General features: G+C 34.0%; 6 protein-coding genes and 1 non-coding gene across 9 annotated transcripts; 6 read left to right on the top strand and 1 right to left on the bottom strand.

The window, feature by feature from the left end:
• Positions 1-66,528: 66,528 nt before the first annotated feature.
• Positions 66,529-99,958, top strand: LOC106711191 (protein TIS11). Of its 2 annotated transcripts, XM_045681024.1 has the most exons (4): positions 66,529-67,250; positions 90,110-90,134; positions 94,212-94,222; positions 97,429-99,958. In XM_045681024.1, the coding sequence occupies exons 1-4, from the start codon at positions 67,191-67,193 to the stop codon at positions 98,128-98,130; spliced, it is 798 nt and encodes a 265-aa protein (XP_045536980.1). In that variant the 5' UTR covers positions 66,529-67,190; the 3' UTR covers positions 98,131-99,958. The 2 variants fall into 2 exon arrangements, with proteins under 2 accessions (XP_045536980.1, XP_014358941.1); XM_014503455.2 differs by lacking the exons at positions 90,110-90,134; positions 94,212-94,222 and having other exon boundaries at positions 97,429-99,957.
• A 15,343-nt stretch (positions 99,959-115,301) lies between these two features.
• Positions 115,302-129,445, top strand: LOC106710889 (probable methylmalonate-semialdehyde dehydrogenase [acylating], mitochondrial). 2 transcript variants are annotated; one of them, XM_045680852.1, is made up of 10 exons: positions 115,302-115,359; positions 122,618-122,754; positions 123,822-123,932; positions 124,158-124,264; positions 125,875-125,988; positions 126,072-126,238; positions 126,950-127,070; positions 127,637-127,786; positions 128,510-128,650; positions 128,888-129,445. In XM_045680852.1, the coding sequence occupies exons 1-10, from the start codon at positions 115,306-115,308 to the stop codon at positions 129,370-129,372; spliced, it is 1,587 nt and encodes a 528-aa protein (XP_045536808.1). In that variant the 5' UTR covers positions 115,302-115,305; the 3' UTR covers positions 129,373-129,445. The 2 variants fall into 2 exon arrangements, with proteins under 2 accessions (XP_045536808.1, XP_045536809.1); XM_045680853.1 differs by lacking the exon at positions 115,302-115,359 and adding an exon at positions 122,487-122,531.
• A 735-nt stretch (positions 129,446-130,180) lies between these two features.
• Positions 130,181-134,941, top strand: LOC106710810 (deoxyribonuclease-2-alpha). The gene is made up of 8 exons (XM_045680900.1): positions 130,181-130,548; positions 130,976-131,150; positions 131,607-131,712; positions 132,179-132,394; positions 132,793-133,018; positions 133,484-133,666; positions 133,911-134,073; positions 134,676-134,941. The coding sequence occupies exons 1-8, from the start codon at positions 130,448-130,450 to the stop codon at positions 134,775-134,777; spliced, it is 1,272 nt and encodes a 423-aa protein (XP_045536856.1). The 5' UTR covers positions 130,181-130,447; the 3' UTR covers positions 134,778-134,941.
• A 576-nt stretch (positions 134,942-135,517) lies between these two features.
• On the top strand, positions 135,518-136,711 carry LOC123721674 (deoxyribonuclease-2-alpha-like). Its single transcript, XM_045681086.1, has 3 exons — positions 135,518-135,678; positions 136,192-136,351; positions 136,571-136,711. Exons 1-3 carry the CDS (start codon positions 135,554-135,556, stop codon positions 136,709-136,711), a joined length of 426 nt encoding a protein of 141 aa, XP_045537042.1. The 5' UTR covers positions 135,518-135,553.
• Positions 136,712-137,351: 640 nt separating this feature from the next.
• LOC123721640 lies at positions 137,352-137,860 on the top strand. The gene is made up of 2 exons (XM_045680901.1): positions 137,352-137,521; positions 137,590-137,860. The coding sequence occupies exons 1-2, from the start codon at positions 137,391-137,393 to the stop codon at positions 137,849-137,851; spliced, it is 393 nt and encodes a 130-aa protein (XP_045536857.1). The 5' UTR covers positions 137,352-137,390; the 3' UTR covers positions 137,852-137,860.
• Positions 137,861-139,275: 1,415 nt separating this feature from the next.
• LOC106711353 lies at positions 139,276-142,942 on the bottom strand. Its single transcript, XM_014503660.2, has 5 exons — positions 142,747-142,942; positions 141,454-141,679; positions 140,355-140,525; positions 139,775-140,036; positions 139,276-139,610 (listed from the first exon to the last, which is right to left on the bottom strand). Exons 1-5 carry the CDS (start codon positions 142,915-142,917, stop codon positions 139,388-139,390), a joined length of 1,053 nt encoding a protein of 350 aa, XP_014359146.1. The 5' UTR covers positions 142,918-142,942; the 3' UTR covers positions 139,276-139,387.
• Positions 141,175-141,245, top strand: Trnag-ccc. Its single transcript has one exon. It is a non-coding gene; the product is annotated as a tRNA-Gly (tRNA).
• Positions 142,943-144,179: the final 1,237 nt, after the last annotated feature.

The following is a 144,179-nucleotide window of genomic DNA, read 5'->3' as shown; positions in this document are numbered from 1 at the left end:
TATTATCCAATTGAGTTGTTAAGAAGGAAATGAAATTATGTACATTTAATAACCACCACGATCAACCTATGATGAACCTATGAAATGTACTTATTTACTTTCAATTTCATAGATTTGTTATTTTTTTCTTAAATGCGATTTTTTTGCCTTACTACCGCATGATCTTACCTTTAAAGTCTAAAGTCTCTTTTTACGTAACCATTCGAATTAATCTGACTTTTCGGGAGATGCAATGTTTCCTTGATGGTGCTAAATGTATTAACAATTTACTAAGTCAACATAAATATTATAATTTTAGTTGTGTATAACTTATTTAATTTTTTCTGTTATAAGGCAAACGTTATCTTAATTAATATTACAATTACAATTACAACAAGTTAACAATAATGACAGGTAAAATAAATCATAATTTATTACGTAGCCCATCACTAAACTTTTTTGTTTCAAGTGAGTAGGGTCTTCGGGGCAGGCAAAAAAAAGGTAGCTTTTGTGACAAGGAAAAAATTTCGAATCCCCTTAAAACTGATTTGAAGTATTTTTGTCTTATTTAATTTCTCGCCCTTTTGAGGACTTTCTAATGGCCCATAAACATCCTCGGCTGCCTTCAATAATTAACTACTTGACTGTTATTTTTTCTTTTTAATTTTATGTCATATGGCTTTTAGGACCTTGAGAAATTGTATAAACAAATCCCATCTTGTAATTAGATATGCGCTGTAGATTTGGTAATATGATTCTAATGTAAAAGAACTTACTTGTACAAAAAAAGCATAAATACTTATGCCGTTTTTAAAATGGACTTTAAAATATGTACGTTATAGCTTACTTTACTAAACGAAAACGTAAAAAAACTATTTCAAGAAGCTAAGTTATACGATAACGCTTGAGATCTTTAAAAACTCGATTACTTAAATTTATACAAATATTACGTATATTCTACAAGTCAGTAACAAGTAAAATCGTTTTATTAGTAACTCGATCACGTAGGTATTAAATTTACAAGCGGATCTCTTTGATGATATTCGTACGTGTTTGGCTAAGGTACAAAACCTCAGGGCGCTGCACTGGCTGTACTTTGGCAACTACTAGGAAGCTGCGTTGATGTATGGGTGAAAAGGTTTTGTATGGCGCAATGAAGTACTGTTCGGCTAAGTACTCCAAGAAACATATGCTACCATTCTCTGGTTTATCTCATGCATTTTAGGTGTTTTTAATAACACATTTTTAGTTCGTCACATCTGTATCTTTGAACCTTTGAAAGACCAGAAAAAAGAATCAATAACATTTGTCGTATTTATGGCGTAAATAGATAACATTATTATTGCATTAATCGCCTTCTATTCATAATCGTATTCAAAACAATATGTGTTAGAAAAATAGAAATTGAAGTAAAGAATTACATTCAGGGCTTTCCCTGCCACCTCTTTTACTCTTTCTCAGCGTTATGTAGTGCCAAAGGCTATAGTTATTTCACGTTATATAGCACTATCTTTTGTCCGCTACTTCGTCCACGCGGAATTTAAAAAAAACGGGATGCATAGTATGTGCTATTTGAGACTATGTTCTATGCCTAACCTATATTTAATGCCAAACATTTAATTATCTGAATCATCTAGTCTATCTGAGCCAAATTTTAATAAAATATGTCAAACCGTTGCAGAGTTATCGAGTAAATATGTAAATGAAACGTATCTCACATTTCTGGGGCCATAGGTAACCTATGTGTTCTTTCAGACTTTGTTCAACTTCAATACCAAATTTCGTCGTGATCCGTTTCGCCGTTCTGGTACCTAGTAGGGACCTAGTAACAAACATCCATCTAAACGTTCTCATTTATAATATTATAACAAGAAGTAAGATTATCTTGGTATCTCAGTTGTTATGGGTAGTAAGTATATGATCTACGATATCCTCGATTAAACAGAGCGTCAACCGGCTGCGAGCGAGGTCGTCACGTACCCGCAGTATTTTCATAAAACAAACTTCCTTTTAAAGTAATTCATGACTGAAATATTTAAGTTGTACTAGATTATAAACTTAATCTTGAGAAAAATATCTAAAAACCTTGAGTTATATATGTATAAGAGAATTATTTCTTGCAATCCTTGTACAGAAATATGTATTTGTGGTTCCTCATTTCATTAACATTTACAAATCTTTACAACTTCATTATAGATTTACAATAAATAAAAAGTTTAATTCAATGCGCTGTAATGTGCATGTCTTTCTAGATTCTAATCAAAAATTACCTGTTCAACAATCGCGCCATGACAATTTATATTCCTTTAAATTGATTAAGCCTTCTTTTGCGCTGTGATTACACTGCACATAAATAATTTTTTGTACAATGCCGCTAAAAAAGGTTTGAAAACTTAAGGTCTTACGGTATAGTATAAATAACTAACTACATTGTATACTATTAAATTACTTCAAACGAAGTCGTTGAATGTGGTTCTCATATGACATGGTTCTAGAAATTATACTTTATCTACGGTAAATAATTGTGCTTTATCATTGAAATACAATAAGAAACATTAGATATATGTAATATTAGCTTTAAAAGTGAAAGAACGTGTGTTGTGAACTTCAACATGGAGGAGGTAATAGGTGGTATTCGACGTATTCATGTCGTATGTAATTATATATTATGTATATTAAGTCCGTAACTTTCAGATGCATAACTCTCTGATTTAAAGCTCTTAACGATAATTTTATTAAGTAATAAGTAATGACGTTAAATACCTTCCTTGTACAAAGATAAAAGCAAACAATTTAAGGCTGTATACGAGTCGTATTCACGTAGCGATTTTATCAATTCCCGTTTGTTATATGAGTTGTAAAAATATATTTGTCGTCTACCGGTATATACGAAATATTCCTTTGTTTTATTTCGAAGAAGCATAGGTCGAGAGAGGCATGTAAAGCGGCAGCTAACAACTTTTTGTCATAACGAACCTCTTTGAAAACAAATATGTGCTCTCCATTGTTTTCAAATCTTTGTTGGAATTTTTTAACTGCTGTTATTCTTGTAAACGTAATTTAAATACGTATATGTACATATGATATAGTATATAAGCTTTAGTACATATGATGTATATTTTTATCCTAATGTGTGTAAAGATATGTCGTATATATCAATGTCTTGGCAATGACTTGAGTTGAAGAGTGTTACAGAGATCCTAAGACACTAACCGCTTTTTTATTGGATGGCTTAAAGTTGTATTTAATACTACTATATCATGGGAATGAGTTTTTAGCGGTAATAATATAATAATTTAATCTAGCTTATTTGGTTGAAATTATATTTTGTTATTAAACAGAGAGGCGAAGACTTTAAATTAAATGTTTATTTACCTTGTATCCTTATATAAATAAATTTATAGTTTTATATTATTTATCAACTACGCATGCGATGTTAATTTTATATCTGTTAATTGACTTAATGTTGTAACAACGACAACACGGAGCTTCCTTGTTCGTTATAAATATTAATAATCGATGCGAGATACGTCAGTCTCACGATGTGGACCGCATCGTGCATATAAATGTCACACGGCGTGACGTAGGCCTTCCAGGACGTATACAATGCACTTTCATAGTTCGCCAGACCGAACACGCTGTAGTGATGTGCCTTCAATGTGAACTTTACAGTTCAACTGAAGCATCTGTTCGAAATAAACAAATTGTTATTCTTTTTGATCTTTGAAAGAAGTTAGATAACAATATATCATATTATTATTGCTATGATTAGTAGAGTCGAAAAAACATTTCCGAATAATTTAAATTATGAGGCAAAGATTATTCTTTCTTCGAATTTCGCTATCGTATCTTATAAGAGTTTTTAGTTTTTATCCTTGTCAAATGTGACTTCAATAAGCAAAATTGGCTTGATTTTATTATTTTAAAAAATGTAGCGAAGAAAATTAAGAAATATTTGAGGAGGGCTTTGGTTAAGGTTGTACAGGAAAACTTTACAACGCTTTCCCGCTCAATCATGCAAAGCTTAACATATTCCGAGTGATTGAACTTTATTAACATTATCGATATTATCGACATGGCGTACATTAGCATACGGCGCGTCCCTGTCGGCGCGCGAGTTACGATGCAGGTCACGCACTTCCCTAAACGCGTTTCTTCGCATTGTCCCAGCTCTGGGCTCTCAGGAATAGGATCCTTTGTACTTTCTGTCAGTTCGTCTGTGCGGATGACTCCGTCTTGCTGAAATTGGTATGCGTACTGCCCTGTCTTTTTGTTAGCTCCTTTGTTTCTGAAGGTTTGATGTACAATGTACTCGTGGTTTCAAGTATTTTTAAGAACTTTACTGTGTATACTCGTAGTTTATTTACTGGAAGAAGCTGACTTACTATTCATACTTGACTGCATAAATACTAATAGTTCGTCTTATAAATAACTATGGTCGTCAATAAAATCACCAACGTCTGAATTATTACTTCATCAAGACGCCTTGTTTCGTATTTTCTCGCATATGTAAATAAAACGAAAAAAACGACTGAAACATGTTTAACTGCTTGGGCAATTGTGATGTTATTTCTTATAGCAATATGTAAATATCTTTGAAGTTTTTGTAATAACTGTAAATTGAATTCCACCATAGAATGCGCGCAAAATTCAGAAAGGTGTCAAAAAACTTGTACACTACGTATTTGTTTGTTTTGATGTGTATTGTGTATTGTACTGTACATTTAACGGGAAAACAATAATGTCAACTTCAATAATTTAAACATTTTTAATTTGGTTTACGTGACGTCTCTACGACCATAAATTTATTTCGTAAACGTCGACGATTGTGCGTCGCGAAAACGTTATGTGAACGAGGCTTTATTTTATCTGTGGTATTTAAGACAATATTTACGAGTGCTAAATGGAAACTGTACATTATTATGTGTATTCATAACAAAGAAACAAAGGACTTTGTTTGATAAATTGTGCAAGCTACTTACATTTGGACGTGTTTATAACAAGAAAAAATAAAAATTGTTACCATCTTCGATTTTTACAATCGAGGGATCTATCTTGGATTTATTAAATTATAGTGGTTAGGACGTAACTTTTACTCTTGAAGAAATCATTAATTTGTGTGGGAATTAAGAAAAAACGTCAATAAGGATAAAGTTGATGACATAAGCTTTAGAAAAAAGGGTACGATTTCAACATTTTATTTAATTTTTTTACTTAGATAAATGTAATCGAAGCATCTTTGAGAGCATTTTTTACATCGTTGTCCTATTCCCTGTCGTACACGAGTTGAAATAGATAATAAACATTATTTTAAAAACCATAATAAAATAAATCTTGAAAATGTGGTAAGAACAATATATCGTAGTGTACTCATATAACTTTGTAATAATAATACGAAGCGGGTTTGCGTCATCTTCCTCATCCGGATTTTTTATCGATTACAAAGACAAAGGTCACATGACAGTTCCGGAACGTAATAAACGATTGACTTAATTTAATTGTCCGGAATACAAATGCGGATATATTCTGTAATAATAAAGTAACGTCATACGATAGTTCCTTCCTTGCTCAAGCGAACGATATTCGAAAGTAAAGGTCATCTTCAGATTATGCTAACAGACTTTTTAAATCAAAGTGAACAATCCCACACCAATTATTATGTGAATGTTTATTGAAGATATGAAGGAAGCACGAAATCATTTCATTTTTTACGACTTCGAATCCTGGACCTAAACGTAACTGACTTAATCACTAAGCTATATATCCTAGTTCTAGAAATTTTGTAATAATAACGATGAACTTAAAGCGACGAAGATGAAAATAGATATTTATGTGTTGTGAGCCTTAGTTTCAAAACTTTTAAGAACTTAAAAGGCGGCTAAGTTTCATTTCCAAGTTTAAGTGCTTTTGTCCGTAGAAAGCTTTTATTGTGAGCAAAGTTGGAAACTTTTTTTATTTTATGTTTAAGTATTGATTTCAAGTAATAAGTTAAGTTAAGCATTTTATGAAAATTTTAATGAAGTAATCATTGAAAATAATTTGTATATTTTTAAGGTTTTTAAAACAAATTATGAGTAAAATTTTAACTGATCTGAAGTCCTGAAGTTAGACTAGATCGTTAGTTAATATTGGATGGAACATATTATGCGCATACTTAACAACCGTGTAATTCTTTATGTGAAGGCCACTGTGAATTATACCAATATTCTCTATTTTCTTTACCGAAAAACATTTTGTCGTCAATTTCATTATCAAAAAAGATATAACAAATATGTTTCGTATAGATGTATCGGCAGTGGTAACTCATGACTTCAACTAACAACAGAAGACTTGATAACTTGTATTACAAACTTTTTCACACGTTTTTTGCATCTATTTCACACAAAAACGGATTGAACTTTTAACATAGATAGGGCAGCGGCATGGCGCGGCGCGGCGGTGCGAACGGGCAGATAAGAAACGTTTGCCACATCCTTATTCCAAGGACACACGACTCGCCGACGGCGAATCAACATCGAAATGCTAATTCGTGCGCTACGGTGAATACCTTATACGAACTTAAAAAACTACCATGTCATACATTTATATGAATATATTTGGCCGCGAAGGAAATCGCCAAGGAGGCTGTAAATAGGACGTCCGAAAAGGCCCCGTCAATATTTGCTCAACCAATATTGTTACATCAAACCTTTTGACAGTTACATGCGAATAATTTTTATAAAGATAATATAAACATCTAAGTTAATGTTACTGGCCGAAAAGGTTTCATGAATGAATTAAAAAGTAAAATTGTTAAGACGTATTTACCATTTACTACGGTAGGTAATTGCACGCGAGTTTGTTTGAGGCGCGAGATAAAGCGGTGTTGGCAACGAAACTGGGAGGTGTTCGCCAAAAATAAAATCCTTGACCTCTTTGCTTCGGGTTTATCTCTCTCAAAAATAAAAGTAGCCATGAACTTGTGTAAGTATGTCCGCGAGTACATTAACAACTACACAAGTAACTTGTTGTCACTCGTCGACCTTCGATGGTTCACGAACAAGGTTTCTTTTGTATTCGTTCGTACTCTTTAGTTTGTTCTAATATTCAACGCTATTAAGGTTATAGTAATTGTTACATTCTATAAAATTTATGCCGTAACTAAACAAATATAAAAAGCTAATCGTATTGCGATACCACACAAAAGTAATATATAACGCCTCGGGTCACTCTCTGAAAAAAGCTTCATACTAATTTCACAAAATTGTTATAATTTTTTAAAACCATTTTTTAACACTAGTGTAGATAAATGAAGGGTAATTATAGTTTTATAAAAATAAATAACAAAACAGACGTTTCAGACAGTCTTATTTACATAATAAAATATGGTATCTTTCAGACGGATGGACAGCAACGATCATTTGGCATGGACTTATTAGTATCCATTGAATGAACGCCTCAACATCCTTGAAGCTGACTCTTTCTCTCCTATACTAATTTTGTGAAACAAAGCAACAATACGAATACATATCCATTGTTAAAAGTGAAAATATTTTTTGCTACTTCCACTTTTAACTCGGCGGATGTTGAATTAATTATTGAAGGCAGGCGAGGAAAATGAATTTTATGTTTTTCTAAATAAGTATGACATATATTTGTGATCTATCTAAAGAACACATTTTAAATATTATTTTCAGGTCAAAAGACAAAAAAATATCCGATGATAGCAGTTTTCACTCACATCGTATCTAAAGCTAGGGTTAATTTTCATGGATAAAGTAAAGTAGTAAAGTTAATTATAGTAAATGTTTTTACATTTTTAAGTTCACTTCGTCAGTGATAAGCTACATCTTATGGATTTCAAACTGTTCAAAGTTCACATTAATAAGCTACACTTACTTCTTAGGCGATATATAGAAAGGTTCATAAGAAAAAAGAGCAAAGTGAGATCATGAGTGAACCCAAGTAGGGTTACAATTTTTTTGTTATATTTACGTGATCGGATTTAAACTTTAATTCGTTCCTTAAACTTATTTCATTAGGACGCGTGAAAGCCACAAAAAGCTATCTGTTAAGACGGTAGGAGCGGGTATGCGGGAGGCACGCACGCATTGCAACCCTCTACACTTGGTCGAGCTTATCAAAGCCTGCCGCCGCGCACCGACCAGTTTTTAGCCTGTCTTTAATTTAAATAATACCGACTAAGATTGTGCGCCATAAAAACACGACCATAACTAGACACGATCTCTTGAACTTTACGCGCAAACTCGGCTCTTTTACAAAGTTTTAAATGAGGCAAATTATTCTTAATAAGATTTAAAAAATTACAAGATTTTTCTCACATCATGGACGTAGAATAGAATAAGAGGTTTCAATAGAAATTACACTCTCAGAATTGAGAAAATTAATCGATCTGAAACGATCTGTCGATACGACACTAAGCAATGAACACATAGTATTTATATTTTATAGGAATGTCCTCGTACGTGATTGCTGTAAAAGCTAGAAACATTCCAAAGGGAAATCGTATCGTAAACCGTAACCTCTATTTATCCAAGGCTATATCAGTGAGGGCTAATATTGCAATAATTATGACCCTACAGATGGCAATTACAATGTTTAATGGTGGATATTTAGCTCGATTTCTCGTCAATTGTTTTTTTTTAGCTATAATCTGAATGAATAATAGAGTTCTATATATAAGTTGCATGACGTGTAATAAATCTTCAAATTTCGTGATTCCTATTCTAGTATTTCGGTGAGCCGAGTCATTTATAGCGGACTATCAGATCATTTGGTGCAGCGCAGACGTGCCAAATTGTACTAACAGAGGCTCGCTGTTCGACGCTCACTTCACAACATAATTAGTGCCGTCATTCCAAGAAATATTATTAACGAACTCATTTAGTTAACTTTTTTGTTTAGTATTTTTTGACTTGAATGAATCCAAATCAAACTTGTTAATAATTATATTGAAATATTCTGATGCTATTCGGTAAACTAAGTGATCGTAATACTTCATGACTCTCTAACAAAATTAATATTGTAAATGCTTAGTATGTTGCCAACCTTATGATTTTCGATTGTAAACAGAAATAAATTATTAACATGTTATTTATGTTTAACCAAGACAATAAAGTGTACTGCGCAGTAAAAACTTAATGTTGATATTGCAAAAACATATCACGATTTTGATTGCGTGACGAACAATTCAATATCAATAGTGTTTAAACATATTTTGAAATGTAAAGTTCAATAAACTCTAGTTTTAGCCTTTTTAATTGGTGTTGGTGGTACAGGATTCAGCAAAATTTTATTAAATTCGATGTCCATTGCTATTGACAAATGTGATCAGCATTTTGTTAACATTTTACTGCTAAATAAATTGGTGGAATTGTACCTTAAAGAAATAACAAAAATGTTAATGCTACCGTAATAAGATCGCCGTGAACATTGTATGAAAGTTGTCTTTGTTATGTCAATAGGGAATTTGAAGGATGTCAGGTGAAGTGAAGAGCCAAGGTGAAGTTCTAAGGTTATGATTACTTCTGAGCACCGATGAGCATGACTATATGTTAACGATGGAAACTCCAGTATTCAGTCTATATCAAAGACCTATAATACCTATAAAACTATAGATAATTTGAACCATTGAGTTGTTGTCATCTTACATAAGTTATGAGCGAATGTTGAACTTAATCAGATAGGTAAGGTAATGTAGGCGGACACAATTTACCTATAAATATTATACTTAGGCACACCACAACATTTATAGATATACATTGTGTATTGTTATTGAGTGGGATGACGATGAAATGGCAAACATGAGTCTTAGAGGGTTGAATTAAAAATTAAATTAAAAACGGGTGTTTCCGATAAATCGGCAAAATGGAAAAAAATCAATTGTTCCATTGATCGATACGCCAACGGGAAACATAAAAAAAAGAAATTACCAAAAACTCATAAGTAAAGTTTTAACGAACGATGACTTGATAAACTTAGAGTATAATAAGGTCAATAAATGAATGGTCGTTGAATAGCATTAAATATTTGAATATATGAAAGGTTGCGTCACCTTAACGACATCCACAGATTCAAATAGTAATTCTTTGGAATATGTTACGTGTAGCCGACAGTGTCGGTGATTCAGATGTAAGTGTCGACACCAAACGACATAGATATTATAAGATCGTTAGAAACCATCTCGCCCGTTGTCGAAACTTAATGGGCGGTTTATGAAATTGCTGACAACGTAACTTTGAATACTAAATCTTTGTAATTGAAATGAACATTTTAGAACTTTAAATGTATATTTATTCAGTCTCCGGTTTCACTTATTTTGGAATAATGTTAGTTAAGGTGCGGAGAACACAAGCCTTTATTATAATAGATAAAAATTGAACATGATATTTAAATTATCTCTACTTCATTTTTATGTTAAATGTAGACAGAAAATTCCTGTAGCCTGTGTGCTTTTTTCGGTTTAATTTTATCGATCATAGATGTCGCTAGTAGTACAAATCTGAATGAAAAACTTGAATTATTTTAAGTTTTCACTTGCGTCAGAAGACAATAAGATCATAGTTTTTAACTTTCAATAGTCTTCTACATTTTCACTAGAATTTTTTCACCGAACGTGAGAGGTGTCATTATCAGTGTAAGTTCATTGTCATTTTAAAGTTAACAACTTTTTTATGAAATTATCTATAAAGATTATTACGCGGACCGAGATTTTATCCATCGTTGTTTAACGGCTACCCAACCAATTGATTAAATTTTAACTTAATTTAGAATAATTAAAATAATTCTTTTTTAATTTAAAATAATTCTTTACTTTTGTATTCTATATTTCGTTATGAAAGCTATCTATCTTTTTTAGGTATTTGGATAACATGTTACCTTCCATTTGTAGATTATCTAGAAAATTGTCCCGCGATCCAACGGATTAACCATGTAAAAAGGATTCGAGATATTTTTATAGTTATAATTAAATATATCTGTATATAATATGCACTTAACTAATTGCACGTTATGGAACTAAACGTGTATGGCCGGTTTAATGAAGTGAACTCAATGTACGGAAGTGAAGCAGCCGAATTATTAAAGCCGGAACGCCGACGACCTCGCGCGGTCGTCTCAGGAAGCTGCGCCTTCCAACCGGAAGTTACTCTTGGAGACGGAAACTGTTACTTCCTATAGACCTCAGACTGGTGATACATGTCATATAAGTAGTGCGTAAAAAGGGGAAGGGAATAATTAATGAAAAAGTTTACATACTAATGATATTAGTGTTAGATATATCTGACACTTGGACCAGAAAAACCTTGGCGCCATGTCTGGTTTGAATGTCTAATTATTTCTGGTATCAATACAGTTTAAATTTTTCTTGGAAGTGATTGAACATTGTACAATTACAGAATACAAAATAGATATCATTAATGTTTTAAAGCCTTCAGCTTAGACATAGATCTATTTGAATAAAACAACGCTTTATAATTCTAAAACGAGAAATTATTGGTATATACATTCCGGCTAAGAATTCAGTCAGACATAAATTAATTTTAAAGAGTTTGAGAATATAAATCGATTCCGTTTTGATGTGATATTGTTTTTCTTAAAGCCGTTTAGAAAATCTTCTATTAAGATAAATTAAATTATTGTTTTTTTTCTACGGTTCTGTCATATTTAACCCAGTATATCATTAACCTTTTTAAAAGTTAAATGAGTCCAATGAAATGCACTGAACATCATCAAAACAAAATGTTCGCGCGTCTCAGACGTATTGGCTACGAATACCGCGGCATCACAAACGCCTCAATTGCCGCGAACATAAAATTTGCATACGAGATTGTTCGTAATGCACTTTCGTATGTAAAACATGCTCAATATTCATTACAATGAAGCTATCAACGAAACGAATAAAGACTTAAATATATTGTAATACTTGACTTTTCTTGGAAAAATACTGTCTTAAGATGCAAATAGTATAGAATAAGGCGGAACCTCGCTTAGAGCTTTAATAAATTAGCAATTATGTTTTTATAGTTTTTTTACAATGTAGTCCATTGCTATTTTTGTATGAACGGCAAAATAGATTTTGTTTGCGCAGAGTTCAATGGTAAGCAATCTAAGCAAAAGTATTGTTTTAACGATAGTTGTAAGTGTGAAGTGTCATAGTAGCGGGAGACAGGCGTTGCGTGGGCCTGCAGAACGAGTGGGACCGGTCCCCAGGTGCCCGCGCGCAATTTACAGGGCCGCACTCTGTAGCCCTACATTTAATTTTATTTTAATATTTAAAATAATTATCACAATTACGACAACAACATATATGTACGTATTCGTAGTTATGGTAATAAAAATAAATCTACTAATCAAATGTAGCTTTTAAGCAATAAAGTATACGATATAAATATTTAAAATAAAACAATTTCAATGCGTTCTTTTTTCGCAGTACAATTTTTTACATTTCTTACCTATTATAATTTAATTGAAATTATTCAATGCCAATAGTTTATACAGATCACTACCTAAGGTCTCAAACGTAACAGATTGTCACATGTCAAACACTCCATATTGTCTATTGCAAAATATATATTTTACATAGTATTTTGTTTTAATTTTTAAAAGGTTATTAAAAGTAGTAGCGTACCTAATAATAATTAATTTCTTCTTGTAAGCGAATTTCTTATGTATGTATGACAAGTTTATGGTCTAGGTTTACCAGTACCTATTTCATATATGTACATATGTTTAATATTTTCTCTTACGAAATACAACCCGGTAAAGCTTCGGGTAATAAGGAACAAATAAATTAACTATTTAAATAAAGTACCGAGTGCGACCCAGGGCAACAATATAAGCGGCTTTGCTAAGCAGGAAAGTCAATACGGTTGTTTGCGTAAACACGGGTCAGCTGGTCGAATGCAACAACGATTTACCTAGCATCCGCGTGTGATCTAGGATACCTAAATCAATTAATATCGCACGACGTGCTTAATGGAGCGTAACAACGCTTATATAAGCGATAATTACATTGAGTAACGTAGGCAAAGGATCATTAAAAGTTTAAGGCGATAAAAACTTATTGCTTGTGGTTATTTAAAATTAATAAATTATAATTTTCATCGATTTCTTTTTCTTTTTCAAGAAAAAAACAAACATCTTTTATAATGAAAAAGTCTGTGATAACCGATACTAGACTATATCATACTTCATACTAATATTATAAATGCGAATGTTTAGATGTTTAGATGTTTGAAGGTATCTCCGAAACGGCTCAACGGATCTTGACGAAATTTGGCACAGATGTGGAACATAGTCTGGAAGAACATATAGGCTATGTTTTTTTTTAAATCCGCGCGGACCTTGTCGCAGGCGATAGCTAGTATTAGATAAATTGAATAGAGAACGGAAAGAAAGGGAAAAGTGTCACTCTTCAGACAAATCAAATGTACTCGTATAAATCCGATCCTATACCTCTTACCTCTACTTTCCCTATCGCTTCTATTAAATTTAGATATAATATTTAACATACCATACAACATTATAAATTATATCTTATAAAAACATACATATAATTAATTAGCTATCGATGATAAATATGGACATAATTTTTTTATGTAATCGCTTTTGTTGTTGAATTCTATAGATATATTTGTATGTTATCCATTTTATAATTATTTAAGACAGAACATAAAATTTTTTTAATTATTTAAGACAGAACATAAAAATTTTATAATTATTTCTATACAATATTAGATGTAAAGTCATAGTATATGGTAGCTGTTCCATTATACATATATATATATATATATATATATATATATATATATATATATATATATATATATATTCATTTATTTATATCAGCATTTTAAAATGTTTAAATCAATATAGAATTTCTATTAATAATGAAATATATAGTTTTACGAGTATTATTGTATAGAACTATTTGCATTTGTCACATAAAACTATTTTAACGAAAAGGGCAAGTTCTTAAATATATTAACTTTTGATTTAGTGTCTATCAACTAGTAAATTTAATGGTTTTCCCAAATCAATAGTTATCTAGCCTAGTAACAGATAACGTAGGTTAGCCGACATAGATAAAACTATTTCTAACAGGTGAATAGATTCGTGTCTTATCGGTTAATGGTTAAAATTACGTGAATCTTACAAACTTATTACACAATTTAGTTAATTGTAATTTGCAATACTGACTGTAATGCCCCTTATACCTAACAGCTATAGCATTTTACTTCCCAAAGGTAATCTCTCTAATATTCTATTGCATAAGACAGTCTATGAGATCCTAGTACTTTTCTGGTGGAAGAACAGAAAACTCCTTACTTCCTAGTATATTCAGCTGAAATCTTACGACTTTGTTGTAGTGAATTTATATGAGAACCTACAATATTTTTACTCCATATATATGTAGGTCAATAATAAGTAATTCTGTTTGATTGCTCTATGAGATAAAAACGATTTTATGAATGTTTTTTTAAAGTGTGCACAAAAAATGTATGTACATTATCATTGTATGCGGTTGTCATTTAGTTCACCTTTGTTGTTATTTAATTTGCAATTCATAGTTAATATATTTAACCACTTAAAACTTGAGGTGTGGCTTGATATATTTGTTTATATACGAGTAATACTAAAATTAAATTAAATAAATTATTTTGGCTAAAAATACCAATGCTTTGGGATGAACATAAAAGTCAATTCATTTCCAAATAAAGACGAATCAGGCGGTGCTAATGCAAGGAAATAGTGCTAATCTGCATAATGGGTATATTTCCCCCGTGTTCTTCGCTTTTATGTTACACAATCAATGATTGTCATCAATTTAACAACGTAAGTGATACTCGGACCGGTCGCGCAATGTATTTGTTAGTAGGCGATGAATTGCGTTAGATAAAGTGAGTATTTCGACTTCTGAGCACGTAACTGGCCGTATGTCACCAGGAGCTACGGCCACAGTTTTGTAAGGTTACACGACGTGTCTTGTGCCGAGTTACAACACTGACGTAATGTGTTACCTGTAGAAAGGAGGGCAAAGTCAAGGTCTGATGGATTTCACCTGTCAAGTAGGACGTTACTCATTCCTGTTAGAATCGATAATTATTGTCGTTTTATGTTGAAATAAGAAGTTTCTAGATTACACTAAGTTTAAGTATAGCTATGTAGGTGTAAATTTGGAAGTTATAGGTAAATAACTTAATCCACAAAGATTTATATTTACCTGAAACATAATGACTAAGATTTAATTTGAAACAAAAAAAAGTTGAAGGAAAAGTAATACAGCGCTAGAGAACACATTATTTAACCCGTGTAATGACGCCTCGAATGTGATAATAAAAACGCAGCTGCCCACTAAATCAATATTGAGCGAATAAAACAGAAAAAACACAAGGAACAAGGTACGCACACAGCATACTTGTGCGGTGACGTCTAAATAAGGTGATGAAGAATGTGTGCTCACTTACAAAAACTTATGTCGATCATAATCAAGGCACCCCAACGAGGGTTCAGTACAATTAATACGATGACAAGTTCTTAATTTAGAACATGTTGTTTCTATCTTAAAAGACGTTTAAGAAAGTTATCCGCAGACAGTTACAATCTAGATAATACAATTTAGATTAAAGGTAGAATAGCTTACTTTAACCATGAGATTGCCTACGAAACATTAAGCAATGATCAATTGCTAGTTTAATAATTAAAAAAAATTGCTTAAGAAATAACAAGGATCCCTAACGTGAGCACCACTGGCCATACCAGTTTCCTCTAGGCCCGCTCCGTCCGTAGTTAGAGTCAATGTCAACAAACTGTATCAACAATAAAATTAATTATCGCATTTTATTTCTGTCGAGATGCAACTTCTTGTCATTCGGTTGACGTTTACTGTCGATGCGATTGGGATGCGCATTTTGATAGTTTGCGAGTGTTCCCAGTACTTACCTTCGCGATATGTTTAATACATCGCAGCTCTCGCGATACCATCGTCGACACGTCCCCGTGTTTTATGAATGCCATTTTAGTTGATTATTACCTAAATTATGCGAGCAATTTGTAAGCTTAACACGTGGCGATTTAGTTCATGTACCACTTCTTATTTTTATTACATCAAAGTTTAAGGATTCGAGTATAATGAAAATTCAACAGCAAAATCAACAACAGAATCATATTCTCACTTAACAGTATTATGATTAAGTTAAAAAAGCAAAATCCATAAACTTAGAGTAATCGATAATTGAAAATATACGTCTCTGAGTATCTATAAACATATTTGAGTACTCGCTTAATATCACGACGTATTTAATTTATGCGTTAGTGTTTTATTTGGGAAACGAATTAAAATCAGTCGTTATGACGTCCGATATGGAAGAACCCTTGCTTAAATCAGTGTTATTTCCGTTTTTGTTGAATATTGGATTTTCTTGTATACTCGTATGCTAATTAATTCTAAGGAATTTCCCAATTTAAGATTATCGTCATACGAAACTACTCGCTAGGTTACGAGTGTTTCGACTTTTTTTTTTACACGTTTTAAAATCTTTAAGTAATAGTAATTGACAAGGTCATCATCACACCTTTAGAACAACTGGAATTATCAGTGTTTTATACAAGTTTTTATTATTGCTCTTTGAGTGTTTTTTAGTATACACGATCAATAATGATTCAATACCACTTCGAGTATGATTATTTTTTGTTGGTGGCCTGGGTGAGGCAGACTCGCGGGCGTTACGAACCATAAACCAGTTTTGTAAAGAGCCGAGTGTTACCACTTGCATACATACACATAATAAGCAGTTAAGTATCGTCTGTACAACTATTTTTAGCTTATATTTAAACATTTCTGTGATAATCAAAGATATATAAGTATATTTTACTATTTATATAGGTAAGTTAAATAAAGGAACGAATTTGAAATTATATATGTTTCTAAATGATAAGAATCTCAGATATGTTAACATGTCAATTTTATTACAGATGATTGGAGTTACTCAGAAGTCATAGTGGTGAAGTTCAGAAAATAACAATAGGAAAATTACATGTCAATAGAAAAAATATCCACCACTTCCACACTTCAAATTAAATAAAGATAAATATATGGAAAAGAACTTTATAACGATGGCAGGACGGTAATAAAAGAGTTAAAATTATACGTTTATATATTTATGATAAAAATCTCAGATGTGTTAATAATATAACTTTATTGTTTATCATTGAAAATACTCAAAAGTCATTGCGTGTTCAGGAAAAACAATGATAAAATAATGTTCTCAAATATCGTTAAATAATTAATCATTTCTGTTAAACTCTTGTAACTAATCATGATATTAGTAACAAAATAACTTTTTATAATGTTCTTGTTAATTATTGACTAAAAATACTGAACTTTTAAAAAAGACAAAGAACTTGTCAAGACCATTCAAATGAGCCCAAACTCGATGAATTGACTATATCATCATATATTGCATTGTTACGCGATTTCCTCTCAATCGGTAACCAGGAAATGGATCAAATTCAATTTGCAAAATTTTATGACAAACATCGGGAGAGGTGAAACTAAATAGAAGCTTGTCAATCAATACTATTAACTTCATCTTATGCCTTCTAAACTTTAACTGAATCATTTCGCTTTACAACTTCAAGCGGTAATTGTTAATGAACTTTTTCGATTAATTATTTTGCCGATTGACAAAAAAAACGTGTCCTTTAAATGGCGAGTAATACTTATCAGAAAGAGAAGCTCTTAAATTAACTCCGTATTCTTGAGTTCTCATTAAAAAAGCAATTTTATGTGGCCTATTAGCATGGGAGTTCTGATAAATATTTTAATCATTTAAGTAGTTTTGTCCTTAAATGTACTCAATTAAAATATTTTCATATGTGACTTTCTCAATAAATAATCGTGGAGTTTTTTTATTTACATATTATTGTATTGTACATATTGTATTCTTCTACAATGCAAGGTGTATGGAAGGGTCGTTATGTCTGTTCGTGGTAATATATATTGAAGTCACTTCCGTAAATAATACTTACATTTTAGTATTTACGTACGTACGTGCGACGACTACGTACGTACGTACGACTGCTCTGACAGAACTACGTAGTTCTGTCAGAGCAGTCGTCATAACATACGAGTACTACGAGCGGTTCCCCACACATCGATTATGATTATTCTAGCTCTTAATTAAGTGGAAGTTATTTAAAAAAGGTTAGTCATTATTACGTGGCTAACATCACGGGTGGAATTTTCCTTTCGACGTCATCATCATCCTACGTAGCCTGACATTTAAAGTTGAACGCTCTTATTATTAAATTACGAAATACGTATATTCTGTTTTAATTATCATTAAAACAGTGAGTCAAATATGTTTGTAGGTTTTTTATTAATATGCACACGAACCACGAAGCGTTGCAAATATATATATTTTTATTTAATTTTATGGAAGGAAAAGCAAATGAGTAAAAAATTCATCTGAATTTTATTAAGCACTACATCCAATAACGAAACGAGCGATTGAAAGAAGTTTTATTTTTTCAAAGAAAGTCTTTGATATATTAAAGTTGTTTCACTTTTTCTGACATATAGGCGTGGAACTATAAATGAACTTGTGATCTACATAGTGTTGCGTGCCTACATATCATAACTTTATATATTTTTGCGTGCGATATATTACATTGATTTTCAATGTACGTTTGTTATGCAAAGCGTTACGATCGAATTGCATGATCGTAAATAATTCCGATAAAACACATAAGTATGACGATGATCGATATAATTTTTGTACACTATAATATTACAATACAATAAAATATTACTCGTCTACAATCACATGTAACCTTAGTGTTGCTAAGATGGTAAATTTTTATTTTTATATTAGCTAACATGTTGCAGGCCGTTTACACCATGGTTTTGTCGTAAAAGTACGAAACTTAGTAATCATTTATTTTACAATTATCTTGAATTTGAAATCAATGCATATTACACACTCTGTGGCATTTTAGCGAAGCTATACAAGGAAATAACATTCTTTTATGCATTACTTATGCAAAGAATTCTTATAAACATATTACAAATGTTAATTGATGCGTACATATTACCGGACGGTTGAGTTTAGCTTCACGGATAACGAGCTGGTTATCTTTGCGATCATTTTGTTGAAGATATTTGAACGTCACTGGCGATCGAGCCGGTTTGGCGACAAAGTTACCGCGGGTTTACACTGTCGAAACACTCTTATAAAAATATATTCCCATCCCCCTCATCCCTTCACGTTACGTAGAGATAAAACGATATTGTTGTATAGGTTTTTGAGTGGTGAAATCCCATGGTTAGTTTGGATACAGAAAAATTCGGAAATGAATGCCTTGTGATTTTTGTACATACTAAAACAAATATAAAATATAATTATGATATGTATGTAGTAAACAATCAGGAGAAAAAGGATAACCAATAATAATATATAAATAATTTGTATAAACAAATACAGTCAGATACAATCTACAAGTAACTTTTACTTTCCGTCAGTAAGTACTTATTCAGAATATTTTTTATTACGACGCGAAACATATTAATCTCTTTCAGATTAAAATAAGTTTTTCTGTAGTCTAGACATATACGAGTAGCTTTTAGCAAAATAAAAATAAATATCTTTTGTTACGTAACAGTTATATAACATATATTTAAATAAAAAATATCGCCAGGTCACGTTTTTGTGTATAATCTAAAAAGTTCTGTCAAAACGAATCTTTAAGATCATTACACGTAAGTGTCCATATTCATTTATATACAACTTACCGTGGATTTCTGAGGCCAAAATATCTGTTTAAAAAATATTGTCATCTCTATCATTATCTTTGACAACACAGAGATATATTTTAAACGGAGATTTTGGTCTCAGAAACCCACGGTTAAGAGTTATGCGTATTTAAAACTGTTTTTATTGTATTGAGTCCCGGATATTGAATTGTTTATCGTAGAGATTCTCTTTTTGCTTACTTATTATATGAAAAAATAAGGAAGCGTAGTATGATGCAGCAAGCTTTGGTTCGAGTACGTTGGTATTATAGACCGATGAAATAATCCGACCCTATGAGTATAAGTAAAATAGCAATATCGCCTTGTCAAGGTGGTACATGATTCTTGTTGGACTGTCCGACAAAGATCATGTCGTTCCTCGTCTTGTGCGTCATTTTCTATTCCTAAGTAGGTTCTAGATGTTTTCTAAAACTAACTGCGTGAACAGCAGCGCCTCTCTCACCGGACCAGATAAGTTTGTAGCACTATATTTTAGTTTATAGCATGCGCATGCCGGCAGCTTTCAATGTCTGCAGGTTGTCGCTCCCTACGCGGTCTGTCAAGGTTGTAAACAAACGATTATATTGAGTTGCTTGTGCATAATTACCCGGTTGAATATGCAATGTATCGGAGCCATCTTTACAATATGAGAATACGTACTATAGTTAAAAAGCATTTAGTCAAGTAACCCTTTTGTGTTTAAAAAGTATGGGTTTTCCAAAGAGGGATTTTCACTGGGTAAAGTCCTGTCAAAACAATATAATCCTATATAAATAGTACAATATGTTTGAATCTAACCAGGAAAGATGTTTCTTAAAATAAATTTAACGAATTTGTTTTAACTTGTTATTCATTACTAAGAGTCGCCATTTGTCTAATACACGGGCTGCGATCGATAAAAAAACACATTACGATGCACTGAGGTTATTTTGTAATTTTATTTATATGCTATTACAAATAATGTGAACAAAAAATTTTAAATCGACAAAATTTATTATGCAAGCTAATTTTAGATTTTATTTAACTTAATATTTTTTCGGCCAATGGCATTGAGGACTGACGATGAAAGGAATTAATTTTGTCAATTTTCATTGTTGTTGCCAACGCGAATTGTGAACACGAGTACGAAAAATTCACCTAAGACCGACAACGTATCTGCAGGTCCTCTGGTATTGCAGATGATCAGCTCGGTGTTCCCGCCGCTCATTTACCCCTTCCCTCATTAAAAAATATAGAGAAAAAAATACGTTTACTATCAGCAGTGATTCTGCAAATAAACTAAACAATTTAATTACTACTGTTCAATACAGTATAAAATTAGGATTTATGCGCAGTAAAACATATAATCTTTTTACTTCGGCGTAGTTAAAACGGGCCAAAACAATGGACAACGCAATAACCGGTCACTTTATACTTACAATAATAACTATACGAAAGTTAACCGATGAGTAAAACAAATGAATGCAACGCACAATTACAGATAAAAGCATGGCATGCGTATGTCACCGACATAATTCGAAATTCGACAATCTTCAGGGGGACTGGATTCAATGCAACCTTAAAGTATGACAGTAATTAAACTAAACATTTTAGAGATATTTATATTACAATTCGCTAGCATTTAAAGTCCGAATACAAATTGAGGTATTTCACAAATTATCAGTAACACGTAAACTGCGTTACTTGTATACTAATTTAGAACGAATGAGAATGATTTTTTCCCTTACAATATTTTAATCAAGTGCCATTTAAAGCGCAAGGAGTCGTACCGGTCGAGTCACCTGTCACATCGTATCAACCGGTTAAAAGTCGAACGATCGTGGAATGTTCAGCGTTCACTACTCGCTTTGCTAAGGGCACTAAGATAGTACCCACTTCCTGCAAGTCATTGTGATGTTGTAAGATTCAAACTTTATAGCGGCTCGCGATTAGCTGCTTGCCAATGCGGATAGGGAAAAGTGCAAGGGTTGCTCCGCCCTCGTATCTCTTTACATCCCGCTGCTTTACACGAGCGAAATTGTTAACCGCCATAAAGTTTGGATGGCACAATACTTGAAGACTGGCGCACACTCAAACAATATCAAAGGATTTTTGATTTGGTCATTAAAGGTTTTTTTTATAAAAAGGATACCTTTGTTAATCGTAATAATCTATATAAACAATTTAATAAATGACTAAAAGCCAACATTTCTTGCTGAAAAAAAGAGATTTTATTAAAATATCCTAATTAGGTACAACCGGAATAATGTTCATTATGACTTTATTGCTTTTTTTTATTTTTATTAACAAACATTATAATAAGCTCGTCATGGTATGAAATTATTATAGTCGAAGTGTACAGCTTCGTATTTAACATGAATCTTAAACGCAAAAAAACAGGTCTTTCAAAAAAACACCTTAGTGGAACATTCGATGGCGTTTCAAGGCAATATTGCTATGTTAACAAACATTCATTGCGTTGTAGGTATGGGATCCTTGAGCAGTTAAAATCGATTACAGTCTAGTAGTTGAAGATAGTTATAAGACTGCCTCTATTCTCTACCAAAACTTTAGTTGCCAACTAATTTTCAAACCATTTAAAAAACTCTAAAAAGATTTTGCCATCGCAAAGATCAATTTCATGTGATCCTGGCACACCTCAATAACATGCGTGTAGTTTACGAGTATTCCTATTGAGTTTATTGATCAATACATTTTTTAGAAATGACTGTACATTAGATCGGAACAAAAGCAGTTACTACAGGAATCAATTAACTACAGATCGCACTGAATAATTACATAAAATTATTGAGAAATAACTACATTATATGTAATTCGAAATATTTTTGAGGTTATTTGTTAATTAGCAGCAGGTGTATCTACAGGTGCAGATTGTCACCCTTTATGAAATAAAAAATGCTAAATACATTAAACGATATGTTGAAAGTTGTGATATTCGTCGGGTCAGTGGGTTAATATGATGCTGAATGACATAGGGAGGTTTCGCAACTGACGGACATTTGAATACATTGGTTCGAGTTCTTGACGCATCACTATCAATATTATAATGTCGTGTTTTAAGTGGACAGTGAGCAGTTAAATGACTATTTATTAGGGTCGTGTTTTAATTTTAAAGATATATAATGTCATGGACCAAATTGAGGCCAGCGAAGCATTTCTTACTACTGTATTATCTTACTATATACTATACTAGCGGTTACCCGCAACTCCGTACACGCGGAATTAATAAAAACATAATAGCCAATGTATTCTTCAAGAACCATTGAGCCGTTCCGGAGATACCTTCAAACAAACATCCATCCATCTAAACAATCGCATTTATTGTTAGTAAGATTAAATTGATATAGGTGTATAATAATGCGTTCATTTTAAGTTGTAAATTCACATTTCTCTAGACTGGCACAAAGTGATACGATTGTAAAATAGAAGGCTTCTAAAAAAAATAATAATTCATAAAATTCTATTACTACTTTTTTAAGTATTATTTAAAAGTTTTATTTACACGCTTTTCCATCCATTCATTTTCACTTATTAATCACGATATCTAGCAGACCGTGCGGTTGTAAAAATTTTGATATTCCTTTTGTTTTGAACGCTTAATTATAAAATTCACAAAAAACGGACATTAACATTTTAGATACGCTATTGCGTTAAGTTGCACGTCTTGATAATCTTTTTGTTAAATTATATGTTCCCAAAAATCGGTATATTACACTTTTTTATATAGCTCTCATATATTTAGCTTTATAGTCTGTTTAATACAAAAGCGCAACATTTACATTATTCCAAAACAACGAAAGAGATCTCAAACAAAGACCATTCGAACTGGGACCAAATCCAAAGTTATTTCGGATTGCGCGTTCCGTACAAACATCCGGCACCCTCCTTGTTTTATAAATCGCTGAATACGTTTAAAGTGTTAAAATCTTTTGTTTGAACGACATTGAGTTTATAATCGTTACCATAATTTATTTACGCGCCTCTTGAGCGGCGTGGCGTCGCAACTCGCAACCGACTTTAGTCAATGCCGTTTTGAATAATTCCGATTAATTGGCGCACATTTAAATTTGGAACAACGAACACGAATGAAGACAAAGACATTATATTGCATTAAACATTCGAGCTTGTAAAAGTTACTAGTATACTTGCTGTTGCCCGCGACTACGTCCGCGCAGAATTAAAAAAAAAACCTTTATTTCCTTTGTGTTCTTCTAGACTATGCTCTACATCTATGCCAAATTTCATCAGGAAATTTGAGACCTTCCGGAGATACCTTCAAATAAACATCTATCCATCCAAACATTCGCATTTACCATCAGATCAAATTGTACAGCCTCCTTGTAACATAAAGGTAATTTTATACATACATCTAATTTTTTCTTTACATTTATTACTAAAAAACCGTTTAAATATGCTGCTGCATGATATTTGAATATGAAACTTTGAAATAGAATTTAAACAGGAACCAGAGGAAACTTACCTTATTATATGTATGTCGCGGTGTTTGGTGTGTAGGTTGGTATAGCTCAATTATTCCTTTCGCCAGACAGGTTATGTAAAATACACTGGAAAAAAATAGAGCTTTTATATTTACCTACGTAAGATACTACTGTCAGCTGTATGAATAGAATGTTGTAATGATATTGGAATTAGAACAAAGACAATTGAGTGTTTCAACGTCCTTGATTGAAAACGACATACCTAATGTTAAACATTAAACCGAGTTAACAGCTACTGTTGAATTTCTACATAAATATTCATTCCAACTTATCTATACACAATTAACTTTGGTATAAAGGTAACAGATAATTGGTTTATTCCTAAACTATTTCTATGTAATGGATAGTGATCCGTCGAGTGCGACGCCCATTTCGAGCCTTGAAAGTTGAATTGCAATGCGGTGTAGACTATTGATAACTAAACCGCTCAAACCCCTCGCTTTATTTATGTTAATTTATTTTATTGAACGATTAACATACTAAATTCTGTTAATTCAGTTACGTTTTATCAATTCCTATTGTACACGTTTTTCTTTTGTTCCAATTCTTTTCCTTGTGCACTTGCTTAAAAGAGGAGAGGTAGCTATTTTCATAACACATCGTTTAAAACCACTACATACATATTCATCCTTTTATACTCAAATGTTGCGTCTCTTGTAAAAAATAAATAACAGCATTAAAAAAAATCTGTAGTCTTTTTTTACCTCGCGTCATTTTCGATTTATCGGTAGTAAATATAATAAATTACCGTAAAGGTTCAATGTACATTGTTTTCCTTGAAATTAATCCTACGATAAATTTCCTGCAACTAGCAAAGATCTGTTTATTATCCTTTCAATAAGGAAATATCGACACATACTCAATATTAACACTCATTGTGTACAATGTAAGACGCAATTAATGCATTGTTATTAGTTCACTTGCATATACGACGACTTGTAATCTTGGTAGTTGCAACATTCAAGTGACAATAGATTTAAGTCCATTGTCGTTTAAACGCGAGAATGCAGCCGGCATTGTAATTGATAGAGTTGACTGGACATTTTAGCCAATTTACAAGTTGTTGATAATAATTGTATTGCCGTTTTATTGTAGATTTTGCAGATTATAAATTGCATTCGAGTTTAGAAGCTGGAAATTTAGTAATTACCGTATAAAGTAACTCGACAAAAACATTTGGTGGATGTTGTCCTTTAAATCTTGAAAACTCTGATTAGATCCGCGGCAGCACGTTTTGGTAAGATGAATTGTCTTTAACAATAGTTCATAGATAGATGGCAAAGTAGAAAAGACTGCATGAGCTAAAAGCTCTTGATAAAAATGTGTTTCTCTTAGAAATTGTTTTAACTACTGCAATTTCCACTTTAGTCGGATCAGTTAAGTTGCATGGTAACGTAAAACTTAATAAGAAGAGTTGTGAGTGCTTGTAGCCGGTCGATATGTGACGTGTCGCAAGCGGGTGCCTAATTCTGGTGAGAGGCGGTTGCCCAAGCTGGCCGCCGCGCCAGTTGCCAACGAGGAAGTGATGGTGCGTTGCGTACGACGACTGACCTTCAGCGAATGCTGTCCGCTTACAGAGTGTCCGCACCGACGGCGACGAACCCATTCTGTTCACTGCCATCCGTATTTATAACTTTAATAAATATTTACATCAAAAACATTGCTCTGGTGCTACTTTTTTAGTATATGTTCAACACAAGGTTAGTTTGAGAATTAAATAATTTGCTAAAGTTATTTTCAGTGACACGAGCTTGAGTAAGGTTGGCAGTGGGTAAGGCAACAGCTATTAGGAGTTACAGAACCGCTAGCATAGTGTATGTTTAGCAACGATGACAGAAATACGAATTATTTTTGACCTTTTTGAATACAATAGATTAATTTTCTACGATTATCCTTGAAATATAAATTGGGAATTGAGTAAGAACCATTACGTTTTTAAGGTTATCCGATAATTTCGGTATCGATATAGAATTTGCATATAATACGATATTGATAGTAATCAAAGCCTTAATATGCAAAGTACATTTTTATATTATTTAATAATGAAACTTGTGTTAAACACACTGCGTCAGTTTTAGATTTAGTTTTGGAACCTAAGATGTATACATCATCATCCCCTACCCTAAGTTAGGGGTGAAATAAGGTATAAATAAAAGCACACTAAACTACCTATACAATTATTATAGGTAAGTGTATGTGATTCTTATAAATCTTACAAATGTAATAATTTCTAAGACAGTCATATATCGTACGCTTTAAGAATACCATCAACAGAAGTAGAAAAAAAAACATTATCTAGTTTTATTAAGACAAATTTATCTTTAGTAGATTTACAATGGCTGTAGATACGGAGATTAGATCCATCATTGATTTCACCTGAATATCGGAACAATATAATAATTTTAATTTAGACTTTCTTGAATTTAAAACTTTTTAATGTATCTTAATGCATTGTACCTCTACAATTACATATTATTCGCCTCATTCAAACTTTTCTAATTCATTGATTACGCTCAATAACTCTACTCAAGAGGAAACATTAATTTTTGTATTAATAAATCGGATAAAATGATATCATTTCAGCATCTAATGTATTGAACAAATAGCTTATGAAATAATTACAGTTGAATGGGTTTAAATTATAACTTTTTTAACATGCCGGCTGAAAGAAATGATGAGAACGTAGTTATTACCAAGCTTTTTTTTTTTTTTTTTAATTCAAACCGTCATACATTTTTTAACAACAACTTTTGCTTTTGATTTCATAAACTGTATTACAACTGTATAATAGAAAATTTTCACAAAAAAAAAAATGTCATGTTTTTTTTTAATTCCATACTTTCCAGCCAATATCAGTCATTGACGCGGACATACTCATTTGAACGACCAATAGTAGCAAGGGTTGAAAGTAGAAGAATGTTGGTATCCAAGCCAAGCTTTTCCTTACGGTGTGTTTCTGAGACCAAAATCTCTAAATAAAACATCGTCATCCCTTATCTTTGACAAAAGAGAGATAACAATATGTTTTAAATGGAGATTTGGCCTCAGAAAAAAACGGTTATCGTTTTATCAACACTGCTCTATGAATCCTAAACCAATGTATAAATTAAATTGTTTAAACTTTCGTGAGACATCATAATTAATTAATTAAGAAACGGCTTAACTCACGTTTTGATCGTCCGGTGGCGGCACCGACTAGTTTCGGACCCCCGATGGGTCCGAAAATGTATAAATATTAATCCAAAGCAATTCGTATTAAGTCTATAAAATATTATATATTGACACGTGGTACACTTTCGCAACGACCACAATGATTACAACGAAATTAATGTAACACGGCTGTTGCCGATTTGAAATTTAGAACAGAGCTAGGATTGCGTCGACGTTGAATAATATAATAATACACTAACCGCCATTTGTAAGCGTCCAATGATTTTCATATTCAGTGTTACTATGTTTGATACACAGGTTAGTTTGCTTGGTGATATTTTATTTTACATTTTGTTATGTTAAATATCCATCCGCCAACAAAAGGTGAAGGCTAATGGAATTATTTTATGTTTTTGAAATTCATTATATATTAATTTTTATTTAGATTATCAATATCTGTCATATGAACATAATTAATGTTGGGATATCAATTTAAAATAAACAGAAGTTACAGGTTCCATTTGTTCAATTTTTTATTTTTTATTTATGCACCGTCGTGAAGGTTTGTTTAAAAATTGTCTAATCAGAAATACCAGCCCATTCATTATGTTAACAAATAATCTTTAGATTACAGTACTATTTCGATTGTATACAGTGTCGATGTTAAGATAAAATGTTTTTAATATTTGTAGGTATATATATGGTATGATTGTAGCCCTAGTTCTAGTCCTGAGCGCAAACTGTCCGCAGACTATATGTCTTTGTCCGGCTGAATGTGGAATAAATGCAGCATACCAAACGATCGCATTTCTAACATATTTTAATCTGTGTCGAGGACATATCAAAAATTAATTTGATTTAATGAACATTTTTGACCTCGTTGTGATGTTACTTATTTCCTAGTGAAGGGACGATAACTTTTACTTCCAGTATTGTTTGTTGATTAGAGAGATTAAAAAAAGTCAAGTATTATTAAGTGTGAACAAGTTTTTTTTATAAAACGTAAGTTACATGTGAGAAACACAGTTAAAAATAGAAATACTTATATAAACTTCAGCTACGTAACAAGGAAATATAAAATTATACTTGTTAAAAACGAAAGTATTCATGTTCTGTAATAATGTCAATGTAAAACAAAAATTTTATTATATTAAAATCACTTAATAACAGAAAGAAGTTATTTTATTAGGAAGATACATTAAAAAATGCAAAGATTCGTCGTAACCCAAAAAATTCGAACATATTCTGACAACTATTATTTCTTCTTTTGTCACATGTACATTTTGAAAATATGATCCACTTTCAAGTATATTAAAAAAATGTCATTGCGTGCTAAAGAAAAAGGTTGCATTTGTTCATTATCTACTGATACTTAGTTGACTTTCTTAACCTTATAATAATAACAATTTTAAGATATACGTCATACGCACTGTGACTCATTTTGCAATCATATATTGCGTCAGTCGACGTTTTGTATTGTGAAATTGTTTGCATCATTTTTGTGTTGGAACCAGTATAAAATTATTTCAAAGTTATAACTTTAAATGCAAATTTATAACAAAGTTGTATCGGTGATTGTTAAATTTACCTTAACCCCGTTTAGGTTCTCTCCTTCACGTTTAAATTATGAGCTTTGGCTTACAGCATCGAATAGTTAAATGTTTCCTTCTAACTTTGATAATAAATTTTCCCTTAGTTAGCATAACTTTACTGTACTTATTTCAAAGTAGTGATTAGGTACTTTATTGTAATTACTTTCGTGAAATGGAAATAATTCTGCGTATCGTCTGATGAGTGTGGGTCCCGAAGGCCTAATGTTAGTCCTCTTTTCCTTCGCATCCTCTTCTTTTAAGGAAAGGATGGGAAGGGGATGTGGGTTTGATGAAGAAGGCACGCACAGGAAGGTTTAATATTCTCTTTCTGTGCGTCTTCCCCTCCATCGATTAAAGTTAGACAACGCATTAGCAATTGCGGAAGTCTGTGTCAGAATTAAGTTTCGCGCATGCTCGGATGCCACCTTAACATATAAAAAAGTAGTTTTATTGCTCTTAATTGTCGATTCAAATATTCTGTTTAGAATCATATACGTTTAATTTTTTAGTTTAGTTTTGTTTTATTTTTCTTATGAAAATCCATAAATATTTTAAAAATACAAATATTTTAAAAATACATCAACTTATACTAGTGATCGCTTACTTTTATTTGATGCAGTCTTTTTGCATCAAAATCTATAGTACTGTCATTTATTACAGTCATTCGGGAAACATGTAACTACGGACAATCCTAATCAGCGTAAACTTGTCTGAAGTTACAAGTAATTATGCTCCTGCGATAAATAATTTGTCTGTAAATTTGCTGGAGGTACAAACTCAAGACGCATTTGGTACAAGAGTTAATTTAGGATAGTACGGTTAAAAAAGGTAAAGAACCAAAGAAATTAAAAAGCATAATATGCCATTCAACGATTTGGTACCGATCGATTTGAGTCTCGCACCGATCAAATAGTTTTCACGTTTCAAGAAAAAAAAAACAATTTTTCATTTATTTATATAGATACCAGAAACGCATGAAGTTTGTAGTAGATAGGCGCTAAGTAAATTGAGTTGCGTTACCAAACCAGTATTATCAGCGCCAGCATCGAGACTCGCTATTTGCTCAGTGAATTGATAAACATGCGGGCGCAAGCAATCGATACACACAAGTATCTGTTTAACCAAACTTTAATATCATTCTACGAATTAAAATTTAAAATTAATATTAAATTGCTTATTGGAGTTACAATATTTATGAACAAAATACCTAGTTAACTCCAGGTTTTCCTGATACTGAATGGCGTGGGCAAAAGGTAGTATATTAAAGTCCTCCTATTCACTCATCTCTTAATTTTATACGTAACTCTATGTTCCTCTTAGAAGTCAAATTTATAATTTATGGATTCGCAATACTCTAGCCTAAGTTATAATTTCAAAATTAAAATACTACCTATAACTAAGAGCTCATTAATCTTTCAAAATATTAAAATTATACATGACATATCAAGGCAAACAACAAACAACTTATACAATTTAAAAACACTTTAGCTAATTTAACTCTTGACTTATAATTAAATTAAAAATAGAGTTAAATTTAACAATCAAAAATCTCATAAATTATGATAATGAATGACTGTTGCTAAACAACATGTTAATGAGTGGTCTTCGATGCGTTGACTATCACGTTTGCCATTTAACCTCGCCCGTTACAGATGCCATTTAAAATTACTACTCATGATTATTGCTCTTAAAATACACTTAAAGATATGCATAAATGAGTTTTTATATGATAAGGTGGCAAACGAACAAGCGGCCATTTAAATTCGAGGAAATAGCTAAACAACCGCTGCCCATAGTTATTCGGAATTGCAGATGCGTCGTTTAATCGACGAAGAAGGGCGACGCATAGAAAGTATTTCCCCTTCCTATGCGCCCACTCCTCTGTCGAATCCCCTTTCTATCCTCTTCTTGTAAGAAATGGTGGGAAAACTGATATTTTGTTGCTGGCGTCTACCACTGTTGTTGCTGGTGTACTTAATAAGAATATAATTATTACTTTGTCTAGTTAACTGTTAAACATCTGTATGTGATTAATTTACGGGATCCAAGATTCAACTTAGTCATAAAAAGATCACATTTCACTTAAAAGCTTTAAGAGTTTTTATAACTGCCACTATTACGAAAAGTTTGCACGTGTATATTATAAAGCTTTATTCGAAATTACCAAATTTAAACATCACCCATGTTATATATAATTTATCATCTTTTCTTGTTTAAAATGCCAGTATATTTTTTCCAATCTTAAAATTTAGGTCCCGGATGCGGAAGACCCGAATGAAGTGCTTCAAGTCTGTACAAAATGGTAATCTGTGATCCCTGCCTACTCGGTCACGGACTGACTTCATTAAACTTAATATCATTTCACAATAACACTAATAAGTAATTATTTCAACAATATATCAAAATTCAAAATGCGCAATCGTGTCATCAACAAAGTTTAGTATCATAATTGAACATGAAATAAATCGTAAGTAACTTTATAAAACATTTGCCTTTAATCAGAATTAAATTCTGTTTATCTACGTAATTTGTATTAATATATTGAGAACTTCAAAAAATATAAAGCTAGTAAATCACTACGACATTTGAAACGGCCATAGCTGACCCGAGATGACTAAGCGCAAACAAGAACTGGTACAAGTAAAGATGATCTTAAAGACATTTAAGAATAAGATGGCAGCATCTGTGTTACCATTTACACGAAAGAGGCAGCTGCTACACCGTTCCCTCTCAATGTAAGTTGGAAGTGAGGACTGAGCGGTTGTAATGAAAGTAAAAGTGAACGAGTTAGAACTCTATAATATAGTATGCCTTGGTTGTCTATGTTGAATACATTGATATGATAATCTTAGTAATATATTTATTAAAGTTGTATCGTTCTATTGTAAGCATTAAAAATATTAGATAATTAAGTAAATCTTTATAAAATGGCAAACCAATTTGTTTTGGTCAAATAATAATTGGTGTTTGTTTGTATGTATAAAACATATGAATTGCGTTTTCATTTTTTGGAGCAAAGAAGATAGTACTCCTATCTTATTTATTACCTATTAAGGGTAACGAATAAGTATTTTAAAAAAGAATGCAGCATCTAACATTTGAAACGAGGTATTGAGATATATCATAAAGTTTTTAGTGTTAAACATTAAGGATGTTGCATTTTTCTCGAAGCTAGTGTACGAGGCATTTAAAGTTATTGCTTCCCTAGTAATTAAATGTGGTGGTACTCTAAAAATGTACGTAGTAAATGACCACATCCATTTATAGCCTTTGTTGTAATATAATAGTCCTTAACAACGTATATTAACCGTTTTGTTAAATGTCAATGAAATCCACCATGAAATGGGGGCCCGAGTTGTCGACGTTAGTGCGTGTACGTTTTATTGACATTAAGTGTACGCAGATACGAATGGCATTTAAACTGTCCCGTCTTAAATTAATGACGCTTCGGGACCAAATATGTCCACAGTTGTTTGTTATAAAGAACACTCGATGTTATGCGACCCAAATCTGTTGCACACATGATATTTTGTTTATCTATTCACATGTAAAATGTCATTCTGTTTAATGTGATATTGAACCTTTTTGCGACTTTGAGAAAAAAATTCTGGTAGGTCATTATCTTAATAGATATAATCAGTTGAAGATACCTAAACTCAACGCAATAAGATTACAATATAGATCATCAAAAGTAGATCTACTTTAATCTTAGCTACGATAGAACGTCAGCTATAATGACGTTAGCAGACATAACTAATGTGTTTTATATCTAAGTGATCTCGTCACGTAGTTATATAGGTCACAGTGTAGTGCAACAGAGGAACCACTTCACATAAATACATAACTACAAAGCTTCTTTAATATCATATAAACATAAGTTTGTCGTAACGGCTCAGTCAACCCGGCGTCGGACCGACTCTTATCAATTGATAGCCCCGACCTTTTCCCCTGTCGATATAACCAAGTGCACGCTAATTTAGACTTTATAGCGATTGCATTATATGCAAGTCGAAGCTAGATTGCCTTTTACGCAGTTGTATACCCTTATATTGTGTACGATATCGTCTGCACACATTGTATGACGTGGATGTAGGAATTATGGATGTGATAAATTCACACGTGAGTCTTACATAAAGTCTTACAAAAGCTCAGTACAATCGTGGCGGTACTATTTTTATATATTATTATTATCTTATATAACTTGTTATCAAGTTACGAGAAGTTCATATTGTATAATTAGCTAAAAAATAATACTAGTAATATATGCCATAGATCATTAAATAATTTCAAATACTATTCGATAAAATATTATTTTTAGGTAATTATAATAAAACTTTCCATCCCATACCTAGAATATAAACATAAAACTGTTAAGTGTAGGTTCAATTTTAAACAACATAGAAACAAAAAAAAAATTTGAAAGCTTCACTATTGTTGTCTTATTCTAAGAAAGCTTATTTAGCTTTTAACATTCAAAACTGTGATGAATTTCTATAGCTTTATGGACGTTTTATTACGCCAAGTAAGTTTATTGGGCAAAACAAAGGCGGTTAATGTTTACAAAAAGAGATATTTAACTACAATTGGCAATAATTTATGAAAAAGGTAACTTTCCCCAACAGTTTTCCACAAATCGACGTTATTTTTGTTCATTTATAAAGAAAAACATTTTATTCAACACCAAAACTATAATATTTGCCGCATCCATTGGTAGTTAGTGGCTTCATGTCAATATATTGTATGACGAAGTTATCGCTTCTCAACATAAATACACGTCGTACAGCTGGGAATACTTTGTTACCACGACCAATAGTGTAAAACTACCTCTATTAGAATAAAAAACCCTTTATTGAACATGAAAAACTCCCTTAATAAGATTATCAAATATTAGCGACCCGGTCCGACTTCGCACCGCTGCTAATAAGTAAACATTTTTTTTAACTTTTCGCCGTACCCTTTTATTCATATATACAATTTAGTATGGATATTTACTTTATACTTGTATTAATCTTTCAGTACACAAAACAAACAAGTTATTAGAAAACTCGTAACGAGTTTTGTTTAAGATCTCAAAGCAACCTTCAAGCCTAGTATAATTTAACATGTGAAGTCCGTCAATGCGATACGAGCCTCTTGGCAAACTGGGATCGAACCCTTTCATTATGGGAGGGGGCCGTGGCCTGCAGTACATATAGGATGGAGCAACAAAAAGTAAAAAGCTAACGTTGTTTACGCTAGGAAACGCGTCCGTAAATGCACTGGGAGATTATTTTCGCTCAGAGGGACGGCTTAAATACAGTTCGAGTGTGTTGTGTTCCGAGAACGCACCGCGGTGGTCGCTCGAACTCGCAACTCGCTAGCGTTTTGTTTTTAAACGTGACTCTCTGTTTAGGTACACGCAAATTAACTAAATTTGGAACACTTTTGCTGCATGTACACTGCATGAATAACAAAAAAGTACTTTTGGGGCTGCTATTGTAATCACAACTCATTTGTGCGCAAAACTCGTGGGTCTTTTGCTCATGTTCATACAGATTAAAAAGCAAGACTCACTTTACATAGAAAATATACCACTATGAAATATTTAAGCAGACAAATATAATTAAACACTTGGTTCATATGCTATTAGTTTCAAGAAATAAGCTATCGAACTTTCACAACTTATTCCTTTTTGGTCCTTCAAACCGGACTATTAGCGATTTAATCTAATAATTAATTGCAACATCCTAATAAGACTACGCAAGCTTTCTAGTGATTTGTTTATTAGCTTGATTGTATTCAAGTCCTCCTACGACATTAACACCGTACCGGTGACTAATGGTGTAGCGTTCAAATATAACTTTTAGAATATTTCCTAGAACTCCGATATAAAGAAATACAGTTCATTTATCTGTTCTAATCTTAGGATAGAAGGTACCACTTATCATTTTGTTACCCTCAGGACAGTGGGCCTGCTATCAATTACCCAAAGCACGTATTAAGTATGTTTAAAATATTAAAAATCTGATGAGGATTAGTTTATTACTTTTTAAATATCTAACGAATATTATAAATTCGAAAGCTTAGAAGGATGGATGAATAGATGGATGAATGTATGGATGGATGTTTGTTACAAGGTATCTCCAGAACGGCTCAACGGGTCTTGATTTTGCACAGATGTACCAAATGTGATGTAAGACAGTCTGGAAGAGACTACTTTTTAATTTTTTAATTCCGCGCGGACGGAGTCGCGGGTGACAGCTAATAATTTCATATTACAGAATCGTATTTTTCAGGAGATTTACGGTTAAGGAGAACTACCGATCTATTTAAACATCGAAGAAAAAATAATATCATTTACTTTATGGTAAAATGTGTACTCAGTAATAAGATTAAAAATTCATGCTCCCTTTATTAACAGTGTAATGTATAAATAGACAAATTAACGGATGGCTTACCTTATTTCTGCCCCTCCGATTAAACAGCCCGCTTGCAGGGGAAATATAACTAGATTGGCGCACCACTATAACTTTTATGCGGGTAGTTCATTTTCATATAGTGTACAGTGTCCACGAATAATATTTTAAAATTGAATATATTAGTATTTTTTATGTTAGGAAGTTACAAATTAAAAAAAAGAAACAGTCACTCATTTCGCATCGGTTGATCAACACATCAAACTTTTTAATCGTAAGTTAGATCTGTGGAATTAAATGTGACATAGTAATGTATTTTAAATTAAGTACTAGCTAGTGAAGACATTTGTGTTTCATTTTCATAATTTTCAACCCTCATCTTTTGTTAAGATAAGTAACACATCAGTATCCTTTTTATTAAATGCTAAAAGAAGGTTATTTTACGTTATTTGAAGGGGGGGGGGGGGTTGTGAAGAAGAAATCGTTTTGTGTATTTGCTGAAAAGTTCACTTTTTGTAGTTTTTGTCCTAGAATTTTATCAAGAAGTATAGTCACAATAACCCTGCCTCCCCGCGCGAGCTCGAGCATGTTTTTGCCCGGTGACGGTTGGCTCCCTCGTTCACAATTACCATTTCGATGCGAAGATAAGCGACGAGCGCGTTTAATATTCTAAAACAATTGCTCGGTTTTAATTACCCTATTTTAAACTTGTTTTATTAACTTGACCGGACTGAGCAGTTTTTAACACAAATTCTCATGTACTTACGTTTTTTTTATTATTTATATAAATCTACTTAGACTTATGGTTTGTCTATAATTTATTAGTAAAAACTAAGGAAACGTTCCGCAAAACAATAGAATGTTTTTCGCAAATATAAAATGCAGTAGAAAAATTATTGTATTTAACTTAGTACAGTATCCATACAACCTGCATACAGCTATGAAATATGTTTTTAAACAGCAATGTTTCGCAAGGATATAGACAATATTTTGGATAATTTAAGAAAAATATTTTGTGGATACACTGGTAGGTTTTATGGATATGAAGTACTTTAGTGGAACCTGGATAAGCGAGAGTAGGTACAAGGCACCGTGATAAGTATTTCTTTCATTTATGTAGTTTTCTCTGTAACCCGAGTTTCATGACTATGACTAAATGGATAATGACTGTTCGATTTATTAAAATTGTTATTTTTTTATCATAAAAGATCGTTAATAAAATTTGTCATATGCTAGTACTTGTAGCTTAAGCTATTAGGGGTGAGCCGCCCTCTAATATTTGTAATCTGTATGGGGTAAAATATGCGGGCTTCCCGCGCTCGAGTGCTCAACGGATTTTTAATCAGCCCTTTTAAACGCATAATCAATAATAGCTTGTAACACAAATGAATAAGGTACATTTTGTAATGTTTTTATAGAAGCCAAAATTCAAAAGCATCAACAATCTGCCATTAGTGGTGAAATCAAAACATGAAGATTGATATCCTGGGAACGGAACGTGAGATTTAGAATAATATTTTTTTATTTATATTTTGATGATCATAATTATTTTTATCGTTCATAAATTAATGATTATTAAAAAAAATATGTTAGGAAATATTAAAACAATTTTAATAAGCTTACAGAACTATTAGTAAATACCAGATTTCTTTTGTTTCCTTTTATAAATAAAAAAAATATGATAAATATAATTTTAATTTAAATTTACAAGTGTAGTAACAATGCATATCATAGAATATACTCCACTCTACAATCAAATTGACTGACGTTTTTCAAAGGTTGGGTTCATTAGGCAATCGGTTACTCTGTTTCAACGGTCGTCGGTTAGGTAACCACCCCTTGGTAAAGGTTAACCATATTCCTTATCGTAGCTTGGGAACGCACTGTATGAGCTGCTATGAACTACAAGCTATCGCGATATTGACATCCCTTTGAACTTTATGTTTAAGTTTGACATGACACGATGTGCTTTAGTGCTTACGCGGGAATGATCTGAGAGCTCTCTGTTACTACGTATAAATAGAAATCTAGTAGTTGCCCGTGACTTCATCCTTTGATATCACCCGGGGATAGTGTACCTTCCCAACAGTCAAAGAATTTTTCAAATCAGTTCAGTAGTTTCGGAGCCTATTCAATCCAAACAATCAAATCTTTCCTCTTTATGATATTAGTTTAGATAACATGACGTTACAAAAATTAATAAAGGTTAGCATAAAAAAACAAAGATAGAAAAAATTGTATTAAAACAAACATTAACACAAGTACGAAGTACACCTAACTATTAAATCCAATTATGTTTTTTTTTTATTCAAAATCAATACAAATTAATAATGCTATATGAAGTTATAGAATCCGGTTTGGAAATGTCAACCGGTATGCTCTTCGTAATAGATACCTACTTTATTACGTAAATGTCGCGCTTTGACATATTACATTTCGCACCTTCCCTTCAAGCACACCCCTAATTTGATACTGCATCGTTAAATAACATTCATAGATTCATCACGCTATTTAATAGTGTGTTTCGAGTGTCCGTTGAAGCTTTTTATTGTGTGAATTCTCATATGTGGGACACGCGATCGACACGCGACCCGCATTTTGTCGCTAGGGTTGATTCTTTTTGTTACAAAAATATTCGCAAGCCGACTGGTATTAAATTTGAACAGCAATAAAAAGGCACGACCGATCGAAAGTTATAGTTTGCGGTCGCAAAGTTCGGTCTCGTATTAAATGAACAATGCAGAAAGTTTATTGTCCATCGCATACGATGTAAGATTGCGGTCGTCGTGACATCTGTTAGGATTTTTTAGAAATAAATACAAGTAATAAAATCTTTAACAATACTGATTTATTACAAAACAGGTCGTAGTTCAGATCAAGTAAAATAATGTAAAGGTTAAAACTATTTGAATAGTTTTAAGACAAAGTGTATAAGTAACATTGACTAAATTTTTTAAATATCTTTTAGTTTTGTTATCTCTTTATAAAAAGAAATGTGAGTATTAGGTCTTAACGCCATTCCATGAATGTATCGATTGCGTAACTTAAGAAGATGTTCCAATTAACAAAATAATTAAGTAATTTAAAAAAAAGTTACCAATTTTCAAACAAAACTTAAGATTTGTAGAGTCTCCAAATGTAATTTTAAGTACTGAGGACTGAGATCTGTGACACAAGAGAAAGCGATACACTCGTATAAAATCTTCCATAAAACGTAACGCAATCGAATCTACATTCAAATGTTATTTTCAATGTTTAAATCTAATCAGATAGCGTAGATATCACAATAATCTATATCTACGTAATCTTATTAAAGTATAATTTGAAGTTTAAAGATAATCAAACTCATTGCTCTGTCAATAAAGTTGATAAGAGTGCAACTAGTGAACAATCTTTACAGAGTACACTTTGTGACTTATTAACAGGTTGGTAGCGTACCGTCGGTGATAAAGTACCAAACGTTTTTTTATCGTGCGACGACCCTGGATTACGCGGTCCCTTGTCAATCTCTGTCTCTTTGTTACATACAAAATGAGGCATAAATGAATGTGAAAACGATGTTGGTATGTAAATGTCAATTTATATTCATAAGCTATTTAACACATCGATACCTTGATTCGTTGTTATTGTTGTCCAAGAACTGTTAAATATTAATCCGTTTAGTAAAAACGTCCTATACATTCAACGGGATCACTCGCTTTTTCTACGTCTTTACGATGGAAAACTTTTACGTCGCGAAGTCAAATGAGCCGTATTTAAATTGGCCACATCGATCACTAGATGTTTACTTGCTTCGCTAGAGAAAACGCGTCCAGGATTCGCAATTTCAACACTCGATCACGAATTGGAGCACGCTAAAATGTCCAATTCACTTTCTCTCATCTCGTGCTTACAGCCCACCGATTAGCCTCTATTTAGTTATATGTATACTTCCGTTTATATTTTTTTAATAAATAGATAAGAGTCAAGACGTAGAAGAAAGTATTTTACTTAATCCAAAGGCTGTTTTAATTTGAAATAATTTTAAAATAGTAAACCAGCAAATTGCCAAAAATGCTACGTAATCCCCATAATTGAATTATAATTGCTAATCTCAAATAACTAATCTTATAAAAAACTTAGTTTAACAAGGGCTTTGTCATTCCTTACAACGTACGTTCTTTGTATCGCTAAGGATTGTTATATAAAGACGAAATTATTTCGACAACAAAGATCAAGGTCACAATTCGGAGATAAAGTTTTTGCCTCCGTTCGTGACCAGTCTTAAACTTTAACGAAAAAAAAAATGCGTGAAATATCTTAAATGGACGCCAAAAGGCGCGGCTAGCTGTGCCTAACGACGCAACTTATTTCTTTGAAAATCATTTATCGTATTTTGCGTGGCCAAGTTTAAGCAAAAGGTGGAAACAAAATTTACATAAAACAATAATAATTTTTACGTAATAACTATAATCTGAAAATATTATTGCTATGTTAATAATGACAATGTGTTTTGGTTACCGAAACGGTTCTAGTTTTTACGAGTTTTATTTAATTCAAATCAAATTGCGACAGAAAACTAGTAGCGGTAAGAAATATAATTTTAATGACTGGCAGGTTGTGTTATTTTATCCCAGTAATATATTAAATTTGGACAACCATCTAAGCATCACCCTAGCAAAATCTGGCATCAAATAAGACACTATTCACATCCTTTCTCATAAACAGATGCAAACATTAACTAAAATAGTATGTATACAATGTACCTATACAAATTACATGGTTCTCTCAATACATGTGATGTATAATGCATTATGGAGTTTGAATAAATCCCCAATTTGTGAGATACCAACAAAGACTTTGGTTAGTTTATATTCTACAATGGTTACTAACGAGCTTTGTAAGCATTCCATTACCGTCATCTTGATACGGAAAGAATTAAGTTAGTGAACGAGCAAGAAGCCAAGGTCAAACGCTAGTCTCTACATACGGATATGCCAAACTTAAAATTCATTGTTGCCAACCCGCGGCTCGTACCCGTACATTGCTGTAGACACGGTCAATGGCTCCGTATATAAGAAATAATAAAGCTTATGATATTTATCAAAACTCGCTCTGTATGCAGCGGGAAAAACTAACAAGTGGCTAGTGTTAAGTGATAACGAACAAATTACATTATTTGCAAAAATACAATGCATATTGTAAAAGTATTCTAAAATTAGCCTTTACAAAAAATAATAATATTAATTTATATCGGTATATCAATTCGAATATAAATCGATTGTTCCTATCGACCAACCGTTGCTAATCGAATAATCGTTTTTCATACACTTAAGTAACAGCACCGCTGGCAATTTACGTATTATTACATAAAATGTTTGTATAAAAGCTAACATTTACATCAATTGTTGCGGGCTCCGCCACACGAATGGAGTCGCAAGCAAAAGTCAAATGCAAAACGCTGGGATGATTACAACGATTGTTTGTATGTGTGTGTAAGTGTGTAAGTAAGGCAGTGGCGTTATTATCTAACAGTGAAAGTGTGAGTGTGTGCGCGGTGACGTAACCTAACTTGCGCGGGCGCAGCGGCTCGGTACACTCTCACTCGCCCAGGGCTGTCAGTCTATATTTTAAAGACATATGCAGTGTAAGCTTTGTCATTCGGTCTTCACAGTTGACATAAATCTTGGCCTCAATAAAATACGAAGTATAATAAATTATAATACGTATGTTTGTAGCATGTGTATTAAATGAAAATTTAATATAGGATCGATTTAACTGACGTCACTTCGATTTATATGTATAATCAATGTGAAAGTTATCATAATATTATGATCTATTTTTGGTAAACTCACGACTTTTATTAAATGTTTTATTAATATTATATTAATAGAAGAAATCTACATATTATATTTGATCAATGTTTTTAAACGTCTTGTTGCTACAGTAATAAATAACATAATATTTATTTTTATGCCAATTTAAATCGATCAAATGTCGGTCCAATCACGTGTCCGTGATCTTTATTAAGCCCGGAATTCAAATTTTGACAACCCTAGCCACGGCATATGCTTATTTTCAAGTTAACTACTAGGAAGTTCCCGATGTACTAGATACTTATTCCGTACTGTTTTATTTACTTAATAAGGAAGTTAACTTTATGCGTCTTTATCTTCTATATTATGTTAATATATTACTTTATATACAATTCTATTTAACGTCAATGTAAGATTATATAGCGGTGATAGCTTAGTAGTTGAGTATTCTAGGTATGTTTTAATGGTGGAATGTTCGATTTCAGATTGTCTAATTTCCATAATTTTGAAGCACACTCTTTTTGAGTTACATTTGCATCTATTATGAAATAATATAATTATCGTGATATTTTTGGACTGGATTAACGTGAAGTACATATTCAGTAGATAATTAGAAGTCTTTTTTCTACATCCATGTAATCATTTTTATAAACTTGAATGACGTTAAGCTTGATAAATATGTATGATCTTATTAAAATACTCATATGCTATTAGAATATTATAATGAAACCTTCATCTCGAATAAAAAATGATCGTTAAGTAATTTAACACACTTTATATTTATTGAACCTCTTATGAATTCGCAATATTATTAAATACAAATCCTCTCAATAGTGGAGTGCTTATAGGCTTTTTGCGAATTCGAAGTCTCGAAATGAACAATTTGTTGTGCTCTTAAATGCCCAGATTACGTTAGATTTAAACTTTAATTGACCATAGTCGTAACAGGCAACTACGACAAATAACCTAGCCACTAAGAAACATGTATTTCAGTATTTTTTATCCCGTTTCTGGGTGCGCGGTAGAGCACCCGCCAAGGCGTGCACGGCAGAACACTCTTTTTTTGCAGAAAGGCTTCAAGGCATTTTTCACAACCTTCTAACTTCAACATTCAAGATAGAGTTAGAAGGTGAAAATTTTAAACTTAAATATTATAGTTTTTTTTACAATAATTTATTTAGTTGATAATGTCTCACGAAAGTTTTAAAATGAAGCATCTTTTCCTGTACAGATTAATACATCTAGATACTGACCGTGTAAAAAAGAACTTGAGACAATAAAAACTATCAATTGTTTAGTATCGGTCTGTATAATAGAAAGGGTTTTAGGTGCGGTGCGGTCAGGGTGAGGGATGACTGCGCACATCTCCTGAGCACTGAAGTGGACCGATCGCTACGCTCCGCTGAACAAAGTCATTTTACGCACTTTTTGCTTAAAGGACAACGGACCCTTAATTGCTAATTCACTCCGGATTCGATTAAAAAAGTTTAGAGGTGTTCTTGACGTTAATAGTTTTCTTACAAATAAAACTAAATATAAATAAACTTTGATAAAAACAAATCAAACTGAAATTAAAAGTACATATTTTCTGTAAATTTTAAATGAATTAGAACGTAACACGCTTTGGTAATTAAATGGTATTTCCAAACCGCTACGACTTAGGGTCCTTCAAGAAGCGAGCGTATCACCTTCTCAAAGGCCGGCAACGCATCTGCGATTCCTCTGGTATTGCAGATGTCTATGGGCGACGATGAACACCTTGGTGTTCCCGCTGCTCGTTTGCCCCCTTCTCTTATAAAAAAATGAATTCCTATTTTTCATTTAATTTCAGAAAATTATTCTTTAAATTTATGTCATTATTACATCAATTTTCATTACATTAGCTCTCTGTTATGCAGTCGGTTCGGGTAGCAGCGGTATCTGTCACTTTCAAATGCATTCGCGACGAGATCTATGTCACGTTACGTCACCATTGCCTCGCCGCCCAGAGAACGTCTCTATTTGAACCATCATAGACTCAACCTTTTAGCTTATTGCAGTTCCAATTTACAATTGCGGATTTAAATTACAACTTTATAGTTATTTATATAACTGCTCTGTAAATGTGATGCGAAATTTGAATCCAATTCCTCATAAAATACTACATTAAGAACACATTCAAGGGAAGGGACATAAAGTAATATTTATATTTATTTATATGTTATATGGTGGCAAACGAGCATCCGCAATTACAGATGCGTAGCAACTATAATCGACGGAGTAGAGGACGCACAGAAAGAGAATATCTCCCTTTCCTATGCGTCCCCTCCTCCGGCAATTCACTTACACTTTCCATATCTTTCTTATAAGAGGACCATTAGGCCTCCGGCACTCACACTCACCAGACGTAACGTGGAATTGCTTCCACTTCACGCCTCCTCCTATTGCACCGGTCGAGCCGACCCATTGAAGCAATTGATGCCGTTTTTGCAGGCGTCAACCACTGTTTAACATCAAAATTCGTTAAACATTTCGTTGAGTGTTACACTTTTGAATTTACTGAGATAAAATACCTACGTTGTTATGTTTGTGCCGTTTATCACCCTCGTCCATTTCGGTCAGTATACATTCTGTCCACAGCACAATTTTAAAAAGACTAGCAATTTATGCAAATCCGTAAAACTGACCACAAAAGCATATTCCTGTGCAACGAGTAAACTTATTTAACTTGCAAATGCAAAGACTCGTTTACAAGTTTCAAGCCAATTTTGTTTTTATTTGTCAGTTTTAAAGTTGACTTTTCTGAAACGACCACCCATGAATATTTCAGCATATTTCTATATACTATTTCACACGTTCAACATTTGTATATAATGGTTAGATAAAAATAAACTCGAAAATATGACTCTATTTTTAGAGAACAGTAATTATCCGAAATACGACATTATTTTACCAGAAGAAAAGAAGAAGTGCCGAGACATGCAAAGAGAAATTATTAACCAATCCTACGGTTACAAAGCTTAGGACAACTCTGACAATAAACATTTTACAGTCGACTATACAGTTTTAAAACTTATAAAGTTGATACTTTCTGATTATATTTACAACTAGCTATACCCGAGACTACGTCCGCGTGGAATAGCGTCTTCTAGCTCCAATATAGATAATACTTCCATACAACTTTTCATCCCCTCTTTAACACGTTACATCTTTTTTTCGCATTAAAAAGTTGCCTATTTTCTTTCTCAGGCTTTAGACTATCTGTGTACCAAATTACATTTAAATCGATCCAGTTTTTTCGTGAAAGCGCGACAGACAATGAGGATGAAGAAATAAAACATATTCAAAATACTTACATAAAACATATAAAAATATATAAACATTTCCAAATATAATTCGATATTATACGAAACCAGGTCTCCTATTACGACAGTTAACCTTGTCACTATTGAATCTATCATCATAAATACAATGCTTGGAACATAGCTAATATGCATGTATAATACAGCGATGATAACATCCAAAAGTCCAAATAAGTTATGCAAGATGTTGTTAATAGTTGCGTCAGAGTTGTTTTGGTGGGTCGTGTTAAGTGTGCCGGCGTATGGCATTACGGTCAGCGGTTGGCCCACTGCGGCTGTGACATAATCGAGCTTCCGCCCGTTCCCTCGCCGAGCTGGTGAAAGGTGCGCTTTATGTCACAGCCTACATTCGCGGCGCCATGTTCTTACAATGATCGAGTTTGTTTTAGCTTATATTTGTCTTCTGGTGTTTGCTGCCCAAATATCCAAAGCCTTCATTAACAATATTTGTGTACTTACACTAGAGTTAATGTTAACACCTTCAAATCTTTCAACCATAATAGTGGTAAACAGAGATAACAAATGTTTTCAGTTTTGAAAGGAAACTATTTATTATTGTTACTGTTGCGGTCATACAATGGATTGTGTATTATTGTCGAATGTTAATTTGGAATCAAAGCTTAATTAAGTAAAAACTAGTTGCTTACTTGAAAACTAGAATCCAATTAAAGACCATCTTAATACTTAGTTCACACTGTATTTAATAGTTTGTAAGATGACGTGTAGGATAATTTATCAATGTCTAATTTTCCGCAGTACTTGATACAAAACAAGCAGTTACGTTGTACTTACGTATTAAAAACAAATTAATCTTATATCGAAGGCTTACACAAAACGTAATAAATATTATCTAAGTACTTTAATACGTAAGCGCTGATAGAGAGTTAAATTCGACTGCAAAAAGCAAGCTAGACTATAACGCTAACTATCTAGAAATCTGAGCGGGAAGTATCAATAGGGTTGTCAACTCTAATAAAATAATCCTGGATCGAAAATTAAATGTGATTAAAATAAAGACACCTACAAAATTATAGTCATTAGAAAGTTCGTTGTGGTTATTTGAATAACATGCACCTTCTCAAGAAAGAGCATAGGAGGCTTAGCGAGAAGTGTACCTATATCAAACGGCACACATTTTGAGAGAAAGAGCACCAGTGGATACATTGATAGTCTTACCACCTACTGTGTAAACTTTCTAGCATGTGGTATTTTCCTGTACTCCATAAAATCACCGATCGATCGAATTGAATGAAAAATAATCTGCCACTTATCATACATCGTAATAACAATTCAAATTTGAAAATCTTAACAAATATTTTTTAAAACCATCTATTTTGATCGCAGCCCTGAACAGTTGGGAGACAAAGTTGTAAGCGACAAATAGCAAGATAGTAGATCAGTTGAGCACGTAACGAGAGACCGTCAAGTATCCGCACGGAAGTTGCGCGCTGGCCAACCGTGACGACACTCCATCGTGCCATTTGACAGTATCTACTGGAGTATGTACTGAGCTCTTAAACATTGCCATGACAGGCAAGGCGGAAGCCGAAACAACCGTTGACATCAAGTATAATTTAATAGGAAACAAATCTAACATCGACAATAGCAAGAAGGTACGTTGAAAGCTGTGTCTTCCTTTGAGGCACAGTTCTTAAGGAATAGAGGTCCATAGTAAATCTGTACTATCCAACAAACAATGCTGATTTAATTTTGTAAATGTGTAGTACTGTAAAGGAAATACAGAAGAAAAGAAACGTATGTGCTACGCGGTACAAATTCAGAAATCTTAAAATAATATCAGTTCAAGAAAACAAATCACCACACTACACGCGTCCAACAAAATTGCACCTAAAATTGAAACAGACAAATAAATGAATGTCACTTAAAGCATTGTAATAGGTAAATGTTGTAACAATAAATAACCGGTCCCCTGGCACTTTTACTGGCAACACCGGCCACTTATTGGAGCATACCAATTTGTTACTGTTTTTGTAGTGCTAGCTTGAGTTATTGTTTCGTAAGTCTCGTTTCAGAATTCAATTTATATATGCCTGTTTACGTGTTTTGGCCTAGTTGCACTTATTATATACCCACTGCTTTTAAGTAACGGTCGAAATTGGGACAATCATTTTAAACTTTAACCCGTTATTCACCACAGCTTCATTAAACAGTTCTAGTCTTAATGGTAACACGTCAAAATGTTTCAAAATGTTGTGCTCACTACGTATAAATTTAAGTTAACATATAGCATGAATCTATTATTATGATTAAAATGTGTACTCATAAATTATTTTAGGAATTTCCAAATCTTCACAGTATGACGTCATAATTACCACAAAAAAAAAGATAAAATCGGAGACATCAACCTCGATCTATGTATCATTTTGGATGGTAATGAGTTATATTTTCTTAGAGGCAGAACGGCTTGTAATTTCGCATTTCCGCATACGTAACAAAAATCTGTGCGCGCGATTTCGTCATAATTCAACAGGTCATTTTTTTTCTGAGCTCAATAGACGCGACGTAACACCGGCGCCTTAATGTCAGCCAGTTTTAACAGTGACGATTATAATTTGATATTTAATATGTCTTATAAATCATCTAACGTTAATATTTTACACACATCTTCCGTAGTTCGAATAAATTAAAATTTATAGAATTATTAAATCTTAAAAGTAATGGCATATTATTTTTCCTAAGAATCGCTAGAAAGGTTAATCTTACTTCATGCATGGATAGTTCAGTATTTCTGTAAGTGACTTCTAAACTTTAACATTCTGCACTATGAGGTTTCCATTCTCGTGCCACATAGAGACATCGAAGTTTTGGATTAAAATCGCATTCATCATCATTAGCACACTATACATTTACATCGAGGGGCTCGGAGACGCCTTAAGTTAGTGGTGCTATGCTTTGGTCAACCACGCTGGCCCAGTGCGGGTTGGTTGACTTCTTTGAATTTCTTCGCATTGTCTATATGTACTAAAGCTAGGATTTGACTAGACTTTTCATTTAATATACCACCAGATACCAAAAGAGATGTTTCAAAGGATACTTTCTACAGTGACACATCAACAATAAAAGTTACAAGATATCACGACATGCAGCTGTGACCAGTTGAAGGCCATTCCCCAGCACGTGACAGTGTAGTGACCACTGATGGCGCCTCCAATCCCGGCCCCGGGTCAATTGACGTCTAATTGCGGACTCCCGTTCGTTGCGAAGCTGCAGTGTCGATGGCCCGCAATAGTATTTTTAGTCTATGCCTAAAATAAAGTGCTTTGATAAATTGTTTTCAAATAATGCAAATGCGCACTCGTCCGCGATGCGCTACGTTTGTTTAGCTGTTGAATATTTTAATAGCGGCTATGAAATTGAATGCAAACTTGTGGTTACATATGTGTAAAATGTAATATATTCTTTTATTTATAACAAACTCAATTTTAATTACTTCTAGCTAGCTAGCTAAAAGTTATTCGGATGAGGTTTAAAATTCCGTAGAGTCCTCTGTCATCTCTTGATATCAACCCTTTGACTATTGTTTAAAGTAACTTACTTAGTTTTTAGCTTTATAATAGAGGCGATACCGAAAAAAAATTTCGCGCAACATAACGACTTACAAACCACGTGTACATCAAAGCGATGAGCGACGCTTCACTGCCGCCTCGCCGCCTGTGTGGCATATCTCTTACATGGAAAAGGTTTGGTATCTACGACTTTCGAATTGCTGGCAACTGGCTCAAAAAGGTAATGTTTTTCGCGCGTAATAACCAAAGTGTGTGGGTGTATTGCAAAGACTTCTTGCTGTATAATAAGTAACTCGAAATTCTAAATCGGATATTGAATTAAGCGAGAGTCGAATCACAATAGGGTGTGGAATGACGCACGCTATCTACAGCGGCCGGGGTCAGCAGATAACCGTTATCGACTACCGGCCTTCGAACTGCACAGTTCCTATTATTCGCAATATTGTGCAAACTCGCCAAACTTTTTAAGATATTTTTTGTGCGTCGATTTACAATTTAATTTTGTTTAAAAAAAACTGAAATGTATCGATCTCAAGATCTAAAAAATTTTAGAGTACAATTTTTGAAAAAAGAAATTTTCTGAGTTTCTGCGCACTAAAAGATTGACTGTTTAACAATTCTACCTCCAAGTTACAAATTCATCAAAACATAATATAAACTAATCCATTGTATGAACATTGCAAATAATATCAATTAAGCATTGGATAAATATCAAAATACTAAACAAAAATTAGCAAACAGTACGAATGTCAAATTAACAACATTATGTATGTATTAAAGCGGTCCTATTATCCGTATAGGTCATTAGTTCCTACAGCAAACCAGTTTTGCTATTTTAAAGCATGTTATTTAAATATATCCTGTCGTACTAAGTTTAATACTTGTCATATTTTTTTAGTATGACAATATAAATGTCACGAAAGCAGAAGATTTACCCCCTTAACCATGTTCACCGATGTCCGATAAAAAATTCGTATGTTCGATTCAGCGCAGCTTAGTTGGAATGGTTCCAAGAAATATTAGTAAATTTAAAAAAAAATGTTGCTAGTATATTTAAAAAAATACATGTTCCATTTAGTTTGATTCAAGGTGGAAGTTTTACATACATATTAGTGACCATCCACATAGTGACAACTACCTTAAAAATTGAGCCGCTAACCGTGGGTTTTTGAGATCAAAATCTCTGCATTTATAAATAAATAATTATCCTGAATTCAAATAATAATATTATATTGTGCCATCAATAATTCATTTCCGGAAACTATTTATTTGTTGCTTTAAAAATATTTCAGTAACTAAGCGCATCTCGTAAGCTAATTAAAACCTAAAAATTGTTTTAGTAGTCCGGAAGTATAACCTAGTTTGAGTTGATAAAACTTAATTAATGTTGGCGACGATAAGCTTCGCTTGTATCCCGTGTTATTTCGCCGCATGAAAGCGAAAACATAACAACGACAGACTGGTTTCTAGTTCATAAAAAGTCATGCAAAATTACTGGAATTCAACATTAAAAACACTAATTATAATTGAAAAAAAAAACAAGACTTTTTGTGATTTCCGGCCAGTGCGCATTGGCGGCTTTTGGATAATATAATATCTTGACCGGTGTTCATCACTTGTAAGTGGAATTAATAAGTAATATAAAATGAATAATAGAATAAAGTTATTTTAAATTAAAAGTAAAAACATGCAGATTAATTTCCAAGGACCCAAATCCAAAGACGTCATAGTAGTGGCTGGGTTGTTTTTAACTTTAAAGGAACCTAAAAACAACCATTATCTACTTAAAATTACTAAACGTATACATATACTTAAGATTTTATGTATTCTTTTTAAGAGTCTATGTATAATGACTTGAGATACTATATTTTATTTTATATTAAAAATTAAAACTTCCTTTTTTAACATATTTACAGATTATAAAAAAGTATTTTAAAACGTAATAAAACAAGATGAAGTTCTAGATGATGATTTAAGATTTAATTATCAAGGTATGACATTCAGAAGTAGGTATATTTATAGAAGTTTTAGGACGAATACGCAACCGACGTAAGTATTTTTTTACGGACCAGTTGACATATAAATGAACTTCAACGAAACGTAGTCCGTCCTAACGAGCCACGATCTTGTTAATTTTAGACTTGTTTTCTGTCGCGGTAAATGAAATAAAACCTCTTTACATGATTATTTATTGGCCGCTTCATAAAATAAAAATCCAGTTCTTTTAATTAATATAAGGCAAATTTCCAAGTTATTTTTTTTTCCCAATAGTTTATTGTGACCTACGAACGGTAATGTAATAGAAGTTCCATTTTTAGGTTCTTGCTGGCGATTAGGGAGCAACATTAAGGGTAAACCAATTCTAAATGCATTTTGTAGACCTCTCCACGCTGAGCACAAAATGCATATACGGAGATGCCAAAATCAATCAGGCCATTCACAAAATAAATGAAACAAAGACCATAGCATACTCATTCGACGTACTCTGACCGCATTTTCTTGGATTTTTTTTGCTAAAATTATTATACATAATATAAACATTTATAATGAATCCACAACGTTCACCTAAATTCGTAACCAAAAATCATAAACAAAAATTCGTTCATTGTTTCCGCTCGAGGATTCGATTTATGTGACATCTAACAACCGAACCTATTATAACATAGCTTGGCAAAATGCTTTGTTCTCATCCCAAGGCGGCCCTAAGTTTTTTTTTTGTCGTGACCCTTTTGTTTTTAAATTATGTAACTTGGCATTCAGGATGACTTGACAAAAACTGGTTTGGTGATGATGTATTGTTATATAACTGATGAGATACGGTCTGCGCATGGTATATTTATTAATAGGAATTTGATTTGGATACTTCGTAGCTTTATAAGTTAAAATGTTTTTACTGAAAAAATAAAATCCTTACATATTGCTTACACACAGGCTACGTGTATAATAACTTGTGAGAAAACGCTAAAATCTCCCGTCCTAAATTATTTATGTGCCGTTCAATGTCAGAATAGACTACCTACCTAGTACGTAGACATATTACGTAATTTTGTTTTGGTATCATTGTTGTAACAATTCCCTAAAGAACAAATAGATGCGGTCGCGCGTTTCGATCATAGGTTCGGTCAACGCGTAATGAGTGACAGCCCAAGCCGAGGTCCCCTCTCGGGGCCCCTTGAGCCCAGTCACTCCATGGAGCGTCCACGGAAGCGATCTAAGAGCTCGGTGACCTTCCAATCCGGTAATAATAACGAAGTAACAGTCCTAGCCGAGGCTCCTGTTGGAGCCCTCGAGCCAAGTTACTCTTAAACGAGGTTTAGGCTAAGCGCCATCTGCGCCCGGCCACCTCAAGCCCGGTGAAACTGTAAATGTCTCTTTAAGGCAAGCAGCAACTACTGAGTCACAAAAAAAAGTTTCAATCATTTGAAATATCTTTCTTCAAAGAGTTTACTTTTAGTAATCGAAATGAAAGTAGATTTAATTGTTTTGCCGCCTGACTTAAACGAAAACAGAGAAAAGTGATGCTTCACCAGTAAGTACTTTGATTCACCACAACAGGATAACAATGAGTGTGCGTTCGTTTTTTTCTCAGACGCTTCGTGTGTCGGAATGGCGAGAGTTTTATGGCGCACATTTATGGGCCAGCGCTAGGGTCACCATTGGATACTGGGAACGCCAATGTTGATAAACATCCGGCGACTGTCGACTGCACAAAACTCAAGATTATACTCACGACGATTTTTTTTATTTCTTACGTCACGGACAACGCTTGTATATATATTTTACCGAGAAATCAATTTATCTTAATAACCTTGTAACCGAGCGTCGAACTTAGAATCTATTAATCTGTTGTTCAATGTTCATTGTTAGAATTTTATACAAGTAAGATATTAATAACCAGTCACAATGACCAGTTACATTAGATGATCTGTTTACAACGAATATAAAGTAACTACTACTTAGTCACAAGTATTGGCAACATTTGAAATTTAATAATGTGTTACTTGCCTTTTGCCAATGAGAGAGAACTTAATAAGACAAGAAAACATGTTTTAAAAGACCATTGATTAATTGTCTTGACCAGAAATTATTATCATGAGGTCTACATATGCTTCTTCTTCTTGAAAGATTTCCAAAATATTTAGTTGTTGTCCTGGCACAAACAAGGAGATGGCAACAAGAGCTAGCATCCCCGGTCGTAAAGCGGGCCAGGTCAGACGCTGCGGTCGCGTGATCCGAACGCTCGCACAATAACAATGTTCATTATTCAAATTGCCTGTTATGATTCGCCTTCCCAACTCCCATTAGCCCTTCTCACGACTTGGGAGTTAGATTTAAAGTTTGGAGTACCTTCTTTTTTAATGAATTTAACTTTTACTTCATTAACGCTACGTTAATTTTTGTTTTCTATTTAGGTCACCTTATTAGTTCTCAAAGCTAAAAGAAGGCGACTGTAAGCGATAACCTTAGTAGATGAGCGGCAATTCCAAATAAAGATTCAATAATATGTAAACCCTGAGTTTTTACATGTGTATACTCGCTTGTATCGTTTAATGATCAATATATTTGTAGGTTATTTACTCCTGATGAATTGGATTAGAATAAAAATATAAATATTGATTAGCTAAACCATTGTATGATTTTCTTGTTGCTGCAATATGCCGGAACACATTTTTTATGCAAAACTTAATTACACTGTTCATCATAATCATATTGCTGCTATATTTGGTAACAACTCAACGAATTCTCACGACTTCCTGGTTCTAAGTCTCATCCTTTGCATTTTGCAATTGATATTTAATGATTACGTCACAAGAACGTGGGCAGAGCCGGCTGTCAGCTGTAAGGTGGAGGGTATTATTATAAATGGCATGTATGAGGCAACGGCGACACCGAGACGCTCGAGGGGCATAGTCTCTCGATGGGGCAGAACCGGTTCGTCAGACTTCCTCGTGTCGAGACCGATCCGCGTTATTGGAACTATTAGCTGATCTGGCACCGCCTCTGACTGACAAAGGAGTATTCGGTTTCAATACCTGTATGCATTATATATTGAAACCGGCTCAATATGAAATAGGAAACAATAGATAACACCATTTCAACAAAATTATAACAACACTTCAAGATCTTGACACGCCTTTCACTCAAACAGCCAACGACAAATGTAACAGCGAATTAAAAATGCATTATTATAAAGATGAATATGATCTCCCAACTGATAAAAAATGAAAGTAAATACGTATAATCAACAGTCAAAACGCCTTACAAAAGCAATGAATAAGTGTGTCACATCATAATCCGTCCTCGTGTCGTAACAAACTGAAAATAAAACCGTGTAACAATGAACGCCGCGAAATATGCAATTCTTTTAAAAGGCATTCGCGTAATTATTTAGAAACTTTTGTTTGCGAGACTTCTTTACATATTTGGTTCTACAACGACGACTATGATAAGTAATGGCTGTCGTACAAAGCTAAACAATTTAAAGACTGCAAATGACACATTACTCTTATGGGATTGTGACATAAGCTGTAGCAAGTAACTAAAAAATTTTCTAGCAAATAAACATAAGCCCAGCCCATAAAACACAAGCACGAGTTTCAACAGCTTGGATTAAAAACAAACTTCTGGATAAAAGCCTTTATTTTTGCTTAGATGTTAATAATCTTTTGGCAGATAGTGGAACAAACGTCTTCAAAGAATAACCACGGATTAGAGGCTAATGTTAGTAGAATAATAGTCCCTTATCGAATGAAAGGATGTCATTTAGACAATTTAGAGTGAGAATTATTTAAAGAGGTCTATAACAGATTTTTAAAGCTTCTAAATTACTACCTTTCTACCTTAATTTGACTATCTGATTATTTTTGCACGTGCTTATTTATAGTGTTGTTTTTCTCGGAAACTAAGATACATTTAACTCCATAACTCTCATACATATCATATTGCTCTACAAGGAAACAAGCGTAAAGCGTTTCTAGTACTGTAATGGAAAAAAACCACTGTAGTAGATGTAACAAATCTTCAGTTGCTATCTGCACTACTTTAAATGAAACAAGAACGTTTCCGCATAACTGAATTCCTTATCAATGAATACATAAATTATATGCAAGATATTATTTTTAATACAGTTATTAATTTTTATGTCAATTGTAACCAGATTTTAGATACGTCGTAGGCGTTACGCCTTGCGATACATTTCAGATATATTTTTTAGCATATAAAATAACCTTAAAAGTACGTTTTGAGCTAATGGATTAAATAATGTCTGAGAACTGTATTAAAAGCAAGTTAACATAGAAACTAATAACTATATAAAACTTAAAAATGATACATAGTACATTTTAAGTACAGACTTTCTTTTATAAGTAAAATATATTAATTAATCGTGCCTCTTAAAATTTAATTATGTGTTCTTTAAATTAAAATAAGAGTCTCTTAACAAATGAACCAACAGGATTCTAAATGTTTTTAAAAGTAAATAATAAATAAGATAACAAAAGATTAACATATTGAGTAGAAGCTGTTATCGTATGATATATGTATAAACGAAACCGTAATATTAATAAATTACGTTCTCTTGAACTTGATAACCTAAAAAACCGGCCGTTCAGTATTGTGTGATAACTACAAATACGTGGCGGTTTTAATGTAATGTTAACTTTAATATTACAGATGAAATATTTTAAAATGTTCTGAGAAGTGCAATTATACAGCTGGTTTTTACCACGTGTTATTAACAAACATTGTGTACAGATATAAAAAAAATACATATTATCACTTCAAAATAAATAGATTTAATTCGACTGAGGATGATAATTTCATCCATTACTAAGGGATAATTTGATAAAATTTTAATCATTGTTGTAAAATGATAAACTCAACAGTATATTAAAAATGATAATGAACAAATAACGAAATTAAGTTTGAATTCAACGTATTTACGAATTAGCTTTAAATATTGCTCTATTGTTTTGTTGCGGTCTATTTGATTTAATCGCAGGCAACAAAAATCAAGACAGTATTTAAAAAAAAAATATTAGTTTGTTTAATCTGTGACGAAGTGATTGACCACAGATTATTAGTAACACAAGTAACACGTATGCGTGCATATAAAATCTCATTTAGTGCAATTTATGCCAGTGATATTGTTTTATATGACGTGACGGTAAAATGAATATTACTGAAAGTTTTCTAAAAGAAACAGTATATCCAGAAATAAAATTTACCGACGCTGAATAAAAATGAAACGAAGAATTTTCTTGTATACGATGTTTAAAATATTATAGATAGAATAGTTAATTAAATTATTAATTTTCTAAATTGTAACTCTTTATTATAACTCTTCTCAAAGCATATCCATGGATTGTGACTTTATCGGAATGACCCTTTTGTCCCTTGTTATCATGGAAGAGTAGTTGTTACTTATGTTTGCTTTCTAGTTAAGGGTAGCTACAGTTATCTCCAGCATGCCATACAAGTGTATTAAATGACATAATGAATAATCTACATTGATATATCTAAGAATAGCTTGCATGTTATATTACAACTGATTGTGTACACGTTGTAAGTTAAGTTGATTCGTTAAAGATTCATTCTTGCCACGAATTTACGTTTCTACGAACTTCTAATCACGTGCGTTATTCACCGCTGGCCGGAGGATGGAGACAATTAACTGTTAGACTGGATGTCGCGACTTCAATTAATTTAATATTGTAGCTTTTACTCTCCTTATACAAGTACAATGGGAGTATTGAAAATATTTTTTTGTGTTGTTCGCTTGGTGTATACATGGGTATACATGGTGATGTTATGGATGGAAATCCATAACATCACCATGTATACTAAAAGCTATGTTATCTGAACAAATAGCTTGAAGCTTGTTTAGTAGTCGTAATGTATTAATATTTTACCATAATTTGAATTGCTTTTAAAAAGTTTGTCTTTCAAACCGGACTCTATAAGATACAGTACAGACCTTCCCACAAACCGTATATCGTGTACTCTATACACTTATAATACCTACACAGTTCATTGCTATTTGCCTGTCCTTTAAGATAAATCATTGTATGTATTTTTGTATAAAAATAATCTCCTAACGACCACAAAGATAACTTCAGAAAAACAAACATTTTAGTTACACAAACGACCCAGTTTTATGTTATCTTAATTTTTTTTAAATAATGAAGAGGAAATAATACTATTGGAGATAAGAGAGGTTATTGAATAAAACTGAATTTATTATCTTTGCGGTTTATAGAGGTCTACACAAACATGCGAAAATATTATGATAAACATAAAAAAAATCTATGAACTTATTACTGATATCAATTTTAAGATTCTAGAAAAAAGATTCCTTCCATATTTAGATTAGTGATAATATGTAACAATAAGACAATTTTAAAGTTAACGGTGATTGTTTTATTGAATATATTAACTATGAAAAAACCAAAAATCAGTTCCAAACAAAATTTGATGAACTACAGACAATACGTTAATTAAGGAAGTTTTAAATCACACTAAAAGAATATGTAAATATATAAAATTCTTCAAAACTGATACATTAGACTGTTTAAACAAAAAAATAGCTATGACTCGTGTTTTACACTTTTTAATACTTCTTACAATGATAAAAAGCAATGCTTTGGTAAAAGCGTACAATTAAAAAAATATTCTATCAAGTACAATATTTCTAATTGAATAGAAAAAGGTTATCGTGTAATATCCGAGCCCGGTAGCGACAATTAGTTCGGCATCGGATCTCTGCCCTTGTTTAGACACGTTAACCACGTTAGAAAGTAAAAGAACCGCTAGTACGAGCTGCTGTGTTGCTTCCTGAAATGCCTTATTCGAGAGTCGCACTTGGCCTTTGTTTTCGTTGTTAATGTTAATCCGTTCACGTGTGCTCGAACAACCCGGCAGTAAGAGAGGTCGAGTCTCGAGGTGATCGACGCTTGCCCTTTTCAAATTACCGTCCTCAAAAGGGAGTGTGAATACATGTGACATTGTTTTAAGAAAAACTGGGATAATTTCAGGACTATATTTTTACACGACAGTACCATGCCCTCAGACACCTTTTACTGTTGTTAGCGGATTAAACAGATGGAAAGGTAAAAAGCAGGTAGTTTTCTCTGTAAAAGTCGTTATTATTATTAATGTATCTAACGTTAATTTCAGTTATATTATTTAATTTTATGTGAAAAATAGATAATATTAAGTTAAAATCAAATAATTATTTAGACGTAATGTAAGGTATGAGATAAGGGGAATTATTATATTTGTCACTTCAGCACTGACATTTGCATGTTGTCAAAAGTGTTGGTAGAACAGCTTTAATGTATTTTTTGCTAATGATTGTATAACACTTTCATCCTTAATAATATTGCTGTGTTCAGTTTCTAAATTACTTTACAAACTATTTCGCACTATTTTTGAAATTATATATCGGCAATAAAGTACCGTTTCTTTATACGCAACATTGTAAGGTAACAGTTAGAACAGTCCTGTCGACATCTATTCGTATGGTAATCATAATGGCGATACACGCAATGCTAGTACATTCTCGAGGATAAGTTAAATTTATATTACATAGATATTTACGATTCTGAATGTTTGTTCATGTTGTGTGCGACTGTACAATTCATAAGCATGTTTTCTTTCACTTTGCCGCATGCCCTTTGAACAGCATATTTAGTTGAAGCTGAAGGCTTCACTTAATTACTTTGGCTGTCCAATTTCGGTGTAACAAATTATTTACTGAATATTACGTTTGCCGTATTGGGCTGTCTAAGGAATTTTATGAAGATAAATTAAAGAAAAAAAAATACGTTGAGTTTTATTCATAATTTATCTATATGTTTTATTTTATCTGTCATGGTTCCTAGACAAGAAGTAAACAATTCGATTCATTTTATTTCTTAACCTTTTCCATCACATTTACTAAAGTATTAAAGTAGTATTTTTATTTGGAAAGATAGCAATATTGTTTTCGAGTTTCTATAGTACTAGCATGCCACCAATCTAGTCCATATAAGTTTGTTTTGTGGTTTTATTACTGAAAGAGCAACAAAGAACAACAATTACATTTACAAGCATGTACATGTACAGCAATCTAGGTTTTATAAATAAGTAAACATTTCCACATCTCTTTAACTTAATGATCTCACGAGATAATTGTATGATGTGTGTGTTATCGTATTTTTATTGGTACTGGTGTTGATGTACGATTTCGAAAATATTTTGATCAACCTTACGTTTTGCATTTTAAATAGCTTACTTTTAATAACTGCAAAATAAGACGGTAATTCGATTTGCATTCTTCCCAAAAGAACAGACGCAAAATAAATATTTGTTGTTCAAATATTTATATTTTAATATGATAAAAAATTAAAAAACGATAAATTAAATAATTAATTAATTCAGCTTTTTATTCATTTAAATAATTAATTGAATATTTATTTAGGTATAATGCTATTTTACTCGTTTATGTTTAATATAGGAAGAAACAACTTTAACATTTATTATTGCAATCCATTAAACAATTCAATTGCCATTAAATTACCATTCTCTTTAGATATATTTAAAGTATACATAAACATTTAAGTAATTCTAATTTATCAAGTTGTGCTGTCATGTGTTTACAAGAGTTGGTCGCAATCTATACCTTTTCCTCGGTTTTATGTACAATCGGGCAATCTGGTGTTGGTCTACCTCAAAAGCTACAGTCGTGTGAACATATTATATAATACATTGAGACGACGACGCGGAACAATAACCCACAGGACGCAGCTTTTAAATATGTCTGTACGAAACAATATCGGTCGGTGGTACACGACTAATTGCTTTTTACTATGATTCCGTCGTTTGCGTTACTCATTACTATCTAATAAGTATTTTTTAAAGAAGGCATAGATTTTTTCTCGTAGCAAGAAACAATGCAACTTTTCTTGAAGTGGAACACCGCGAAGGGCTCTGACTGTACAGTACTTCGTTTTCTAAAGTTAATACTTAGACATATATTGTAATATCTTCATTGCTATAGTAAGACTGAGTAGACTTAACAACAGTGCTTAACAGCTATTTTCTTTAATTTTCGAGACTCATTGATATTCACAAACTGGGATTTCAAGTTTAAAGAATAAACATAATATCTGACTTTACTGAGTTTTTTTTTGTATTATGAATTATAATGTTTTAGTAAAAGAAATAAAAAAGTCGTATCTTATTTTTCTCATTTTACATCACTACCGCGAAATGCAAAATTAGCTGCTATCGAGTTGCATATTATAATTTTCCTGTTTTTATAAAAGATAATAAATGCAGATCCTAATTAAGATAACATCGTATTAAATTTGTTCATTAAGATATGATTTTAGCGTTTATAAAATAAGGACAATAAAGATGATTGTATGTTTGACCGTGAGTTTTCATTCCCGGAACACATATTATACAAAAATATTTTATCTCTGGTTTTTTTTTTCAAAAAGAATGGGAAGGATACGTACATTTACCCGACTAGTGGGTTGTCATTCGATTCGTCTACAAATCTCACTCGTTGTAACTGTTTTACGTCGATAAATCAATTGTTAGATTTTATTCTATATTATATATTTAAATTAAACGTTTTTAAAATCTTTGTTTTAAAAGCGCCCAATAGATGGCGCTATATATTAGAGCCTCAGACAATCAGGATTTTCGTTTTTTTTAAGGACATTATTTTCGTGCTGCACCAATGTGTGTAACCGAACATGTTTTATTAAAATATTCCAGAGTCTTGTTTCACAGTATTTACTGATAAGAAATTGAAGTTAGGCTAATGACGTTGAAGATTCGTACGATTATAATAATTAAATCTAGTCTTACCTTATTTAAGTAACAGTATTTTAAAAAGCAAATTTAGATTAACATCGCAAACCTTCATTGGTGGAAATAGACAAAATACCACGGAACCAAGAGATGATTGTTATATACATTTAATTATTATGTTTATTACTCTCAAGTAGGATTGGCAACCAGCAGGCAGCCGGCTGTAAAAAATTAAGCCAAAACTTTAAGTTTTACAAAACCTTGTGCGCCGCCCCACGTGATTGGGATATGACCAGAGAGAAGGTGATAATGATTGAGTACACATTATAACTCTAGAATTATACATTTCTATATTCTAAAGTCACGTGTTTGTGGGAAATATTTCGCAATTGTGCAAATCTGCCACGTGCTTTATTCATTATTTACATTGGACGGAACCAACGAGCCCGCGTTACACATTCGGTAATTACAATAGTGCAGATGTTAACCACTATTTGAGCAAGTGAAACAAATGCACCTGTGTCGAACAAATTTATTTAAACTCAAGGAAACAGTATAAAGGTAAAAGTGTCAAAAATATTTTGCGATTAATAATGTTGTAGACGTCTATGTCGTCAGTATGTCTAATAAGTTAACTTTTTATTATTTTGGGTATTGCAAATCGATTGATATTTATTACTGAATAGTGCACAAACGTTTGGTAACTATTTTTTTATAACGTGTTTATTACTTTACAAATATCATATATCATATTCACCTATTGACGTAGATAGGAGTATCAAATTATACAATTTGAAACCTCTATAGAGAGACCAGCGGAAATGAAACGATAGCTAACGTTTACAGAATATGATTTTTTCCATTGCAAAACATAACACTGCAAAAATGTAATACAACACTGTAGCTAGACTTTGGAACAGCACTTTATTTTAACTGATTTAAGATATTGTGAATATGAGAGTATGAACGAAATGTGAGACAGACTGTTGGATAGTTGAATGTATGGACGAAATTAAAATGAAATGAATAAAGAGTGGTGACGCAAAAATTTCAATGTTGAGATGGATGTGTTTTGTAACTCGAATATAATTCAAGTAAGCCTCAAGTAAATTAAACCAAGCTTCAAAGATGCCCTTCTGAAATTAAATTATGGACTATTTTAAATACGTAACTAACGTATACGTTAACTGAATTAAAATTAATACAAGTTGAATAAAAACCAATTGTCGTATTTTTATTAGACAGTCTTTTAATTTCCTTGAAAAGTAACACAATATTTCGTAAATGTATACAAACTGAAATAGTTACTTTTAATATGAATTACTTAAGCATACTTGAGCGCAACAAAATAAACGAAATATATGTCGAAAATGCACACGAAACGCGGAGATAACGCGCTAACATAGTTCGTGATTTAGTTGCGTCGGGGCGCGTTACGACTTCGTACTGCTGGTGTTGTTACATAAGTATTTAGAGCAGTAAAAATCAGTTATCGTATAACATACTGAGTTATATATTCTGTAATATGTTCATGATAAGCGACGTCCGCGCCCGCATCGACGCAGCCGTATTTCAACGCAATATAAGTATATGCGCACCAAATTATTACCCGCTTTGCCATTTTATGCAATTTTCTTAGTGTTTTTCACCACATACAATATGGGTCTGAAATGCAACCTGCATTATTTTCTACTTTCCAATTCCGCATGTATTATAAGAAAATAATTACAATAGGTCTTAAAATACGCAGTTATTATGATTATGTACTTACCAAGCTTTTAGAAAACCAGCTATTTTTGGTTTGAAATCCAATCATTACGGTAGACTATAAAAGTTTCTTCCTATTCGACCCTAGCTTTATACTTGTATTGAAGACCTTTTTTTGATTAGACGGTGGACTGATTGATGGTGGTGTTTGTTGTTGAACTATGATACCTACTTTAACGCAAATCGCAAAAACGACGTTAAGCATTAAATTGAAGACAATAAGTTATGAATTGTATAATATCTTTAGGATTGTGTAGGTCGTGCACATTCACATAAATTAACGGACACTAGATGTTTTTATAGTGTTGTTTTGATATTCACAAAGTGCTATTCACTTAAATACAATAAATAAATAAATGATTAAATAAAATAAACAAATAAATAATTAAATAAAATAAATAAAACATAAATATTATATTTATTTACAGACCGACTTTATGATAGCTCACTAGTGCCCCCCTGTCAATGTCGAAAACATTTCACAAAATCATTGTCATACTGTAGCTTTTTTGTAATTTTTTTCTTTTATGTCATTTCCTATGCCTATGTTGGTTTTACATATTTTTTGACAGAATTAACCACTACAGCAGCGCCTCTCTTACCGGTCCAGATATGGTTGTTGGACGCTTGGTCGGACTATACGACTCATTTGTAATCAGTTCGACTTCTTTGGTGTAAGTATGTTATTCTAAGAAAATCGAATCTACGTAATATTTTTCAACAAATAAATTCAATCCAATAATTTTCGAACTGAGTATAACAATAGACTTTTAGAAGTAGAAAATATTGTGTTTACAATCACTCGAGTATGTTATTACGATATAAAATAGACAACGGTCGATAACAACAAAGGTGACTTTGTTATACACGATCTCTGATATAAGACCTACGGTAATACGATGCAATTCAATTGATAGCGTTACTGTTTGCAAGTCGTCAACATTTCCTTACATTCGTATTTGTTTAGCTTTTCAACTATTGAAGTGGATCTACGCGCTCTGCACTGTTTATATCTTGTGAATCAAGTTTCAATGAAGTTTCGGTTTGTTTGTTAAAACTAGCCATCGTCCCCGATTTCGTTCAGGTGGCATTATAAAAGAACTTAGTCTGATCGCTATTTCAGACAGTAATAAGTTTATTTTACGTTATAAACAACACTAAAACAAACAATAATCTACTAATAAAACTACTACAATTTTCGTGAAGTGTAATGAAAATCTTTCTTACGTACTAATCAGCAGGGTTTACATTATTGTTTGATACCAAGAAGTCGTGGATCCCGCATTGGTCGTTTCATTGTTTAAAATTCTAGATGACTAAGAGTAAAGCACCACATTATCAAAGACTTCTTGGAATTAGGTCTAAGCCAATTCTTGCAATGTTTTGTTCCTTTAAATTCATTTGAGACTCCTAACCTGTTTACTTAATTTCGAGTAGTAAAGATTCTAAAAGAATTCTTGGAAATACGTACGTTTGAAATTGACCTTTTTAAGTATATGGTGTAAATGTTTTCATTTTTGCTGTGCTATTTAATTTTTAGTCATATTTGGTTTATAACTAATTATAATTTTGTAATTTAAATAAACATTTTATTAATTAATAGTCAATAATAACAATTACTGTAAATGTAAATTATTTATTCTTTGATTAACTAATTACATAATTATCATAATCTCATTAATTATTAATAGGATTGTAAAAGAGAATTCATTCAGTACAAATTGGTAAGTGCTCCTGCACTAAGACTAAATCTAAAATGGAAAGTCAAATTAATTGACTAGCAGACTAACCGACTCAATGTTTCGGGTTACAAAGCAATCTGAATTAATCAAGGACTTATTTAGTCTCCGAATGCAATCATCGAATTTTGATTGTATCTAAACTTCTATTCAAATTAAACCTTTAATTAGAATATATGTATTTTTACATTGCTTAACAAGTACAGACAATTTACCGTACTCAAAATCCTTAATTGTTCACAAACAAAGTCCGCTAATGTTGATTTTTATAACTAAATCTACACTTTGTAAGCACATTTTAGGGTTAGAGCATATACTACGTAATATATTTTTCATCTTGCGGAAAATATATGTTTTAATTGTATAATTTTTCACAAATAAACTATGATATGGTGATATGTTAATTATAAAGTTCGTGTACAGGTACGGACAGTAATACAAAGCGTGTTTGCATACAATGTATTAGGTTTCCAAGCGCCATAACTTTAGGAGTAAGCACTAAGCACTACGTGCTCGTCACACGACACCAACACATTATATAAAACAGTCATGTATAGTCATTGTTCACTGCCCCGGTGGTTCCGTATAAATATTTATTTGTAAATACGTTTACAATGGATTTTTTAATGTCATTTCATATTCAAAACATCGCCTATGAAGGACAATAAGGATGTTATTAAAGTTATGTTTTATACAGCTGTTTTTTCTTATTAAAATTATCTTACATAATAATGACGTGTGAAACCATATGCTTTTTTGTGGTTAACTAATGGTAAGGATTAAATCAACTTCGTTCGATCTAAAATTTTGAAAAAAATATTTCTATTCGATTCTGATATAAATCAAGGTTATAATGCTTGTTGAATTGAACTTGCCGTAGTTAATTAAATGGTTAAAAAGTTAACTATTATAAAATATTCACATTGCATCACAATGGACATTGGCGATTATTTCATATAGTATTAATTAAATAATTAAACTAGTAACGCCAAGTCAATGGCAAATAATTTTCCCGAAATATGTTGGATAAAATAGCAAATATCTTTATCAGTTTTATGTCTATTCAAATCGATCGATACAATTCATCAATAATTTAATTCAACAAGTAATTAGAATAAATTGAAAGAGTATTGAAGTAGTACTATCAAATTTTAAATTGTATTCCGTATCAACGACCCCCCGGATAGAACAAATGTTAAAATTAACTTGAGTTTAAAAAGATCTTAAGTAACAAACAATAGGTGGCCGAAAATAAATGAGGATGAAATGCGTTGTAATTCTTCTTTATTCTAAATGAAATGAATTTTAAATATTTCCTTCTTAATTTAGTAATTTATATAATGATATATGTTGGGCTTGGTAGGGGTACAGCCGCGCCTTCACATACAGCAGCCTCTTTAATAAAGCAACAAAAGTACGATAATGACCAAATAAAACGAAAACAACCATAAATAATACGCCAAAGACTAGATAACGTTTTTATATTTGAAACTGACGTCTGAAACCCTAACACAAGTTACATATTTCAACTCGAATTACAAAATATTTCCCATGAGAGTAAAGAACTGCGTCACAACTTATTTTTATAGAAGTTAATGTGATCTTAATATATTACAAAACGGCGTATTTTATAGTCCAGTAACAAGAAACGTGTGTTTTTTCTAAGTTCAGATTTTAATGTAAGTAACGGCTATAGATACAGATTTATTGACTAACTAAAAGCTAATCAGAGATCCAACATTATACTGTAGGTTTACACTAACGAAATACCCTTAAAATATATTGCCATTACTTATTCAATTTGGAAAACGTGAACGTTCGTGAAAACCCACGGTTTGATAAAATTTGTTTATGTTTATACAGCATGAAACTCTGCCGTCCTTTTACCAGTGAGTGTTGGAGTACTTGGTACCATCGATTCCCGTATGGTTGGTGCAACATAGCGCATAACACTAAACCGACAAACGGGTTTGCAACGAATGCCATAATAAAAAGTTGCTCGAGGGACGCGGCGGACATTCTACTAACAACATAATGACGAGCGGAGCGTCAGCGTATTGAAAGTAATTAAAAATCAATTATTCACTGTATGTATAACTAACAAACAAATTAACCGCCTGGTATATTTATTTTATTGACATACAATCTAAACAAAATGGTCTTAATATAATCTATCTAATTGCTCTGACTTGTCGCATTGACATAAATATTCTTCATATTAACCATATATTAAAATTAAAACTATTTATATTTTATACATCCTATCTAATAATATTTATATTAATATATAATTAAATCAATCAATAAGTTTAAATATGAAATTTTAGTACATACTATGGAGATTTTAGTCTTATTCTCTATAATAAATAAGTTATATGTCAAACCGCTACTATGGTTAAAATAACAGGAGCCTTAAAACGGACGCGGGCAGCGGTTACCGCCATTGGTCGAACCAGCTCTAAAATTACAACTTTTTGCGTTTGTTCACCGTTCTGGCCACTTATTTTTTAGCACTTCCTCGCCGAATTCTATATAGTTGACGGGTATTCACTAGGCTCAAGAGCAAATTCTTCAAGTACCAATACAGGCATCATTATGTCTTCCAGAATGGCAGCATGGTATTATTTAAAAATGACTGTGTATTGATACATTAATTGTAATTCAATGTATGGCATTGCACATTGAATGTAAAACCAAGTTAAAATGTTCAAGTAATTTTATGAAAACTGAAGTGTAATTTGAATTGTATGTTATAATTTGTTTCACATACAGTGATTTTGTTAATTCTTAGAGAAATAAAGATCTTAAACCACAAAATTGTAGTATAGTTAATGGTTATTAATAATACGTAAATAGTTGTTTCATTACTTACTGTAGTAGGTAAGTTATTATAAACAGCATGAAGCAAATGTCGTCCTAATTAATGTTTATAAGTTCTTGTTGTTGCGTAGTCTAAAAAGTATCCCGTAATAAACGTAATATAAAAAGCAAGAGCGGGCTGCCATGGGAGAGTTTTGTCACTTTTGTTGTGGCTGTCGGAGCAACAACAAACCGTCGAAAACAGCCGATGGAAGCCGAGAGCGGCCGAGCGGAAAACGAATCTCGCTCCAAAACGTGATCGCGCTGTTTGATTTGAAAACAAAATCCACCCGCCTGCCGCGGGCTCACAAGTCACGGGCGAACCGAATCGCAGGCTCAGTGCGCGAGCGAGCGTGATACGGAATGAACGTGTGGTGCGTTTTGCGCGGACGTTGACACTGCGATTTATTTTTTTAATCTTGCGATTTATACAGCCAGTATAAAGACATTTTGGTGTATAAAGTCGGGAACTAAAAAGTATTTATTGTCTAAAGTATATAGATACAGTTCGCGCAGAGTTTTGACCGATATTTGTGTTTTTTCCGTATAGACGCGAAAAATAAAAGTGAACAAGACTTTTCGAAACAAAGGACTGTTTTGTCCATTTTCGCAACTAATGCGAAATTGTGTTCAAAAAAAAATTGTTCTGGCTTAATCGTGGAGGGCACAGGAAAAAAAAATCACCGCCCTCGGCCAACTAGTTCGGACTCAATCTGTGGTCACCGAACGAAAAACAAAAACGCAACGAATTCTCGTACTCTTACAACATTCAATAAACTTTATGCAGAGATTCTTTTAAATTCTTGTCGAAACATCGTGGACTAATTATTTTACTCCAACAAAATTGCAGTGAGTTCCTTGAACGTATCGTGATTTAGTGGATCAGTTTGTCAACTACGCAAAACAAGCTCTAAAATCCTGGATCAAAATTAGTGTCGAGTTGGTTTAACATAATGTCTACAGCCATAATGCATCAGTCTGCTCTGTATGATTTTGGGGATCTGTTCTTGAAGGTAAGACTTCTTTAATTATTATTTTTTCGTTGCAGATTTTTGATTATAATAGTAATTGGTATAAAAATGGCGTTTAGTACAAATATTGCATTTAGTTAACAATAGACCACGTTTTTAACTTATGGAACTTTTTGTCACCAAACTTTTACTACAACTTTATAATAGTTTTTAAATGTATGAAAGATATTTAAGAACGTGTTATAAATTGCAAACTGCCTTCGCTATATCAAACTAAACTAAATAATGTTGAAAATCTTAACCTTTTATGTATGTATTTTATAACCTTAAATGTCACTCAAATTTCTTAGTAAATGTAATTGCCATTTTTCGGTCAAATTAAAAACTTAAAAAAAATTAAATTCTTTCTATTTAAGTAAAATCATACCAGAATTGTAACCATTTATTAGTTTATATAATAATAACAGTTTTTGAAACGATTTTCAAAATGATTGTACTACCCAGTAATAGCGTGAATTTAAAAAATGCAACGACTTTCATAAGACTAAAAATTTTTACAAATGAAGTAGTAGTAGTAGTTCTCCTAGTAGTGTAAGAGTAAAATAGTTCACAAAAATAATGCATACAACATACCTACATACCGATATAATTCTTACTGTCGTATGTTTTGTCCATGTGGCTGCAGAATACGAACAAGTTAATTTTCATAACTAATGCAATGTAAAGTTTGTTTTTTATTCATAGTTTTACTGTTTATGGTTATTTTAATGATAATTATGAAATATTATTCGTAATTAATTAGTTGCTGTAAATAGTAATTCTATATTAAAATAAATTTATGTCGATCAACAATAACAATTGTTAACTAATATTATTTAATATTAACTTTTGCTTGTGTTGATCAAAGGCAAAAGTACATTTTTTATATGGTTTTTCATATTGTTTGTTGTTGTTTTTATTGTTTTTTTGTAGAAACAGCACTTTTTTAAGAATAAATAATGTAATTTCTACTACTTTTTAAAAAATAATTTAAAGGTAATAAACTACATTTTAAAATTCTATATCGTCATCGTTAAGTTAGTTGTAGTCCGTAACTACCCAACTGTACACCTGCGCTAAACAAGGTAAGTTGAATTTCCCCTTTCCTTGTACTGCCTAAGTCAATGGTTCCTAACTCCATAATTACATTATACGGAAAATAAGTTAAACCAGTTGCTAGTATTGCGTGCGATTGCGCCGGTGGGACCAGTCCGTTCACGAAGTGTTGTGGAATTGAATACGATCTGGCGAGACGCATAGCCAGTTTCCTTGGAAAAGTAAAAGTAAGGTGATACTTTGAAATCGTATACACAAGAAAACTTGTCAATAGGAATTCTTGTTTTTAAAGTTTTTAAAATAAAGAACGCACAATCTGACATGGCTACTTCAAACTTGAGCTTAAAATTTTTGAATTCACTATTTCTAATTTTGATGAATTTGTTACTATCTTATTTGTTCAGTGTAGAAATAAAATTAATTTACAACTATTTCTTCCGTTACTAATGTAAAAAGAGCAGAAATTCTCTATTTACATATTTTATTTGAATTAATCTCTCACACTCCAACAGCTTGAAATTTTCTAACAACTACATAACGATTATAAAAGTTATGGTTTAATATTATTTAAAAAGAATTTATTTTTGTACTAAATAGCTCATCCTTGGCTGAATAGAATATAATGTAAGTTTTTTTACATAAGCGATCGTCAGTAATATAGCTTGACAAATCCTTTTCAAATCTCAGCAGGGGTGAAGAACAGACTCGGTTAAGTGGTGTGACTGGTACGGCTCATATTATTATACTTCGTGCAATACAAAAGTGAACTTGAGCGGTTGTCATAAGTCACACAATTGCTTGTATATACGTTACGAAGCTCAAGTGTTGTGGTGGGGCAAAACCGGTTCTATTAGCTAATTCACATAGTTATAAATCGTTCGCTCGTCTTTTACGCTACCTGCTATCCGTTTTTGTGGTGTTTTACATTGCATATGAACCACTTGTTGCTCAGCGCCATTTTACATTCGGTTATTTAGGGTAGGGGATAGTAGGGGTCTTTGTATACACAGAAGTGTAATATTATATGAGGATTGTCAATAAAGCAAGAAATACTTTAAGCTGTAAATTAATAACTATGTCATATTATTTTCACAATTTTCTAAAACCTTTACACATTCAAATCCATGTATTTGTCAAAATTTTTTACTTATTGCAGATTTAATTACCCGAGCAACGAATAACAAACAATGACTTATTATAAACTAGCTAGATATCTCAAAATGGTGATGAACGTTACTAAAATAATATTGAAAACATTTACATAATTTCATTTGCTAAACTCAGGTGATCTTTGGCCACGATTATACAATAGATCGCATTGAATTCTGGCAGTGGGAAATTCGAAAGGTGCACTGGTGTTTTTTTTTGTGTTTCGGCCTTTCGTAAATAAAAAAAATCTCAAAACCGTTGAGGCCGTAAATACACCTACAACCGTCTACCTGCCTATTTACAAATACAACCGCTCCGTGTATTATTATTATATTGAAAAGTTTTTTTTCTACCTGCACAGAGACCTTTGTATACCACGCTTAGTATTGTTCAGAAAATTGGGTAGGTACCTTCACAGGTTACACAGGCTTTCTATAGATAATGCTGAATTGCAGGTAGTTTATAAAAAAATAACGATTTGAACAAAAAGCTTTTATGAAGCTTAAAAAGATGTTTAAAAATGTATTAACAATTATCATATCAAAACTGACAGGTAATCAAAGTTTCAAAGTCAAAAATCTAATTTTTGGCGAACCAACTAAATTAAATACTATAAAAATGACCATCTTGGAATAATTTATTCGATCAGTAAAGTATAAAGTAAACATGACGTTACTTGTATATCGCAACGCAATAATATTTAGCCGCTACTACCTACCCAATCGTCGATCGTGTTTTTTTACATTATTTACGCGTTATACATTGCTTATCGTTTGCAAAATAATGAGAGGAAACGCCTCAACAAAGGCAAAGATAACAACTTTACACAATGCGTTACAGAGTATTATTTTGTAGTCGTTACAATAATTAACTCGAGATTAATTAACGTATACCCGACGTTCAATCAATGAGGAAAATGAAAACTCGTCTAGTGCGATCGGAAATAAACGTTATAATATGTTGAATCGAAGTGTTTAATAATTTTTTATATAAAACCCCAATAGCACATATTTATCCGCACACGTTAAAAATCACTTACATATAGTATGCTAATGTAACATTTTAGAACTGACCTTGGTGAAAAGGGGAGCGTCTTATTCTTGAAACATAGTCAACAATGAGGACCCACTCGATATAGTTCATTGATCTTCTGTCTACACCGTGTGTTGTGTAAGGCGTAACATTTTCTGTGTGCTAACACGCTGCCGGTTAGCGACGGAGGTCACGCGACGTGATTAGCTCTCCACGTGTTCAGATAAAGGCATTGTAATTGCCCTCCCGTTCTCCGCCCACCACCTTTTGAATATCACACGCGTCACCTGTAAACTTCCGTTAATCAACTTTACGAGCTCATTCATAAAATTAATAAAACGGTGGAAATAAACTAGGTTATCGAAGCTATCCCAAAATTTATCGTTCTATTTAGACCGTTGTTAGGTAGACGAACATAGATGCGAGCTACTATGTATTCAGTCGCCATCTATCATAATATTTGATTTTTAAATTGAAATAAGAAAATAAAGGTCGTTATTTTTCTCATAAACAGTAGCCAATAGCTAATTTATGTTTAAGATTTCAACGCGAACAAGCTTTCCAACAATTTTCGCAATTTAAAGCGGTAAGGTTTCTCAAATGGCCGGGTCTGGCCTCTAAGCCGCCACCTCCGCTGTTTCTCAACGGCCAGGCGTTGCAGAAACCTTCGAGTGCAGTGAACAATAAGTTTCGATCGTGGGAGTCGCCACCAGCCTAGCGTTCAGTGGAGACAATCAGCTATTTTAGATTATTTCCTATAATGTTGTCGCTTTGCGCGGCAATGTGACACGATTAGTTTCATATACCGACAGAATTCGTTGCCTTGCGGTGACCGTGGAATTTATTCGATTATCGCGCTATTTGCATTTACATTAATTTACAAAACGAGCGAGCGCAGTGGGAAAACGCGTTCATAAATGCCGATTGCAACCGGTTCGTCTCACTCAATCGTTGCTCGTATGCAAGGAACGTGTTTAGAGATTTTACTTATCAATAAACACGTCGCGTATGCGAGTAGCCGGTAAGATATTTCCAGACCAAATGAATATAACGACTAAGCTTAAATCTGTTCATGTGTAACTCCGCACGACTGTGCAGCTCGATTTGTCGAACGAGCGTAGGCCAGGTCCACCGGTCATTATTCTATTTCGAGAACTGTTCCTTTCTCCGGCCATCGCAGCCCGGACGTGAGTCACGGCCCTTTGTTCCCCCCGACCAGCCGCACGACCTCGCCACGACCGGGGACGGATCTGCGAGATGGACGCTCAAACACACCTCAAGGTGCTGAAGCTTTCCAAATAATGTTTAGATTTTTAATATCCAGCTCGCCTTGAACCATTCTTACACAATGCGACGATCTATTCTTACTTTACTCATATAGTCACAAGATTCTAATTCGTGGTAGGCGCGGCCCTGTCGCTCATTGCGCCAAACCACTCGACGCCCACGTTAAGTTCATTAAAATTTAAGAAAAAAAATATCTCGAATTAGCATTATTAAGCGGTGGGTAAACAATTGCGCTATTGACCTAAACTACCAATTTTGGTAGTTAAGAAAATTAGTTTAAATTATAATACAGATCTCGAAACCCTAGAAGCTAAATTCTAATATTAAAAACGTATTGACATTTTTGTATTAATAATTATCGTTTATATTCTTTATAAAATGCTATTATACAAAAACAAATGTCAAATTTAGCTATGTATAATACGTAGATAAAGGAACGCGTCGCTGTGTATGTGGTTGTGAAGCTCTGCTAATTGTTTCGGCAAAGCAAATGTGAGGGTTCATTGCCGGCCGGGCGGCATTGTCGTCGTGCAGGCTACGCCCACGGCCGCGTACGTGAATATGTTAAAGGTACGGACACATCTTGAAATTTACAACACAGTTTTTAAATTTGTAATACTAAGCATAGTAAGTTCAAATTATTGTTGTTAGTGGAAACCGATTTGTTTTATTTTTTTAAACTTGCTCTGTTTCCGTCGTTGACTGCATATGCCTGTCATATATTGTGATCAAATGTAAGTACAGTAAATTCGCGTAACCTTCATAAATTTCTAATGTCTATCTACCACAAAATTAAAAGTCATATACAACTATTATTTATAGAGTTAATTATGAACCTTAATGAACTGATTACTTTAAAGCCTAAAATAAATAATAAAATACTTACTAAACGATAAATAATTAGCTAAGTATGAAGTAATGATATAAATATTTACGATTCATTAAATAATATCTCAGAAATAACATTTTATATGTACTTTTGTAGTTATGTAAACAAAACACGTATACTAAAAGATATTTCTGTCTCCTATTTACTTTGTAGACAAATAATAGGCGATTGAAGTGAGTAAGCAAATAGATGGTTATAGAAGAAGTACTTATGCGGGTGATAATGCATATCTGAGACCTTATTGGAGTGTAGTGCATAAACAAAGGGGTACTGTATATACGTCGTGCATCTTATCTCTCCGCCTGATAAACTATGGTACGTAATAACTTTTAAAAACAATATAATTATTTTAACTTATTTTTAATCCCTTTACAAAACCAGTGGAGACACTTTCTTGTTTTAACGAAATAAAAATATTGAGCAATACATGTAAATATCGTTGTAAATATTGATAAACATGCAATGTGATAAATTATACAGATTGTTTTATCATTTTTTAAGGTTTTTTTTATTTTTAAATTTAAATTACAGTAAAAACAATCTTTATTTGTGTCGTAAGCATTACAGTAGCAAAATGTGGTATTGATATGAACATTATAATTATTACCCGATATTATCGGTGTCTCAAGCCCTAAGCCGATAGAGACTTGTCCGATAACGTCAAAGTTGAGATGTTTAAGTAGACAAGAGTTGCACTAAAGTTGTTGAGTTTTGCCAAAACGTTTTTTGATTAAGTCACAACCTTGAATTTAGTTACATTGGACTTATATTAGAGTGTTCGATCCCTCAATCTGTTTCCTATTTATAAATGCGAACACGTTTAAACTTAGTTTCTAGAATTTATAGCAACTACTTTATTAAATTAGGATTTATCAACATAATTCGTTATCATTAGGAAGTTGTACTGTGTTTTAGATATTGCGAAAACAAGCTTCAGTGCAGCGCTTGTAAATGACGATCTAGTTTCACTTTCGTTCCGTAAGACGTGGCTTGCAGCCGTGTAACACTTGCGGCCCGCTCGGCGTCCGCGGCTGAGGTTCGAGTGCAGTTTTGGCACACATTTGCAGCGTTGCGTCACAACTCTGAGCTATCGAGCACGCGGCGTAACACTTTTACCATAAGCAACTCGTAACATGCTCCGCGCCTCTACCCACTTCTCGACACAACTTTACATAATTGCCCGTAAACTTATAATCTTACGCAACAACTCCGAGACTATTTGATATTCTTGACTTGCTCGAAACACGGTCAGTTTCTTGATTGCTCCAATTTCATAGTTTTCGTGTGTATTACTAACAAACTTATCTTGATATTCATCTCTTGTTTTTTTTTTCTTGAATCAGTCACGGCCTTACACAAATGTTCGCAGATTTACTAATTAGCGTGCAATTATATTCGTTATGCGATTTTTGTTCAAATTATAAAGTCGATATAACATTCAAAATGTTTGTAAATAAATATGAGCATAAATGTTAGAACACAATGAGCTGTTCTTTAATTTCGCCATTGTTACGTCTTCTCAAATGTCTAGACGAACTTTAGCATGGTTTTGATCAATCAATAATTTAATTAGAACTGTATATAAATGCATGTCCGATTTAAAGGAGGGGTTACATTACTACCGGAGCTGGATATAGGGCTGATGGTGTTACAATTGCAAGTCGGCAGTGCAACGTTAGCATAGCGGCATTCTCTCGCCCGGAACGATCTTAAACTTTCTTTTCTTGTTTCGTAATGACACGGCCGGCCGGAGAGGAGCCAGACGCCGTGCTACACCGGACATATTTCACAATCGATACTTATATCGATACTTTAAATATCTTTTCTTGATTTGTCTAAAATTGGTGCAGTCTATTCCCAACACTAGTCTTTGGTCGGCTACCAAAAAGACCGAAATGAGAATGTCATTTAATTGTATTAAGTACGGAAAAGCGATTGGATTTTTTTCATCACAGGTTTATTTCAAGTGTAAAATCCTTCTTTTTTCTGAAGCATGCCTAATATTTTGATAACACGATTTGTTACAAATCTTACATTACGTTCCGTACGATTAAAATGCATTCGCTATTGAACTATATTTACTCAACAATATATTTATACATTCATGACACAAATACTAGTGTTTTCATAGATTATTGATTTTAAGATATAGGAATTTGAAGCCTATTTTACCAAGCTTCATCTTCGATATATCTAGGCCATCGTGATGTCGCTGATTTCATATTGTTTTGCGAACTCAAAGGAATGAAGAGTGGCGGGTAGTGGGGGGTAATAGGTGGCAGAATCGGCCCACGTCGAGCGAGATCCGCACGATTGCGTTTTGCATAACTGTTGCACAAAGCCCTGTCTGTTACATCGCGATTATAATCCGTGCATGCGCCATATCTTACGCTCGTGATGTAGGAAGCGAACTTTCGAACTCTTTCACTTTTAATGCTTTGCTAAATTCCAGAATGCATTGCTATTCTTTGTGCATCGCTCTTGTACCTCCGCTGCGGTTAAACTTTTTATGAGTGCATAAAATACGATATGCTTCTGTTCGATTACCACGCCAAAAATTCGCAAGCAATGTTTGATACGCCAATGTACGCGGCATAATAATATATTATATCGTTTGGTTATCGGACGGTCAGTACGTTCACCTGATGATACGTGACTCTACGATATTACTGATGTACATTTTATCCTTAATATTTAAATATTAAAAACGTGCTGTCCGGTAAGTTTTTCAACACGTTTGCACATCACCTTCAGACAAATAGCACGTGTCAAATAATTCCAAGAGCTCACCACACCTTAAATGAGAAACTCAAACATTAGCGACAGTAAAGGACCATATGATGTTACCTATCTAAACTGTCAGTCATAGCTCACCACCTTTCATCGTCTATTGTTTTAAAAATAATTTATGGAATTTTGCATGGATATAGGGTGAGCGGAACTAAACGTGTCCTATTAGCATTGTTACCGATGTACCTGTTTTAATTTTTTACATTGCGCCGTATAATGTAAGCGATGCGATGTGTCACTCGACCCCGGGTTTACATTGTATTTTAATTTACGAGGTACCTGTAATTATGCGAGTCCCGATGTCCTAACCTCGCTATTTGTTTAGTCATTGAAACGTTCAAGATTTAATATTCATTGCTCATTTGTGTAATAATGATTTGGTAATCGTACAGTGATTCTGTTGCCCGATTGTTCGAACATGAAAATCAATAAATGTTCGCTTTTAATTGCTTTTCTGATAGAATATCTTGTTTATGTCGTCGCGTCGGTGAATATGTGCGGGCACAGTCTGACCAATAGCGACAAATTTTTGTCTAATAATAACAAACGGATGTACCAAGTTTAAAAGCGATTACAAGTAATGAGCTGGGCGTGTCGGAATTAATAACTTGGTTTAATAAGTTAACACACAGAGACTCCGCCTCCTACATAAAGGCGATGAAGGCATCCAAAAAGAATAACTTCTTGGTGCAATTGTATCATTCGCCTAAGATTTGAACCTTGAAATAAGTAGAAAACTACGGTGATCAATAATCAATGCATTACGGCAGTCTAACAAGTGGTCAGTTTATGAGGATGGGTGTCAAGGATAGCACTCATCACTGTGGTCCTAGTTATACAGCAAGTCACGTGTACTTAATAACTGGTTAATGTCGCAACGCTAAGCCGGTAGTTATACGGCGTGTTATGAAAATGCTTTCACAATTACTGACAAGTAGGTATTGATGCACCACTGAATACACGTCTGAGAAATGAATGAAAATCTACAATGTTTATGTAATACACGTCTGTATGCTTTCTGGATTTGATATAACGACCTATTCAATTCTCGATATGTTTTTCGCGTAGTTGATACTTGAATGTTAAGACTCAATGAATTATTTCTTAAACACGACGTGTGCTATTGAAACAGCAAGATGAATTCCAAGTAATGGCGGAATCATAACTACTCTTTCATAATCAACTTTTATCTCACAACGAAGTAATATATATATATATATAACTTTTCTAACTTGTTATTGTTAACTCGCTTCAAATATTTTAAAAACGTGTTAAGAACCAAATTCAAGTTTAACCTCAAAATAATTTAACACGAAAAGGAGCAATCACAAAAGAATATTATATCGCGTACAAAGGTAAATACCAATATAGCTATGTCTAAAAAGCAATGTTGCCGTATGTATGAAAGTATTTTGTTGAATGCTAGTTTAATATTGTAATAATTACGCACACAAACATGGTGCAGACTGCGCGTTAAATGTTTCTTTATGAGTTTCTTGTCATTGAAGAAATTAAATTAAAAACCACAAACATTTGTAGTACAGAGACGAATCGGAGCAGAACATTCAAAGTTACGACTTTGACACATTTTACATCTTTATTACGTATGTATCGAGATTATTGTCTAAATCGGCTTTGTTTACACCACATCGCTTGTACAGATCACAGTGATAGTAATTTTCCATTTATGTATAGTGTCAATAAAGAAAGGAAAGTGGCACGTGACCGGCCAACGGTGGGTCAGTGTCGCGCCTTACGTAACATATTAGGAATGGAAGCGTCGTGATCATAATCGATTTATGCACGATCTGCATCGATTAATTATTACGAAATCGACATTAGCTTAAAAATAAGGTAGATTGATCTCATTTTTTAATCCAGTTGGCGATGCATTATTCTGCCAGTCTCAAAGTGCTTATGAAATGTTATTTTGTAGATATTAAACCTTTGTAGTCGTTTTAATACAATCAATAAAAAAAGAAAAGAACGTCAATTGTTCACAAATGAAGCACAACTGTCATTGCAATACTCCGTCGGACGCTTTATTTGCATACTGCGTAATTTATAACATACGCTTAAAATAATATAACTCGAGTTTCACTGTTAAAATAATTGATTAGTTTTTCGATCGGTTTTCTCTCGAACGCGGAAATATAGTTTCAAATAGTGTGGGCAGGAAGAAACGCGGGGCTCGTCGGCGGCGATGAACTTCACAAGGCCTCGCAATTATTTCCTGCTTCTACACAAAGGTAATGCTTTTTTTCCATGAACTACAGACATCGATAATCATCCATTGTTACCGAACGCAGTGACATTACATGCTATCTCATATTAATAACATCAAAGCTCAGATGTATACAGATTATACCGCACCTGTTATAATAGCTTCATAAACAATGAACGCTTTGGAAGGTCAAGGGTTTTAAAGGCTTCCGGATTAGAGCGGCCCGGCTGTGTCCTCGCCGCTTTTCGTGCCTAGTAGTAAAACGTGATTAAGGGAATAGATGATCGTAATTATATAGCCCTTGTAATGTGATTTACGTCGTGGAAATGACTCATCGCACCTCGGACAATATCTTATACTATTCCTTGCAAACGTCGTTTACAGTCAACCTTCTAATCGGATACACTACAGCGATCTTCAGTTATAACAAGTAATCAAAGGTAAATGTACCATCATTACATTATTACTAGACCATTAATAGTGGTTTTAAATTAAGGTTAAACTTATTACAGCGCCTTGGAACGATTACGTCCAACTATAGTACGTGGATTGTTCCCTCGTTCAGTTCGCAATCCGTAGGCAAAAAAGTAAATGTATGTATAATACGATGTTAATCGTAATGATTTAAGCTACTTATAGCGGGTTATCTAACAGCTAATGCAACTATGAAAGTAAACGTAGAAATAATTTGTAATGCTTTGTGAATGGACTAGACATTAATTAGAAACGAAACTCTATAAGACGTTAATTTATTTCGTCGTTTAACATACAAAAAACTGCGGAAAGTGACAGAGTTTTTCGCAAAACTACTGAAACCTATTTGAATCTTCTGTTTAATGCCGTTCTACGCCTATTACCCAAAACATATGATAATTAGTTAGAAACGTTAGCAATTAGCATTAAAATTCCTTAAAGTCGCATTCGTTCACAAGCAGTGAATAGGTAGGTGTCATACATACGGTGACGAGATTTTAGATTCGAACCCGGGACCCAATTTTCGCAGGCCGTATTCTAAACCAGTAGGCTATTGGTCGCCATTGCAATCAATTGCATGATATAATGCATTTCACAAGGTGAAGTGGCCTAGCTGCGTTACACATAGCGATAACCAAGTAGTGCGCGTTATCAAATCGCGGCTCACGCGCCGATGCGCTCGGGCGGACCCCACCTACACGCTTAAGGGCCCATGAAATGTAACCAGCTATTCTCATACGATGCACGCTATGCACTCCCAATAAGAGTGGTGTTCATAGCCCCTCGCAACATACCGCAAACGAATAATTTTAAAACATCTTCCTTCGTTTCGTCTTGAGGTTCCTCTTCTTCAAACAGTCTATGTTATTAATAAACAAGATTGAAAATAAATTACGCATTACCCTTAGTTCAAGTAAAAAAATAAATTGTAACTTATCGAGTTCACCAGAATGACCTCGGCAGATGGCAACATTTTGCGTCTTAACTTTTTTGATTTAGCATAAAGATATACTATATAAAGTATATATAGATAACTTATTTATAACAGCGTCATTTTTTTGTTTCAATATATTAGTCCTTAATACACTGTATTCATATGTCTCACACATCCTGAGAAGTCGTTAGCGTAACAAGTGGGGTGGTCTATGACACGGTGAGGCTATGCTTCGTTGCTTTCCGGACGATACCCTTGGTAATAGTAACCGATCCCTCCTTGTTTCCATTTCAATTTTTATAGAACTAACTCTCTCTTTTCTCAGCCCATAATCTTGATTCTGTGCAAGCTTAACACTTCAATGCTACTAAGATTTTAATATACGTAAGTAAACTAAGCATAGCACTGAACGAGTTATCACAAAGATATATAACATACGCAATTAAATAAAACTTCTTGGATAAATAGTTGTAAATCCACTAATTTTTTTTTTTTAGTTAATATGTCACAAACAATTGAGCAGATAAAACTCCTTAGAAGTGTGATTTGGGATTGAGTTTTTAAATATTTGATGTACAATGAATGTAAAAAGATAACACCCAGATGTAGATTACCTACGCATTAGTTAAACCTAAGATTAAACATTAGACTGTAAAATTATATTATTCCTGGAATAGTGTATTTATATGCAAAAGGAAATATTTCACGCTTAGGTTAGAGAAAAGAATCTGTAACTCTTTAGTCATATTTATGTTCGGTTGGGATAAAAGCTCAAAAAAACGTATGTGACGCAAATTGATAAGTTATCCGAAACTAGTACAGTGGCAGTTCAAATGTTATCGGGCTTGACCTGGCCGATAGCCGCTTGAGAGAAACCGTTTTATGGAAGTTTGTTCAACCTACGACGTTTCGTGCGTTGCTTTATTTACAATTTCTTACGAAGTTTTAACAATAACAGATTTATGTATCCTATCCCAGAATTTATGTATGTATTTAGTTCAAATGTTTTTATATAGTGCTTTTATATAGTATTCGCCGAAATAGCGAAGCGACCGCTGCCCGTAGACATCCGCAATTGCAGATGAGTTTCTGATCTTTAATTAACGGAGGAGGGGACGAACAGAAAGAGAATATTTCCCTTTCTTATGTATCCGCTTCTCCGTCAAATCCTTTTCTTGTGGGAAAGGGGGGGGGGGAAGGGAAAGAGTACTAAAATAAGGCTAACAATAATTGGACAATTAAGAAATTTTTCAGACGCGATTTACTTTCATTTTAAAAATACTGTTTGTAGTATTATAAATTTCCCTGTTAAACTGTTAATATTTTTGTATATTTTATAAACCAACGATTACCTATTTCTTTTTTTTATGTAACATTTACGATTACATACATATTTCTTTGGGAGGTGTTTCGTTCGAGTCTGTTTCATAGCACAGTTGCAAAAGAGTTTAGATATGACACGATTGCATTTCGAATAAAAGTGATTAATTATTTTCTCGTATGTTACGAAATTAAAGTTTTAATGTGTCCATGCAATTACGGATGCATGTGTAATTTAACAAGAATTGGTGTCAATTGACAATAGCTTAGCGGTATAAGCCACATTTTGCGTCAAGGAATACTGACGCCATCTCACTTCGACGAAATCGCCGTAAATAATTCGATTTAAAGACAAAGCGGACGTTTTGGCGCAACGCAACATTAAGCGTGTGATTGAAACACCCACAACTTCTCTTGTGAAATATTATTTTATGTCATAAATCATATTTGTAAGTTTACATTTTTATTTAAATCAGTGATGTATAGTCTATGGACCTGGTGTAAATGTTAAAAAGCGATGTTTTAGGCTCACTTTCCAGATAAACTATCTATGGTGTTATGCGTTTGTTAAAACGAATCTAATTAATACTATTTGTGTCTACGGTAATAGGATTGTAAGACATGAGAACATAAAAAGTTTGCGAAACCCGCGGGCGGATGTCGCGCATCTGTCGGTTTTGTGAGCATTACAAGTAATTAGCGAGGCAAGACCGAGTCCAGTGAACACATTCGCACAATGTGTCCCGCACGTTGTCTTGTGCCCGTTTCCGTCGGGACCCTAACCCCCCATGTGTGGGGTGGCTGATGGCTGCTCTTCGAATTGATTCGATGTCTCGCCGTAATTGAACAATTTGTGTTGTGAATACTTTTGGCTGACGAGTGACCACTTGTCTTTGACAAATGTAAAAATAAGCATGTTTATTATGTATATTTAGTTATACAATTCAAATATACTTTAAATGTATGTAACTAACAATCGACGGATTTGGAACGCTCGATGATCAGTTTTTAAATTGAATAGAATGGATTAAATGGAATGATAAAATTGATACAATTTTAAAACACTCGATAAGCAGTAGAGATAACTTTTATTTATATTGTTTGTGGCCTAATTATTGGCTAACACTATTGGCACTAAATTATGTCATTAATATTACTATTATTGCTTAAATCATAAAGGAAATAGTTGCGGTAAAACGAATTTCTAAAGTTGAAATTATAATAAGGGGATACACCAAGGCTTCCTGTATTCACTTCTGCATCATTTTAAACAACTTACTAAATAATAAAATAATTATTAAAATAAAATACATTAATAGGTGTATTTATAGGTGTATTATGTATTTTTATTTTATTGAAAATAGGCCAACAATCTACTGTTGCGATTTATAAACGGTAAAAAAAGAGTAGAAACAATTCGGCTTGCCATGATTGTGGCTTGTGGCGCTAAATTCTTGCGTACAAACCATTTATCTAATCACGCAATGTAAACGCCTTATCACTATTGAGGTTATGTTATTAAAGTTATTATAATCGTGCAATCGTCAAAATAAGTATAATTAAAGGTGTTTATTAACTGGCGGAGCGTTCGCCGATGTGCCGTTCTCTGGCGACTGAGCGAAGGTCGACAGCTTGTAACAGCGTACGCCTACTCGACAACAGATCCTCTTTGCTATTGTAAAATGTTGAATCTTCAATGCAAACCTCTTGTAATAAACGATATCTTCATCATTAAATATTCCGAATTAAAAATACTTAGCACCTACTTTTCGATTATTGATGACGACGACAAATTTTGTTACTTTCCATTTTCAGTACTAGATATCATTTAAACCTTTTGAAAACATACAACATCTTCTCCCTTACACAACTTTAACTACTTTTTTACTTTGATTCAGGTATAGCGGAATTGTTAAAATATTTCTGACTGAAATAATAAATATCATTAGAGCATCTCACCATCATTGTATCATAAAATGATAACCTTGTGATACTTTATGTTTGAATATGAATTATTTCTTACATAATTATTATCATATATAACTTTCAACGAATTCATAACAAAGGAACTGTATAGATAGCGTCTTTTCTCTTCATTATCGCGACGTTGGGTCAACTTTTGTGTCAGGAGTGAAATTAAACGACGGATGTGTTCAATTGTGAACAACATCTTTAAATGAATTGGGAATTAACGAGCTTCTTCTACTAAAGTAATGCAGAGTTATGTTGTGTGGGAACAAGACTTATGTTATTCCAATAGTATATTATGGTGATCAAACCAAGTTATTTAGATTATAACATAACCTTAAATTGATTGAAAACATATAATGAGGAATTCTGGTATTGATGAATATAAATAAAGTACCGTGTTATAAAAACACCGTCGACATTTAGCGAAGTGACCCGTTCGGCCATTGTTGTGAATACCTAAAGATATTAAATCGCATTATATAAAATATATTATTTAAATTATTATAAAAAATACTATTACTTGTTATACTTCGTATAAGATATGTCCGCCTGATTGTGAAGCGTGTCTTATGGTAATCCTACTTATTATACGACTAGAAAATGAATGTATTCGTATCCTGGTACCTACTTATTGCCCCACTGACTTTTTTATTGATGTGTCTATTTTGATTGTTGCAGGTAAGATTTACGCCACTGTCCGAGGCCTTTGATGACGAGACACTTTTACTTTCGGTATAATTTGGATAGTTTAATTGACGTAAGTTACAACAAATTCATCGTTCAAATCGGATTTGGTTGTCGGATAAAACTGATTTGTAACGATTTCTTTTTGATTATACATTGTTTATCGAGAATCTTCACTACCATCTCCGTATACTAAACAGGTAGGTATAAAAATAACCTAGTTCTAAAAATGTTTTAGTTTCCATTATATGCGTTTTTGAAATATTTTTGTGTAAAGCAGTAAGTATAAAAATGCATCGCGAATGCGCGTCGTGTGCGTGGTCGCCGTTGCTAAGCCTGTCAATATTTCAGGCTGATTGTGAAAACATTGACTAAGTCGGGCAGCACAGTGCCGCCGCGGCACGTACCGCCACCCACCGCGGCTGTCGCAACTCGCTTGCAACGATCTTACATCGCCTCGACAACCACACCCCAAAAGACCTTCGATTTACCATTTTAACGCCATCTAGTTTACTCGTCAAATACATCGCAATATTGCATATTACCTTGTGACGGTGGAAGATTTCAAAACTGTACATACACAGAGTGTCACTGTCGTATATTAGATATTTTACTTTGTTTACATTTTGTAATGTACGTCAATGAATGTAGCACCTAATTTCTAACACCACGCGATTAGATTTACGTTTGGAACGTAACTTACATCTTACCTAAAACGTACACCTTGAAGACAATGCCACATTACCGTACGCTTCCCTGCACATTAGTACAACGGTGTTAGTTTAAATAAAATAACATACTGATAAAGATACGTCTTGTTGGAAATGATTGCGTTTAGCATGCCATTACATCGACGAGTTTTGCACAACCCGGCTATGAGATAATGCGCAAAAGTAAAAGTGTTCACGTTACTAGTTATACTAGACTGCATCATACACAGATGCATAACGCATAAGTAGGAAGTATACGCTAACGATTTAAGTAAGAAGCCAGCCAATGTTAACTATTTTATGCCGGCTTGCGTAAATCATCAATGTTACGAAACAGAATTGCGTAAACAATAAGCGGTCTGGGTATTATACATAATAAGAATACCGTGTCCACAGCCCGCGACAAAGTACTCCCTGACAATACATACGTCGCAGCCCACCTCATGTCTAATCTAAATTGGCAGCAAACTCGTAATTTTGGGTGATTATGTCAACCGTTCCAAAGACAGAGCATTGGTGTATGAGATAAGTTTGCCAAAAATAATGTATTTTACGGATAGTCCCACAATCATACTCCAAGCGCAAATATTAATAAACTGGCCGGAAAAAATATAAAACATATTAATACGTGTCTTGTTACGTTTTATGACTGCAATATTACTATTCTCTTACAATAATACCGTTTCCTTTTTAGGCTAAATAGTGCAATTTATAAAGAAAATGAAACTGATTTGCAACCATACATATTCAAGACGTATCCTGTTAAAATCGTGGTGTATCTTAAATAAGTAACATGTTATCATTGTTTCGCGGAGTTTATTTCCTGACGCATGTTGGCTCGGTTTGGGGAGAAAGTGGTGCTGGCGACCTTGTCTTTTTTATTTATTATTCGACCTTCAAAAGCCGGATTTCCGGTACATCAAATATCGTAAAACTTGAGTGGCCACCTTTAATGTACTACGTATTGAATTTTAGTTTGTCCTTTTAATGAACACAGGAACCTATCCTAGTGAAATAAATAAAATTTATAATGTTTTTATTTGATATGTTATAAAATCATTTCATAAAAATATTATAAAGACTAGACTAAATGGAAAATTCTATTCAAAATAGTCTCATTACCGTACTTTTAATTGTCTATAAAACTTCTTAATAGTTAAATTTAATTGATGTTACGGTTTAGTTTAATGTTTGTTCTATTAGTGCTATTATCAAATGACTTCTGTAAATTGGGAAATGATGATGATGATGAATGTTACTGTAATTTTGACAAATCAATCTGGCTGATAGAGAACTTATAAAGTATCATTAAAATAAATCAAAACATAATAAAATTTAGTTCTACTATTTACTTATATGACTTCTATATATTTTTAACCTTTTAGGTAATTTATCTAAGAAATACACAGATGATTATGTTTTTATGCAGATTCAACAGTGGAAACTCATAATTAATTTACAGAAGTCTAAACTTTAGTTGTATGATGTGTGACAGTGTCGGCGTGCACTTCGCATCGCGTGTACTAAACTCGCGTGCACCCGCCTCCGCCCGCGACAAACGTTCCGTAGATCCGCCAACATCGCTGTAATTGTGCGTGCCATTACATACAACCTCGATATCGTAATTGATGCACCTATTAAACATCATGTTATGCCTTAGCTGACCGTTAGACTTGTCTAGGGTTCGAATCTGACCTATGACAAGTTTGCGTTATGCTAACACATTTAGTGCCTTGCGAGTTCACTTTAGTACGTACCTGAATCGTAGTAGCATTGAACGTATGAGAAAAAAGTAGATGAACATATTTAGGATCTATAAACGTCCTCAACTGAATGTTATAAATATAAGAGTTTATTTCTGAGAATAACTGAATATTGTTTAGGAGTTTTTCGTTATTCTCATTCACTCCAAAATTTTCAGACACCGCGAAACTAAAACGATTTGTTTTAAAATTTCTAGGAATTATTATTAGTAACGAAGATACTGGATGATCATTTTAAATGTTTTTTGCGGATCCGACCAAACGAGTTGTGAAATATTTAATTAATATTTATCCGACGAGATCTCTTTAAGTTTCCAAGGTCAGTGCGGTAGTCTACACGGTCACTGCCTTTTTATTTACATGCAACAAATAACCGGCATCTATAAGTTCACGCCATATTTTCAGGGTGGTCATATTAAAGCGATCAATGTTTTTATTAAAGTACAATACTTTTTACTTTGTCGTAATTAACATTTAAAGGTTGATATTCCAATAAATATATGCTGAGCTTATAATTAACATATTTGCCAAGTTGGTGGTTTTTTTTTACGATCGCGACCTTTAATAGAATTTAATAGTACGTCAATTCAATAAAATATGAAGTGCTAAAACAAAAATATTTAAAGTTTTATTAACATGTTAAAATTATGTATACATTGATTTCGAATCGCCATGAACTTGTTTTTTTAATTCTTGTTTCAATATTGCGTGTCGTTAAATGATTTCAGATTAAACGAGTGTTAAGACAGATTAAGTATGTAAAGGTTCGCTTAGGAGCGCAGTAGGGCGCGAGGTGAAGGTTCTATGTGGTCACTATTCATTAGCAGCGACTATCTAATTGTTTGCCGAGATTGCTCAATTTACTAGTTATACGTTTCCCTTTAGATCCGGAAAACGATTGAACAAATGTTCATTATTTCATTAGTTATCATTAATTTAACTATCGGCTACCATAATTATTGAAAACACACTCTCGACACTATAAACTATATTTCTATGAAACAGAGTATTTTAATAAAACTAAACATTCTGTCGGCACAAGGTAAAGTTATTGTTTTCCTACAAATTAGTCAAATGTTAGTTCGTATAATGGGAGATGTTTATTACTCTTAGCACATTTGTTTTTCATAATAGATTAATGGTAGGTATATGTTGATTAAACAAAATTGCATTGTATTACAATCCCTTTACAAACATAAATGTTAAATTTCCTTTAGTGTGTTATATCATCTAAGACCGTATGTTATTTTTTTTGTCTATTATGACCTTTAAACTTTTTGTTCTGCATTTAAATGTAAATGCTATTTGTATTAATTTATTTAAAACGTCATCGAAATGTCAAACAACCTTTTTTCTTGTTACCAATTCAAAATTCCATTAAATTACAAAATGATGATATTCAAGTTATACTAGTTTATGTCAAAAGTTGTAAAATATATAGATGTTTATTTAAATAGGTTATATATGTAAAGAATTGATATGGTTCTGTAAAAAATAAAGTAGTGGATATGTTTGGATCCGTGAGCGGACAACTTTCAAGGTTCTACGTTACATTATATTGTGGAATCTTATATACAAAACTTATATCACACACTAACAGCAGTAGTTATCTAGGTTAAGTATAATTTTGATTATTTAATGCCTTTTACTTGAAGACAGTAAGTAGCACAGTTAATTTAATTTAGTACTTAACTGGAGGATGTTAAGTGGTAGATTATTCCAATCCAATTGCCTTACGCTCACGTAATTCGCGCGAGTCGAATACATTTCGAAGCGCTTCAGCGCATTTGTATATTTCCATATACATCTAGCGACTTTTATTCGTCTGCGGAGTATAAACAGCGTCACGATACGGCCGCTGAATTAATGTCCCCAATTCAATTGAAGTGTTTCATTAGCACAAGTGGCCTCGATTGCTTCGTTGATCTGTGGCGGCCTGCTCGCCAAACTGCGGCTCGTCGCGGCGCCTCTAGTCCACAGCCACACAACCATGTACACACGTTGTACTGATTTTTGGCACACTTATCAAAAGTTTGGAACTATGTTATGAATTCTGTAACCTTGTGATTAAATCGTAAATTTCACCTTGTTGCATTTTGTGTTATTTTTGAATATAATGACAATAAGTATTAAGTCATTTAAGTTTTCGTCTTGGCCAACGTACGTAATTAAGAAATAATGGTTTTTTAAACGACTTTATTATCAGTCAATCAGCGTTGCCTTGTGTGATAAAACTTTGAAATTGCCCCTGCAATTGTTTACTACTTCAAGAAATTTCTAAATAAACTATGGTTATCTTATTTACGGGAGGTAATTAATTGTAAAACTTGTCGTTCTTATCTGTCCACGTTTGTTTATTTCATCTTTATTGAAACAAAGAATATAAATGACGTAAAAGCGAAGTGGCAATGTAAGTAGTGACCATAACGACACATAAATTGACTGGATCATTATAAGCACACTAAATTATTAAGGTAATGTTCATATTCTTATGTGTTTATTATTGAGGTATTAAGTCCGCGATCTACTCAGACCTTCGCGCGCTGTCGACTCCAATTACTGGCGAACCACAAGACCAGCGTTGGCAACCGGTGCCATTACGAGCTCGTACCAGGCGTTCGGACTAAGTGAACTCTGGCGCAACTCGGTTGCCACGTGCGACCATTGCCATCAATTGCAAACTGTTTCTCAACGCGGGTGCCACGTGCTAGCAAACGCCGTCAATTGCAAACTGCTCACTTTATAGTATTTCACGAACAACGGAATTGAAGCTAAATTAGAATTTATATCTAAGACAGTTTAAGATGTCGTAAGGCTGTTATTACCTTGATTTATCCTTTGCTTCATTGATGGTGTTGATTGGAACCGTTTGGTTGTTAAGGAAATTAGACATTTGTAGAATTTCGTGCTTTAATTAATCCATTGTTATACAAAGACGGGATTTAAGAATTATAATATCGAAATAACTTAGTTTTTGTAGATTTACTTTATGTTAAAAGCAAAATTAAATTGTATATAGTGATACATTATGTGATATTGTAATTAGGTAAATAGGATAATGCTGTGCAACTCTTATTTTGTAACATTATAACGTTACACTACGCTTATAGGCAATAATTATCATTGCTGATGCATGTTACTTGATAGTATATTAAATCACTTACGCCACATATGTTTTTAGTTTGTTAGAAATAGCGCCTTTCATACATGACAGTCTTATCTGCATGCTGATATTAAATATTTATGTTAATGATTCAGGCCGAGCCTGTTGTGATTACTGTTCGTTATTATTAATTACTAGCAGTCGCCCGCGACTCCGTCTGAGCGGCATTAAAAAAAATGTAATAAAGAGCCTATGTGTTCTTCCAGACTATGTTTTACATCTATGTCAATTTTTTTAAGATCCGTGGAGCCGTTCCGGAGATATGCCTTCAAACAAACATCCATCCATCCATCCATCTAAACATTCGCATTTATAATATTAGTTAGATAACGTACTACAGTTGCTCTATTCTGATTTGGCGTAAATGGCAAAATAACAAGCGGTAAGACTGGAATTTTTAAATATAGATAAAGATAAAGATAACCTCCTAAGGACCCTATATGTTGATGATCACTTGTGTGATATTGTGGTAATGGATAAGTTATTTTTTTAACATTCCTACTCTGATTTTAAACTGATTGTACAGTTTCGGATGAATAAAATATCTCTACTCTCACTATTCTTTGAGTTGAGCAAGTCAATACGTTTTCATAAGTGATTTAGGTGACACATAGAGCTACATAACTTTTAAATAACTAACGGCCATACGCAACGATCGTCTCCAATAAAATTGTCGTAAAACGCTTCTAAAATTTTAATTGCCACTAATATTTTACAATGTACAGTCGAGGATATTTATTTCCTACCCGGTTTAATGGCATTTGCCACAATGCAATTAGGTCGAAAACTTACCATAGCAATTTACAACATACTAAATATTATAGCTCTATCGTTTATATACGTATGATACTGGGCAGCTTATTTAATTATTTGACTGCACATGATAACTGGCGTGTGTGTGTGTGTGTCCCACTCGATACCAAGTCCCCACTGGGTCATCATTTTTGGACACATCTAAAATAATTTCATACATAGACACATTTTAACTGTAAGATACCATGGCAATGTTGTAATGTTGGGTATTATCATACGTTTTCATAATTTTGATGTTTAGGAGTAATCTTACGTATTCGTTACAAATAAAGTTATATGAACTGCCTCCGCGGGTTTTCCGGGCCGGTGGCGCGGCTGGCAGACGGCGTAAAGTTTTACTTTCTTGTAGGAAGTGCTGTCGCTTTCAACGGGGACCGGTTAGCCGTACCGAGGCGCTCGTTATTAATATTATCGCATCGTAAGCCTAGGAGTATTTGTCTTTACAGCGCTTCCAACGCTATTATTGTTAACCGTAAAACTTTGTACTTCGAACGTTTTAAAACTTTATTGAGGAAAATATTCAATTCGCTTTGAAAGTTTGTAATATTTTTCATCAGTACGTTTGATTTGTGATGAGTTTTAATCGTGCATTTTTTATTCCAGGTGAGCCCCGAATACCAGAACGATGGTGGAGTAAAAATTTTTGTAAGTTGAATTTTTCAGCTGCTTATTTTGATTCTTTATCATAAATATGGGAAGACAGATCACAGCAGACTGTCTATTTCTGCAGCCGAGGATAGTATTTTTATAATAGAAGGCGGCAAACGATCAAGCGCCCACTGGAATTCGTCAAAAGAGCAAAGTTCTTGAATTTCTGTTGATGAATGTAACAATTTTAAAATGTTACGTTTATTAACCAAAACAAATCATACGTCATATAAGTACAGATATATACCTATATATGTCGAAGTATTGAAAGTCAACATGGACTGACGTCGGTACAATATCTATAGCTTTAAGTACGCCGTCAATAGAATAATCTTTAACAGATAAACGCTGACTTAGTTGCCCACTTAGTGGCATGTAAATTGTTTCGTAACGATTATGCGTCTTCGCTCGTGGACCGCATGATAACTTTCTAAGTGTAACAAATAGTATATGTGAACAATAGGACGAAGGAAATTAGTCATTTTTTTGTGTTATTGCGTCGGTTGAGTCATGTCAGTTTGGCGGGGAAAGCGTCGCGTTGTGACGCAACAATAAAAATGACACGGACAAAGGAATTGCGAGCGAGCACCTGACGCTAGGGCTCAGTTTACTCAGCTAATGGCCTACCGTAATGACTCGGCATTCGCTCCACGATGCGTTTGCGTTAACAATGCACTACGCGCAACAAAAACTGCGTAATTAAATAATTAAATCGTACGCAATAAACAATTCATTACAAGACATTTAATAGATTTATTTACGAGATTAATTTAATGTCTAGTAATCGAGATAAGATAGTCGCCAGATAAGACGTAAAAATATCATCTTTGTTTTGCACGTTGTTCCAGTGTAAATGTGGTGTTTATTAACTAAATTATTCGCTTGTATTCGCATCAAAAGTTCATCCAAGTTGATCTAAAACATATAGTAAATCACGAACTCAATTGTGAGTACGTATCTAAGTGCAGTGGCATGATGGCAGTAACACACGAAGGTTAAGTTTCGAGCCGACGCCGTCAGCCGCAGCGTCGTGAGCAACTTTGTTTACACGTACAATTCTGCAAATCAGCGTCGGACCGCGTTCATTTGTTGCATCTATAAATAAGGAGGTGCTAAAAGCGGCCCGGCCGGGGGACGTGCTTCCTCCGCTTTGAGCGGCCGAGCAAACACGCCCCGAGCCCTTTGTTGACACTCGTCTTAGGCCGCCTGCGTGTGCGCCAAGCCACGAGTCGCGTGCATGAACACACAGTAACCAGCATCGCACGCACGCACTAAAGCTGGCGGTGGTCCACTCCAATAGGAAAACCGATACACAATTCCTGATGTCTAGCCCCGTGGAATTATCATCGAGTGAGTCATTACAAAACAATGTAATCGTATATTAGAACTTAAAAAACATAAGACACAAATATACGCCTCGGTCACGTAAATACGACCCTCCAAGCTCGGAGTTACGATTCTTGTAACATCAGGCCCTCTACGTGATTTCCTTTTCGCCGTATCAAAGATTAACGTTTACCTCGAACAATGGAAGCGCATTGTCTCTTCTAATAACCAGAAACAATCGTTTTGTGTATTCAAATTATAAATAAAGACATGCCATGGCATTTTTACCATAGCGGGTATACCTTGCATGGCAATGTGGAATGGCCGATCTAAATGCGCGGCGCGGCCCACGCGTCCGGTCCTGCTCTTTTAACAGTTGCTAACTTTATTATATGTTCACCACTCTGCTGTTGGCCCGACTGATTATCATGCGTTGGACATACTCGTACGCTCAACGAGACGATGTATTTTTTATTGATTCTTTACACATTTTCCTCGTGAAGAGATATAAGATGGATACTGTCGTCTACAGTTACATTTTAGCAAGATATTTAGAGTGAAATAGTAACTTCACAGATGTATGAATTAAAGGATCAAAGGATCATCAAATACAAAATAGAACGTGGAACCAATGATCATTATAATCAACTAGCTGTCGTCCGCGACTGCGTCCGCGCGAAATTAAAAAAAGTAGTCTCTGTGTTCTTCTAGACTATATTCTATATCTATGCAAAATTTCATCAAGATCCGTTAAGCCATTCCGGAGGTACCTTCTAACAAACATACATCCATCCATATAAACTTTCGTATTTATAATTTTAGTAAGGTATGCGTCGATTGAAGATTATATTATCTAAGCGGTTTCTTACAACATCTTTTAAATTAAAAACTCTTATAATTTTATATATTGATACAAAAAAATATGTCGTGTTAAGCAACTATAATCTCCATCGCTCCCCAGCCGCAGTAATTAACAAGCGGCCGCTCTGCGGGAGACTAGCTACGAGTACATGCATCTTACCGACGTTTTGAACTATTTTCGTTTGTCCTATGATTAATATTAACAAAATGATACCACACAAATAATGCATTTACAACCATGTGTCTCCGAATCAATTGCGGTGGGTGTGAAACGTTTAATTTAAAATAATCCGTTACAATACCAGACGCGAGGGATTAATTACGCATCGTCGCATTCTGAATCATGCGCTTCGTATTCATTGTTTGTTATTTCCGAGTACACACTGCTTGTTATATTGATACGTAAAACATGTATGCAACATTTACTTGTTAATGTTTTAACAAACACGAGGCGAAAGATGCAAAGGTTAATCACTTGACATTACTGGTAGGTTGACGGAACGACGGCGCGGCGTGACCCGCCGAGGGGACGACGATATCTCGAATGTATTTTCGCGCAATCATTCAATAAACGTGATCGCCGCAATCGACAAGACCCTCCGACTCCTCAGAGAAATGGATCAATTTATTATTAGAATAGCTATCCAATATTACTTCACAGTCACCCGTTTAGTTACTTGTCATAAGCTTTATACCATTTAAATTAACGTTTCACGGACAATGAGGGCTGCGTTAATTTTGAAAGTTCGTTTATAAATAGAACGCATTTGATTAAAGACAATTAAAGAGTAATTAAGGCCCGTCTCTTGGATTATATTACGCCTCGGCATCAATTGTCGTGTTGGATGTTATGGCGGGTAAAGTTTAACCTTTGTACGCGACGTCTGGGCAGTTGCAATCACTTCTCTACGGGCTAAATTTTAATGCACTTGTATGAAATAAAAACCATTGAAAGTATGTTACGTCACGGCGATTTTATGGTGGTGCCTAAGCAGGATTTTTAGTTTAAAAAAAGTGTTACGTTATAATTGACTTTATAATAGATATCTCAAGTTTCTTCTGGAAGTTAAAATTTACTAAGTACTTATACTTCAAGTACCTTGAAGAAATTAAACTTAACAGTTTTAAGACGAATAATACGCTCATGTTAATAATAGTTTCCGTTATGCAACATAAATAAGTTTATACATTTTCCTTTGTGATGGAAATACAATCTTTAAATGAAATATGCCGCATATTTTAAATTCGCTGAAAACCAGTGACCCGGATTCAATCTTTTGTTGGTCAGACCCGATGCCCTCTCAAAATTGTCTAGAAAAATTTAACAGAACCTCTAAAGATTCAATAACAAACAACATTCGCTAATAGTGTGAATTTTTACTTGTTACCGGCGTAAATACTCGGTCTAATATTATCGACCGTACATAGAGGTCGATGACCCTTGTAAGTTTATGATTTTTGTAATTTCCTTGGTGAGCATGCGAGAAAAATTACAGCCACGAACTTCAAAGTGATCTCAGCCAATAAAATAAAGCCACCTTGGAAATTAATACCACATTAATTATATTGCTTTGCTGTTTTTTATTTCGTCGATCGATGTGTTTTTACTCTTTGTTAAGTTTAGTTACATTTGATTTGTGTCTATATAAACTCGTAGTTAATTTTTTAATCTGTCTTTAGTAAAAGCACTGGAGAATAAAACATAGCAACAAAGATTTTTTTCAGTAGTCACTAAAACTTTTTGTACATACAGAGTTAAATACAAATTTATACGAATGAATAAGCCAAGAGTGTGTCGTTGCCCTCGCTAATATTTTTCAGTTTAACCGTAGAATTTTAAACAAGGAATATAATGTGAATCATTAACAAGTAGAATATAATGTTATATAACATTATATTTTATACCTTGCGATTCTGTTCATAGAATAGAAAACATCTGTTTGACAACATGTGGAAATAATTAGGCATGTTGCAAATTTAATTCATATGGTTCTAATTATCATACGATAAATTTAGACAATTTTTACACACATACTAGATCGCTTTAACGTACAAGTTTATAATAATCAATTACAGCGGTATGACTGGATATAATGACTTCAATATTTAAAAAAGAGTAACTAGCATATATTACGTAGGTACTAATTTCCATGATATAATCTTGGTATAGCAACTCAATATGAACCCCTTTTAAACCTTTTGTTTGGGTATCACCAATTTGGTCAATTTTATTTAAATCACTCGAATTACTAGTATGCTGGAAACACGCAACATCCCATTTGTGGCAGTGTAAACACAGTGTCGCAGCGTGTCCGTCACGTTGACACGGTGGTTCGCTAATGCGTAGAGTACACACCACGGCCGCTTGTTGGGACCTCGTCACACTGCTCAGATACCAGCCGCTTGTTAATTATTTACCGTGAAGTTTGGCCTCCGAATCAAGCAGTTCCAGCTATATCTGTTGATTACAGAACTTATGTTATTATGATTTCATGTTATAAAGACCAGCACGCAATCACAAAGTGCACGGCTGGTGCGCTTCTGATTGCCTCAAGTTTCGATCGAGTTCGAAATCGATAGTGATTACCATTTTCCCTGGGGCTCGCCGCGGCCGCGCAACCTCCGATGGAAAGCGACGCTTAACCAATGTTCCGCTCTGATAACTCTCTAATTACGCCTCGGTTGCTGTTTTCCATCGCCACTCGCCAAACGCTGAAGCCGACTCCTCATGGCTTTTCACCCGCCGGCACAGTTCAACGTTCATTCATTAGCCACACTTTCGCCTTTGACATGGCCTCTGTTACGCTTCCGTATTGTTTGAATAGTGACGTATTGCATGCAATAAATAAATTTCGTGTATACTCCAAAAACGTCTTGACGTTTTTGGAGTAGGGTAACAATCCTTTGTCCCGACAGTACGACAGCATAATATAATATGTATTTTCCTTGTTTCAATTTTTGAAACTCTTTAATATTTCCATTCTTTGAAATTTGATTTTATTTTCATGTTAAACATTGCTTCATTTTAAGGTAGGTATATACAGTATGAAAAGTCTAGCCGACAGAGTATATTTGTAGGAAGAAGGTCGCGCACAGTCACCGAGGCGATCCGCGCCGGTCGGTTATTGCCCAGTGAGCGAACAATAACCACTCATACGCCGCGCCGTTAAAAGCATTCGTGTGTAATTGTTTGCGCAGTCCGCTGCCAACCGCACGACTATTCCCAGACGAGAAACACTGTAATAGGGATGAACTCACTAACATTTTCCACTCGAAGTAGAATCATTGCCTTACCCGGGAACCATATGTCACAGGTATGGAGGCATCCTTAAAACGACAGTAAACCACAGAAGACAAGGAAAATAATAATACTTCCACAAAGGCGGCAATATCATTGTGACGGGACGGTGAAATAGCTGCGCACATCAATCGACATAGAGTGTGGCATAATAATTTGTCTGTTGTATTCCAAAACACAAGTGTTTGCGTGTTTACGATCCCCGGACGAGGCAGAGTCGAATAGAATATACAATGATGTGTCATTCACATCGATTGAGGCCGCATACGAGATGCGGTGTATCATCATACATTATGTATAGAGCCAGTGTTCCGCGTCGCGCAACACAACCTAACTTCATCATCTATTACAATTTACTAAAATTGTTCGATGTCTATATCTTAGATAAAATAACACTCATTAAAAATATGCAGTTAGTTGATATGTACCATGTGGGTACTGTTGCTTGCGACACGCGTCGACCATTGCCCCCTCGTGTGCACAACTACCGACAATTATTCCTCATTGCGACAATACAACGAACACTTTATAAGGCCGTATACACACGAACGACTTTATTCTCTAGTAAGTGCATACAAGTATTATGTATTATCTAGTGATATGTCTGTCTGTATTACCACTTTGCGTTTTAATTGTACATAATTTAGTTTGATAACTAATGTTACAGTATTTAAAATGTAGGTAAGCCTTCCACCTAGTAGACGACAATTCGGTCAAAGGTGCTAGTTAACAACACGATGGCAAGCAAGGAGCAAGGTTATGTTTATCAGAATTAATTAGAAAGAAAAGACTCCTATACGTTGCATTTTATAAATATAGCTTGAGACGTTTGACTACAGTTATTGTACCGTCGACGTGCTCCATTCTCATGCAAAATCGCGGCGATCGCGGTCGCGCACCGAGCCTTTTCGCCGGTCGTCCGGCGCGCGTGTGTACAATTAACATTGTTATGGTGATATCCCAAACCAGACAAGTCCGACGCAAAACAAAACTACACTATAGACACATTTACATCTTAAAACTGACCCCCTCTCTTCTCGTTTCTCCTTAGACAATTAAACTTCCAATAGCCAAAGATTTTACAGAAATAAATTATTCATGACACGGTCCCGGACGAAAGAAATCTGGTCGACGGCCATTAAAATTTGACGCATCCCGAGGCTCTAGCAGTGCCAGTTAAGGTTTCGGTTAATTGGTAATATTAAGCGTTTTAACGTCGAAGCCATTACTGAAAACGAAACGCAGGTAGACGGCACCATCATCCCGGGGTGCTTTTTTTGTTAGCGCAGGTACCCAACCCGGCCCGGCCGGCCCGGGCAGATAGTGAATGCTTTTTCTATAATACAATAAACACGGTTATCGTAAAGTTAAATAAAAAAAACGATGCGACGGACCATAATTATTTTTTCCGACACTTACTTGGGTACAAACCTTTATTTCTAATAGTAATAGGCTTCTATTATACGAGTTATAAATGTCTTGTATTTTTTGTAAAAATTAAGAAATAATATTTATCAATAAATATGTAACAACAACAAAAACAATTTTTGAGATTAACTGAGCAAGGCTGCATCATCTTATAATTTTATTATTAATCGAGTAACGCCACCGGCGACAAAGGTCTAATCTGAAAATGATTTAACATGGTTCTTTCTTATCGCCAACCTTCCTCTTAATACGATGCATGGTATCTCTATTGCACTTACTATGGTTTATTTCTTGGTATTTAATTGATGACTTTTTACTAAACCTGATTAGATTTATAAAACTTATTTTCTTTCAATTCCAGAACCAAGCTCGACCAGTGCAGACGATGAACAGCGCACTCAACAGCGCTTTGGGCGCAGGCGGGGGTGCTATTGGTGCGGGCTGGGAGCACCCGGCCTTGGCGCGCGCCGCCTCTGTGCCGCACCGCGCGTTGGCTGGCCTGCTGGACCGCCTGGGACACCGCCGCCTCGAGCGCACCGCAAGCGAGCCCGCGCCGCCGCCTGCTACCAGCCGTTACAAGACCGAACTCTGCCGCCCCTTCGAGGAGGCTGGTGTCTGCAAGTACGGCGACAAGTGCCAATTCGCGCACGGCGTCCGCGAGCTGCGCAACCTGCAGCGCCACCCCAAGTACAAGACGGAGCTTTGCCGCACCTTCCACTCGGTGGGCTTTTGCCCGTACGGGCCGCGCTGCCACTTCGTTCACAACGCGGAGGAGGCGCGACGCCGTGAGCCCCCGTCGCCGGGCGGCTCACTCGCCTCACTGTCCTCCGGCTCGGGCGGCTCCGGCTCCGGCTCCGGCTCGGCCTCGGGCTCACTCGCCTCCTACATGAGCGACGGGTCGCGATCACCGCGCTCACCGCACTCGCCGCACTCGCCGGCACTGTCGCCCGCGCACGCCGGCGCCTTCGCCTTCCGCCGCACGCACTCGCCGGACCCCGACGACGAACGGCTACCCGTCTTCAACCGGCTGTCCTCGGCGTTCGGCGACCTCATCATCGCCTAGTCCCGCCGCGACCCGAGCGTAGTGTGTAAGGATCGTCCGACACCCTAGTGCCTCCTCGACGTCTTCCAGCCGCGCGGGCGACGTCCCGATCGCCGCGTCTCACCCGCTCAACGAATGATCTCCAGTCTGCCGATGCTCCCCGTGACCCGTTCACTGGCGTCTCGAAAGTTTGCGGTGTGAATATAGTCTTATATATATCTTTTAGTTATCGGCACGCACTTGTAAATGGCACCTTATATTGTTAGAATATTTATTGCGTAGCTCGCGGTCGTCTTCCCGATGCGATCTTCCGCCGAGCGGTGGTCACTGTAAAGTTAGTTTATAGAAACATTTTATTTATTTCGTACCGCTCCCCGCGCTCGGTGCCGTACCGCGAGAAGGCGCTCGTGATCTATTTTTAAGGATTTAAGATAATAATTTATTATTTATTTGGAGTCTCGTTTAACTATAATGACCGCCGGTATCCAGCTGCGACGCCGCACCGCACACGGCCGACACGCGGCGACGGGACGCGGCCCGCGCGTAGGCGGTGCGCCGATTCCTCTCGCGCGCCACTTCTCTCTTGTTCCACGCCACAGTGTACGGAATCGGCAGCTGCCACCTCGCCAGTTCGGCAGGGCTGCACAAACTCATACACCGCTCCATTTCGTCCTCATATTTTGCGTGGGCTCGGCGCGAGAAGCTTGCCCGCGCTGTCCGTCAGCTACGTATTAACCTCGAGCCTAGCGTCCGCAACATCAATCATCAGCAGCTTATTTGAGAGCCCCGGCCGCAGCGCCGCCGCCGCACCGCGAGGGATTTTTCGTTTTTGCGCCGACGTAAAGGGCTAACAGCGATCACAAACCAGTTTCGGAGTTTTGGTGATTGTTTTTTCGTCCTCGCGCCGCGCGCTCCCCTCTCGCTTCGGCGCTCGGCGCTCGGCACGGCCGCGTCTGAGCTCACGCAAAAAATGTCAGAAATCCGAGAATAAGCCCGCCGGACTACCGAGGCTTCGTTCTTCACCGAAATACCTGTATAAAGTTATAAGTACATGATAGTTTATAGGGCGGGCGACTCCGCCTCCCGCGCAGTGCCTTTTACTTTATAACGAAATAAATCGATTATATTTAATTTTTAGTTGATCGGGATAGATTGTTTATTTATTGTCTCCTTTGAATGTTATATTCAAATCGGCACAGTTATTGCTTTAGGACATTGACAGAGCTAAGTGATTAGTTGTCGTGGTAGAATTATAGTTTTTTTTTCTTTGAATTTAAAGTGTGATATTTTATAATATTTATATAACAAAGTTTAAAAAAAAGTTTTAATTAAGGGACCAATGTAAGTGTTTAGGAGAAATTCTGATAGAAAGGGCCAGATACGCTTTTGATTCTTACCGAGAAACTGTATCCTCGCGCCTCCGTAAATTATTTTTATACATTGTCAGATCTAAGATTTTGTACGAGAAATAAATGACATGTTGACCGTTGATGGTTTTGTGTTTAATTATTTGTCAGCTATAGAACCGAGATGGTGGTGTTTTTATTTGCCTGTTTTTGTGTAACTCCTTTAGTTTGGGCGTTTCTCCTGTTTGGTGCGAGTGTTGCATGGTGACCACTGATGATAATAATTTTGTACCTAATGCTAAGGAGATTAGTTTGTAAGCGTTTTTCATAAACTTCGTGAATATTATTTATTATCAGTTCATTACGAATTATTAACCATTAAAGCTGATTATTTAATTTCCTTTTGTATTTAAACAGACATTGAAGTACTATGATTACTTATAACTTAATTTTAGTAATATATCACGAGTCATTTATTGTAACAGGCATTAGTGTAAACTATAGTACCTACGTCAATTGTAATTAAGTATTTAATTTTTTTTTATTTAATTCCATTAAGTTAATCTTCAAAAAAATTGACTACTCTATTTTCTTACGAAAGAAAACGAACTAAGGCTAAAGCTTGATTATGACATTTTTCTTGTAAGTTTTCTTATTTCCATCTGCATTTTATTGAATTATAGTGAAAATATGTTATTTTTTGTTTTTATTTTTGTTTTTTTTCCTGTCATACCTTTCCCTTACCCAGCCTGTTACCCACATGTTCAACTTGCATCAAATCTATTCAAGTACATTAGACGAGAAAGATAAGAAATATACCATTGAACAAAAATATAATTATTGCACTTAAAAGTAATTAAGTCTTTAAAGACAAGCTACGATTGTCTACAGATTTACATAATCATTTTATTACAACAAATTTCACAACTATTCAAAAGATTGTGAAAATCCAATCTCAGTAAATTATGAATTATGGGCGGGAATAACTTGCGAATAAATCTAAAAGTGTTTAATGACGTGACAAAGCCTGTTGAGTGATTGAATTTCCACTGTCGGATCACCTGTGCAACAATATAGCTATTTACTTTACCCGCTCATTTACTTAAAAAAAACAAAGACGATAATAGTGTTGTGCATGTGTTTCTACAATTGAAAGGCACGGTGACTCTAATGATAGTTTCGTTGCAAGTAAGTTTTTAAGAAACAGGCGCGCTACTAGATAAGGCGTCAGCAACATTATACCCTTGAAAAGCTGTTAGTTAAGCGGTACTTTATCGTAAATATGCATTATTAAAACAATGAACTTAAATAAAGGATAGAATATATCCTTATTACCACACTAGGCCTAATCATTTTGATCTAAATCAGTTTGTGATACGTATTCAGAACAGTGGTTGTAGTTCTAGCCTTAGGTAAAAGAGGAGTGAAAAACAAGTCTTAAAAGATAAAGTAGATCAGTAACATAACAAACACAGATTGTTAGCTTTTTTAAGGAGAAAGAGATGGCAATATGTTTTTGTTGGGTGTTTCAGCAGTGGAAACCCATGGTAAATATGATACGTAGTTTGCAACTGAACATACCGACGTATCATAAAACATTCTCTTTATACGGGTTCTGCATCAAGCATTTACATTTTAATTGCAGTTTTGTATTAAAAAGTAAGTACGTAATTACTTAAAGGTTTTAATACAAGTTCATAAGATTTTATCCGGTCCAACAGCTAGCTTTAAGCTCGACAGACATTTTAAGTAGCAAGGGATTAAGAACCTATGAATAAGAAAAAAAAATACATTGAAACAAGATACGATGCTTTAAAATGGAAATTTCGTCGTTGAGAACTAGTTAACTTTTGCCTATAACATATTAACATAGTAAAATATCAATACCACACTATTTATTCAGTGCTCAGCTTTCAAAACAGGAGCATATCAATGTTATATTAGAGTCGACAAGCAAACTAACAATAAATTCGGAGTATATGCGGCGTCGGATGGCCGTTCCTTTGCTTCGTCGGCGTCTATGGTAACCCAACACTCAGATAAGACTGGCCTTGGTACCACAAAACACTGCTCGACTCACGATCGTATCATATTTAACCCTTATCTCTGTCTAATAAAGTTCAATTTAATAAACTTTATTTTACACATGACATAAAACGGATGTTATAATCTGCGGTCTGTCGAATCAAATAAACGAGCTTGTATTTTAATGAAAGAAAAGAATGAATGGTTCATCAGATACTAAAACAGCATAATAATTAAATCAAACAAAAACTTTCTTATGTTTTGGTTTTGAAATAACTTTCAATCTATTGCTATGTTTGCAGAAAATACATTTAAGTATATTTTATTTCAAGAATATAAGACCATGTGCTGAGCTTAATAATCTAGAAATAGCCTACGCCTGCAAGGTGATTAATCCTATTATTTCTATTTTATGAATATTTATAATAATGGTCCAAAAAAAGATAGCTGTTGCTATCGAAAAGTAAATTAATATCTTAACGAATCATTCAAAACTAACAAATTAAAGAACCTTTCAATCGAACTCTACTGTTTAACATCTTTGTGATATTATTTTAATATGAAATGCCGAAAACTGATAAAAAAAAACGGTTTTTGTTAATAAGAAGAATTTCTGCAAAAATGTCAAATTAAAAAAGGGTACTTCGACATCTCAATGCCAAAACGTCGTGCAACATAAATTGTAAATGAAAGCGATATGATCCGAAAAAATTATAAATTAGTTTAAATTAAATTACAGTATTCGAGAAATAACATAAAATCATTTGATAAATTCCATTGATGATAAATTTACAACTTGTTAATATGTTAGGGTTAGTTAAAGTATTAAATATGTCAGATAATTTATAGCTTTTAATTAGTTTAATCAATCGTAAATTTAAAAACGTTCTGAAATCTTTGAATCGATCGGCGAACTAAACGAAAACATTTAAACGAAGTTCCGGGTCATCGGAAGAGCAACCAGTTTGGAGATAAAAATATCTTCACATTACTAAAAGCTCCAGTAATTCCAAATAATATCTGTAGCTTACTACGTATTTTATACCTTTTACCCTACAATCTTACCTTAAGATACAATTTCAATTTTGCTAAAATTGTTAAAATATATAAATGTAAGTAATGAACAGAAACTAAAAAGAAGAGCTTTACTGGGAATAATTAGGATTTAGGACTAGTAGATGGCCAAAACGTACATATCCTGGAGCTGTTCTTCACTATAAAGTATCAAAGCCTTTATAAGCACCACTAATAACGGCGATAGCTTATTATCGTCTCGTAAACCTAAGTTTTTTTATATCATAGTCTGCGGGTTTCAAGATATATTACCATAATGAGAACTATAGAATCCAATGTTCTTGTTTTAAAAAAGGTTCTCGTAACAACCATGAGAGGGTATACTTAAATCGATGATGCCCATTAGATTGACGTATGTACGACAATATTTCGTGAGCTCAATGTAATCGCTAAACAATGAATTCATTCCGCATCGCGGTCGATAGATGGCGCGATACGTCCGACCAGTTTAATCAAAGCCATTGTACGATTACCGGACCGGCTGATAAACCGAAAAATAACGTCCATTAATGTTACATTGAGTGTGTGAGCCATTGCTTTTATACGATACGAGGAGATATGAACAAACAGGCTGACCTTTTTAAGTATGCCTTCTAAATAACATTGAGAAATTCGTAACCGTGTGATGGTGGTACCTGCGTACGGTAGATAAATTCTATACCTCTTGGATTTGGTTTGTGCCCCTTTTTCAATGTACTAATGAGTATCTGGGACCGCTGTAGTGCCACCACCGAGGCTAACATATTAACTACAAGTCTCCAATTGCGTTAGACAGAAAAGAAGTCATGGAAAACCAGGCCGATTTTAAAACCTGCAAAGAACCACAATATAACATACCTTAATTCGAACGGTCAACCTACTGTAAGATCCAAATTCAATTACAATCATTATGTATACTCAACACTTACTGTTGCATTTTCCGTTTATTATGTACGTTTTAATCAAACAATGTTTCAACTTCCATTTAGTTTTACTGTAAGGAAGTTGGCTTTAGAAAAAAAATTATAAATTAAATTTCGAAAATTATTATAACTAATAATTAAAAGTTCAAAGGTCCTGTAGAATAGTCTAGACATCTCATAAACGTAACATTTGTACAAAAGTGTTATCTGTCTCATGAAAATGAATAACTTTCTGTAATACTCAAATCACTCGCGCGTTCTCGTGTTTCTTATTTATTATTTACTTGTTCTACCGGAACTTTTGACGGGAAGTTAAATAAAAGCCAACTATATTTAACATTAATTAAATACGGAAATGTGTTTATATGTATTGTACACAAGGACAAGTTTAAAAGTAATTCTTTAGTAAACAATTTCAATAACAAAAAGCAGGAAAATTGTCGACATTTTTATAGAAGGCTATTGACCTTTTGTACAATTTATAAATGTTTGCACTTAGGCTACTTAATTTTTTATTGATATTTTTATTAAACTACTTTCAGAAGTATATAGTGTGTTGTTTAAACTTTCGTGAGACATCATAATTAATTAGTTAAGAAACGGCTTAACTCACGTTTGATCATCCGGTGACGGCACCGACTAGTTTCGAACCCATCGGGGGTCCATCTTCAGGGCGAGTGTTTAATCCGAAGACTTCGCGGTCGCGTCGCGTCTCGCACAGAAGATGGACCCCCGATGGGTTCGAAACTAGTCGGTGCCGTCACCGGATGATCAAACGTGAGTTAAGCCGTTTCTTAACTAATTAATTATATAGTGTGTGTGAAAAGAAAGGACTATATTTCAGGTAAGTGCATGACTGATTTAAAGATCAACGTACATTATCATCTTCAGCGCACATACGTCCCTACTAATGGCTCCGCCTACCCTAAGTTAGGGCTGAATAGGCCATAGTCAACTACGCTGGCCTAGTGCAGGATAGTTGACTTAACACATATTTTTGATTTTCTTCTCAGATACGTGACGATTGCATCACGATGTTTTCCTTCACTATAAGAACGTTTTACAGATATACATATGAAAATCGAAAATTGAAAATCACATTGGTACATGGTGGGATTCGAACCCAGGACTTGCAAATTACAATCAAGTGCTTAAACTCACAGCTACCGACGCTCATGTCATCTATAAAATCTATTAATTGCAAAAAATAAAAGTAAAACTTTAATAATATATACTTATGCTCTTAAGTTCTTAAGATTACATTCTTTGAACATATTTCTATTTAAAAAGTTCATATTATCTGTAAATAAATATAAAAAACGGAATATCAATGTATGTGGTCTTAGATAAAACTGAGTGGGGGTCCTCATGACGAGGTTAAATATTCTCTTATCGGTTTACCCTTCGGTTAATCCCTTCCGTAAACGGAACCAGCCCCATGGCGCGGCAGCCCAATGCAAATTTTGTCATTTAATTTTTTTTCCGGCCATCCTTGAAACGTGACTATATAATTTCGAGGTAGGAAGCGGACGTGACATGTTGCTTCACCTCTATCTGTTTATGCCAATATAAACAACTGGCGTGAACATGCAACTACGATATTTGACATTTCTTTTGATGTGCCCCGTACTTGATTTTTTATAACAATATATCATAGGAAAATAATTATAGTTTCAAAGTTTCATGTAAAGCACCTAAGTAATTTAACATTGTGTTAATTACTGTGTTTTTTATTGTTGATTTATAACTTTAACATTTGCACCTTCAAGGTCAATAGAACAGAAATATCGCTTGTTATTTTTAACCTCTATATTAATATTTAAATTGGTTTATTTATGTTAATGTCGTTCCGCCTTATCCATTTCCTGGTCCACCTATTGCCGTATCCCTTCATAATTCTTAATAATTTCGTGGCAAGGTACGGTACATCTTATGTGTTATCTTATCGCTATGTTAGCTTAACAAATATTAGATAACCGACGCCCTTATCATACATCCAGCAGCAATTATTATTATCACCGAACAAATATCAAGTATTTACTTTCTTCATGATATGTGTCGGCCACGATACAAATCAAGGTACTTGCAAGTTCGACGTACTCAAAATTATTATTAGGTTAATGTGTGTTTAATATAAATATGATCACTGAATCTATAATATTAACATTTAAAACGAGCTATTTATTTTATACCTGGTGTCCATTCTAAAACGCGTTATTCTCGATTCACGGCGGTAGTTAGAGCTTCAGTTGTTCATGCGATTTCATATAAAGTTTCAAATAAAAGTAGCCATGTGTAAAACCGGTTCAAAAGTTCAGCTCACATAAACTTGAACCGTTGAACTGCGGTTCAACAGTTAAATTGTCACCTCACAGCTCATCGCGATGTACTATAACTATGTGAGTTGATGAGCCACCAGCTACCTGGTGATACGGAAATCATAACTCTATACAGGTAAAATTTGATCTGAGCAGCGAGCCGGTTTACTGATCTGCTTCACACATGTGATCCGTGAGCTGATCTGCAGGTCATACATTTTAGTTGAATTACCCATGTCTAACGAAAAGCTAAAATTACGTCGTACTCATTAACAATTTTAATATGGACTATCAAAAATATTGAAGTAACAAGAAATAAACGTAGAAACAAATCGAATGTCATTAACCGATATTATCTAGATTATTCGTACAATACACTACGACATACAGTCTATCTATAATGTGTATGGTATAAAGGAGTGACCGCTGCCGGGTGACGCTAGTACAATGTTAACTGCCTAGTGTGCACTCGCATACACAATTGATTAACTGAGAACAAAAACCATAACCCGCTGTATTTCCGCGGACATTCGCACACACAAGTCTTGTCTGATGAATGTAGTCATAAAACCGCAATGATGTGTCACGTATAAGGGCCAAAGTAACAAATTGATGATTTTTACTTTTTTGTATTAAAAGCTACCTCTTATTTTAAATGTTGTGTAAATGTTATGTTTTTTTTGCAGAAGTAAAAGGGCCTATGCAGCCTATTTTGATATATGGATGAAACTTTGAGGGCCTTTCCTGAGAAGTTGTCAATTTGCACATTTCCCTTATTCGTAGGACCCATCGAAATAGATATTGTCATCCCTTTCATTCTCTTTAACAAAACAGAGACAACAGTATGTATTAATACAAGTTTCTGCAATCGAAACCCTTATTAGAAGTTGTAACTTAAGGTGCAACCGCTTGTAGTGTTTATTTCAAATTGCTTTTAAATGCTAGATCACCTCTTAATAACTTCCGTAAAGTTTATATTAAAACTAGTTATATCAATTGCGATTAATTAAATGATAATAAAATAATAATCAAAGTTAATAAACGACAAAAAATGAAACATTTTAATTAACATTAATGTACCTTTATTTTAGCATACTAGGCCTTAACTCTTCCGTCTCAAATTCCTGCAAGTTAAGATTGTTATAGAGCATATTCCACGTGTAAACTAGATTGTTTTTTTTTCTTGAAGAACTAGCTTTATTCTCCTTCAATAGTAATGATAAGCGGAGTTTATATTATCCGAGGCCGCTGCTTAATTGGAAGTTATTCTATATAAGAGACTTTAGACTACGTTGCAAGACATCGTGTGTAAATAGCAAATCATTACCATTCTACACGACGATACTTAAAAATAATGAAATGAAGAACTTCTGTCGGCAACAGTACTAGTGCAATACGGTTGGCCGTAATCGAAACAAAGGCTCATAAAGATACGTAGGCTTTACGTAACTACACACGCCCGCGAAGCCTTACGTGAGAACTTTGCACTTATTTTTACACGATAACGCAGCCGTTCACAGCCCACCTCTCCTCTACTTATCAACAGCATAAACGTAGAATTCCACGGCAGTGGCACTTATTTTGATACATACTATAGGCTCTATTTTGTCAAAAGGAATAAGAGGGATAACAATATGTACTAATACAATTATCACGATAGTGGAATACAACGGAATAAGAAACAATTCCAGCAATACTGACACAATTCATAGTTAATTCAAATGCAAATTAATCGTGCGCTAGATATGTGACTTTACAAAAAAGTAGACTTGCGTATTCATTACGTAGAATTCTATTGCAGTGATGTGTAGTCACATTTTGTAGTTTTTTGTCAAAAAGAATAAGGAAGGTGAATGCAATGATAATGCGTATAAAAATGTTGCGGGTGTTGAATTCTACGGATGGACATGTCTTAAGACAATTTACTTACATGATTGCTTTGAATAGATTTTGAGTATTGTATTCATAATATATTCATGAAATTCGATCTAACACCGGTTTGTAATAAGTAGGCGTATCAAATAACGTCGGTTAGTGATAAAAAATGTGTCCGGGTTTAGTTTCGTTTAAGTTGTCGATTCGACTGAACCCGATAGGACAGGATTGAAAAGAAAAGATAAACAACTATGATGGATCTCCTAATCTCTCCTCCCTCCAATGATTTGCTAAGTACAGCTGAGTTCCCAGTGTACTAAGCACACGTTTTATTAAGCCTTTCAGTCTTTTAGTAATATTCAGTAGTATTAATCGACATTTTATATAATAGACATTATAACTAGGGAGCTACGGTTTTGGTCGCCATAACAGATTTGTCGTTCCATTAATATCCAGATATATTTATAAAAATCTAACAACTGCTGTGTAACAATCAACGCAATAATCCAAGCTAGGTTGCGTATGTGCAGGCGCAATCATGTCCTAACTTCTTTTTTGTTTCATTTCAAAGATTGTAACATAAGATAGTAAAATTAGAGATGAACTTAATCTTATTATCTCACTAATATTATAAATGCGAATTTTTGGATGGATGGATGTTTGTTTGACGGTATCCCTGAACGGCTCAAAGGATCTTGATAACATTTGACACATATGTAGAACATAGTCTGGAAGAACACAAAGGGTATTTATTATGTGTTTTTTTTATTACGCGCAGACGGAGTCGCGAGCTAAGTTAGTAGAAAATAAGAACAAGTTTTACAGCTGTTTTCACAATAATTCTACCAAAAATAGTTGTAACGAATCTAGTATTTAATAATTTGTTTATGTGTGCAGCTTTCAGAAAAAAAGTTGCACAAAAAACAGGATACCTTATTGCATTTGCTCATAAATATCTTGAAGTTAATACGTCAAATTCTACGTGTATTTGCTGTACTTTGAAGTCCGTGATCACTGAGAATATCGGCCTCACGTTGGGCAGTTCATTACGAACCATTTAATCTATAAAATTATATTTATTACTCCAAAGATAACACAACGATTCAGAAACATCGAATGTTCTGATAACGGCTGATAACGCAACAACCGCATTGATTGATTCGGTACCGCTTCGAGCGCGTTTACTGATTCAAAAATTATTTAACACTTTCAATGCCAATAGGATTTTCATGTACTAAAGTGAAGTAAACATATTCGCACGGCGAATGGACACTGGGTGTGCACTATGAAGAGTTACTTTTGTGTATTGAGTTTTATTTTGTAATCATCACGTTTATAAGTACTGAAGAAGTTTTTTATTAGAACATAACAAAAAATTAAAATAAGTTGATTATGCTCTATACTTAAAAAATATTCTTGTAAAACTACGCTATATTATAAATCTTACGAATGCGAGAGAATAAATACCATAAACAAGCGCATGTTATTTTTATTAGTACCTATTTTGTTTTCAAAACTAAACTAGTCTTTAATCAGAGTGCAAATAAAAAGACATTAGTGAAAGACTACTTTATAATGTGGCGTGTAAATTTAAAACCTTAGAGATTTTAAATTACATACATTCTAATACATATTATAAATAGGAAAGATTTTGTTTGCATTAAATAGGTTCCAAAACTACTGAATCGGTAGCTACCCAACAGTGAAAAAAAAAAACGTTTTTTCCACTTTTGGGAAGCTACCATGTTCTCGGGTGAAATAGGCTATATTTTTTTACACACATTATTTCTTCGGCGCAGACGAAGTCGTCGGTAACTGCTACTATTAAATATACACGTATGTAGTTATTATCGAGCACCTTCGATCGGAGTTACATGTTTTCTTTTTTTGTAGAATCGCACATGGATGAACGTCAATCGGTAAACGTCCAATGAGTAATAAACGAGGTTAAATATATTATTCATCGTGTATCACCACCATTATTTAAATTTAAAATACCTTCTTGTAATTCAACGTCGCTCTGAAGTTACGAACGCGTCAATAACATCAAGTAACCGTCAGTTTACACTACCGAAACACCGATACAAAAATGTATAAATGTCTCGGTTTTTTAAGGGAGAATGAGAAGAATGACAATATGTTTTTGTTTAAGTTTTTGCAGCAGTGGAAATATACGGTAATAACGTCTTTTAAGAATAAAGCTTTATGTCCAAAATGTACTTATTGTAAGATATTTGATGCAAAAGTATTTTAAAAGATTTAAACTAACAGCGAAACAGTGAATTTAACTCTACTTCATAATAATCCTCGCTGTAGTATAAACTTTAACCAAACGTAAGTAAACAAAAATGTCAGACGTTCCGCAATGACGGATGGAAAGAAACTGCCTCGAGCAGCAGCGCACGCTTCCTTATAAAACCTTTTTTTTTGTGTGGCTACCCTCAACAGTCCTACACGGCTTCTCCTGACATGAGACCGTCCTCGAGCTCGTTCTTCCAGCATCTTCAACACTGGAATTCGTTTCGATACCAGCTCGTTGGCAGGCGCTGCACTGGCGCGCTGCTAGTAGGCAGGCGCGGCTGTGGCGCGCTGCTAGTAGGCAGGCGCGGCTGTGGCGCGCTGCTAGTAGGCAGGCGCGGCTGTGGCGCGCTGCTAGTAGGCAGGCGCGGCTGTGGCGCGCTGCTAGTAGGCAGGCGCGGCTGTGGCGCGCTGCTAGTAGGCAGGCGCGGCTGTGGCGCGCTGCTAGTAGGCAGGCGCGGCTGTGGCGCGCTGCTAGTAGGCAGGCGCGGCTGTGGCGCGCTGCTAGTAGGCAGGCGCGGCTGTGGCGCGCTGCTTGCAGACATGCACCGCTGAGGCGCGCTGATTGCAGACAGGCGCTCTGCTTGTAGACACGCGCAGCTGCGGCGCGGTGCGCAACACAGCTACATAGTAGGACGCAAGATCCGACTGAATCCGCATCTATGCCGTTAATGGTGTCCTGGATTAGTTGATCATATCTCTTTATGGTTTTGGCTTTGGGTATCCCGCAGTCTACGCAACGCAGAGCATCTCGACAATACATGGACAAAACAAACTGAATTAATAAAGGGCATCAATGACTATTACGACATAATGACATACGTCTGACTCAGGTAATGGCTTAACACGCTCAGCGCAACCGACTAGCCTTACAAGTTTACTTTAAAATAAAAAAAATCATGTTGGCATGTAACGTGTTAAATCTTGCCACGACTCTGCCTTACCTGACCCTCACTAATATTTTATTCAATTTCAGTCTTTAGTAAAGAACACATCTTTAAATTAATTGAAAAGTCTGATGTTGACTTATTTGGCATCAAAACTTGAAATATAAAAATATTGGTTCGATCTTACCGCAGTACAAATTGAATAGATCGTGTCCATAATCCTGTCTGCTGTGAAATACACAGACAGCGCGTGAGCCTCACTACTCACATATTCCCATGCAGAATAAACGGCTTGGTCCACGCTACCCTTGTTTCACGAACACTGGTACGACTTTGATATCGACTCAACTTGCTACGACTATAACAATTATCACGGTAACGATCTGACATTTTTCTCTTTGCATTTATTTTCACGAAAATACAAACACAGAGTGAGCAAAGTGGATAGAATCACGTGGATCCTATCCCACATCTGATGTAAGATATTTGATGCAAAAGTATTTTAAAAGAATTAAACTAACAGCGAAACTGTGAATTTAACTCTACTTCACAATAATCCTCGCTGTAGTATAAACTTTAACCGAACGTAAGTAAACAAAAATGTCAGACGTTCCGCAATGACGGATGGAAAGAGACTGCCTCGAGCAGCAGCGCACGCTTCCTTATAAAACCTTTTTTTTGTGTGGCTACCCTCAACAGTCCTAACATTATATTGATCTCTTTTCGGGTATATTCTTAGATTGAATCAACTTATCAAAGTATAATTATTACTTTACTCAAAATGAAATTGCTTCTTTTTTTTCTTGCTTTAACCAAATAAGATAGCAATTAAACTATCGCTATTCAAACATTTGCTTTTTCTTTAAAATTATTTTCGTCATTAAGTATTGCAACCTTTACAATTAATGTACAAGTTTAATTTAACTAATAAAAAATGTATATCGTTAAATGTATTTTAGATAGAGCGTTTAGACAAAAAAGTTTTTGTGGCTTTGACTATTTTTAATAGATTTAAATGTGATCGCTCTGTATACGTGAATTTAAGAATTCAGTAAACTAGATCGTAGTCAAACCGTATATAAAATTTAAAAAATAACTAAAGTAAGCACTAAAAACATCTTATCAAATGTATTTCTAAAACGAAGTAAAGCCATTACAAGCAACTGCGTAAAAGAATTTATAGTCTAACAACCCATTATCCCCCTGTCAATGTCTTGCTTGTTGTAATTTTCTAAGTAGGTTCTAGAAATCTTCAGATTTATCCTCGATACCAGCGTGTCTTACCATACCATATAAGTTTGGCACACTACGTGGCGTTGAGGAGGCGTACAGACTAAAAATAAAAGTTTATGGTCACAAGACCTGTTCGGTAGCGGGGTGACAGGGGGCCAGTCTGCGCTTACACATCGCTGACTCATCTTCTTGGTTATTCTGTGGTAGCCCTACGATTGGAATTTCCGGAAAGAGTAACGACATGGCAATAACCTAATAATTTATGTGCATCTTTTTATTATATCAACTATTGCATGTGTTCAAGTGTCATTCAAATGAATGCAGGTGTGTCGAATCTTCGGATCATTTCTTATCTACACAGTGACGTCACCAGTAAGTAATATTAGTTTCATTGGCGGTTAACTAAACTAAGCGACTTGCACATTACAGACGTCAATGTCTTCGCTAAGTGGATATGATTCATTAGCAACTGATTGAAGTCTAATGGAGGCGGTGAGTCGGTCACTTCAATGTTTTTATTTTCTGTGGTTTATAACATATGTTTACAAGTTGAGTTGAATTTGTTTCAATTATCGTTGGTTTCTGAGATTAAAACCTCTGCATAAAACATAGCGTCATCGCTGTAATTATATTTGACAAAACAGAGATAATAAGAGAATTAATAGGGGAATTGTGGTTTCAGAAACCCACGGTAAAAAAGTAAGTTCAAGTTTTACTCTACTCTTTACCTTTTTAACTTCATTTAGGCACGAATAATGTATAGATGAATTGCATTAAGATTATTTTTTATATCTTTAGGTGGCAAACGATCGTGCCGCCACTTAAATTCTGCTAAGTTGTAAAGCGACCCCAGCCCATAGACATCCGATATTACAGTTGCGTTCCTTAATTTTAAACGACCGAGAAGGGGGACGCACAGAAAGAAGATTTCCCTCTCCTATGCGTCGCCTACTACGTCAAATATACTTCCCCTTCCTATCCTCTCCTTATCAAAAAAGGGTAAGAAGGGAGAGGAGACTAAATTGGGCCTCCATCACGCACACTCATCAGACGAGACGCGGAATTACTTCCACTTGACGTCTGTCTTCTGTGCGGTCGTGTTATTGCACCGGTGGAGTCGGCCCATTCGTGCAACGCATGTTGTTGTTGCTGGCGTCACTACTGTTATGGATATACGTATGCAGGGAATTAATTCAGATATGACGGTTAATAAAGATGTATGGGAGAGTAAACAAACTGTGCCGATTCTCCGTAGGGTATTGTGTTGCTAGTTAAGGGTAACGCGTTCAATGGTGGTTATTATTAGTTGTGCCGGTTATCGACAGTAACCCACATCAGCGTTATCTGATACCGCACTCCACTGAAAGCGAAGCACACTCTACAATTACACAAATACGCGCCTAATTGCGCCGACTTGTGTTGCGAGCGGCAAAATTATTCAGTTTACGTTTAAACAGTCGATGTTTTATATTATTCTACTTTACGCAGCAGACATGACATGATATGATGTAGAGTTGGAAATTTAAGTTTTTAATTTTTATACAATTTAAACATATTTGACAATGTTAAATATAGCCTACTCTTCATCAAGAATAATGTAGCTTTCTAATGGTGAAAGAATATTTGAAATCGATGCAGTAGTTATATTACTTTATTCGCTAAAAACATACAAAATATTTCCTCTTTAAAATTGTAGACAATTCATTCATATAATTTAATACAATACTAGCTGAAACAAATCAAAAATAAAAGTCTATTAAGATAAAGTGACTTTTTTATTCACAAGGATTCGCACTCGTAGAGAAAAAAACTCGTTCATAAAAAGAATATTGAAAGCTTCGTATCGGATGAGACGGCTCGGCTCGTTTTAGCATCTGCAATATACCTACTAGGATATATCGTATTCACATTCTTGTGTAGCTTGTCTGGTGTGAATATGACTCTTTTAAGCTTGATTTTCACTGCTTAAAAACGTCAAATTAAATCGAAACATTACCTAGTTACTCAGGACCGTTAGCCTACACTTTTCACAACTTAGATTTAAAAAAATCAACAAGATAATGTCTTTTAAAAAGCTTACATTATTCGATTTAATTTGGGTTTCTCAGACCAAGATCTCCGTTTAAATCATAATATTATTATCTCTGTTTTGTCAAAGATAATGACAGGGATGAAAATCAGGGATAGGAAGAAACAATCTTATATTAGACCATAGGATACTATAATATTATTATGTATGACTTGTTAAGTTCGGTACAACAAATATTACACAAAATATTGTTATGAAACTCTTTATTCAATCTCGACAAAATATGCTCTTTAAACTAATCCTTATAAAATTTATATCCTCGAACCTTAACGTATGAGAGTTTAATGATTAAGTTTGCCATATGCGTCCCTGTTATGTTGTGGCGTGTGGTTTCAGACATTACACCCGTACTCGGCTTATCGTTAATTTATAGCCTTAGCATTAAATCATGTAACCATTTACTTCCTATACCACAAACGATAATGTTTATGTTTATGTGTTCAGTATAAGAAGTCATAACTGATTTAAAATAACATTATACTAAGCTATATAATTACATATCAGTAGAGATTAGTTTGAGAAAAAATTCGTTACCATTTGAGACTGTGAAAGGACAAAGTCGTTATCGGTCGTGAAATCCACATGGATGTCAAATTCCCTTCAATCACAGTACTGCTATTTATCATCTTTGTTATTAAGTAATAGAATTAGATTTTTGAGCAATCATAAAATACTAATGTTACCAGTAATTATGTCCGTATGTAGGACATTCCCTACAACTTTATGGTTATGTGATAACTCCTGTGAGGTTGTTTAAAGTGAGCAAACATGTCGCGACATCAGGGCCTCGGTATGCAGCAAGCAAACACCGCACCGTACCACCTGTGTCACTTCATCACCAACGTATTTGAAGAAAGCCTTTTATATTACATGCGGACTCCATCTTGTTCAATAAATAATGTTGATTCTTTGGTCACCAAGGAAGAAATGGGACTTGATACTGTTCACTCGTATATATAAAGTGAAGATGTTTTGTACAAAACTTGTACTTTAGTGTACTGCTAAGATATAAGAGTCTTTATAGTTCAATTGTTCTATAGTAATTTGATTTAAATAATTGTGCTTATACAATCAATGCGAAATTAGTAATCATGTAATAATAAAGTAAATAAGTAAATCATTTTTTTATGTGTATTTTGCAGTGAAGCAATGTTGCTGTGGAGACAATTTTATTGCACATATCAAGTAAAATTGTGGTCAAAGGTAAGTGACTAATAATATTATATATTCATGTTATATGAAACTTTGTTTACATTTTCCTTAAATACGGTAGTTGTGTGCACCGGAACGAGGGCACAATTTGTTGACTCAAGTGTCGCGTACTGTTATTTACTTTGACGGCTCTTTACATTCAAACTCATTTATCGATTGTATTTGAATTACGAACAACTAGCTTTTACAATCGCCTTCGCTTGTGCTGAAGTCCCTATTGCACTTGTCAGAATAAAAAAGAAGAATTGCATGTACTTGTACTAAATTAACTTAAATTATCTTACATTCTAGTTATCAGTTTTGTAAAACACTGTGAAAAGAAAAACTATTTCATTAGATTTAATTTACAAAGAAAAAAAAAACATAGCGACAATTTAGAAGATAAAGAGCCGTATTATAGCTTGAAAATAGGTCGAAACGTAGGCGAATAATGTTGGCTAGACGATTTTAAAAGCGTTAAGATTACGTGGAGCGATGTTTACAAACATTCGTTTCGGTTCAATCGCATACCGAAGCGTAATAAAACCGGGCGTATAGTGAATAACTCTAATATCGCATGGAAAACCTCGCGGTTATTGTAGGTGGGTTTTATTGTCGCAGTTTCTATTGTGTTGTGGAGTGCGATTAACTTTGTTTATAGCTAAATGAGCGATACAATGGTCATCGACCCGGTCCTGAAATAGACTTCGTCATGCGTACAGATTGCGATGTGATAGTCGGCTAATTGCGAGATCCTTTTGTTGGATAAGTCGATTTCATTAGCGGTAATTATGCTTCGAAATGAGTTATCTATGTTGGCAACGGCCCCTTACATTTATCTCCTTCCTTCTATATAGTACTCAGAGAATCTAAACTCGGTACAATGATCGTCTCTATTGTGGACGAGGTAAATCTTTCTAGGTTTGGTTATGTATGCCATCAGACAAATAAAAGAGAAAATTTATATAGTAAATAAGATTGTCATTTCTTAACCTTACTTCGATCAATCCAATTACAATCTATGTTTGGAAAAGGGGAGGGAACAAAGAAATAAGTTTTGGAATCTTTTCAGATGCACACAAAAGCGAATAATCTAGAAAATTTCAAGTTACAAAATGATCATTTTATAAATTGCAAAACAGTCGGTGTGCGAGTCGTTCTTATTCATAAGTTTTACGAAATCGAGGCTATCTCTGGCCAGCCTTCATCCGCGATTATTAAACCGATACGTATATCCTACGACGTATCGGAAACAATGACCGATTATCTCTTTTAAGGCATATTATTAGATTTGTTAAAATTACGAAAAATATCACTGATACAATCTAAAGAATTTGAGTAACAGTATGTGTTTGTTGAGTCTCTATTTCTGAAAACAACTGTACAAAAACAAATTTTGTACACATGTACAAGAGAGATAGTAATATTGTTGTGCAAGTGATTTTACGTTGGAGACTCGTCGTAGGACGGAAATTATTGTAGATGGAAATTACTACTAAGTTTACTCCAAAACAAAGCCACGATATTATCGAGATTGTAATATTCACTAATATAATTATTTTATTAATTGGCTGGATTGTGGTCAAATCATGTACATTATTATTAATATTATTTTTGCGGTTTATTTAATATTATTTATTTTTGTTACATAATACATTCTGAAATTGAATACCTACTAAAGAACGCTTTGAAGTACTCGTTTCAAAGGAGACATTGTGGCGTCGGGCAATAAGTACTTATAATGATATCATTGTATATGTTCTCGTTTACTGAGCTTGTATGTAGTAATTACAGCTAGTAGTAGTACATAAAGATTGTAATTAAATAGGTTTTAAGTGGCACTTAATAATAGTGAGTGACTTTTCTAATACAGTTCAAGATATACGTAGATATTTTTATAACAATCAGGTATCAGACTATGATGAAAATCGCCTTGAAAGATTGAGAAATTTAATTTAAGAATTTTAAATAAACCCACATGAAACCCATACATGGGTTCGTAAAAATTAAAAAAAAATCTACCCTCATTATTTGATTTATATAAACCAAGTTACACATTATTTTTAGAAGCTAAAAAATGGCAACTTTCTAAGACAAAAATAGTTTCAGGCTTATGGGTTAAGTTTCTCACTTTTATGTGTTAATATTAGAAAATAGTTTTTTTATATTACACCTGCCTTCATATGCATGTGTAATTTGACACCCCTTCATTGTAGTGAAATTTTACACTGTAAGTAAATGCATTTTAAGCGCATTACACTTCACATAAAGTTCGAAGAATGAACATATTTTATCGATACTTGTTTCATAAATTATTACACAAACTCAAGGACTTTGATTAGGCGGGAATATAACGTTACTTCTTTTATAATTTCATTTATAATCCGACATTTAACACAATTGAACGTTGGTCGTTGTTTTCAGAAAGTGCAAGCTTTTACGCTTAAACTACGAATACCATACACAGATGCGTCCATCAATAATGTGCGCAGATAAAATCTAAAATAAGTAACGAAATCCCGACACGTAAATCCAACGGACATCGTTTAACGTGTCGGGTTAATGGCGGTAATATTTTAAAACTTTATAACTAGAATATCTTGTGTGCGCTGCTAAAATTTATCCCTCTTGAACTTCCTGTTGTTAGCAACACGTTGATAATAATGTTTCAACTTTAAGTTCTTTATTTAACAATAACCGTGTGTTTATATTTTTTTTAATCATTTTAAAATATGATGTCGTCCTGCTCATTCCCTTTAGAAAAACTGAAATTACTAATATGTTTTGTACGTTGTTTTTTCAGCATTATGGTAACGCACAGTTAGAGTAACCATTGAACTGTAAACAAATTTGATGGTTGATTAAAGAACTGTTTACCTTGACCACTTATTTGCATGATTGTACTATGTATTTATTATAAAAAAACTAACTAATTTTCAAATTCAAAAAATCACAGCATTGTAGGCATCTATCTACTCCATTACAGTTCAAGCTTGATTATATTTGTTTATGCGTAAGTCATTTGCGATGGCGGGAGTGTGACCGATAGCGGGGTCATTGGCCTCTTTTATCAGGCGAGCAATGCGTATGCACCGATCTCGTTTTCACGCATTTCAGTATAAGGTGAGGGTTTAATTATTGTACGAACACTTGTTACGAGTACGTGACAGAAATAGCGTGTGCTATTTACTTATCTGTGTAGTTGGGTAGCTGTCGTGTCATTGTTCATAATACTCATCTTTTGCGCACAATTTATTCTTATTTGCATGCGAGTCAGCACGACTCCCCCACGATTTTCAATGCACTACTGTTTAATCTCTACTCTTTGAGATTTCAAAAATTCAATGTCATAAACTTTTGCCGCGGATTCTAACATTCCACAAAACTTCTATTATTATACTTAATATTGTAGAGGAAAGATTTGATTGTTTATTTGTTTCCATTGAATAGGCTCCGAAACTACACAATCGATTTGAAATAATCTTTTACTGTTTTGAATTAACACTATTCCCAGATGACATAGACTATATTTATTAGTAGCATAATTCTTAAGGCCACTGATGATGGATGAATATCAAGTTAAAGCCACAGGCCGCCTTATAATTTAATTCATTTTCTTTAAATTATGGAAGTAACTCTAAACAAACTTTTCGAAGTGGCCAGCTCAATGTTTGGATGAAAAGTAAATTTCACTATTGATGTTTTTTTATCTATGTTTAAAAAACGATCTAATGTACATACTAAGATAGCTATAGATATTAGCAACGTCCTTGTATTGGATGGATCTCTCCATACATCGTTTACTTCGTACATTTTAAAATTAAACAACTAATGTAAACTGCAAACAGTCGCGTATGTATGAACACAGCGTCGCTAACGAAGAGCCCAGTGTCGTTAACCCGACCAACGTATTTGTCACTTACCGTGAATTTCCACTGCTAATAGTTGTATAAAACATAATTTCATCTCACTTATTCCCTTCAATTAAAAAGAGACAAGCATATGTAATGTACAGATGCTTTACCAGTGGAAACTGACGGTTATTACTTTTATCATTACATACCAGATAAATAGATAAATAGATAGATTTTATATTCAGAATAATCTAAAAACAAAAAGAATGTCTTAATTTTCATTAAATATTGCGTCATGGAAGTATTTACATATATACAACGTACACATTTTTTTATCTCGTGAGAAAAAATTACATTAGTGGATATGTGGGAGGGAAATCTTTGTACCAAAGCACATATTATAACGATTTATATACTAACTTTAATATGAAAAATCTAAAAATGAAATTAAAATTGATAGATGTATCAATTTATGTTTGTAAATAGGACAGAATTATATGCAAGAGTGATCGAGAAATTTTGACGAATTTTTAAAATAGTTTTATTCGGTACTTGTAGTCTTATAGTCTATTAATGTAGACTACGAAACGTTTACCCTTATTATAAGCATAAGCAATTATTTCTTAAAATAAAACGTTTTGCAAGAGATTAATTTTACAGGCGCATGTAAATCGCATGTGTCCTGTGTCTTTAGTGTGACTTGAAGTGTAATTATTAACCATACAAATATGGTTTTCAATATATCGTACATAAAGTTATTTATTAATGTACGTGAATACCTTAAATTTTTAACAAAATATTTAATACATTTTAGTAAAAAACCTTTCAAACAGTAACACGTAGTTGAAAATTTATGGGTTTGAAAATTTATTTTCATTTTTTTTACATAACTTTTTCGGAGTGTTACTTAGCGTCACTCCGCGTGTTTTTGCATATGTTCTTAATGTTGTCAATGAACTGAGTTTTAAATAAATACTTAATTATTGACAAGCAACCTTGAAGGTTGTTGAACTTTGTTCATTTTCTTCGCAATAATTAAAAAAGTGGGCGTGATCACCTGGTCACGAATATTTTTTTACAATTAGTTTAAAATTAAAAATAGAATAATTGAGTATTCGTGAAAAAGGTGAAAATCGTGATTATCATATTGAATTAAAACGTATTGATTTTTACTGCAAATGTTCAATTAATTTCTATCATAATTTACGGATAAAAATACTACCGCTATAAGTAAAAGTAATATTTATTTGAAAAGATAGTAGTAGTGTAGAGAAGAGTAGATGTCCCTTTAATGGATTATCTCTTTTGTGGCTTTTTAAACCAGGAAACAGAAAAAATAACATAAAATTAATAAATTCATGAAAATTACAATTTTCACTTAATTTTCTGAGTTGAGCACCTTCGTCAAGTTCAGTAATTTAACCGATGAAAATCAGTGGATTACAAAATTTCGTCACATCGGTAGTAAGAACAGGGCGTCATTATGCATAAGTTGTATATCTGGAGTGGTCGACTGACTGTTTGATCAAGTGTTAGCTTATCAACACAGAGCTAGCAGTGTTCGTATCAACGGGCCCTTGTGACCCCCCTGACAACCCCACCGGATGTGGCTCGTATTCAAATTATACAAGGCGCGAATCACGATCAATGCTTTAATTTATAATACCGCAAAGACCTTTTATATCATTTACCAAGCTGAAAGCACGAACAGGAAAGCCTCACTAGGCTTTCCTATTCGGTTATAAAGTTTCACTATATTGATATGCAATAAAACATTATATTAATATACATATACATGTGTTAGTTCATCAATACATAGTATAAAACAAAGTCGCTTTCGCTGTATGTCCGTATGTATGCTTAGATCTTTAAAACTACGCAACGGATTTTGACGCGGTTTTTTTTAATAGATAGAGTGATTCTTAAGGAAGGTTTGTATGTATAATAAATGCATAATATAGTAGAGAAACACTGATAAATTTAAAGTTTTCTAATGTGAACGCTGTGAACGTTGTGTATAAGGACATTCTGTAGTAGGTATATTTTGCATTGCACCCGTGCGAAGCCGGGGCGGGTCGCTAGTATTAGATATAAGTTTTTGGTTGTTATAGGTTGTACCTACTTGTTAATTTTGCACGAGACAGTCGCAAGTAGTGGAATATAATGGAATATAATATAATTTTCAGAATTTTGACATAAAGAATAGGTTTCAATTTCATTATTTTTTAAATTAAAGAAATAAATATTCAAATATGAATGTCTTAGGATTATCAAGAAATATTTATTTTATTGCTCGCCCATGATAAAAGTGGAAAAGAACGCCATCTAGCAGAATATAATTAAACCAGTTGCGAGAATTTTTATAGGGATACACCCTTGCGATAAACCATTTAAAATTACTTATTTTTATAAGATTTCGTTTTGCAAAATATTTGATGACATAGGCTATTAAGAATCTTTAAAACATCTATTTTCGGACAATTCTACTAGTATTAAAAGAAATTAATAATCACCTACAACCGATCTAGCAAATAACTGTACCTTCTAAACCTTATCTATTCTGTTTCTATTTAAAATGACGTTTTTCTTTCCCGCCACTCGGCCGCATACATAATATTATAATCTTTTGGTTGGATTGGATCGTTTTTATTTTATAAAATATGTATTCCTCATTCTAATTTATATATTATGAAACAGTTAAAACGTAGCGTTATCGATACGAAAGTTATTAAAGCCGTCGAGTTAACGACGACCGCCAGATCTAAATAATTTTATCATTTGAAGGTCAGGACTCCATTTTCATTTTAATCAGTTCAGTCGGCTTGGCCTCACACCCACCTGATAGCTGCCTGATGTTCAGTTCTCTTATAAAAAATATATAATTATGGCTTCGACAATGTTAAAAGTATTTAGAAACGAAGTAAGTTTTAGTGATTATTGTGCGACATTAATATAAGTTTGATTTAGTGTACTTGCCAATGTCTAGTTAATAAATTCGAGCTGTTTTACCTAAACCGGTTTTAATATACTTAGGAAACAGTTTCTTGCAACAAACAACCGATGATTTGATATATCATTCAAGTAGTTTGTTATTGAAACCGTTTACATTATTCATAGTGGACCGGTGGATTTTTGATGCGTAGTTGAATATTTCCTTCATCTAGTTTCGTCATTTCTCATCAATAATTCACATGCTATTTGCAATGATCCTTCACTCACATTTGATACACTAGTGTAGCAATGTTTTCACATTTTCCTCCTCTCCTTAATTTTTAAGTACATAAGTACATGATTTATAAAATGTTATATGTTATACATAAATTCACAAAGGTATTTCTGTAAAATGTCTCCTTAACATGTTGAATATCTAGTTAATTGTGTAAATAGCTCATTATTAATTAAAAATATATTTTCAGTCTCGCTTAATCTTCAATAGAAGTTACAGCAGCTCTGCACCCAGCACAAAATTATACATTGATGGACAGTTTGTTGAATCCAAGACTAACAATTGGATTGAACTAACAAACCCCGCAACTAATGAAGTTATAGGCAGGTAAGACTTGAACAGTACAAAGAAAGTTATGTTTTTTTGACACCATATTCATGATTTAAAAATTGGCAGAAAATTTTATATACCATAGCCTATATTAGTGATATTTCACTCACAGAAAAATTGCACAGCTAAACTGTGCAATCTTACAAATAAATTCTTGTTCTTTTAGGGTGTTGTCAAAGTTATGATGAAAAAAACAGTTGCTTATCTCCTGTTATAATTATTTTACTATAATATTTCAATATATAGGTACTACACATTCAAACTAATTCATGATCACCTCATTGTTCCCCTGTATGTACCCGATAATTTTGTTTAAAAAGAATTGCTTTATATGTTGTGTACCACAAGCAAACCTCACTGTACCTCTAACATACATAGATAATGAAATTCTTGAATATCTTATTTGTAATATCTTATTTGTAAGTAATAATCTTTAATTGTTAAGAAGAAACTGTTGTTTAGATTTTGCCTTGAAAATTGTGTTATCTCTCAATTTAAATGACTGTTATCAGTACTTATCTTTTTATTGTAACTACTATAAACATCTAATGACAATTTACGTATTTTAGCAAACATGTGCCTCCAAATGAATTTAATGAATAAATTACATTAACAAATCTCTCAATATAGTTTAGTTCAGGGATCCCCAAACTATTTTAGACAAGTGACCACTTTTCCAAAATTAACCATTATCTCAGACCCCCGTGGCCAAATTACCTACTTTTAAGATTAATTATTATTATTAATTTCCATTCTCACTTAGGTCAATAGAAGAAGACAGAGTGAGAATTAGCAATGTTTTAAGTTTAATATTTTTATTAAAATTATTATTATGCTATAAGAATTGTTTTAAGAACTTAACTTTGGTATGTACAAAATAAATAATTGAACTGTACTAATAATCGCCCATTTGTCGAAATTCGAACATAATTCGAAATCAAAGAATTTTTTATACCTTTATGTACTTTTCAACAATGCATTTAACTGTTCCAAATTTCTTCATTCATTATCAATTTCCAACATATAAGTTGATTATGTTAAAAAATTGGTTTTGTTATTTCCAGAGTCCCAGAAACAACTAAGGAAGAATTAAATACAGCGCTAGAGGCGGCCAAGAAAGCATACAAAACATGGAGCCAGAGCACTGTCATGACACGCCAGCAACTTATGTTCAAGTTAGTTGGACATTCTTAATTATATATTTATTAGATGTTCTTATGGTAAAATATTGTGATATGATCTGCTTATATCTGTAGAAATTCAAAGTTGTGTGCATTTAAAAAAATCTGCACTAGCCATGGATCAATATGGACTAGTCACCCCTAGAGAAGGCTTTAGCCTCTCAGTAAGGACATACACGAGCTGACAAAAGATGGCTGATTAATAATTGATTTTTATAGGTTTGCAAGATTACTCCGAGAGAATCAAAGCAAATTAGCAGCAAAGATCACAGAAGAGCAAGGCAAGACGACAGCTGACGCTGAAGGAGATGTTCTCAGGGGCATTCGTAAGTAATATGTTAAATTATATCTGAAAAGAGTTACATCTCACAAGCGGTTCTATAACATGTAACTTTTTTCATCGCATGATTTGAAATTAACTAGAATATTAATGTTTTTGGCAGTGTACATCTTTTATATGGCAAATACAGTTTTTTTGTAAAATGTACCAGTCACTATTTAACTATTTAAATTTAAAAGTCCAAAGTAACTATAATTGAAAAATTGTCATTATATATGTGCATCCATTATGTATTTGTACATTGTATTTGAATTGAAAATTACTGTGTTTTCTTGTCAATATATGATATAATACTTATCAAGTATTTTCTTGCAAAACAGTGATTACAAAAATATTGATATAACTATCAAAAATAGGTTTGATAACAATAAGTGAATTTTTTGTAAGTCATTCATATTGAAGTAGTATTATTATGTATTAAACTTCAATAACTTTATGATTTTGGCTTACATTTTGTATTTTAAAGGAATCACAAATTATATGTGTGTTTAGTTTTGCCAATGTAATTTAAAAATACATTTAGATATGACGGCTGATAGAGATGTATGGAGGAGTACATACTGTGCTGACCCTCCATAGAGATAAGGGCAGGTTGATGATGATTTTTAATAAGGAAATTAAATTAAAACAAACAATTTTTTTTTAGTTTAATAAATGTGTGTACCCCGAATACGTAAAAGTATAAAAGTTTCGATTTTCTAATCTATATCTATATATATATAAAAGAAAGTTGTGTTAGTTACACCATTTATAACTCAAGAACGGCTGAATCGATTTGACTGAAAATTGGTGGGCAGGTAGCTTAGAACCAGGAAAAGGACATAGGATAATTTTTATCCCGTTTTCTATTTTTTTATTCCGCGCGGACGGAGTCGCGGGTAAAAGCTAGTCTATCTATATATATAAAAGAAAGTTGTGTTAGTTACACCATTTATAACACAAGAACGGCTGAATCGATTTGACTGAAAATTGGTGGGCAGGTAGCTTAGAACCAGGAATAGGACATAGGATAATTTTTACCCCTTTTTTTTTTTCTATTTTTTATTCCGCGCGGACGGAGTCGCGGGTAAAAGCTAGTAGATATATAATGTGAAGTGAATAACATACTTAAAGTGTAAGTGAACTGGACACTGTTCACATATACTTTATGTATCTTTTAATCCTATTAACATAATTAGAATACATTATGTAAATAATAAGAATGACATTTCTATTTTAATGCATAAATACACATATTACTCGTACATAGTAAAATTATTTTGTGCGACTATTCTGTCTTTGGTATATTTAATTGAATCTTTTCTTGAAAGGTTGAAAGACATTGATCTATAGGATGTTCAATCTGCCCAATGGGACAAAAAATTCCCATTGGGTTGATGAAGTCTATGTTTGGGTGTATTTTCCCATTGTGGTACTTGATCGCCTTGATTGAGGCCTATTGTCCCAACGGGAAATATAGATTGTATCTCTATTACCATGTATTTCCAGTCATAATGCCGTATTTCCATCCCACTTTTTCTTATGACATATCATAGATAATATGTTGTTGTGTTTCGGCAATGGAAACATTTGTTAATATCGGTTAATTTGTTGCAGAATTGGTAGAGCATTGTTGCAGCATCACATCGCTGCAGCTTGGAGACTGCATACAGAACATAGCAAAAGACATGGACACGCACAGCTACAAAGTTCCACTCGGAGTTGTTGGCGGTGAGTACCTAAAATAAAATTTCAACTTTAATTACTGTTAAATATTAACTGAAAAAAAAAAATTATTGATTAAATTGTGTTAGGCGTTGCTGCATTCAACTTCCCGGTGATGATCCCCCTGTGGATGTTCCCTCCGGCGCTGGTGACAGGCAACACCTGCCTGGTGAAGCCCTCCGAGCAGGACCCCGGTGCCACCCTCATGATGATGGAGCTGCTGCAGGAGGCCGGCGCTCCCCCCGGTGTTGTAAATGTATGTTGGTCTATACAAAATACAGTAGTGAAATTACATTTATATAAATACTAGCTGTTGCCCGCGACTCCGTCCGCACGGAATTAAAAAACATAATAAATACCCTATGTTTTCTTCCAGACTATGATATACATCTGTGACAAATTTCATCGAGATCCGTTGAGCCTTTCTGAAGATACCTACAAACAAACAACCATCCATCCATCCAAACATTGGCATTTATAATATTAGTATGATTAATAAATTCCTCATTTAAAATTATATTGAAGTAACTTAGTTTATGTATACATTTTTTTTTCAAGGGATAATTATAGAATTTTCAATGGCGTGAACAAAATTCATGTAATGTCTGACAATGGTTAATCATATTAAATTAATAATACAAAGAATTACACATATAAAACTATGTAGTTTGAAAATAAATAAAATAAAAATATATAAAATTGTAGCGGCGTGTGTGTAGCTACATATGGTTTGGAAAAAACTAAAAGTTTTGAAGCGTTTGAGGATTTGGAACTTTGAAATAAAACCAACGTATAGTCTTCCGTATTTGAAATGTATTCTGGTTTTTGATACAATGATCTAGGATAGCGGGGTGGGGATAATTAGCCAATAGGCGACACGTACGTATATTGGTTTGGCACTTTGATTGGATATGCACGATGTCACGGGAACTAGCACTTAAGTCCTAAACAAAAATAAAATTTATAGGTGATCCATGGCACCCATGATCCGGTGAACTTCATCTGTGACCATCCTGACATCAAGGCTGTATCCTTTGTGGGTGGAGACGGAGCTGGCAAACACATCTACACCAGGGCTTCTGCAGCCGGTAACTCATTTTAATAATTATATAATTTATGTAATTTGAGGTAAATAGAATTTGATACAGCAACTTACAGATTTTAACTAATGGGAGATTACCTAAATATAAAATCTGGCCCAAATTTAGGTAAAATTAATCTTAATATGATCAGATTTTTATCAAATAAAATAAAATCTCATTGCTTTTCTTATTATTGTACATTGGTACAATTAGAATCATCATCAGATTGAAGTCCACTGCTGAATGTAGGCCCTGATTGTTTACCCCAAAGACCCCACTCCGTAGACCTCTCACTACTTGGACCAGGTCATTGGTTCATCTTCATAGACTTTGAGCACATTTAATTTATAACTACACTAAATACAAACACTAAATCTATATATATTAATAAAATTGTAATCTCTGTGTGTAATTTTTTTAAATTATTGTCTGTCTGTCAGCAAGTCTTTGTTCCGAGTAATCTTTAAACCTTCCGGCATGATTTTAACAAGATAGTTGATGCATCCGGACATATTGTAGGTTATTATAAGAAGTCTACGGCTGGTGTGTATTAAAATATATCTATGTTTCAGGTAAACGTGTGCAGAGTAACATGGGCGCTAAGAATCATGGTGTGATCTTGCCCGATGCCAACAAGGAGCATACACTGAACCAGCTCACCGGTGCAGCATTTGGTGCAGCCGGACAGCGCTGTATGGCACTCAGCACTGCTGTCTTTGTTGGTATGTATATCTGCCTTCAGTGAAGCTCAAAAACTACATTTAAAGTCTATAATAAGTAGTAATAATGTTTCCATTATTTTTTTTATCAAAATGTGGCAAATGAGCAAACGGCTACCCGAATTCGCCGAAATATCGAGGCGGATTCGCCGAAATATCGAGGCGGCATCCGCAAATGCAGATGCGTTGCCAACTTTAATCAATGGAGATGGGAACGCACAGAAAGAGGACATTTCCCCTTCCAATGTGTTCCTTCTTCCCCCAAATCCACTTCCCCTTCCCATCTTTTCGTAACTAAAATTACAGCCTCCGGGACCACACCTCATCAGACGAAACGCGGAATAGCTTCAACTTGACGCCTGTCTTCTGTGTGGTCGTGGTATTGTACCGGTGGAACCCAGCCCATTCGTGCACCCAACAAATGTTGTGGGATCTACCACTGTTAAATTAAATTTATAAGTTAAATTTATGGTTGTATCACATGTATATGAACATTATCTTTTTGTCTGTATACTTCTATAGACTAATATTGTTGTTATACAAGTATTACGACATTGGAGACTCAACGACGACTTAACTTTGAGAATTTCCAGAATCTTTTTATTATAATAAACTAGATATATTGTACGATTAAATATGTTTTTTAGTTTAAATAATTCCCGTATGATTTTAGAGTTTTGTTGATTCAAAGATTGTCAATTTAATAATGTTTTTATTTTAATTTAGGTGAAGCTAAAGAATGGATACCCGACTTGGTGAACCGCGCACAAGCACTAAAGGTGAACGCGGGCCATGTGCCCGGCACTGACGTTGGTCCTGTCATCTCCATTAAGGCTAAAGAACGAATCATTCGACTCGTTGATTCAGGTATGAAAAAAAAACATTAAAAACTATATATGTAATTATTTTCATTTAACTAGATTATGACTCAGGAAAAAAATCAGAATCGAATGATAGTTACAATACTTTTCGAGGGTATCCAGTTTTAAAAAGTACTCTTAACATTAAACAATCTTAAAAGGGGTATAAATTTTCAAGTATGCTTATCGCAAAATTGAAAACAAGGCAAATTAGTAACATAATTAATACAAATTATTTTTACAGGAGTCAAAGATGGCGCCAAACTGGTACTCGATGGTCGAGGTATTAAAGTATCGGGCTTCGAAAAGGGCAACTTTGTCGGACCAACCATTCTTACTGACGTCAAACCTAACATGGAATGCTATAAAGAAGAGATATTTGGTCCAGTTTTAATCTGTCTGTTTGTAGATACTTTAGATGATGCCATACAAATGATTAATTCTAATCCTTACGGTAATGGTACAGCTATATTTACAACCAATGGTGCAGCTGCTAGGAAATTCTCCGCTGAAATTGATGTGGGACAAGTTGGAGTGAATGTACCAATTCCTGTACCACTATCTATGTTCTCCTTTACCGGTACTAGAGGCAGTTTCCTTGGTACGAACCACTTCTGTGGTAAACAAGGTATAGATTTCTATACGGAATTGAAGACTGTGGTTTCCTTCTGGAGACAAAGTGATGTGTCTCATACTAAAGCAGCCGTTTCTATGCCAACACAACAGTAAAGAAAGGTTGCATTGAAAGTATATAAAAATGTATTTTCTGAGTCTTATTTTAAATATTATAAAGAGGGTTTAATTTGCTGATAAAATAATTCTAAGCGTAAATGTCTGAAGCATTTATTTTTAAATTGAAAACGTTAACATTCTAATGTCTTCCATTGTGTGATTCATGTTTTGTATCTTTTATTGTTATTTGTATTTCAAAGTGTCATATTTTAATAAATATATATTTTATTTTTTACTATATTCTTTCATTTAATAAACTATAACAAATATTTTTATCTAGCATTGCCTAAGATGTCGTTTTGCATGATATTAAAAATAGAAGTTGAGTTTGAACTTTGAATAGAGAGGGATGAGATTTTGAAATGCTGAAGTGGAAGAAATAGACGAAAAAACACGGAGAAATAGTTTTATAAGACAGATATTAATAATTATTCCTTTCACCACCAATTCAAATTAGTTGATTTTGCTATAAAAAGTGATAAAACTTAGGGTTCTTGACACGATTTTCCTCTATTTTTTCGTATTATAAAACTACTACAGCGGCGTTAGTGATCACTGAATATCCAGTAAACTGGTGCTCGTCCTATCCCTAATCATAAATAAAAAAACAGCGGTAATCTCTAATACGCCTAATGTATACCATAAATAATAAAAATACGTAATAATAATAAGTTACTGCATGTATTCTTATTTTGTAATTATTTTTATTTCAAAACAATAAAATAAAAGTGAGCAAGCGTTTGGCTGAAAGTTTTCTAACCTTTCTGTCTTGTCTAATAGTTGTCACTGTCATTTGTTTGGTAAACAATAACAAAATACCTTTGTAACCAGTTTGGCGAATAAAAATAAATAATGGCGCAGTCTATCAATGAATTTCGCGGTGATTCGTCACACCAATTTGTATACATGAAAGGAAACAATTTAACAATGTTTTATAAACAAACAGTTGTTTGCAGCCTATGTAGATACATTCTATGATCAAATTCCATGACATCATAAACAACTCTAATGTGAACTTCCTGAGTCTCCTATTACTTCGCGGGGGACATCCATGAAGTAAACACGTCTCGCGATGCATAGCTTTAAATTACTGGCGATATTTTCGTTAATATTGACTGAGTGCAATAGTTTGACACCTCAGTGCAGAAATGAAAGAGGAGAACCAGTTGATTGGTAAGTCATTTTTACTAATTTAATAAATATTTCATACACTTTTATTTATGTAAACAAAGAAGAAATCCTACAATATATGACTCACTTCAGTTATCAGCACATTAATTTATAACAAAGCTATTATTTAACTATATGATCTGAAATATTAGTTTCATATTTCAATCTCTAAAATTATCTAAAAGATATAGGTAAAAAAAATAACAATAAATACACTAGAATATTTCTTTAAAAGAAGTATCAATAATGCTTTGAATACACCATAATTTTGAAAATACCATCTTATACATTAAAGATATTAATATTAAATTTATACTTAATCAAATATGACACATATCAAGCAAAGTAATTGTTATTGCAAAATGTGTTTAGTAAGTTGTAATTTAGTTATTTGTGGAGCATTATAAATCATTTTATGTTGTTACTATAGGTTTTATGTGTATAAGTTGCCTCGGGAGAAGAATCACTTGAACCCGTTAGTGCGGAGAGGGGTAGCATATATGTACTTAACCCCATCTAAATTAAGAGGAGGATGGATTATGTCAGATCTAGCCATAAGCGACTCCCGGTCTATGGTTGGGAAGACTTTAATGCCTTTGTACCAAGTAAGACTAGTTTTAATAATGTATTTTTAAAGCTAACATTCAGAGTCATTTATCTTAAGACAGTTTAAGTAATAAACTGTCCCTTAGTGCACTAAGGAATGCCCTTAGTGAACATTACATGACTGCAAGTTACAATAGTAATTCAAATTTACAGTAATAATTTTTAGATTCAAGCATTGACTATCACGAAATTTCCTGTTTTTCCCACTGATTATTTTTATGTAAAATACATCTTTTATAAATCACTGATAACTACTATTAACTTTATAATTTGAAACTATATGTTTTAATATAAAATAGATTTGTCAGTTCCTTTTTCATATATAAAATAAACCTTTTTTTCATTTAAGTCAAAACATTTCAAATTTATTTTGTAAACTTGAAAGCGAATTGAGAGTTTCACAAAGTCCCGTGCTTGTGCTGTTAAGCCCAATTTTTATTTTCCATACATTTCAGGATAGGAATATAATATCTTTGGTGTATAATGACCAGCCTCCAGCCACGGAGCACCAGCCAGATATTCTACAGTCTGTTGCTGAGATGTATTCGAAAAGTAAAAGAGGTATGTATACTATTTAACACATTAAATACCATCAATTCATTTTCATATAAATAAACAATGTTTTAATTTGTAAAAATTGTAGTAGCATGCAATGTGTTAAAGTTTATTATTAGTTTGATTAACATGATAGGTGAAGTTATTATAATGCTGAACCAAAAAGAACGAAAAAATTGCATTTGGTGCAAAAAACCTCTACTGTAGGATACATGTTTAATCTTTAGCGCTATGAGTTAAAATCTTCCTAAAAATATAAATGCGAATGTTTGGATGGATGTATGGATGTTTGTTTGAAGGCATCTCCAGAACGGCTCAACGGATCCCAATGAAATTTGGCATAGATGTTGATCATAGTCTAGAAGAACACATAATATACACATAGCTACTTATTATGTTTTTTAATTCCACACGGACAGAGTCGCAGGCGACAACTAGTATACTTATAAAAATCAAATTATATCTTTCAAAGGTCAAATGAATCAAGCTGGTGTTAAGAAGTTCAAGAAATTCAAACTCGGCGATAAATACTACGATGATTATGATTTAGCTGAAATGTGTAAAATGCACTCAAAGTTCATGAAGTCACGTGTGGAAAGTGGACACACTAAGGGGGTGATATTAGGGGATAAGTTTACGGCTCTCTGGTTGGTCCATTCTGTGCCAAGGTTTCCGCCATTACCTGACAGTAAGTCATTTTATGTACCTACAATATGTCTGTCTATATTTGCCTTTTGCTAGTATACTTTTTGGTTGAATAAAAAAAAGTTGTATCAATTAAACTTGGCACAATCAAATTTATTCTAATTTCTAGCAGTAGAAAGTAATTAAAAGTTTTTAAAATATAAAAATATAAGTGATATATATATCTTCAAGTATAAGAGTACATACTGTGTCTAACTTCCTTACTTATAGAATAGGATAGGTTAATGTTAAAAATTAATCAAAATTATCATTTACAAATAAAAAAATAATTTTGAAAGAAAAATTATTATTAAAAAAAAAAATCTGTATTTAAAAATGATCAAATTTCAGAACTCGATAGACAGATTTTTCTCTTTTTAAAGTTATATTGTTTTCTTTCAGTTCATGGTCTCAATGTTTCTTCATATAATTATCCGACAACGGGGACAAAGTATGGACAATCATTTCTATGTGTTTCTGTTCAAACTTCAACATTAAATCAAATTGCAACCCAACTAAAATACAATGAACCCTTGATCGTGTATTACCATATGCCACCGGACTTCGATAGTGAACTTCCTAATTTAGTTGATGTTGTTCATAATAAAACTATAGACGCATCACCTTGGTAAGGAAAGCAAAGATTGTGTATATTATGTATATTCAAAACATTATTAAATAATTGATTCTTTGGATATCTGTTTTGAAATATAACTGAATTTATATTAATATTGAATGTTTGTTATATTTCTCTACCCCATGTTACGGTTTCCCTTTTATTATTTGTTTTTTTGAAATGTTATGGAAATAGACATATCTGTTTCAAGATATTTTTAATGACTGCTAAAAATATTAAACTATCAAGCATCGATAGCAAGAATATATGAGAATTTGAGCAGAATATTTTTTTTCTAATATAAATAAAAAATCTAAAAATAAATTAAAAACATAGACATTTACAACAAACATTTTTCAATTAATATTTGAGATAATTAATTGAAAAATAATATTTCCTGTTATTAACCGTACCCTGTCGATCCTTATCCCCTTATTACCCTTTCCTGAGGATTGCATTTACATTCTAACCTTCCAGGTACCATATAGAAAGTTTCGAAACTTTAGTGGGTCGTAAATTCTTGTCGTTTGCGAAGAGCGCGATGTTCAACGACGACCTGTACAGTGGGCTGGTGGCGGAGGTGCTGCAGTCTGACCTGCTCGTCGAGTCCTGGACCAACGGACCTGGAACCTTGGACTCTGAGTGCACGAGGAACTTTCAGTAAGTACTCTAAAAAGTAGATAAAAAAAAATGTGTGAAGACAAATAAAGTTCTGGGCCAGCGTGCTTAAATAAAGACCAATTTAGGTCCCATTTTTGATTTGTGGTTATTTAACGTTTCCGAATGAAACATATAATACAAAAAATTATGAAGCAGTCAAACTTTCAGGAGTTGTGATGTAAAGCAGAACATTTGCAGATACAACTGTTTACGTGGGACTATTTGTTTTGTGTATATTGTGTAGGGTGCGTAATATCGAGCGATTGAAGTTTCCGATCGCGAAGATGTCGTTCACGTCGCACAACGACCACTCCAAGTGGGCGGTGGCGGTCGCGCACAAGATGCACAACAGCCAGGACACCAAGGTCGCCGACTACTGGGTCTGCGTCGGCGACATCAACAGAGCGGTATGTCTCATCTCATTGTCAACTTTCAGGTTCACTACCTCCTCCTTTTCAGGTTGACTATCTCCTCCTACACTTATATTCCTATGACTACTTTTATAGAAAAAGGTAATGAACAATTATGGTACCTTTGATATTTCGATGGGTCCAATTTATAAATGCCAAAGTAACAAATTGATTATTTTTACTTTGTTATGTAAAAAGCTACCTCTTAGTTTAGTTAACAACATACACTAAACGTAATACACATTAATAGATGTAAAATTGTTTGCTGAAGTAAAAGGGCCTATGCGGCTTATTTTCCTATAAGGTTGAGACATTGAGAGCCTCTCCTGAAAAATTTTCAATTTACACATTGACAATTTATAAATTAATCCTATCGACATCTACTGGAAATATAGCTAGTAATGGATATATGTCCATTTTATAAACAGAGGTGAAAAAATAGGTGCAAAATCAAAACCTCTTCATATTAGAAAAAACTATAATAAAAAAAAAAATGTAGACAGAGAATTATATTTTAGTAAAGAAATCTTTGTGTAAACTTGTCACTTCAAATGTGCGTATATCAGAGTACGCGGACTATTATAGTGATGTGGTTACAGTTGCCCCAGGAGTCGCGGGGCGGGGGCACAGTTTGCACGTCGGGGCCAATTTTGTGGGGCAACTTCGCGCACCTCATCGAGTCCGTGCAGACGTGCAACTAACAACTAGTGCGGATAAACTAAGGACTAATCGTACCAACCTCTCTCTAAGTCTCAGTGTAAATATCTATTGTGCCACTCTATTAAGGCGAGGGTTTTCTATTTTGTACCTATTTTATATGTCCATTACTTTATATAACCTTTTAATTTTACCCTTTTGGGTTGCATATCGTTTGTTGAAATAAAAAAACTCGCCTTAAAAGTTTAATATTCTAGTATTAGTACAATACATTACGATATAGTTAGCACGGATAAGTGCCATTGTGTATTTTCTTATTAAATGTATTTCTTAATTATAACTAGCCTTTTCCTTGTATTTGTATAATTTGTAAACTGTTTTATGTATATAACGTTTTTTTTTATTTATTATTTTATGTAATATAAGGAATGTTTTGAAAGAGCGATGTATTTTTTAACAGTTGTTTTCAGATGTCTCTCATACAAAATACAATTTAAGATTTGAAGATTTTGTTTTTATTTCAGTTAAGTGTCGCTCGTTGTTTTTGTTCTGACAAAGTGTTGTTCGTGTATAAATTAACACGTTCACAATGTGTTTCCATTGCTGAAACATCTGAACAGAACATTGTTATCTCTATAAATAAAAAAAATTACAGGAACGACAATATGTTTTACGCAGGTGTTTCGTCATACTCACTCTGTGTTTTATGTAAGCATAAATTTATGAGATTTTATGTAACATCGTAAAAAAAACCATATAAATAACCAGTGGTCATGTCGCCGTTGACTTCAGTAGTTGCTTACTTTGCTTATTGTCAACAATGTATTTTATTTTTTTAACGTTTATCACCATCGTAAATGGACATTCCGTACCTTTGGATCGTGTTAGAGGTTGGAATTATTTGAATCTTCACTGCAGAGATAACGAAAATAGACCTGTTGGATGGTAATAATTGTTGCATTTTTTGGCTACGTTATTGACAGCTTTTTTACTTTTTATATTCGAAGGTAGCATGGCCCGATGTTGAGTGATCGTAACTTAGTATACAAAATATTTAAAAACAATTAAATTGGAGTGTCTGAATGAAAAGTCCGCGTTTGTTCCGGGTAATCTCCGAATCGGCTGGATCAATTCTGACGGGACTTTTACTGAAGGGTGGCTCAAGTATACAGGAGTAACTTAGGCTATTACCAACTTCGCTGACGAAGTCGTGGGCGACAGCTTATAAATAAAGTGTTGGCATTGAATGTGTTAAAGACTGCCCTTCTAAAGAAAAGGAGGGCAGAGCTTAAGGTTTTTAGTTATTAATTAAAGTATATTTAATAGTAACTCCTTATTTAACACTTTCTGTGGCATCGATTCGCCTTATGAGGTTACTATTAAAGTGTTTGTAACAAAGTACTCAAAATCCGAGTGGTATTAAACGTGTTAAGATTGTGTAGAATGTTTTGTACACAGGTGGTACATTTACAAGCCTCCTAGTGACATTGCGCCATACTTAGAATTAGGACGTAACTTTACTTATATCACTTCAAGAAACGCTGGCAGATGGCAACCTTCTAGCAAATACATTACTGCCAATTCTATGTTGCAGCACACGTTGTCTCCTATTTATAGGGTAAGGATAATTTTTTATACTTTAATTGTGGCCCACACCGAGAAATTTTAGTTTAATTTTTATTAAAAACTGCAAATAATAAGCTAGCAGTTGATTTAATTGCTTTAATTCATCGATCATAGACTATTAAAAAAAAGATGATTATGTAAAGGAAACGAGAAAAGTTTTCAACAGACAAAAGACGAGTAATTATATCCTATGAGGTGACGTTGGTTTCAGCCGACGTACACAGATTACCTAGCGGTGGCAGTTTACGAGCCGCGCTCGACATCGGAGGCCCGCGGCGTGCTGTTGGCTGACGAGGTCGGCGGTGTTTGGATAGGGCATACCGTACCCGGCTTGATCCACATGCGCGGTTAGATATACATCATAACACCTTGATACCACTACTCATAATGAACAATTACTGACTGGCTGTACCTTATAACTCTCCAGGGAAGAATAAAACTAGAATAATACCTCACTCATCAAAATCAGTCCAGCAGGTTTGACTACAGAAAGTGTGACTATAGAACAGACAAGTCAGTAACAAGAGTATTCTTAGGCTGGTGTGATAAATTAAGCTTACTACTAACTTACAAACTTTAAAAACATAGTACATACAGCATTTCATAATGCATCTGTACAGATGATCGTCCGACGTTCCCGGACAGTGAGAGAGCAAATGGACATCTATTAATGTGTCTGTCTATCGATCTATTAGCTATAAATGAGATCGCATCAGCATTACAAGTCGCTGCACCCATGTTCAGTTATGTCAAAGTACCAAAAAGAATGCGAGAATTATTGCCCTCATGGGATTTTCGGCATGATACGAACTCAAAAAAGTAAGTAATTTAAGTTTTATGTTGCTTATTATGGAAAAGAACTATCAAAAAAGTTATAGCGGGTTTTCTACTTATGAAACGTCCCGTAATTTGATAAAAACGTTATTATGCCATAATTAAACCGTAAATACGATACTAAAATAATATTATTTTGTAGAAAACAAACGAAAAAAGTTAATTTTTTGACAAATTCTGAACATTTGACCGTGGAAATGTTAGCGCGACCTCCTGCTAATGAAGGTTCTTTGTACGAGGAGTTTGCAGCCTCCAAGGAGCTAGTGTTGGACGTGTATAGTCCTACGGATGGAGAATATCTCTCTTCTGTGTGCGCAAAAAACTTTAGGTTAGTATACATCAGCTGGCAGCTAATAGGTAATATTGAATAACACAGTTACTTAACTTTAATTGCAGCGTACGTAACATAGAGACAATATCATTAAAGCTGAAGGAATCAGTTCAGTACGTGAGCAATCTGAGTGACCGCACGCGGTTCGCGGTCAGCACCGCCGCCTCCTGGCAGAAGATGAAGTCATTACCGCCGCAGTACTGGACCTGTGTCAGTAATCTAGATAAAGAGGATACGACAGGAAAGGGTGGACTTATTACCTGCGTCGATGATTATTCCATCTGGTTGACGTTTGATAATTTTAAAGTTAAAGAACCAGAATGTTAATAGAAGTGTCAACTATTAGTACCCTTAAGTTGGCACGTAAGGCACAAGAGTTCATTCCTTCCTCACGTGCCAAGTTAAATTCTATTATTCTATTCCTAGTATTTAAAAAAATAATTTAACATTTGCCAGTTGTAAAAAGTTTCAAAAAAGATAAAAAAATTATTGTATAAAGTTTCTTTACCATAAAATAAAATTATATACAAAACATCGTTTTAAATATTGTTGCTTTTAAATCTCTCAAAATTTGAAGAATAGCAGTTATTGAAAATAAATAAATTGTGTAAAGGAAAAAAACAACCATTTTAAAAGATACATTTTAATGTACAACACAAAAATTATTTACATATCATTGTGACATCTTTAATATAAACCCACATTCAGCGAACCTCCCACTTTCCACTAAGTCTACTTAAGTCATGATTCCTTCGGGTCTCTAGTTAAAATCGAGTTAAAACCCATTTATCATAAAATTAGCACAGAGTGCCTCTATTTGCTATCATCTACAAAAAACAGCAAATATGGTCTCGTTGTTAAATGACAAAATGTCCATCATTCTTAAAAAATGATCGTATAGAAAGGTACTATCAAATTTGTTAAATTCTTATTAAAGCAATTTCTATCGTATAAATACTTTTTTAACGTTTAAATTAGTAATTTGTTAGTACCTTTTGTTATTTGGCACAATACCTCCACTGCCCTGTGCCCTCGTCTAACAAGGTATCAGTGGGTCGAAAATAATATAGAAAAAAAAAATGAAGCATTAAAATGAGCATGGATTATATAAAACAAAAATAAAAATGAGTATATATGAATTCAGGTTTGCCTAAAAAATCTGCTTTTATGCAACGCCTGGATTTAAATATTAGCAATATATGTAAATATATATTTCTTTGGAAACTGTATCAAGTTCATTTAATTTGTAATACTAATTATGGTTACTTCATATTAACTTATTGTCCGATAAAATAGTGTTTGGATTATATAATTTAGTGCGTATTGTGTGATTGAATATGTGTTAAAATTAGGTAAATACGTTTTTGTTTACAAGAAAAACTGTTCCGTCAAAAAAAGAGTAAAACGGGCGCAGCTCCGATTTTTTTTATTTCCAATGTTTTCTTCATTACTTTTATATAACAACAAAATATTAACAAGTTAGCTTTTTCTGGGAATCTTAACTCATCTTTCATCATCATCATTATCAAGATCAGCCTTTGTCTGCTGGACTGGTGTTCAATACAGACTCATGTTTGATTTGTTAAATTTATAGTTCAACAAATTAGTTAAAGGTAACTTTGACTTAAATTGAAGACTATTTAAATTCATAGTCGGATAGCTACATAAAAAATCCGTAATTTCGTTATAATTACTGAGTATTCAAAATCGATGAAAACTAAAGTTATTTTATATGTGCTTCAATCCTTCAATTCAAACATTTAACATCAGTAAACTTTTAGAATCAAACAATCATGATTCAATGCAGTTTTAAAAACTTCTTTGAAGCGAATTCGTAAACAAAGCCACGCCCTATTAATTAGTTCAGTGTCCGACCCTCAAGGAAGGCATCCTTGTGAACCAGGAGTCGTGTTTGACTTTCAAGTAGTAGGAGTCTTTTGGTGCGGGCGTAGTGAGTGCGTCCTCCAGCAGCCTGAGCGCGGCGGCCGGCAGCACCTTGGCGCTGTACTCCGCCGCCTCGCCCGGCATCGTCACCGCACAGCTCGCGCTCGCACCGCTTATGTCGGAGCTCGGACTTTCTGGTCGGCTACAATTGAACCATAATACGATCTCAGTGAACATTTAATTCATATAAAAAAGGCTTAATGAAGGAAACGCCAACTGATGTGACGTGTTTCATCTATCAAATGCAACAACCAACCCAAAACGCTTAGTAGATGCGCATCGCAACTTTTATGATAGTTTGCTAACCTTGCCGGCTGGCTGGGCGCGCTGAGCTGCGCGGGCGGCGCGTACACGTCGAGTGCGGAGAGGTCCGGCGCGTGCAGCAGCACCACGCGCACGCCGCGCGGCCGCAGCGCACCCCGCAGAGCGCGCGCCGCACCCCACGTGCCCCAGCGCGCCGCCGCGCACACCGCGCCCGCCTCGCACGCCTCCAGCACGCCCTGCGTCTGCCCCACCCCTGCACCCGCCCCCTGTGACACGTTCTCACACGCCGTGTCCGATGTCAAACCTACAATTAACAAAATTACGTGTTGAAGTTAAAAATATACACAAACAAAGCAGAACCAATACAGAGTATGTTAGAGTACTTTTATAATACAATGACAATTTTTTACATTATACTCGTATTACTCCATTGCATATATTGGTAACATTTTGGTAGAAACTTCCATTGATGCGAATAGAACATACTCGATTGGAAGGTCTTCCTCGGTTACACGCATTTGTAGTGGATTAAGTCCGTTTGAAATTATTATGTACTTAGTATGCGGCGAGTGTCAGTAGCTCCATATTCTAAATCTAAATATGTACATATAAATAGACAAACCGATGTAAAAGAGTCTTCCCGCGTGCGGATGGTCGGCGGCGGCGGCGGCGAGCAAAGGCGCGAAGGAGCGCGCGACGCGCAGCGCGCCCAGCACATTACCGCGCAGCGCCGCCTCCCAGCGCGCCGCGCCGCGTCCGCCACACCCCGCCGTGTTGATCACCGCCCACACGCCTGCACAACAACAACATAACACTACCGTAACACAAAGAATGGCCTTAATACGCTGACACCTACCCATGTTGAACAACGGACCCGCAATACCATCCTAAACGTATGTAATCTCAATAGGGGCAGAGGCATGAGTAGCAGCAACTGGTATATACCGCGACGACCTCAGAGAATTGAGTTCTTTTAATCTTATTTCTTACTAATGTTATAAATGCGAAATTTTAACGAAGAAAGAAAGATGGATGGATGTTTGTTTGAAGGCGTAACGGTTCAACGGATCTTGATGAAATTTGGCACAGATGTGGATTATAGTCTGGAAGAACACATAGGCTACTCATTAAGTTTTTTTTTAAATTCCGCCCGGACGGAGTCGCGGGCTATAGTTAGTCTTCGATATGTGACTAAGTTTTAATTTAGTCGCCATCTATGGTCAATGTGATTATTTATAAGGTGTTAGGATAAGTACAAGTTAGCACAATAGATGGCGTTATGTTCAACAACTTTAACATTTACAACTTTAGTGACTAATGGTTTTAAAAGAAAAAAATAATTACATTAAAAAATGTACAAATAATAGACTAAAATCAAATAATCCTCAAAATTTCAATTCAAAACTAGGAATGAGCTGGTATTTTGTTCAGTATATTGTTGAGCACTGCTGGTGTAGTGGTATCATGCAAGATTCCCATTCTTGCGACCCGGGTTCGATTCCCGGGCAGTGCATTCCTTTTTGATGCTGGTTGTAAGAAACTAGGCTTTCGGCGAGTTATCAAGAAATTTGAAGTCATTGATGAAAGATTTTAAACACTGAACGAGTTTTTATTTATTTGTTAAATAATAGTGATACATACAAACGTATAAAACTTTGTCCCCTAAAACCATGTAGAATTTATTTAACTACGGGATCTAGTGTACTGTTCTGTTCACATACCATGTTCCCCAGCTGGTAGATGCTGCGCGATGGCCCTCGCAGACTCTTCAAGTAGGTCCTCGCGAGCTACATCCAGTTCGAGGGTGGCGAGGCGGGGAGGTTGCTCGTCCTCGGGTGTGGCAGCTACGTGTGCCTGCAGCCAGGACTCAGCCAAGCGCGCGCCCAGCCCGCCGCTACGGCAGCCAGCGATCACACGCCACCCTCGATCGCTTAGATATGTTGCTATCTGGAACATAAGGATGTTTTTTATTAAATAAGTACTCACCTTTACGTAGTAAAAGATATAGTAACGTCTTCAACAAAGTCATGAAAATTCAGCAGATTTAAACGAAACTGTGAAAGATTTTCGTTCTAAAATTAAGTTTCTGTATTAGATTAGGTACAAAATTTATTTTACGTATGAATTATTTTTGTTATTATCGCTTGATGAATTAAACAATTTTGTATGCAAATAACAAGGTCGTCTCCTACATTATTCAAATAATTATCACTATTCTATTGTTTCAAAATCGCATACCTATAAAATATTAAATATAATATTTACTGCTTTAGTTTAGACTTATTCAACATTAAGAAATTTATATAAATTTTATAGGATTTGTTATTTATTCATCAATCGATAACCCATATAAAGTTATATGCAAACAAAGTAAAATAATCAACGAGCAATATACATATAATACATATATAAATACAATACGAACGTTGTTCACACAAAATTATACAATGACACTTGGTAAGTTGCGTGCAAAGCTAAGGGCTTTGCGTTTGACAGTTAATCAACTTTCAACCCACGGGCATTAGATTTGCAACAGACATGACCTAAGAAATATGCCTTGCATTGTGCTTCTTATCTTTTAATACAATATTGCGACAGACAACACAAAGGCGTTCGCTGATTTTAGTCGAAGAGCATTGGAGTGTGTGTCTACCTATGCGATAATCTATCGTTTAAGTCCTTGTTTAACTCTATTGAACATAACTTATATTGAAATATAAACAACCAATAAGTAACTCTGCTCATTATGGAGTATCTAAGTCACTTTTTCTACTAGTGCCACTAGCTGCGTGACCTGACCTGGCTACAAGTAACTTTCTTTTCTATACCACCATTCCTCTGTGTACCATTTATACTGTTGCGTTATCAATTAATGCGAGATGTGTTCGGGATTCTGGACAAACCTAGAAATACGATTACGAGCTCTTTGTATATCATAGAATAAGTCACTTCACCAAATATCCTTTGAGCTAAGCATACTAGAAATAATTTATATAAGACAGAAGACACAGTACCTGCAAGCCTAGAGCAGTATCGACGGAGGTGACGAGTACGGTCTTTGCACCATCTGTCGGCAGCACCTCTGCAACGCGTACTTTGCGCAGTAGGTACAACAGCAGCGCGCCTACGATGCAGCACAGCGCCGCTAACTGCAGCCCCAGGGATAACCACGTCAGAGGGTCCATGTTTCACTGCGCGAACATTTTGTCTCTGCAATACAATCGTCAAAGATAAGCAAAGATCGTGCTTGCAAAATAACATGAGATATATCCTCGAAATTATTATTTTAACACCTTAATTGATTCTGAAGTCATTGCGAACGTTATTCAAAATAAAAATATCACAAAGTAAGCTCTAGGGCCGTCAGAGGTATAAGTAATGTTTATGAGGCAATTTTTGCTTAAAAGTACACCCATTGTCTTATCTTGACCGATTTTTAAAAAAGTTGGCATTTTGTTCTTAAACTATTAGTCGCCCGGGTTTTCTTCAGCGCAGAATTAAAAAGAAGGAAAAAAGCAGCGCGTGCATCACATCTTTGTGTCAAAGCCCCATCAAAATCGGTACAGCCGTTCCGTAGATTACCCGAAACAAACGCGGTCTTGCGGACAGACATACAGAAAGACAAACATTTTTTAAATTGGTTTTTCATTATGAGCAACACAAATACATCGCGTGTACGCAGTATGATTTTTTTTTCTTGATATTGCAAACATATACTCCAATTTTATTAATATGTATAGATTGGATTTGATTTTCAAACCTTGGATTTTCTTGGATAGTATGTTTCCGAAAAAAAGTGTATGATGACTATGTTATGTCAATTAAGTCAATAATATGGGAGTTATATCTGCGTGTCTTTAGTAGCATGTCCACTACGGATGCGGTTCAATATGAAACAGTTCAATAGCGGCAGTCTTGTTATTGTTTGAACATTGGTTCCGGCGATCTATCCCACACTGTGAAACGCTTGTAAGCCATATGGACATATACAGAGTTGGACTAGGATTATAACATACGAATAAATTTTGTGAGAAAAAACCAACACGACTTAGACGTCTTTTCCATTAAATATATATATTGCTTGGTTAAAAAAAATACTTACTCTCCAAGATTAAATTGTTTAGTAATCCTAAAAGCCGGTAATACAAATGCAGTTTTTCAGTTCAGTTTTTTTATTTATTAAATTTGTGATACTAAAAATGCTTATGTTTCCCACGTTTCATTTAAATCTCCACATTCAATTTTTTTTTCTTCATCTTCAAATACTTCTTGCCTTCCTGTATTTATTTATAATACTTAGTACATCCCTGTTTAAGATTTACCCATACAATTCTCAAGGGGCTTGAAACGTCTCTGTGAACGTTTAAACAGCTATTATTCTTTATTCGAACATTCTCGTGTAAATTGTTGTACAGAAATATTTCTCAGGTCTTTTGACGTTTTCAAT

This window comes from Papilio machaon, chromosome 14 (genome assembly GCF_912999745.1).
Source record: "Papilio machaon chromosome 14, ilPapMach1.1, whole genome shotgun sequence".
NCBI lineage: Eukaryota > Metazoa > Arthropoda > Insecta > Lepidoptera > Papilionidae > Papilio > Papilio machaon.
This window is presented reverse-complemented; position numbering and strand designations above follow the sequence as displayed.

What these genes read in the sequence shown, in the direction of transcription:
- LOC123721640 (XM_045680901.1), top strand. Translation starts at nt 137,391, where the DNA reads ATGTTAGCGCGACCTCCTGCTAATGAAGGTTCTTTGTACGAGGAGTTT. An exon ending in GTGTGCGCAAAAAACTTTAG is followed by an intron (nt 137,522 to 137,589) that starts GTTAGTATACAT and finishes CTTTAATTGCAG; the next exon opens with CGTACGTAACATAGAGACAA.
- LOC106711353 (XM_014503660.2), bottom strand. Translation starts at nt 142,917, where the DNA reads ATGGACCCTCTGACGTGGTTATCCCTGGGGCTGCAGTTAGCGGCGCTG. An exon ending in ATACTGCTCTAGGCTTGCAG is followed by an intron (nt 141,680 to 142,746) that starts GTACTGTGTCTT and finishes CTTATGTTCCAG; the next exon opens with ATAGCAACATATCTAAGCGA. An exon ending in GCGCCCAGCCAGCCGGCAAG is followed by an intron (nt 139,611 to 139,774) that starts GTTAGCAAACTA and finishes GTTCAATTGTAG; the next exon opens with CCGACCAGAAAGTCCGAGCT.
- LOC106710889 (XM_045680852.1), top strand. Translation starts at nt 115,306, where the DNA reads ATGTTGCTGTGGAGACAATTTTATTGCACATATCAAGTAAAATTGTGG. An exon ending in CGCCAGCAACTTATGTTCAA is followed by an intron (nt 123,933 to 124,157) that starts GTTAGTTGGACA and finishes TGATTTTTATAG; the next exon opens with GTTTGCAAGATTACTCCGAG. An exon ending in AGATGTTCTCAGGGGCATTC is followed by an intron (nt 124,265 to 125,874) that starts GTAAGTAATATG and finishes AATTTGTTGCAG; the next exon opens with AATTGGTAGAGCATTGTTGC.
- LOC106711191 (XM_045681024.1), top strand. Translation starts at nt 67,191, where the DNA reads ATGTCTACAGCCATAATGCATCAGTCTGCTCTGTATGATTTTGGGGAT. An exon ending in TTGGGGATCTGTTCTTGAAG is followed by an intron (nt 67,251 to 90,109) that starts GTAAGACTTCTT and finishes TTTTTATTCCAG; the next exon opens with GTGAGCCCCGAATACCAGAA.
- LOC123721674 (XM_045681086.1), top strand. Translation starts at nt 135,554, where the DNA reads ATGTATTTTATTTTTTTAACGTTTATCACCATCGTAAATGGACATTCC. An exon ending in GAAAATAGACCTGTTGGATG is followed by an intron (nt 135,679 to 136,191) that starts GTAATAATTGTT and finishes TTTTGTACACAG; the next exon opens with GTGGTACATTTACAAGCCTC. An exon ending in CGTTGTCTCCTATTTATAGG is followed by an intron (nt 136,352 to 136,570) that starts GTAAGGATAATT and finishes CGTTGGTTTCAG; the next exon opens with CCGACGTACACAGATTACCT.
- LOC106710810 (XM_045680900.1), top strand. Translation starts at nt 130,448, where the DNA reads ATGCATAGCTTTAAATTACTGGCGATATTTTCGTTAATATTGACTGAG. An exon ending in CTTTAATGCCTTTGTACCAA is followed by an intron (nt 131,151 to 131,606) that starts GTAAGACTAGTT and finishes CATACATTTCAG; the next exon opens with GATAGGAATATAATATCTTT. An exon ending in GAGTGCACGAGGAACTTTCA is followed by an intron (nt 133,667 to 133,910) that starts GTAAGTACTCTA and finishes TATATTGTGTAG; the next exon opens with GGTGCGTAATATCGAGCGAT.